The sequence below is a fragment of the Dipodomys spectabilis genome, unplaced genomic scaffold (genome assembly GCF_019054845.1).
Source record: "Dipodomys spectabilis isolate Male_0828 unplaced genomic scaffold, ASM1905484v1 ptg000239l, whole genome shotgun sequence".
NCBI lineage: Eukaryota > Metazoa > Chordata > Mammalia > Rodentia > Heteromyidae > Dipodomys > Dipodomys spectabilis.
This window is the reverse complement of record NW_024870916.1, coordinates 574,262-718,440: the sequence shown is the minus strand read 5'-3', so window position 1 is coordinate 718,440 and position 144,179 is coordinate 574,262. Positions and strand designations below refer to the sequence as shown.

Here is a 144,179-nt window from a genome sequence, read left to right as displayed (position 1 = left end):
ATGTGAGAAGCCAGTCTTTGCACCTTTTTTTTCTGTGCTGTGCATGTTCTGGGTCTCAGCTAAGATGGAGAATGCATAGGCAACTCTGTAATTATGTGAATAGATTGTCATCCAGGTCAACACAGTTATTTTTTTTTCTTTTTTTTCTCTCTTTTTTTTTTGAGGGTGGGAGCGTTCCAGTCGTGGGCCTTAACTCTGGGCCTGAGCACTGTCCCTTGAGCTTATTTAGCTCAAGTCAAGTTAGCACTCTAGTACTTGAGCCACAGCACCACTTCCAGCCTTTTCTTCATATGTGGTGCTGAGGGTTCGAACCCAGGGCCTCATGCATGCAAGGCAAGCGATCGACCACTGAGCCACCTTCCCAGCCCAACACAGTTATATTTGTCATTTTATGCTCAAGAAAATACACATCAGATGAATGAATAAGGCAAAATAACGAGAATGACTACACAGAATGCAAGGTACTGCCCACCCATGTATGGAAATAGAGGTCCTCTGTTTAAATTGGGAATTTATGACTATATTGGCCCCCACCCTGGGGGGATCAATCTCAGGTCCTGGGAATGGCCAAGCTCCTTAGTGGCTCACAGGATGGTATGCTCACCATGTCCTATTAACCAATTGGGCCTGCTAAGCCTTGAGTTCAAATCTTAGCACTGCCAAAAGCTTCACCCTGATGTGAGAAGCCAATTGATCAATCTGTTTTCCTGTCTTGGTAAAGTCCTTGGTATCAGCGCAGATGGGGTATAGTATATAGGCAACTCTATAGCCATGGGAATATGTTGACATCCATGTGAGCACAGTTACATCTGTCATCATACTCAATAAAACATACAATACATCCATGAATAAGACACAAAATAAAAAGAATAACTACACTGAATGCAAGTTGCATAACATACCTGTAGATAAAGAGAGATCCTATGTTTAAAAAAGATGGGCTTGTTATTTTGTCCAATGCTGGGGCTTCAAATCAGGCCCGGGACCAGGCCTGACATTCTAGTCTTCAAGGATGGTGAGCTTCCCCTTCCATCACAGTTCAACAGAGCTACCCAGACCCAAATTCACATCCCATCACTGACAAAAGTTTCATCCTAATGTCAGAAGCCAGTCGTTGCAAATGTTTTCCTCTCCTGTGAAAGTTCTGGGTCTCAACTAGGATGGAAAATGAATGCATAGGCAACCCTATAACCATGGGAACAGGTTGTAATCCATGTCAGCACAGTTATACCTGTCACCAATAAAATACACAATACCTCCATGAATTAGGAACAAAATAAGGAGAAGTGCACTGAATGCAAGATGCTGCGCACACATTCATGTAAATATAGATCCTATATTTAAATTATGAATTTATGACTATCTGGCTCTCCCTGGCACTCGATGTCAGGTCCTGGGAATGGCCTATCACCTTCATTGCTCACAGACCTGTGTCGTCACCTTGACCCTTTCCTCAATTGGGTCTGCTAGGCTCTGAGTTGAAATCCCAACACAGCGAAAATATGAATCCTGATTTGAGAAGCCAATCGATTCAGCTATTTTCCTGACTTGTGAATGTCCTGTGTCTCAACTAGGATGGAGAAAGCATTAGAAACCCTATGGACATGGAAATAGGTTGTCATCCATGTAAACACTGTTATATCTGTTACCATACTCAGTAAAATACACAATACCTCCATGGATAAGACACAAAATAAGAAGTACACCGAACATGAGATGCTTTCCACATACATATATATATAAATATAGATCCTATATTTAAACAATGAATTTATAACTATTGTGGCCGACCGTGGGGATCAATGTCATATCCTGGGAACGGCCTTCCTTCTTAGTTGCTCACAGGATGGTGTGTTCACATTGACCTATTTGCCAATTAGTGCTGCTAGGCCCTGAGTTCAGATTCCAGCACTACCAACAATTGGATCATGGAGTAAGAAGCTGAGTGTGAAATTTGTTTTCCTTTTCTCTGAGAGTCCTGGGTGTCAGGCATGATGGAGAACACTTCTACAAATCTAGATGCTATGTTATAGGATGTCATTAATGTAATAAACGGAATGGGTGTCATCATCTTCAGTAAAATCAATGGTAAATAAATGAATACAACAATAAATACAAGGAACAACCACACAAAACTTGTATGGACTGAACATCTATAGGTAAGTACAAAGCCTATCTTTATATAAACAGTATGTTTTCAAAGGCTGGGGCTTGCATTCAGGCCTAGTGAACAGGCCTGAAATTCTTATCTTCAAGTAAGGTGAGCTTCCCCTTCATCCACTGCAGATTTACCCAGACCCTTAGTTCAAATCCAAAACCTGGCAGAATAAATGGTGGGAATTGCAAGCCAGGGAGCTAAATTTATTTTATTTTATTTTTTCCCAGAGCGTTCCTTGAACTCGGGTCCTGGCAACTCTGCTTCAGCTTCGATCACCCTAAGCTGGGGTGCAGCCACTGGACCCACAGCTGATCCTGGGATCCTAGATCCCTAGGCCTTGAAGAGAAAAAAAAATCACAGGAACAATGTGGAGATGGCCTTTTTATATTTTCTTTCTTTGTGAGGTGACCCTCCTGGGTCCAAATGACACTGTTGCAAAGGATATTTTACCTTGCATTGCTGAAGGCTGGTGGACTATCGGGGAAGCCATAGGACCACGTGGCAACATAGGCCCTGATTTCAAATCCCAGTCCTGACACCTACCAATGGCATGAGATACTAAGAGACTCGTTCCCACCCATAGGAATGTTTTCAATGTCAGGTTGAAAGAGTTGAACGTGAATGATTCTCCTACAAAATTAGACAAGATGATTCGAGGAAGCTGATTGATTTTATTTAATATTTATGAAGCATTAAAAGAATACTATTATTTACAGGAATGCAATAATTTCAAGACACTGATTTAGTTAATAGTTCATTAAGGATGAAAACAATAACATTATTTACATGGAGGCATAATAAATACCCCAGAATTTGTAGAAATGTCGTCTATATAACTGAATAATGTATAGACATCTCTGGCAGTATATAAACATATGGATTTATTAGTGTACTGTCATCCGCATGTCAATCTGTTCATATTTTGTCAACCCCTGGGGCTTGATCTCAGGTCCTGGGAACTGCCTGTCAGCTCAATTTGCCCCAGGATGGCGTGTTGACACTCACCCATTCATGAATTTGGCCTTGTAGGCCATGAGTTCAGATGCCAGGACTCCCAAACCATTAATCGTGGCGTAAGAAGCTGATAGTGACACATTTTTTTTCCTTTTCTGTGAAAGTCCTGGGTGTCAAGTATAAAGTGGAATACATATGCAGACATATAATCCTATGTAATCAATGTAATCGATGTTCTATGTGTCATAATAGTCAATAAAATAAATTATCAATACAAGAAAAGACAAAAAAGAATAAGTATACTGAGTGTAATAGGGATTGAACATATGTATATGAATATTAATCATATATTTAAAATGTACATGAATAGGATGTTTTTTAGTGCTGGGGATCTAATTCAGGCCTAAGGAACAGACTTGAATTTCCTGACTTTAAGGAGGCAAACTTCCCCTTCCCACACAGTGCAACAAAGTTACCGAGACAATGAGTTCTAATTCCAATTCTGGCAGAAAAAAATTGCATCTTTATATTATGTGAGGTCAAATTCTTAGGTAATTCATTCTGCCTCCATTTAATTAATGTGATTGTTGAAATGCTTAATGAAGTATTAACTAAAATCGATCAGTGTCCTAGGATATAATTGTGTATAATTTGATCCTAGAATCATTCAAGAACTACTCATTCAATCTTGACATTGATCACATTCCATTGGTAATCTTATGGATAAGAATGAGTTTCTTAGGTTCTCCTGCCATTTGGAGGTGGCAAGACCAGGATTCCTACTGTGGGCTCCAGCTTCCACCACTTCAACCCGAGGATAGGGAACTCAGGTCTGTGCCAGAACATCAGCAAGACCAATGATTTGGCAGGCACCAGTGGCTCTCAGCAGTCCTCCTTGATACTTACAAGGCTGTGATAGGAGGATCATGTTCAAACTCACCCTAGGCAGGAAAGTCCTTGAGACCCCTGTCCAACTTCAATGCCAACAAAGTCAGAAGTAGAGCTGTGTGGCTCCAATGGTAGAGGGCTAGTCTTGAACAAAAGCAGCTTACAGACTGTGCCCAGGTCCTGAGTTTAAGGTCCAGGACTGGCAACAAACAGACATACACAACAATCTAAAACCAGTCACTCTCTTGTCCCCAACTGAATTAGTAGACAGAGTTCCCTGGGAAAGGGGCTGAGGAAGCCACTGTCATCTTCACTCTGCCCATTCTGCCTGTATCACAGGATTCCGGCCACACTCCCATTCTTTCATGGTTCTTTCTGACCAATGGGATATAAGAATGGTGGTCACACCCACATTCCATGCTGCTTGATAGCACTGGAATTCCTCTGTTGGTTGACACCACTACCAACAGTTGAGGAAGGTAGAGGTGGCTGAGTGGTGATCAAGAGACTCAAGCCATAGGAGGAAAGGCCTTGCTCAGCACTGCCATGCACCTGCCCACTCACCGGTCCCCTTTAGCATTCCACACGGCACTGCATTTCAAACCGAGCACTGCTTGCTTGGACCCATGGCACCTCTTGGAGTCCTCAGGTGATGGCACTCCACAGGCAGGCTTGTGGCCCCAACCTGGTCCAGCCCCCCCTGTCTCTGCTCCAGGCCTGAGTATTTGCCATGCTACTGCCTTTGCTGCTCAAACCCACCCGGAGCTGCCTCCAAAAGCTTCTCCCAGCAGCACAAGTGAATGGCCTCCTCCTGGACCCATACCCTATGACCCCCAAACCACGTGATCCTCCCCCTCCAGACTGGATCTCCGGATCCCCCATGCCCTACAGTCTGGCCAGGGCTGTGCCACAAATGTGCCCCAAGGGTGGGAGTGGGTGTTGACCAGTGTATCCCACCCCCATCCCTAGTTGCCAGTGTCCCAAGAAACAGGGAGATGCAGGGATGGGTGAGGAGGGGGCACCACAGAGGCCCTGGACTGGAGCAGTGGGAGCCACACAGTCACCTATCTGCACCCTTCATCTTCCTGTTGGGAACCTGGTGGCTTTAGTCAGAGGTGGGGAGTAGCACCTTCACACCTGCCTTCTTGGGTCTTTTCTTTTTCTGGGGTTGGGGGCACTGGATGCAGGTCTCTCTTGCTGTGTGAGCCCTTGTCCTCTGTGCTCGGTCACCCTTTCACCTGAAGAGAGGGTCCCAGAAGAGCTCATTAGGGAAGTGAGAGTGCTGGGGGTCAAGGCAGAATGTAAATATTGGGAGGAACACCCCCCCCAAACACACATACACATACACCCAGCCTGTCCCCTCCCCCAACTCTCAACTGTTCTCACAGAGTGATCACATTTCCCAGCTCTGCCAGTTTCTGCTGGTGCTCCCAGTCCATCTGGTCTCCTTGTCCTTCCCAAGAATCTGCCATGTGGACCAGAAGCATGCAGGCTGGATGTAGGGACTAAATCCATGTATGTATCCTTTAGGACCCCATCCATATCCCCAATACCGCCCCCACCTCATGTCAGATACCCCTCTGGGGTCACCATGACCCCCTGCTTGTTTCCTCTCCTGGCTCTGAGGAGCCACTTGTCTCAGAACTCCTTCACCCAGCGTCCTGGCCTATGCTTTTGGTGAATGGGGAGTCAAGGGTCTGGCCCTGGAGAAAGTGATAGGCAGGGTATGCTGCATCATTAGAGTGGTGCTCCCCTTGGGTGGGAGCTCCTGATTACTCCAAGGGAACCCCCGTGCTCTAGCTTGTACATTGTCCCAGATGAGGAACCAACAAACTCTGGAGAGGCACTGCTCTGAGTCTCTGTGTGTGTGTGTGTGTGTGTGTGTGGTGCTGCATCATTAGAGTGATGCTCCACTTGGGTGGAAACCCCTGATTCTTCTAAGGGAACTCCTGTGCTCCAGCTTGCACATTGTCACAGATGAGGAACCAACAACTCTGGAGAGGCACTTCTCTGAGACTCTGTGTGTGTGTGTGTATGTGTGTCTATGTGTGTGTGTGTGTGTGTGTGTGTGTGCATGAGAGAGAGATAAGGAGAGAGAGAGATATAACATCCTCCTCCTTGTATAACCTGACTGTGCTCAGGTGAGTGATCATTTGGAAAATTGCAGGTGCTGCATGGACGAGTCTTCTGTCACTGGTCTGAATTTGTGTGTGTGTGTGTGTGTGTGTGTGTGTGTGTGTGTGTGTGTGTGTGTGTGTTTGTGTGTGTGTGTGTAGAAGTGGATTGTAATGAGGAGGCGTGGTCCTTTGGTAACTTCTGCTTGCTACATTTGGGGGATGCATGGGCTTTGTGACTGAGGTCTGGGGACCTGGAAGTGTGAGACACTTGAAGGGGACTCAGCAATATTATATTATAAGACCAAGGGACCTGTGTGCCTTGGAGCTGTCTACTCCTTTGGGCCTGGTTGGTGGCAGCTGGAGCTTGGTAGGACCTGAGTATGGGGCCCACAGGGGTTGGCTTCCCAGGGGGACAGAAAGCATGGCCAGCACTTAGTAAGGATGTGAGCCCTGCTGGTATGGAGTGCACCAGCATAAGTCAGACTCCGGGTTTTCTCATTATGACTTCTGATGGGTGAGGCCAAACCTATTTTAAATTTTTTGCTGTGATCTTCATATCTCAGCCCCCTGAGTAGCTAGGATTATAGACATGAGCCTCTGCCACCGGGACTCTTGTTCTTTTTGGTGTATTAAGGTTTGAACTCAAGGCCTTACTCTTGCCAGTCAGGTCTTCTACCACGGCAGCCAAGCATTTCTGTCTTGGGCATTTCCGAAATAGAGACTCACTCAATATGTGCATAGGCTGGGCTGGATCGTGGTCCTCCTATCTGTGACAGGTGTGCACCACGAGGCCCGGTCCTCCTTAGTTGGGATGGTAGACATATAGCGCCATGCTCAGTCATCAGTTTAGATGATTGTCCCAAACTTAGTTTACAGCAGCCATAAAGCTCTGAGTTGGGCCTCCACCATTGTACCTCAGGCTCATCTTGGGACAGTTGTGAGGAAACAAGGGATCAATACAGAGGGATCTCTGGAGCAGGGCCAGGCACAGAAAGAGCGGCTGTCAGATACGGTTCTTGGCAATATTGTGAGCATATGACAGTAAGATAACTGGGAAAGGGCTCAGATGAGGCCTGTTATTCCTGTGACATGTACAGGTTTATGAAACAAAACACGGTTCTCTTTCATCCTTATCCTATTCCTATGAGGAAGGAGATCCTTCCCTGTGTTCAGTTATGTACCTGGGGAAAATGAGGCATGGAGAAGCCAGGTGACCAACTCATGCCCTCCAGTTGACAGAAAGCTCAGCCTGACTTCTTTGCCATGGTCCCTAGGAAAATGTGTGGTATTCAGCAAACTTCTTGTGGTGGGAAGTCCAATTCTTGTCAATCGTGGGGCTTGAACTCTGGGCCTGGGTGCTGTCTTCGAGCTTCTCAGCTCAAGACTAGCACTCTACCACTTGAGCCCCAGTGCCACTTCCAGTTTTCTGGTGGTTCTTTGGAGATTAAGGGTCTCATGGACGTTCCCGGCTGGGCTGGCTATGAACCATGTTCATCATATCTCAGCCTCTTAGTTAGGATTATAGTCCTGAGCCACTGGCACACGGCTTAATTGTAATTTTGACTTTCTTTCTTTCTTTCTTTCTTTCTTTCTTTCTTTCTTTCTTTCTTTCTTTCTTTCTTTCTTTCTTTCTTTCTTTCTTTCTTTCTTTCTTTCTTTCTCTCTCTCTCTCTCTCTCTCTCTCTCTCTCTCTCTCTCTCTCTCTCTTCTCTCTCTCTCTCTCTGTCTCTCTGTCTCTCTCTCAGGAACTGGTTGAATGGGGACTGAATAGGTGGCCCAGTGTCCCCATGTGGCTGGAACCCAAGGTGGCCCTCTCATTCTGGAGGTGGGCTGTGGGTCAGCAACTGTCTTACTCAGCCTGTTGAACCAGCCCTATGAGGTAAGCCCCTCTGTGCCCTGGCTAGAACGTGACAGTTACTCATTGTCCATCCAGCCTTATTGAACTTAATATTGTTTTCTATGTCCTTTTCTAGCAACTGGCCAAAATTATGATACATAGTTATGGAATGAAAATATAATACCATCTTAAGAAAGTCATTTAGAGCTCTGGGAATGTGGCTTCATGGTACGGTGATTGCTTACCATGCGTGAACCCCTGGGTTCCAGTCCCATGGCCAACAAAAAGTCCAAATATGACTTTAAGTTTCCCCAACTGGGAACATGAAGTATGAGGCCACTCCCTTTCTAAATCACACTTCCAATCGTGCAAATTTGTAAAAAGTAGAATAGAAGTATGATTCTGGTTCCATGCAATTCAGATATAAGAGAATGGACTTAACTGGAAAAAACATCCATCTTGAAAGAGCAGGGATTATACTAGCAATGAACCTGGAGGCAAAGATCATATTTCTTTTTATTTCCTTTATATATATATATATATATATATATGTATATGTATATACATATATATATACATATATTGTTGTTGTTGTTGTTTTTGGTCATGGCACTTGAACCCTGGGCGCTGTCCCTCTGCTATTCAGCTCCAGGCTAGTGCTCTACCACTTGAGCCACAGTGCCACTTCCAGTTTTCTTGTAGTTAATTAGAGAAAAGAGTCTCTGGGACTTTCCTACTCTCTTTGAACCTCAATCCTCAGATCTCACCGCCACCCAGCTTAAGATCACATTTCTAACAGTGTACATTCAGCATATGTAATGTGTATGTTCATCTACCTTTATATGAATTCTTGAGTTAAAAATCTGGGCTACAGGTTAGACTTAACACTCACAAAAATGTTTGTAGTTTAAAAGTTGATACTCTTGGAAAAATAAAACTTAAGAATGTAAAGGAGTCTGGGAAGTTCAGTTTGCATCCAGCCTGGGCAGAACAATCTTTGAGACACTATCTATAATTAACAGCCAAATCTGCATTGGAAGAACAGTTCAAGTGATGGAATACCACTCATGAGCAAGATTGTTGAATAAGAGCTTGAGGCTTTTGCATACATACATACAAACATACGCATACACACAGAGGCACTTATATGTGCACCCACGAATACACAAATGAAACAACTCTCCGAATATGTAGAAAAGTTACAAAGCAATAGAAAATAAGTCCTGAGTAATACTAGAATCAAGTGATAAATTTTAATATTAAAAAGTCCTCTAGTGAACTTTCTTCAAAAAAGTTTGAGACTATTATATAGGTAGGGACCAGAGATAGTAAGAAAGTCAAGAATTCATTATTAAAGGGATCAGATCCATGGAGGAATGAATCAGAGACCCCTGCAGGTGCATCTGAAAATGTTCATATCCTGTGTCAAATGTTAGAACATCTTTCAAAACTGTACATAAACAATCTGAGCAGTCAATGGATAAGATCATCAGAGAAGTTCAGAATTGCTAGTGTGTTTCTAGATTAAATAAACCAACAATCTATGGCAGGGCAATGTGATACATAGTGATACCTTCCTTGGACCAGGTAGTATAATTTTGTCTCAATAAAACAAACCAAATTACAAGAAAGAAATACATAGTTGGAAGTTTGGGCTAATTTTGTCATTATGTTTTGAGAAGTGAAGTTTCCAGTTGAAATGCAACTAATATATAATCCTCATTTGTGTTTTAAACCTCTCTTCATTACAGAATATTCTTAGATGCAAAATAGCTCATGATTCCCATCCAAAATTTGAAAAAGTAAGTAAGCGTCATTCTGTTGGATGCCAAAGAAATGATGAAGTTTTACAAAACTTAAGCCCGGAGAAATAGCACAGTTCATCTAATGTAGGACTTTGTGGACCTTGCAAAATTAGAATTTAGATTCAAAATAAATTGTTTCTTTTTGTAATTCCATATTCTATTGGATACTACAAAATTCTTTTTAAGTAGAGGTTTTAACTGACAAATTCACAAATGATTCTGGCATTCAATTTGCCTAGAATATTCTTTCAAGAGAGTTATAATTAGAACTTAGTTAATAGATCATTCCAACAGTTCATGTATAAAATGATAATGTGAATAATCTAGACAGAGTTGCCAACGAATGGATGATATTAATTTATAAATAAAAAAAACACTTTTTGAGGATTTGGTATAACATGGTATGAAGAGAATAATTGTGTGACATCTTCTTTCTTCTACTTATATGTTACACTGGAAGCAATTTCCTTAATTATGTGCCTCTGTATACAATGAGAAAAATGCTAGATTTGGGTTAATTTTTAGTTTTTTTTTGGGGGGGGGTCAGGTCGTGAGGCCTGAACTCTGGGCCTGGATGCTGTCCCTCAGCTCTCCAGCTCAAGGCTAGCACTCTACCACTTAAGCCACAGCGTCCCTTCCGGCTTTATTTCTTTTTGCTTATGTGGTGCTGAGGAATCGAACCCAGGGCCTCATGCATGCAAGGCAATTGCTCTACCACTGAGCCACCTTCCCAGCCCAATTTTTGTTTTTGTTTTATTGGTTTGACCTAGGACTTTAACTCTGGGCCTTGACAGTGTCTCTGAGCTCAAGGCTCCTGCCCTACCACTTCAACCTCAGTGCCACTTGTGTCTGGCTTTTTCTGAGAAGTTTATTGGAGATAAGATTCTAAGGGACCTTCCTGCCTGGATGGCCTTTGAACCATAATCTTCTGATCTTAGTATCCTGAATATCTATGATAGTTAAAAAGTATAAATATAAATAATATTTGCAAGAGTTCTGATCTCAAGAATACCACTGGGGGAAAATTGATGCAACTGAGTTTATTGTGGTGTTCTTTGCAGAACAAGGAAGGCATCACAATACCAGAGGTGCAGTATTTTTTCACAGTACAGATAAGCTATTCATGATGTGAAATAAGGGAATTTTAAGGTGCACCTTACAAGTTGGAAACTGTTGGGCTAGGATGACTTTATGGCATAAAGCTTGGGATTGCTTACTCTTGAAGAATTATTACAGATGCTTCATAGTTTTATCCTCTAAAAGAATGTGGCTATTTTTCTGTTGACTTCTCAATGTGTAACACCCCATTGGAATCTGCATCCATGGCAGAATTATATAACATGAAAACAAGTACTGTTTTGAATCTCTCAGGTATGGAATGTTCAGAATCTGAAAATGAGTAGTTATTAGTCATAGGAAATTTGAAGAACACATATATTCTGTCCTCACAACTTATTTAATTTTAAAAGTTATGGGTTTCCATAGAAGTAAATTGTTTTTGGTTTTATGTGTGTGAAGTGCTAAATTTATTTTTTTCCAAAATATGCAAATATATTGTGAAAATATTGTCTAGTTGGATAACATTCAAGTTGACGACCTTCTGATAAAGAAAGGGTAATTAAATTAGATGCCAAATAGTATTGATTTTTTTAATTAAAGAATAATGTTAACTATACCAATACAGTGAAATTTTATTTTATGCAGCTTATTTTTTAAATATAATTTTATTGTCAAAGTGATGTACAGTCGGGTTACAGTGATTGTAAGGTAGTGAATACATAACTTTTCAAACTTGTTACCCCCTCCCTCACTTTTCTCACAGTTTTCCTTCACCTACGTACCCCCTCACAAGTTGTAATGTATATTTCCAACATATTGTCTTGTGAGTATTGCTAATGCATTGGTTTGACCTTTGTCATTTGTGTCACCATTGTGATGTTCCTCTTCCCTTCCCTAATTAAGGTAAATGTATACACAATACACAGGGTACCAAAATCAAATACAGCAAAGGATAAACCAAAGGGGAAAAACCAAAGAAAATAGAAATCACATAATACATAAAAAACAACAACCGCAAATAAAATTCTCTGATTCCATATCTTGGAGTTCATTTTGTTCAACATCAGCTTATATGGTCATATATATGCATAACGAAGCCACTGGAAAATAATAGTTGCATGGACACTATATCGTGAAAACAACATGTTAACTGTTTTTGATGGTAAAGGTGGAATTAGGATTGGTGAATTTGCGGTTTTGATAAAGGAATTTCAAAAGAGTTTTAAAAATATGACACATAAATTTTAATTGTTCAAACTTTTAAACAACGTAGCCTATTAAGAAAATTTAAAATTGCCTGGGAAAATAGGCTTTCATGCAAAGAAATCCATGGAGACTTAGTGGAAAGGGAGCAATGTGAGTGAAGATGGCTCATTTTCACACTAAACAAACAAACCTCAGAAACCTTGCTGTAAATCCTGTAGCTTTCCTTGAAAACTGTCCTTACCCAGGAAATATTCTCTCACTGTGTGAAACAAGGTTATAGTGCAATTTAATTCAAATTTCTTAAAAAAAAAAAAAGACATCAAAATTTGTGAATTGACCTTTAATTACCAAACAGTAATCCTCTGAAAAAGATAATTTGGGTCAAAATATTTAGGGAGAAAGTGTCCTCCACAATGAAAAAAGCTATTGGGTTTACACTTTTTGTTTGTAATACTTTCCACAATTTCTTTGCACGTGAATCATTGAAACACAGAAAAAATTCTGATTGGATACTTCAAACCAGTGATTTCACATTTCTAAGTGGCTCACAAATATAAATCCTTATTAAAATGAGATAGTGAATACTTCTCTTATTACATAAGCCAAAAAGTTTTGGGATCAGAAAAGAATTGACCACATGGAAAAAGTAAGAAAAGAGTGTTCTTAGAAGCCCTAGCTAAGCAAATTGGCTTCAACAGTGGAGGGAGGCCAAAACTTTTTGATATAGATTGTAATATTTTTGCTACCTAAAATGATTTTACAGAGCAGATTTGGCTCACTACAATGCAGAACTGATTGAATGAAGACATGAAAATAAATCCCACATCCAATGGAGGCAACTTAAAAGAGTTTTAAAGGAGAAACCATGAAGATGTAGCAGTGGGGGAGGTCTTAGAGTCCTTCACCTTCACTAGACTTGGAGCCAAGAAGCTGTGATTAATCGGAAATCAGGCAAGAGCTAAGAGGAGGACATAGAAATAGGACATAGAAGCATTGTCCTTTGTAACAGACACTGTCATCCAAGGTATGGGTGCTTTAACTTTATTCTCTTCCATATATCTTGTTGACCAAATGCAAGACTAAGAGAAAAATAATCTATTGAAATAATTTTGCAAAGAATAACTTCACTGTTTCTGATATGGTATCTAAGGAGAGTCTTAAGAGAGAAGATAAAAGTGGAGTATTCTGTGGTTTCCTCTAAGCATCTTATTAGCAAAGGATATCTTTGAGGTTAGACGTGATTGAACCAAAAAGTGTTGGAGTACTTATGTTTGTGGGCACTTTAGACACAAGAAGACTTTCTTTCTTTTTTTTTTTTTTTTTTGGGTCTGGTCGTGGGACTTGAACTCTGGGCTTGGGCGTTGTCCCTCAGCTCTTCAGCTCAAACCTAGTGCTCTACCACTTGAGCCACAATGCCACTTCTGGTTTTTTTCTTTTTGCTTATATGGTGCTGAGAAATCGAACTCGGGGCAGCAAGCATGCAAGGCAAGCACTCCACCACTGAGCCACCTTCCCAGCCCGACACAAGAAGACTTTCAAGGCAAAAGAAAAAAAGAAAAACGGATATCCAAACATTTGTGATCACAGTTTCTTGGACTGGTTTTTTTGGAGACAAAGTTTTACATTACAGTTTGTCCTGATTAACATCAATGTTGGGTTCTTATGGCAACCAAATGCAGCGGTGAAGTTTAATGGACTCCCTTGAACAAGTAAACAGCATGATAAAAAAAATTGCAAATAATATTTAGTGAATTACTTTCACCAATTACTTTTCCAGAATAAAGAAGGAAATATATAATTCAAAATTAATTGACTTAAAAGTATGAAGAAAGAGTAGTGGAGAGAGATGAAAGAAAACATAGAGAATTGTTTTCTTTCCAGCGGAGTAATGGGTTCTTGATCTTTTCTCTTGCATTCTATCTTCACAAGCTATCAAGTGTGGCTCAGGAGTGGAGTATCCAGTTCAGAGAGAACTCGCAGAAGGAAGATAACATTTGCAGCAGATATAGGTGATTTATAACAATGAGACAATCTATTTAAATCTGTTCAAATTTCTCCCCTACCCCAAACTGCCCTCTTTTAATAGTTTTGTTTGCTTTTCTTAATACTGCCCTTCATTAACTGCTTAAAATTTTGAGAGGTCATATTCATACTCTCTAGAGATTGCTCTTTGGTTATAATTTTTGTGTGTTTTTTAACTGAATTTCAAAAGGTTGTGCAAGTGTGTTACAATTAAATATGTCCATCTAATTGTCCAATGCTCCCGGATCAGATTTCACTCCTTCTATCATAGTCAACCAACTCCTTCTCCAAGATGTATTTCAGATTTACCACTTCCTTATCACTTGTGTACATTGATATTCTAGCTGTGCTTGCCCCTTGTTCCATTTTTCATTCATTCTATGTATTTACAATTATTCCTCTCTAGCTTCAACTTCCTGATAGTCATTCTGTTAAACTCTCTGTTGATAGTTTGAAAGGTTTATATACATTCCATGGAGTTTCAATCCTGCATATACTTGAACTTATGTCAGCTTATATTTCCATAATTCATTCATCTGCAATAATAATTTGCAAGACTGGAGGCGTGAAGTACCTAGACATGTTTTAATTCTCATCCATTTAGAAGATTAATCGTTAGTCAACAAGAAAGTTTAAAAATGGTTTAGAATGTATTCCAAACAACCAATTTTTATAAATGGCTTTGTACAAGGGTGTGTGATTATTTTATTTTACATGGGATAATATTTTGTAGTACATTTAAGTTTTGAAAAAAAGAAAATTAAAATTTACTATTATAGAGGAATATGATAGAAATAGAAGACAGATTTTATGTTTGTCACATCTCTGACGAGTACCCATATTCAAGATTTACTATGTTAGACAGATAGGAAAAACATAAAATAACATATGATAAGGCAACTATTTGTAACTTTTTAAAATGTACCTTATTAAATGATGAAATTTACTTTATTATCTAACGTTTGGGTTTGAAATATGGGAGGCTGATACATTTAACAAATTTGAAAGGCACCTAATGAATAAAACAAATGGTGGGTGGTACTATTTCTACAGTTTAATGAATGGTTGAACCTGATTGGCATTAGTGCTGGGTAAGTAAATCAACTCTATTGTACCTCTATTGTAACTCTATTGCCACTAAGTATCATTTATTTGTCAAATGTTATTTTGGCGAATGTGATTTTTTTTTTGGTAGTTCGTGGGGCTTGAACTCTGGGCTTGGGCACTGTCCTTGTGTTCTTCAGCTCAAGGCAAGCACTCTATCACTTGAGCCACAGTGCCACTTCTGATATTCGAGTGGTTTATTGGAGATAGTTTAACGGACTTTCCTGCCTGGGCTGGCTTTGAACCATGATCCTCAAATCTCAGCCTCCTGAGTATTTAGGATTACATGCGTGAGCCATTAGTACCTGGTTTGCGAATTTGATTTTTCATAGATTATTTGAAAAAGAATACACTTTCAGGAGATTAAATATTTTGAGAATGACAACATTTTTATACCACAGAACCAAGTTTTACTGAAGTACCAGTGTATTTTTTTTATTGTGAAAATACTGTACAGAGGGGATACAATTACGTGGGGAAGATAATGAGTACATTTCTTATCAAGCATTGTAGCCTCCTCCTTTGTTTCCACTTCTCATCCTTTAGCATCCTCCCCCTGCGCCCCGACCCAATCTTCCCTCCCCTCTCCCGCACACAAGTTGTAAAGTTTGTTTTCGACATGGCAACTTGTACATATCACAGTGTTATCAATCACTAAGGATATTCTCAATTAATTTTTTTCTGAATTACATTTGACCTCTAAGTCAAGTTTTCCTGACCTTTATAGACCAATTGTGGATCTATCCTTCCAGGAGCTATTTTTCAGGCCCACTTATGCTGGACTGAAATCGTTCATTAATCATTAGGGAAGGGGTATTGAAAATAGTCTTGTGACACTTTGTGATCTTGTTCACTCCTATGGGCTAGTCATCTGTAAACCGAAAGTTTGAATTGCAGTACTTTCTCATAGATTTTGTGGTCTCATCCTTCATATTAAGTTGACTTGCATTTCACTATTGCTTACTGCTAATTCCTGCTTCTCAAGGAATTGGGGCCCTGAAATATTATTGGAAATGAGAAATTGACATGGCTCTTCAATTATTTCTGTTGGCATGTTGCCTGGGCCTAGTTGAGAAGTCTTGACCCTGTTATATGATGATGCGGGTAACTGGGACATGGGATCCTAGGACCCATACATCTTGCAGAAGATAATATCTTGTATACATAATATCAGAAAAATTTGGGTATAATCAATAGGTATGCTTCAGAAATATGGAGAAAAAACAGTTTGGAACAAGCGAGTTGAAACAATAAACAGAGCAGCAGAGTAAAATTCCTTATACTTTAGAGGAAATCAACATTTTTTTTTTTACCATGTGAATTCAGAAGAACAAGAACACTTAGAAGGTATCACAAGTTTATAGTGAAGACATTACATTGATACTTTTTATATTCTAGTTTGTATTCTAAACCTAATTATTTGTATTCTAATTCTCTTTATTGGAATAAATAATTATCAATTTATTTGTCAAATTATCAATTAATTCTACTAAGTTTCACTGTGTGAAATATGAAATCAGCACATATAAATATAAAATATATAACTATATATAATATAATAAAAAGGGCACATGTTTTGCATTGTTCTGTTGTGGTTAGGGTATCAAAGACAACTCTGTTTTAAAGTATTATTGCATTATCTGTACCTCAGTGATAGGTAGAGTTAGACCTAAATCTTTAGCATTTGTAGATTTACAGCCTGGAGGCAAGAGGAAACACTGTGATTAAAACATTACCAATTTAAGGCTTAATAATGAGGAGAAACATGGACTTCTCCTGGAGCTATGGAAATATTTGGTGATAGAAAGGCAGTAGTGTAAGTTCCTGCCTGGTTGGAAGGTAGACAGTCCAGACATTAGGAAATCATGCATATGACGAATTTTTTTCACCTTGGCGTTAGTTACTTTTGAAATGGTAGGTATAATAGACACTTAAATTTTGACAAAATACCTTCTAGTCTGAACAGTTCTGCTGAACTGTTCATCTCTCTATGATCCCTTGTAACTAAGATTAGTTTTGTTCCAGTAAGACAATCTATGCTGTCAGGGTAGGATATTCTGGTTGGTCTGTTCCTACATGGAAGAAGGATAAAGGGTCAGGTAGAAATTTGTGCCAGTAAGACCTCATTTGGAAAATTTAAGCTGAAGAAGTTTAGAAGTAGCTCTTAAGCAAGGCTTACGTTGAATTTATTAGCTCCACAAAGCTAACTCAGTTACATAAATAAGAGCTTGAAAAAGCCATCACCTTAGGACCTAGCTATAAGTGCTTCAAAGTATGATCAAATCTAAAATGAAAAAGCCTTAAAATTGTCATTGACAAAAAAAACGCAAATGTGAGCAATCGACCGAACAATATAATTTTTTTTCCACTATACACATTATTTCAGGGAAATAAGATCAATAGTATTGTTAGGAACAATAAGGTTTCCTTGCTACAAATAGGCACCCAAGGATATAAGCCTGTATAAAGATTGCATCATTAACTACTTAAATTTAGAGGATACTACATGCTTCAGCAGCACGTATACCCAAATTACAACAATACAGAGATTAACATAACACTTGCACAAGGATAATATGAAAATTTGTGAAGTATTCCATATTTTTCATTGTTCAGTTGCAGAAATGAAAAACAGTTATTAAAAGGTTAATTACAAAATTACAAGTGTAACAATATATGCAAGTGTTAGAATTAAACGTTAGTTTGACATCAGTGTATTAAATCTTCACCTTAGAAAGGCCTTTACATAGAACTTCACAAAACTTTTGAAATTAGTTAACATTATCATTTTATCCCAAAGAAACAAACTACTATAAGAACCTAGAAAAAGGGGCTGGGAAGGTGGCTCAGTGGTAGAGCGCTTGCCTTGCATGCTTGAGGCCCTGGGTTCGATATCTCAGCACCACATACGCAAAAAGAAAAAAGTCAGAAGTAGCTCTGTGGCTCAAGTGGTAAAGCGCTAGCCTTGAGCTGAAGAGCTGAGGGTCAGCGTTCAGAGTTCAGAGGCCCAGAGTTCAGGCCCATGACTGGACCAAAAAAATAAAAGAACCTAGAAAATATAATCTTAAATTTTCTATATGAAATGCAATCTGAAAGGACACATTTATTAATAAATAACATATTATAAAACAATGTTGAATTCAAAGTATATCTAGGAAAGAATTAAATAGATTATGGATATTATGGAAACACAGAATATAGAATATTTTAAAATATACTTTTTTCAGTCAAGAACCAGAAATATCTTTAGCTTCTGTACCACTCATTTCAACAGATAAGATCAAATTATTTCTGATTAAAAAATCACAAACTCTGCAGAAATCATTATAGATGTACACAAACAACTCAAATACATTTTGACATCAAAGTCAGGCAATTCAATTGGAAAAATTCCACGGAATTTTTACAGTAAGATATTGCTGTTATTTGGATTGTGAAAATATTTTGTATGGACACAAAGAATGGACTGGCATTTTGATGTTTAAGAAACGTAACTGATATCTTAGCTATGCTAAATAATGCTGCGATAAACATAGTTGTTCTGGTAGCTTTAGTATGGTCTTGTTTGATGCCCCTAAGTAGATGAATGGATTAAGAAAATAGAATTCTATGGAATGGAATTTTATGCCTCCCTCAGAAAGAATGCCATTGCCCCATTTGTTAGGAAATGGAAAGAATTGGAAAATAATATATTAAGTGAAGTAAACCAGGCCCAAAGAAACATAGATCCCATGGTTTCCCTTATTAGCAATAACTAATATATGTCTGAGACAAACAGAAATGATCAGATAAGTTGATATTAGTTGAATTGAACCCCAAGATAAGGATTCAAATGTTACTTTTTTCTTTCTTGCAATTGTTTCTAACATATTTATAAGATGATATCTTTGCTGCTTTGTATGTCCCTCCACCACCGTAAAACCCCTACTTTAATTTTATTTGATGTTGGTATGATTTGTGGAGGGGAAGGGAAAAAACAAATTGTTTAAATAGGGATACAGGTTGACCCATTGCAACAATGAGATATACAAGACGTCAGGTAGAAAAACGAACTTTACAACTTTGACGGGGGGGGAGGGGTAGTGAGGGGGGATGGGAGTGGGGGGGAGATGAGAAGGTATGGGAAGGGGAAATAAAGGAGGAGGCAACAATGCTTGATAAGAAATGTACTCATTACCTTGCCCATGTAATTTTAACCCCTCTGTATGGTGTTTTCACAGTAAAATAATAAAATTCAACAAAAAAAAAGATAAAAGAAAAGAAACTTAACCGAACCATTACAACTTAATAGAACAATTTGTACAAACTTCCACAACTTCAAAGAGTAGTGATACATACTTATCCTTTTGGTAATATTAAAGGCAGTTTCTTCCAAGTTTTTCTTCAGACCTGGTTTGATATAATGGTTCAACAGAAGGAGATCTAGTGTATCTTTGCTATCTATATTCCCAGCAGCAAGATGCAAGGGAGTCAAGAGGCATTTAGTTTGGGCATTGGTATCTGCATCATGATGAAGTAAGAAAGACGCCACACTGGTATTATTCCACTAGTAAGCACTGCGCAGGAGTATCCAGCCATTAACAATTATTGCATGAATATCTGCTGCTTGAGCCACCAACTCATGGACAATGTCTACATGTCCACTGTAGGCTTCCCGATGAAGAGGGGTATATTCATTGCCATCCCTAGTATTCACATGAGTGGCCTTTATGGAAAGTAGTCACCACACTATAGTAAGCCGATTATTTTCAGCAGCCCAAAGAAGAAATTTGCTTGGATCCTACTCCATTTTTTTTTCTTGCAATTGATACGATTTCTCACTTTTTCGTTTTGTTACTCATCTTCATCAGAATTGCCAACTAGAGTCTTTCAGTGCCAGTGGGAATAAGGTGTCCATGTATTTCCCCAATAGTTCATATTGGTTGAACTTGTGGGAAAAATATAGTGAATTTTCTGCATCTGTTTTTCTCATGATGATTTATTTTCTCTTTTTACATTTTTATTATTCTAAGTCATTCTAACTGGAAAGTAGGGAATTGATGGAGAGCAAAGGAGAGATGTTCCTCCGTATCCAAAGGTACAGACTGAAAATGAGGATCATGTGCAGCTTCTCCCAGGAATGAGAAAATAGAAGGTGGCTCAGTGGTAGAGTGCTTGCCTTGCATGTATGAGCAACGGCAGGTCATGTCCACTTTGTAGCCTTGTCATTCAGAACCACGGTGCAAAGAAAAAGACATAATACCCCAGCCCTCTGAAGCTCGCCACTTTTTGTGGTATCCTACTTTTTTTTCTTCCTGCAAACCCTCAGGGCCTAGGATCCCAGGATGGGCTATGGGTCCAGAGACTGCACCACAGCCTAGGGTGATGGAAGCTGAGTCAGCATAGCCACAACCTGAGTTCAAGCCCCGTGGTTAAAAATAAAGAATAAATAAAACAATTAATTAATTATTTAACTAAATTAAAAAGAAATAAAGATCTCTGGTTTGGAATTTCTGCCAGTTTCCTTCCTTAACCTGGAATTTGTACTCAGGGTCTTGGTAAATCTGTAGCAATGTGAGGGAAGGTGCAGCGTTGCCACTACTTGAGTTCAAACCCCGTGCCAAACCAAAAATAAAAAAAAGTCACTGAGCTCGGCAGGGGGAGTAGTTGTGGAGATGGGAGGGAAGGGAAGGTAGGGGGAAAACAAAAAAAAGAGGAGGCAACAATGCTCAATAGGAAATGAACTCATTACCTTGCTCATGTAACTGTGATCCCTCTGTACAACATTTTTGCCATAAAAATGTACAAAAAAAGAAAAAATGTAGTGCTCAGAGAAGCACTTTGGGGATAATGGAAGGATGTCTGAAAAGCTGTATAATATTCTACACTGCTTTTTTTTTTTAAATGCTCTGTATGAAACTGAATGAACATAACTGCTTTCAATTAAAAAAAAAAAATTAAGCTACTGTCGTGGAACTGGGGTCAGTATTTCTGTAATTGCTGTGATTTGATCTCACCCTCCAGGTAACTCTTTTGCACCAAGAGTGAAGACGAAGCTTACTGTCTTTGAGGAAAACAAATTCAGGCTAGAGTTCTGAAAGCCCAAATGAATGCCCTGCAATGGAAAATAATATTACTATACATGTGTAATATATGATATATACTTACATATGTATGTTTATTACATATAAATTTTATTATTGATTTTGTATTTTATTTTTTATTTGATTCATTTATTTATTGTTTATTGTATTTAGTATTATTATACACATAATATTTAGTACATGTTTTACATCTCTTATAAAATGATTCACAATAATTTAAGACATTGATTCATTTTCATTTATACTTTATTAAGTGTTGAAACATGATACATAATTAAATGGAAGCATTTGTTACAGTCTTCACATGTTTAGAGTCTCGCCCACAGATGAGCTTTGTCTTCTTTATCTTTGGAAACCTTCCTATAGGGATTTCTTTAGATGATTTATAATCAGAGGCCTTTTCTTGAGGATAGGCAAGTTGAGGGATAAAATTTAAGGGTGGGGCTAGAAATGTGACTTAGTGGTAAGGAGCTTGCTCAGCATGCATGAATGCCATGGTTTGAATCCTCAGTGCCACATACTCAGAAAAACCCAGAAGCTGTGGAGTGGCTCAAGTGGTAGAGCTCTAGTCTTGAGATAAAGAAGCTCACAGAGAGTGCCCAGGCCCTAAGATCAAGCCCCAGGATTTTCAAAAATAATAGGCCAGATTCTGGTGCTGACATCTGGAAAACTAGCTTCTCAGGAGACTGGGAGCTGAAGACCACAGTTCAAAGAAAGGCTAAGCAAGGAAAGCCTGTTAGACTCTTATCTCCAAGGAACCACCAAAAGACACTGTGGCTCAAGTGGTACTGTTTGCCTTGAGCTGAAGGGCTCAGAGACAGTGCCCAGGCTTGAGTTCGAGACACACAACTGGAAAAATGTGTGGGTTAATCAAAGTACTTTTCCTATTTGCTAATTAAGAGAACATTCTCTGGAAAATGAATGCTGATGTATACCAGAATTGGAGTCAGAGCTCAAGGTTCAAGTTTAGAAGATCCATATGCCCAGTCTCTGAGACTCTAGCATTATAACCTTGTGTGCTACAGGGTTCTGAAAGATCCAATGTTGAAAGGGTTAATATGCTCCCCAAGCCCTTTGTGATAAGCAGTTGACTTGTACTGACAATGTCATTACAGTTCTGAACCTAGCAGAGAATCAGTAGCTCACGCCCATCACCCTATCTTAGGAGGCTGAGGTCTCAGGATCACAGGGTAAAGTCAGCCAGAGTAGGAAAGTCTATGACACTCTGACTTCCCCTTCTGAAACCTCAGATGTTCAAGAGATTCCTGGGTTTCCCTTGGTGATGAGAAGTTATTTGCACTCTAAATGTTCTTAAAGTTCTCAAGCTATAGAAGCAGGAAAGAAACATTATTGACCCATCATGGGTTCAAATGAAGTTCTCAGGGTCAAAGCCCTGTTAGCACGAAGAACTCCATTATATCACTGTATTTGAAGGACAGAAAATAGTTGCAAAAGCCAGGCTAGGTGAAAAGACCAAGGCCTGCAGGATTAGGAGGCAGAATGTACACACTCAACAGGAAAGTGAGCTGCAAAACCACATCATTAATTCCAGGCACAACCAGCAACGGGGGAGGGGGGACTTCAAACATTTGTTAGAGTTATACCAGGGTCAGGCTTTTCTCAGCCTCTTCAAACAATGACTGATTAACCTTCCTCCCTCAGGTGAAGGGAGCCTCAAACTATCTTTAGGTTACCAACAGAGAGCCAGTTTAGTGTGCGAGTGTTTGTGTGTGTGGGGGGAAGGAACAGAGTTGAAAACCCTGATCTCTGGTTTTAAGGAGTGGGTTTTTCACTCTTCATTTCTCAGGTTTGAAGGCCCTTCTTCTACCTCGGTGAGTCCAATCTCCTTCCTTCCTTCTGCACATTATTAATGCCAATCCCCAGTCCAAGGAGAAGCAGGGCCATTTCTCTTCTCTCTCCAAGCACCTGGCTCTTCCCTCTTGGCTCTGGGGCCCTCAGCTGCCTGAGAAGTGGGAGAGAGACAGGCTTCCTGCTCTGTGGTTATGTGAATGCGATGCTGGTATCCTGGCACACTGCAGAAGGCCTCATGACTGCTAATTGTTCCCTTCTTCCCTCTTGACGTCCAAGAGCAGATTCATCTATCATGTTTGTATCTATCTATCTATCTATCTATCTATCTATCTATCTATCTATCTATCTATCTATCTATCTATCTATCTATCTATTATCTACCCACCCACCTACCTACCTACCTATCTATCTCTTTGTCAGTTCTCCGTTGAACTCAAGGCCTGGGCACTATATGTAGCACTCTATTACTTGAGCCACAGCACCAATTCTGGCTTTTTCTGTGTATGTCCTACTGAGGAATCGAACCCAGGGCTTCTTGCATGCTAGGCAAACAGTCTCTCACTAATCCACATTCCCAGCCCTCTCATCTTTTTCTTAATGGTATTTTTTACATAAATATGCTGCCATTTTTCATCCGCAAGTTAATTTTTCTGAATACCGGTTACTTCTAAGAAACCTGATCTTGTCTTCCCTTGCCTGATTTGTGATTGTTCCTGTGTTGGCCTCATAATAAAATGTAAATAAACCCTGCTGAAAGCCTAAGTGTGCATCATATAAGGACACAGGCCTGAAACCCTGGAAGAGAAAAGCGATGGGCCTGAAATGAAGATTAAGATGCAGTTCGTGCAACAGACATCTCTGAAAAATAAATCAGTAAATAAAAGCAGAAGCATTGCATATGGTCTGTTTGCACTCAGGGAGGTAATACACACATAAGTAGGTAAGGCACTGATACATAACTTGGCCTTCTCCCTTTGAATTTTTTTGTAGTCATCCCAGGGCTTAAACTCAGGGCCCTATACAATTCTGAGTTGTGTTACTCAAGGCTGAGGCTCTACCACCACCACAGCTCCACTTCCAGCCATCTGGTCGATAAAAATTGGACATAAGCACCTCCCAGGCTTTCCAGCCTGCTCTGGCCAATATCTCCTGCTTGGCTTTCTCTCTCAAAGCTGGAGCTCTTCCCTCTAGGCCACTGCTCCACTTCTGGTTTTCTGGTGGTTTATTGGAGAAAAGAGACTCACACTTCCTGCTCAGGCTGGTTTTGGACAGCGATCTGAGGAAGATTCAAGCAACTTTCCTCAGGGATTCACCGAGGAACCGCTCCACACAAACCTTTAGTCTAAATCTCTAGAGGTACTGGAGAAAAACAGAAACAGGAAGATGTTTCTAGTGTGTTCTAGATACTTAAGGTTGGAAACACTCATAATTAGTAGGTCATTTTATAGGCAAAAGGAGCATTGCAGACTGCATGAGGATCATTCCAGCTTTTGTTCCACTCATCCTGAGACAGTAAATTTACTGCAGCTCAATGCTAAGTGACTGAACTGATGTGTCCTGTGGACATTTGGTCCCAAATCCTGGAACACTCATTTCTCACTTTTGGTTGCAAGCCTGTGACCAGAGGAGAAGATGAGGAGAGAAAATCGTTTTCAGAGAAAGCAGCTATAAAGAACATTGGGTAGTTTACTTATAAATTCAAACCAATGGAATGACCCTGTTAAGAAGTCAGCTTGTCCAGAGTAAAAAATGAAGAAGGAAAGAAAGGGAAGAGCCAGTGGCTGCTGACTCTAATCTCAGCTCTGAGGAGGCTGAGATGTAGAGAACCTTAGTTTGAATCCAGCCAGTATTGGAAAGTCCATGACACTGTTATTTCTAAGAGCTCAGAGAAAAGCCCAGATGTGGGGCTTTTAATGCAATACCTGAGCAAAAGCAGCTCAGGAACAATGCCTACGCTCATAATCCAACCCCAGGACCTGCCCCCACAAAAAGGTCCTGTACCTCCATGTGTTTGCGTGTGTATGGATGTTCCTTTAGGTGTAGCTCCAGAGTAGTTATAATGAACAGCACCAAACTAGGAAATTTGTTTATAATACAATGATTTCATAGCATAGAGAGTGCTTTCGAAACAGTGCATGTTCAGGTACTCCCCTTACTGTTCCGTGTAGCCTGAGGGTTTCTCTCTACCCCATGCTGTGGGAAGAAGTCTCACTCATTGTCTGAACAGGAAAACAAAAGGCCTTACTCCTGTACAGTGGTGAAACAACTCCATCTGGGCCAATTAGTGAGGATGAGTGTGGGTAGGCTCTGAAGGCCCAGAGAAAAAGGCCTCTTTGTACCCCAAGCTATCTCTCTCCCCAGTTCGCTGTTTTGTCAGGATGCCTTCATTTGTGTAACCTCCATTGGCAGGCCAAGTTCCCTGCACTTATCCTGCCTTTGTGAGACTATATTCCGGTGTTCAGATACAGTGCTCAATAAAATTCAGGAGTTCTTCTGGCAGAAAACTAAGATATTGAACCTAATGAAATGTTTAATTGCAGGTGATGATGGGCCTATGATGCGTTTCCTAGGTTTCTGGAATCTTGGGAAATCCAAGCACATATCACATAACAGAAAGCTTCCTGTCATCTAGGGCTGGTGAATCTCATCATGTTTTGAAACATTTGACCTCTCCTTGTTGGGCCCTGGGTGGCTAGGTTTGGGTTGAACACAGGGCCTGGGTGCTGAACATGAGCTCAATGGAGAAGCCCAGTGCTTTACCATTCTGTGTCTCAGTTTCACTTCTGGTCTGTGTGTGTGTGTGTGTGTGTGTGTGTGTGTGTGTGTGTGTGTGTGTGCGCACACGCGCGCGCATACACCAGTCCTGGAGCTTGAACTCAGCACTGTATTTTGTTTTTCTTGCACAAGGATAGCTCTCTTCCACTTGAACCATGGAGCTAATTCAGGCTTTATTCTAGTGAGGTGGTCCTGAGAAATGAAGCCCAGGGTTTCATATATGCAAAGCACTCTACCCCTAAGGCCCATTCCCAGCCCTCTACTTCAGGTTTGTTAGATTTTTTTCTGCTTTTTTGTTGTTGTTGGTTGTAGGAGATGATGCATGGGCCTGCGTGCTGTCCCTGAGTTCTTCAGCTCAAGTCTAGTGCTCTACCACTTGAGCCACAGAGCCACTTCAGGTTTTCTGGTAACCCATTGGAGCTAAGTGTCTAAAGGACTTTCCTGCCCCAGACTAGCTTTGAACTATGATCCTCAGATCTCATCCTCCTGAGTAGCTAGGATGACAGGCATGAGCCAAAAGTACCAAGCTTCCACTTCAGGTTGCTTAGGGGTCAATTGGACATAATAGTCTCATAGGACCTTTTGTGTCTGGGATAGTTTGGAACCTAGATCCTCAGATCTCAGCTTCCTGAGAAGGCAGCTATCAACCCCTAGGTCATGGCACTCTGCTGCAAGGGGATCCGTGGTTCCACATGGTGGAGTGGTAGCCATGTGACCAAGAGGTAAGGGTCAGAGCCTAGGCCCTGAGTTCAAGGTCATGACTTAGCCAAAGCAGAACAAAACAATTGTCTTCAGGAGACAACTCACTAGTCTTCAGTAATACATAATTTTGTCCCTGCCATGGAGACATATCTGAGCTCAAACTTCTTGTCTGCATAATCGTCTCAGTATGTAGCTCTTACAAGGACCCAATGAAAAAATGCATCCTGAGAAGGACTCAGCACATGGCACTCTTAGCTTGACTCAGCACACAGCATCCTGTGAAAGACTCAGAACACAGCACCCAATGCAAGACTCAGCACACTGCACCCTATGAAAGACTCTGCACATAGCTCCCTGTGCAAGATTCAGCACAGAGCATGCAATGAAGGACTCAGCACATAGATCTATTCCACAAGCTGTCATTAGAATTAGGGAAATACTAGAAATATACTGTGACATCATGAATATTGTGACATCACATTGCTAGATGTAATGACTGTTGTGTCACATTGTCACATCACAAATCTGTTCTGACTTCATCACATTTGTGCCAACAAATGCCTTTGGAATCCTCACAATCACATTCTAAAATTATATACTCATTTTGAGTTAATGACAATTGAGGTCTGGCATGCCATTGTCACATCAGCAATCTATTGCAACATCACAAAGGTATTTTGAACTCATCACTATTATGGCATCACCAACTAATTGTCACATAACACTCATGTCATAATTTGACATCATATTGCAGTTGTGGTATTACTGTACCATCATGCTTTCACAAATCTATTATGCCCTCATCACATCTTAGAAAATTCATGGCCTTTGGGATATCAAGCTCTTTCTATGAACGTGTTTCATTATGAACTTGTAGCAATTGAAATTTGAAATAAGATGTGACATTACAAACTAGTTTTGACATCACTAACCCATTTTTATATCATTAACATTTTGAAAACTGAAATCTGTTAGGAATTTTAGCACTTTTGACAAAAACACATGGCCTTTGTGTCATCACAGTTCATTTGTGTATGTCATTATGATTTCATTCTCATATCCTCACTATAAACTAATGGCAATTGAGATTTGACATGCCATTTTGACATCACAAACACTTTGTGACATCATCACCAATTTGATATCAGACTGTCGTTATGACACCATCAGCTCATGGTGACATCACCAAGCTACAGTGACATCATAGCATTGTCATTTTGCTGCCATAGACACACTGTGAATGTATATCCTGTGATTTCATAATATTTCAAATGTGGCATATCAGTTGATATCAGAAACACATTGTGACCTCATAACCATTGTAACATTATAAACCCTGTGTGACGTCATAACCAGTGTCATATCACATTGTTATTATGACATCTTTAGCTTATGGTGACATCACAAATTGACAATGACATTATAGGATTTGCCATTATGTCATTGTGATATCATAGTCACATTATGAGTGCCTGATCTGTGATTTCATTGTATTTGAAATGTGGCATATGGGTTGATATTAGAAACTCATTGTGATGTCATAACCATTGTCACATCAAAATCGCTTTGTGACATCAATTTGGCAATGTGACATAACAAAGGCAACGTGATGCTACTAAGGCACCGTGATATCACAATGGTCATGAACTCACAATGGGTTTCTGGTATCAACCAACATGCCACATTAGAAATAGAATCAAATAACATAATAGGCAAACACAACGTGTATATGACATCAGAATGACAATGTGATGTTACAATGCTATGATGTCATTGTAGTTTTACATGTGAAAATTAGCTGATGGTGTCATAATGGCAACATGATTTCACAATTATGGTGATGTCAGAAAAGATTTGTTATGTTTCAATGGTATGTCTGATGTCAGTTGTCATTAGTTCCCCATGAGGATATGGATACAAAAAAGTTCTGTGATGTCACAGAGGTCACGTGTGTTTTCAAAGGTGGTAGGAAGTCATAATAGGTTTGTGATGGCAAAATGTAATCCATAATGTCACAATGGGAATGAGATGTCACAATGGAAATGAGATGTCTTATTGGGTTTTTGATGTCACAGTGGTGATGAGGTCACAAAAGTCTTGTGGTGTCAGTTTATTTATAATATCAGAATGATATATCCAATTCCAATTACTCATAATTCAATGTGAGGATACCAGGTGATAGAAGAAGCTTCATAGAATGAGGTCATAGCATGTGAAAACCCAATAGGACAGTGATTTTACAATGACAATGTAATGTCTTAACATCATGTTATAATAATGTTTTGAGGTCACAATTGGTGACGCCATATAGATAAGGGGTCTCAATAGATTTGAGATGTCCCAAGGGGTTGGTGATGTCACAATGGCATGTAGGATCTCAATTGTCATTAACTCATCATACATATATGAGTTTGGGAAGGGATTCTGATGGCACCAAAGTATATGTAATCAAAAAGGTGAAGAACTTACAGGTCTGAGATGTCCAAAGTGACACAATGGTTATGATGTCCAGTGCTGTGATACCATGATGTTACATTGGATTTTAGATATCTCATGTCATATCTGAAATATGAGGTCGAACACAGTATTTCAACTCACAAAGGGCCTAAGATATCACAATGGCATGTCACAAAAATTATGAGGACAGGAGAGGTATTTGATGTCACAGTGGGTTAGTGATATAACAAAAGCAATGTTCTGTGACAAAGAAATTTGATGTCACAAAGGTTATGAGTTCACAATGGTTTCCTGATATCAACTCACATGGCACATTTGAAATTGAATGAAATCAAAGAATAGGCATTCACAATGGGTCTATGACATCCAAATAATATAATGTCAAGGCAGCAATGTTTGATAGGATATGTACTCATTACCTCGCTAATGTAACTGCAATCCCTCTGTACACTATACTTACAATAAATAACAGAGAAGAAAATAAAAAGAAAAAATGATATGGTGTCATTGGGGTTTGGTGATGTCACAATGAGATGAAGATGTCATGTGACAATGTGATTTCACAGTCATAATTATTGCTCAAAGTATTTGTGATGATACAATGCTATGTGTGATCACAATTTTCATTAGTTCACTATGAGGATATGGGTACACAAAGGGTCTGTGATGCCACAGAGGTCATGTGTTTTATAAAGGTGCTAAGAGTTCACAATAGCTTTGTGATGTCACAATGTGATTGCAAAGGCAAAACAGCAAGGTGATGTCACAATGGGTTTGTGTTTTCACAGTGGTGATGAGACCAAATGAATTTGTGATGTCACTATGAGTTTGTAATATCACAATGACATGTGTAATTTCAATTTCTACTAGTTCACAATGAGGAAACAATTTCGAAGAAAGAAATTTAAGCTCCAAAGACCTTGAGTTTTTAATCATAACGTGTGATATGCTGCCTTTAGTAAGCTTATAATGTTTTCAAACTCATAATAATTCTGGTATGACATATGATATTCGAAATTGACTCTGACATCATGAATATTGTGACATCACATTGATAGATATCAAGACCATGGTATCATATTGTGAACTCACAAATCTGTTAGGACTTCATCACATTTGTGCCAATACATGACTTTGGAGACAACAAAGTCCCTTTGTGAACTCATATCTTCATTGTGAATTAATGACATTTGAGATCTGGCATGGCATGGTGACATTTCCAACCAATTGTGACAACACAAACCTATTATAGTAGAAACACATTGTGTTCTAATAGCCATTGTGGTAGCACAATCCCTTTGTGATCCCACATTTTCATTGTGATATCACTAACCCACTCTGAAATTGCAATGCTCTCATACACAATCCAGGAACAAAATGTGATACCTGAATTCAGTTGACATCTAGATCATGGTGACATCACACTGATAGATGTTATGAGTATTTTGTCACATCCTGACAACACACACCTGTTAGGACTGCATCACTTTTGAGACAACGCATGCCTTTGGAGACATCACAGTCCCTTTGTGAGCTCATATACTCATTGAGAGTTAATGACAATTGAGATCATACGTGTCATTTTGATAGCACCAACCTATTGTGACCTCACACACCTCTTGTAAATTCATCACCAGTGTGGCCTCACCAATTGTGATATCAAAACTATATTGTCATCATATTGCAACATCCATTACCATTGTGATATCACTGTTCCATTGTTTTTTCAAAAATCTAGTATGTCTTCATAGCATTTTAGAAAATTCATGGCCTTTTATATTTCATTCTTCTTCTGTGAACTCATATCCTCATTGTGAAATAGTTGCAACTGAAATTGGACATGTGATTATGAGATGTGACTTCACAAAACTATTTGATTTCATCACCAATGTGACATCACAAACCCATTGTGAGCTTTCATTGTCATTTGACATCACTATCACATTGTGACATCCCAAACCTATTAGAACCTCTTAGCACCTTTGAAAAAACACATATCCTTTGTGACATCACAATCCCTTTGTGTAACTATACCCTCATTATGAACTGACAATTGATATCACACATGCCATTGTAACATAGCGAACCCTTTGTGACATCACCAATGTGATATAACATTCTCATTATGACAGCATCAACTACTTTTGACATCACAAAACTACAGTGATAAGAGGACACATTTTCATTGTGATGTTATAGACAGAATGTGAATGTCTATTTTTAATCTTTTTGTGTGTGTGTGTGTGGGTCGTGGGTCGTGGAGCTTGAAATCTGAACTTGGGTGCACTCCATGCTCTTCAGCTCTAGGTGAGCATTCTATCGCTTGAGCCACAGTGCCACTTCTGGTTTTCTAGTGGTTTTTATTGGATATAAGAGTCTCATGGACTTCCCTGCCTGAGCTTGCTTTGAACTGTTATCTTCAGATCACAGCCTCCTGAGTAGCTAGGATTACAGGTGTGAGCCACCAGCGCCCAACTTTTTCATTGTATTTCAAATTTGACATGTGTGTTGATATCAGAAACATAATGTGACCTAATAACCATTGTAGCATTATAAATCAGCAGTGACATCAAATTGTTATTATGACACCATCAGCTCATTGTGACATCACCAAACGATAATGGCATCATAGCATTATAAATCACAGTGACATTGTTACATCATAGATGTAACAGTGTGAAGGCCTATTCTAGGAATTCATTCTATTTCTGAAACCCATTTTGACAATATAACCATTCTGATATCACAATCCTTTGTGACATCACATTGGCATTGTGATATCATTAACCTACTGTGCCATCACAAACCAGTCCTGTCCTTATAAGTTTAGTGACATGTTGCCATTGTCATATATTAGGCTCTTTGCGAGCTCACAATCTGTTTTCAATTTCATGTTTCTGGTATGACATGTGATATCAGAAATCCCCTGTGACATCATACTGCCAGAGGTCATGACCATTGTGTCACATTGTGATATCACAAAACTGTTAGAATGGCATCACATTTGTGACAACACATGCTTTTGGGGACATTACAGTCCCTTTTTGAACTCATATATTCATTGCCAATTAATGACAATTGAGAACTGCCATGCCACTCTGACATCATGAACCCATTGTGACATCACAAACTTATTGTAACCTCATGATGACAATGGCATCAACAACTAATTGTGGTCTTAAAGCATTGACATGACATTGTGGTATTGCCAGCGTGATATCACTGTCCCATTGTGTTTTTACAAACCTATTATGGCCACATCACATCTTAGAAAATTCATGGCCTTTGAGACTTCAAGCTCTTTCTGTGAACTCCTGTACTTATGACCTCTAAGGCAAGGAGAAAAACCATTGAGTCACATTTAATATAATAAACCAATTTACACTAGAAAGGGGACTGATTACCTTACCCTGGACTTGATACCCAGGTCCAAGAGCAGCCGTAACCACCAAACCTCAGACCTCCAATGGGCACCCTTTCTTAATTGGTCTGCAAACCAACATCCAAAAAATTATCATCTCCAAAGCTCCAAACTTCAATGGGCAAGGCATTTTACTTTTCCATTCCTCCCTCCTTCGCCACAGACCTGTCCTTCCTTCCTGGTCTTTCCCGTTTTCCCTTCCACCACTTCCTTCTTCTGTTCAGGCCACTCCACTCTACACAGGCCTGCCCTTCTCTGTTTCAGTGACCACTTGCCAACCTTCTGCTCTCCTTCAACTTCCTCTCTTCTCAGATTTTTTCCTTCCTGCTGTCCCACCACTTTCTTCCATCCGTGAGCTCCCATTTTTATCTCCCCTTCCAGTGCTCTGAAAATGCAACCTATATATAGGTTGTAACCCTCCTCACTCAAACGGGTCTCCTGCCTAACAGTTTTCAACCATCACTTCCCAAACTGCCCAATGTTCAATCACTTCTTGACAGCTCACCATGTGAGGTTAGACACCTGCACCTTTGGCAGCATTCCCCACACTCTCCGGGGGGCCAGGCCAAGAATTTAAAATGATAATCAGCTCCCAAAGATAATTCTGTCCCCACTGGTTATTACAGTATCCTCATAGTGAATTAGAAGAAATTGAAGTTGTATATGTCACTGTTATATAACAAACTTGATGAGACATCACTATCCCATTGTGACCTCATCACCACGGTGACATCACAAACTCATTGTGATATCACATTGCCATTGTGCCACCATGATCACATTGTGATGTCTCAAACTTACTGTGATCTCAAAAGCATTGAAAAAAGCATGCCCTTTGTGACATCACAGACCTTTGTGTACCCATATCACTTTGAGCTAATGACAATTGAGATCTCAAAACCTTTGTGACATCATTACCAGTGTAACATCTCATTGTCATTATGACAACATCAGCCCATTGTGACATAATAAAACAACATTGACATCGCAGCATTATGACATCACAATGTCATTGTGATGTTACAGATACCTTGGAATGCCTATTCTGTGATTTCATTCTATATCAAATGTGGCAGGTGAGTTGATATCAGAAATACATTGTGAGGTCTGGGAAGGTGGCTCAGTGGTAGAGCGTTGGCCTTGCATGCTCAAGACCCTGGGTTCGATTCCGCAGCACCACATAAGCAAAAAGAAAAAAACGGAAGTGGCGCTGTGGCTTAAGTGGTAGAGCGCCAGCCTTGAGCTGAGAGCTGAGGGACAGTGCCCAGGCCCAGAGTTCAGGCCCCATGACCGGACCCAAAAGAAAAAAAAAAAAAGAAATGCATTGTGACCACTAACCATTATGATATCACAATACCTTTATGACACCATATTGGCATTATGATATCACTAACCCACTGTGACATCATAAAACTGTCCTATCCTCATAATTTTTTGACATGCTTCCAGTGTGTTATCTTTGGCTTCTCTGAGATCATAAATTGTTTAACTCATAATACTTCAGGTATGACACGTGATATCATAAATCCACTGTGACATCATGACCATTGTGACATCACACTGCCAGATGTCATGACCACTGAGTCGCATTATGACACAATCTTGTTAAAACTCATTAAACTTGTGCCAATATATTCCTTTGGAGAGACCATTAACACTTGTGAACTTATATATTCATTGTCAATTAGAGATCTGGCATGAGACTGTGAGATCACCATCCCATTGTGAAATCACAAATCTATGTGACCTCCTCACCTGTATGGCATCACCAACTGTTTGTGACTTCAAAAAAATACTATCTCATGTAATGGTAACATCACATTGTCAATGGGATTTTCACCATTGCATTTTCACCAATCTATTATTTCCTAGTATTTTACAAAATTCATGGCCTTTCTGGTTTCTAGCTCCTTATGTGAACTCGTATCTTGTGATCTAGTAGAATGAAATTGGACATATAATGGTGATATCACAAATTCATTGTGACATCTGTATCCATGTGTGACCTTATCACCAAAGTGATATCACAAACCCTTTGTGACATCACCTTACCACAGTGATATCATGATCACCTTGTGACATCCCAAACCTGTTGTGACCTCTTAGCACCTTTGAAAAAGCACATGGTGTTTGTGACATCACAGTCCCTTTGGATAACCATGTCTTCATTGTGAACAAAGGACAACTGACATCAGGCATCCCATTGTACCATTACAAATGCTTTGTGACATCATCTCGAGTGAGATCACGTTGTTATGATACCAACTGCCCATTGTGACATATCAAAATGACAATGACCTCATAGCATTATGACATCACATTTTCATTGTGAGGTCATAGAGACAATGTGATTGCCTATTCTGTGATTTCATTCTATCTCAAATGTTGCATATAGGTTGATTTCAGAAACCTATTGTGACCACATCACCATTGTGACGTTACAATCCCTTTGTGAACTCATGTTGACATTGTGATATTATTAATGCAATGTAACATCACAAACCTGTCTTGACCTTACAAATTTTGTAATAAGCGACTACCTTGACCTGAGCTGGATGCCCAGAGCTAAATGCAGCCTCAACCACGAATCCTCAGACCTCTCAAGATCAACCCAGCCATTTGTTAACTGGTCTGCAAACAACCAGCCCCCAACATAATGAACTCCAAAGCTCTACACTTCAAAGGACAAGGCTTTTTTCCTTTCTCTTCATCCTACTTCTATCCAGACCTGTCCTATCTTTCAGGTCTTTTCAGTTTTTCCTTCAACCATTCCCTTCTTCTCTTCAGGCTGCTCTATTCTTGACAGACCTGCCCTGCCCTGTCCAGGTGGCCAGTTGCCATCCTTCACCACCTGCTCTCCCTCAATTTCCTCTCCTCCCAGGTCTTTACCCTCCTGTAGTCTCATCACTTCTTTCCTTCCAGGACTTTCTCCTTTTTCTCTCCCCTTCTGTTGCTCTGAACATGCATCTTATATATAGGCTGTACTCTTCCCCCAATGGAATATATTTCCTGCATAAGGGTTTTCAAACATAACTTCCCAAATGTCCATGCCAAATCACTTCTTGGCAGCTCACCATGTGGGGCTTGACATCCGATCTCCTTCAGCAGCATGTCCTTCCCCCTCCAGTGGCATGTACTCCCCTCTCCGGTGGTCTAGACCAGGAGGCCATGATGACTATCTGTTCCCGTGGATTATAGGGGCACTGCTGGTTATTACAATGTCCTCATGGTGAACTAGGAGCAATTGAAATTGGACAAATAATTGTGATATTACAACTTGTGACATAACTAACCCATTGTGACCTCATCACCACTGTGACATTACAAACCCATTGTGAAATCACATTGTTGTTTTGACACTAGGATCACACTGTGACATCCCAAATCTATTATGACCTCTTATAACCTTTGAAAAAAATACATAGCTTTGTGGCATCACAGTCCCTTTGTGCACCCAAATCCCCACTGTGAAATAGTATCAATTGAGAATCATACATGACATTTTCACATCAAAAACAATTTGTGAGATCATCACAATTGTGACATCACATTGAAGTTTTGACACCATCTGCTCATTGTGAAATCACAAAACGAAAATGATATGATAGAATTAGAACTTCACATTGTCATTGTGACATCATAGACACAGTATGAATGCCTTTTCTGATTTCATTCTATTTCAAATGTAGCCTGTAGGTTGATATCATAAACAAATCATGAACTCATAACCATTGTGACATCACAATCCCTTTGTACATCACGTTACCATTGTAATATCACAAACCCACCGTGACATCACAAACCTATCCTGTCATCATCTTTTGTGACATGCTGCAATTCTGATACCTTAGGCCTTTTTGTCCTCATAATCTGTTGTCGACCTCATTAGATTTCACATATGACATTTGATATCACAAATTCCCCGTGACATCATGACCATGGTGAGATCACACTGCCAGATGTCATAACCATTGTGCCAAATTCTGACATCACAAATCTTTTAGGATTTCAATATATGTGTGACAACACATACTTTTGGAGAAGCCACAGTACCTTTGTGAATTCATATACTCATTGTAAGTTAAAGACAATTGAGAACCATCATGTAATTGTGACATGCCCAACACATTGTGACATCACTGATCTTTTGTGACTTCATCACGAATGTGGCATCATCAACTAATTGTGACAGCAAAAGAATATTTTGAAATGATGTAGTGAGTTTATATTGCCATGGTGATATCACTGTCCTATTGTGTATTCACAAACCTAATATGACCTCATAACATTTTTAAAAATCCATGTCCATTAGGACTTCAAGCCCCTTTTGTGAACTTTATGCACATTGTGAAATACTAGCAATTGAATTGGGACATGTGTTTGAGATATTACAAAATCATCATGATATCAAAAACCCATGGTGACCTCATCACAACTGTGTATCATAAAGCTATCATGACCCCTAAGTACCTCTGAAAACACACATGGCATTTGTGACATCACAGTCCATACGTGTACCCATATCCTCATTGTGAACACATGACAATTGAATTCATATATGCCGTTGTAACACCACAAACCCTTTGTGACCCCATCACCACATATTCATTATGACATCATTACTTCCTTGCAACATCAATTTACAATGACCTCATAGCATTATGACATTATATTGTCATTGTGATGTTATAGACACATTGTAAATGCCTATTCTCTTATTTCATTCTATTTCAAATGTGGCATGTGGGTTGATATCAGAAAACCATTGTGATCTCATAAATATATGACATCATAATCACTTTGTGACATCACAGTGCCATGGTGATATCACTAACACACCGTGGCATCACAAATCTGCCCTGTCCTCATAAGTCTTGAGATGTGCTGCAATTGTGATGTCTTAGGGCCTTTATAAGCTTGTAATCTGCTTTAAACCTTATAATATTTCAGTTATGATATGTGACATCATAAATCCACTGTGACATCATGATCATTATGACATCATACTGACAGACACCATGAATATTGTGTCACACTGTGACATCACAAGCCTCTTAGGACATTTGTGACAACACCTGCCTTTGGAGATACCTCAGTCTGTTTGTGAACTCTTATTCTCTGTGATTTCATGACAAATGGGATTCTTTTTATCATTTGGATATCACCAACCAATTATGACATCATAGACCTACGATTACCCCTTATCTGTATGGCATCAGAAACTAACTGTGACATCAAAATTTGTGAAGTCATAATGTTACACGATGATCATGACATCTGTCAGTGTGATATCACAATTGTCATGATGTCACAGTGGATTTCTGGTATCTCATATAACACATGAAATATGAGGTTGAAAACAAATTCTGAGGGCAAAAGGTCTAAGATATCACAATGTCAGCATGTCACAAAAGTTATGAGGACAGGAGAAGTTTGTGTTGTCACATTGTGTTAGTGATAGCACAATGGCACTCTGATGTCACAAAGTGATTATGATGTCAAAATGGTTATGTAGGCACAAAAGTGCCTTTCTCATATCAATTCTCATACCACAGAATCACAGAATAGGCATTCACAATATGTCTATGATGTTATAATGAGAATTGTTGTCATAATGCAATATGTCATTGAGTTTGGTGATGTCACAATGAGCTGATGTTTCCATAATGAAAAAGTGATATGACACTGTTGAGGATGTCACAAACACTTTTTGATGTTATAGTGGCATGTCTGATCTCAATTGTCATTACTTAACAACAAGGATTTGGATACACAAAGGGCATGTGATTTTTCAAAGGAGTTAAGAGGTCATAATAGATTTGAGATGTCACAATGGAATCATGATGTAACAATGACAATGTGGTCACAATTGCTTTCTGATGTCGTGGTGGTGATGATGTCAAAATGTGTTTGTGATGTCACAACGAGTTTGTAATATCACAATCAAATTTCCAATTTCAGTTGCTACCAGTTCACAAGGAAGATACTGTAATAATCAGCAGGGTCCCAATAATATATAGGGTCCAATAATCAGCGTGGCCCCATCTCCTGGCAAGCTGGAGAGGACAAAGTATGCCACCAAAGAAGGTGGGGCATTTGGTGGAGGTGCTGGTGCATTAATCTCCACGTGTTGAGCTGTTAAGAATTTATTGGGCTGTGGGCAGTTTGGGATGTGACAGTTGAAAAATGTTAGGCAGTTGGAGTGGAGAAGGGGTACAGACTTCAATAGAAGTGGAGAGAAAAAGGGAAAAGTCCTGGAAGGAAAAAAGTGGTGTGATAGCATAAGGGGAAAGACCTCGGAGGAGAGGATGTTGAGGGAGAGCAGGAGGTGAAGAATGGCAACTGACGACCCAGGCAAAGCAGTTCAGGCCTGTGGAGAGTGGAGAGGCCTGAAGAGAAGAAAGAACTGGTAGAAGAGAAAAAGGGAAAGACCTCGAAGGAAGTATAGGACTGTGAAGGAGAGACAAAGGAAGGGGAGAAAAAGGCTTGCCCTTTGATGTTTGGAGCTCTTGATATCATAATTTTGGGGGTTGATGGTTTGGAGAACATTTATTATATTAACTGTGTCTCGATGGATTCTCTTGAACTATAAAGGTCCTAATTTTTAGAGACCACATTGACATAATCCATTTGGATGGCAACAGGCCTTGGCCCCAGAGAAAAATCCCCATAGGAGAGAGTGTCAGCACTCAGGGTTGAGAGTTTACCTCGAGTGTTTGTCTCCAGAGGACCAACAGGGACAAAAGTCATTTAGGAACCTCTAAGGCTACGTCTGGGCAAGCTTGCCAGCCTGTTTTGAGGACCCCCTCTAGAGGTCAAGTGTGGCTTCCTTGGGAAGCCATCTGGGAACTCTTTGAGAGGCTGTGTAGGGCTTCCAAAGAAAGCCATCTGGAACCTCATCAAGAGTACATCTGTGACTTCCTTAAGAAACCATCTGAGACCTACTCTGGAGTTCATCTGGGGCCTTCTCCAGGGGCCATCTTGGACTTTCTCCAGAGGTCATCTGGGGCTTCTTCAGGAGGCCACCTGAGACCTCTTCAAAAGTAGTCATTGGGGCTTCGTTATGAGGCAATCTAGGACCACCTCCTGAGGTCATCTGGAGCTTTTTTGGGTGGTCATCTCGGGTTACCTTGATGAGAAATGTATGACTATCTTCGGACATCATCTGTGACTTCCTTGAGGAGCCATATAGGACCTTCTCTGGCTGTAATCTGTGGCTTTCTCAAGAGGGTTATCTGGAACCTCCTCTGAAGTTCATATGTGGCCTCTGTGAGTGGCCATCTGGGAGCTACTCGAGAGGTAATCTCAGCCACATTGAGAGGACATCTGGGACATCCCTTGGAGGTCATCTAACACTTCCTTGGGAAGCCATTTGAAACCTCCATGAGAGGTCTTTTAGGGCCTCCTAGGAATGACATATGTGACATCCTCCAAAGATCATTTGTGGCCTCCTCAAGAGACAATCTGGGACATTCTCTCTGTCATCTGGGACCTCCTGTAGAGGTCAACATTGAGAGGCATGGGAGATGTGGGTTGTCTGTGGCTATTGGTCTGTGTATGTATGCTGATAGTTCTGTGTCCTGTATGCACCTCTGTTTACTCCTTTTCTCAGGATGGGAGAACAAGGCCTAAAGGTGTCATATCCAAAACATATTCGCCTCCAGGTTTACAGAATTCCTCAGAGGAAGATGCACTGATGTATTCTCTCTCCTATTTTTTGCCATCATCACCTCTAATGTTAAGTCCTCCCATACCAAAAGTGGTTACTTGTACCAATCTGAGGTGGTACAATGTGGCATGTTACCCTTATTACCTTTGAGACAGGAACATGGAGGAGATGGTGGGCAAGCCCCATTTCTAATATATGTTCCCTTTACAACTAGTGACCTGTATAACTGGAAACAGCAAAATCCATGCTTTTCAGAAAAAAGGGGCTCATTACTTCGTTAGAGACAGTAATTTTCAAACACAAGCACATCTGGGATGAGTGTCAGCAAATTTTACAGTCACTTTTCACCTGTTAGAAAAGGAAGTGAATCCTGCTTGGTGACTTGAAGGGGGTCCTTCGACCAGAGAGTAGCCCCACTATTGAACCAGCAAGTCTTTGCACAGACTTACCCAAGCTGAGACTAACAGCAATTGAGGTATGGAGGTGCTTACCTATTATTGCCAGGTTCTGTTAGCAGGGATACCGCAGTGGCTAAAAAGCCAAATCATCAATCTAAGGTGGGTGAGATTTTACAGTTCCCCAGTGAGTACCCTAATGCTTTTCTGAAACTTCTCCCAGAAGCCTATAGGATGTATAGGCCTATAGATCTTGAAGCCCTGGAGAATGAAAGAGTCCTCCTAAATATGGCATTTGTTACCCAGACAGCCCCAAATATTAGAATAAAGCTTCAAAAGTCAGAAGGTTTTGAGGGAAAAGTTTATTCTACTTTGGAATTAGTCATCCAGAGGGTGTTTGTTAACAGAGATACCTGGGAAAAGAAGTCTAAGAAAAGGGTTTGAGTTTTGGTAGGAACACCAGAATAGGGATCAAGAAACCCTTGGCAAAGACAGTACAATTCATTTGCAAATGGCAATAGGGAACCTCTAGGACTACATCAGTGTGCTTATTGCAAACAAAATAGACATTGGGAAAAGGAATGCCCAAGGAGGAGAAAGATAGAAAATGACAGGTTAATTAATCACATTAACCACCTGGAAAATATGTTCATATATCTGGAGAAACATGCAAAGGAGCTTGGGGCTCTGAATTCCAACTATGTTTAATTTAAAAAGCAGCCCTCTGAAGTTAAGAAATGTGGCAAAGAAAAAATTCCACCATTCTATCTCAAAACAGAGTCTTATAAAAGACTGAGTCTCCAATATATACCAGTCAAAACCCACTAAGAGACTGAAAGCACATAGAAGAGCACATTGGAAAAAACAGAGAAAATTATTTGACGTGAAGAAAAGATTTAAAGATATAAATTAAGAAATTGTGCGAGTCAAAAAGGAGAAGAAAATCCTAAAAAGAACCTAGAAAACACTCAAAATCAAATGAAATTCAAGTACATTAGCCTGGGTGAGCATGAGGCAAATTAGGGGACCACAGGTCAGAGGCAAACAAGCACAGGACAGCAATGCTGCCATCCTTGCTAACCACAAGTGAGGCCAAGAAGAGATCCTAATGCTGCATTAAGAAACCATCGCCATGACAAAGGAGCTGGACCTGATATAAGAATGTATTAGGCTGAAGTACATGTTGATTATAAGCTTTGAAGAGTGTCACCAGAAAGTCAAAGCAACAGAGAAAGAAGGAAAGAGTAGTTAGCAGAGAAGACGGGGAAGTGCTGTGTCATAGAAGAGGAGGCCAGGAAAAGTGAACTGGAAAATATCAGGCTCAAGAAAGAGATTGGTACTATTCAGAAAGAGTTAAAGGACCACATGCTCTGACAGAGAGTGCCGGGGAAAGGAAAAGAGCATTAGGAACAAAAACAGAAGAGCTAAACAAACAGTTGGAAGATCTGTCACAAAAATACACTAAAGTGGAAAACTAGAAAGAGAGACTACTAGAATAAAAAGCCAAAAAGACTGCTGAGATCTTCACCATAAATGTAATGCAGAAACTTCATGTCCCAATGGAACAGGTGGAGGTGGGAAAAATTACCTCTCAATAGCACCTTTGTGAACTTAAGGGAGGAGCTGAAGAGCAAGCAAAGGTGTTGTGAGAAGGAGCAGCAGTTGGCTAGTCAAAGAACTCTCCTGTGACCCTGCCAAAACACTTGCAGGTTAAGGAGCACATTGAGAACTAGAGTGGGATCACGAAAGCAAGTTTGAGAGAAAAGGAGGAGAATAAAATGGAAGAAGACTCCAAGGTTCAGAGTACAATACAGGAAGTAAAGAAACTAGAGACCCTAAGATACAGGGAAACATCTGAGCTGATCACGTAGCTTGGGAGACCACTCTAAAACCAGTTGGTTCTCTAGAGCTACTAGTTGTTAAGATTAAAAGAAGAAGCGAACACAATAGTAATAAGTGTGCAAATGTTGATACTGAACTTGTGAAAATAACATACAGGCTCAAGTTTTCTGTCAGTTTACATAAAGATATTTGCACCCAGGTAAATTGAGAGAGGCCACTGCCTAAAACTTCTGAAACTAGTGGGGCCTCAGCCTGACAATTCTTTGTAATGTGTGTAGGTAATTTCCATCAGGTAAATGCTGAAAAGCTGGAACCTATGGAAAGAATTCATATATGAAGAACCTCAGATCATGAATTTGGGAAAGTGGACTCCACAGATGTAAAGCCTGGAAAGTATGGCTATTGGTATCTGTTAGTAATAGTGGACAATTTTTCAGGCTGAGCTGAGGTGTGTACTAATTCCTTGATTTGGCTTACCCTTAGATTTGGGGTCCAAAGATGGCCCTGCATTTATGGTCCAAGTTCTTAATTATTAACTAACAACCTAGGAATAAATTGGAAGTTACAATCCATTTATAGACCTTAGAGTTCAAGGCACTAGAAAGAATGAATATGACCTTAAAGAAAACTAACTAAATTAAATAAAGATACTGGCCATGGCTACGTAAGCCTCCTCCACTTTGCTCTCCTTTGAGCTAGATGTAGCTTCTATGTTAAAGGATTTAATCCCTTTGAAATACTTTAGTGTAGACCACCCCCTTTGGTTCCTAAACTTGGGAAGGTTATATTAACAGAAATGTCTAACTACAGACTGCAGGCATTAAAACATATTCTTTTATGTACCTATCCTTTGGTAATCAAGGCCCACTGGCCACCTAAGAAAAACTCCACCTGAAAGGGAGGGGCCAAGATGGTGATGGAACAGCAGGGAAACACCTCAGCTCTCTCCAACCAAATACAGAGTTTGGATTTCAATGCTCTGTTTCTCGAAATGACCCACAAAAAAGGCAATTACTCAGAGAGATACAGGAAGTGAAAAAAGAAAAGGGAAAAACCTACACAGACAGTAAAGTGGGAAGACCCTTCCCCCACCCGTTGTTGGTGATGGGGCTCCACACTAAGCAGCTTAATTGGTGGGGTTTCATGCCCAGCTCCTTAAGTGGCCAGGCTCTGGACTGTCTGTGGACCACACACTCACAAGCATCCCAAGGCTCTCAGAAGACTGCCAAGAGGTGGTGCCAACCTAGAGAATACAAGCAGAAATCTCAGAAGGCAGAGCCAGCACGAAAACTCGCCTCACCCTCCCAGGCATAGCACCTCTTCCTGGCTGGTACAAGCAGCCCAATCCATTAGTTAGTTATAATCGTAGGCTTGAGCCACTCTAGCTCTGGCCTCTTAACCTTCTGTTTTATCTAGTAGCTGCTAATTTCCTCTTACCTCATTTCTGGGGCTTGAACCCAAGGCCTGGGCATTGCTCTTGAGCTTTTTTGTTCTACCCTAGGGCCTAGCCACTTGAACACAACTCCACTTCCAGATTTTTTTTGGTGTTTCACTGAAGATGAGTCTCACAGGTGAAAATCTATTTAAAGAGAACAGTAAAACCAATGTAGTTAAACAATTGTGTCAGAACAGGAGCTCAAAGGATCATACTTTGAAGAAAAGGTGCTGGATTCATGGACAGAGACTATGACTTTCACCTTCCTTAGATTTAACATAGTAGCAGATACATAGAGACACTAAATAAATGTTGCTTGATACCAGTTCCATTTTGTGTTGCTTATATTAAAACTAACTCACTATGTGAATGTCAGTTTGGAAGGAAACTATCTTACAGAAAAGCTTATAGGCAAATCTCCAACATCAGGCTAGGTTCTCAAACAGAACTTGAGGATGAAGCATAGGCACTTCACAAGCTGGGCCATTTAGAGATGAGGCAGAAGATCTTGCTGGAATACCAACCTGGCCCATGGCCATCTCAAGCAAAGCATCTGGTTCCCATCTGTTTACTAAGCTAAACCTGCACAGAGATACTCTTTGAAGAAAATCTCTTTACAATTGAACTATAGACTCACGTTATTTGCCAATTATCATGTAAGAAACAATGGCCTCATCCTGAAAAATACTGGCAAGGATCACCTTAAGTAGATGACCAAAGATACATCCAGGCAATGAGACACCAGAAATTGATATGACATAACTGAGCTTTCTCATTCAGTTATAAAATTAGGCACAAACAAACAAACAAACCAATATATGCCTAGCTGGGTTCCAGTGGCTCACCCATGGAATTCTAGCCAATAAGGAGGCTCAGATCTGAGGATGTTGGTCCAAAGCCAGCCCAGAGAGAAAAGTCTGTGACATTCATATCTCCAGTGAACACCAGAAAACTGGAAGTGGGTGCTGTAGCTCCAAGTGGTAGAGTGATAGCCTATAACTAGCTCAAAGAGAGCACCCAGGCCCTGAGTTCAAGCCCCAAGACCAGCCAAAATAAAAAAAACACCCACCCAAGTCACACTGGGAGGCTTCCCACAGGATCAGTAGCTGCCCTTTTCAAAAGTGTCAAGCTCATACTAAAGAAAAGACAGTGGAAATGTCACAGACAGGAAGAGGTAGAGGAGGTCTGACAGATCAAGGGAAAGCAGGATCCTGGATGGATCCTGAGTGGGAGTGCCAGTTCTGAGGCTTGAACTCAAGACCTGGGCACTGTCTCTTAGCTGTTTCGCTCAAGGCTGGCACTCTACCACTTGAGCCACAACTTTACTTCAGGCTTTTTGATGGTTTGTTGGAGAGAAGAGGCTCACAGACTTTCCTGCCCAAGCTAGTTTTGAAATTTAATCCTAAAATCTCAGCCTGCTGATGAGTTAGGATTACAAGCATAACCCAACAGCGCCAGCTATATTTTCTGTTTTATCTTGCAATAAAAATAAGAAGATTGTTTTCAAAATACATAGTTGGGAGGGAACAAGGGAGAGGCTCTGCTTGTACTGTTGACTCTAGCCGTTTTTGTCTTATGCTACAGCTGCAGGGCAGGCCACATGGGCAGGGTGTGGTTCAGGCACAGGCTCAGCCTGCCTAGAACAAGGAGGTAAAAATGAGGTGTACATAGTTCTGACAATAGCTAGTGGTCTTGTTTGGCCTTCTAGTGTAGAGAGCAGAAGGAAATAAAATGAGGAAATAATAGTTGAGGGCACAGTATGTAATCTCATTATGCCATGACAAGATATTTGTTCTTAACCTGTCAAGCAAAAGAGAAAAGGTATATGTTTCTATTCAAGGATTGATACCACCTCAGTGGTCACTTCTCAGTCCTCTTTGCAAACAAATCCCAATTTTGTCTCATCATCCATTCTGTTGGTTTCTGTGTTTACATGGGATGTCTGGTGCTGCAACAGCCAACTTGGGATGATGAACTTTAGCCTGTGGAGAATATACCCAGTATGGTCAATTCAAAAGATGGTAGGAATATAAATATAAGAAAACAGGCTAGGTGCCAGTGGCTCAGGCCTGTAATCCTATCTACTCAGGAAGCTGAGATCTGAGGATCATGGTTCAAAGCCAGCCCAGGCAGGAAAACCTGTGAAACTCTTATCTCCAATAAATCACCAGAAAATCAGAAGTGGCCCTGTGGCTAAAGTGGTAGAGTGCTAGCCTTGAGCTGAGTTGCTCAGGGACAAAGCCCAGGCCCAGAGTTCAAGCCCCATGGCTCACAAAACAAAAGACAAAAAAAGAAGACAATACTGAGCCACTGAATTAATGAATTCTACAGTCTCCCTTGTGCTATGGTTATTATTTTTTTTCTTTTTTTTTCCAGGGCTGAGGACTGAACCCAGGGCCTTGCACACATGCCAGGCGGGTGCCCTTCCCCTGGCTAAACCCCCAGCCCCACCATGGTTATTATTATGTGAAATAATAAATCTTCCTGTCACTGAAATGAGTTGGGCCTTCTATAATTACACCTAAAAACAACCAAAATTATGCTTGAGTCCTAAGCGAAAATAAAAGGCATCTAGAAGTAATACAAGAAGAAAAATATAGGTGAAAAAAATAAAGGCTAAAATGCATTAGGTGCATAGGGCTCTGAAAAATCTTCCAGGCCTGAAGAAACTCACCTGGAGTTTCAGAAGCCAGCTCCAATTTACATTTAACCATCTAAGTCTAGTTGCTATCAAGTTCTTATAGGCAGTGATCCCTGAGAAGAGGAAGAAAAATGAAAGGGAAATAAGATTAAACAACTGCCAGTGGAAAAACAAGCTGTACATGATCAATTTCCTTCCATGGAATCTCTATTTGTCTGAAGAGAATTTCTTCATCAGATCCCTGGCCCCAAGTCAGAGACAGGTATATGAGGAGGAGACAGGACAGGGCAGCCTAAAGATGGACAGTGACTCATCTGGAATGGAAGAAAGAGCTAGCATGTGGCAGAGACTGAGCCCAAAGCTAACCCTGACTCGATCCAGAACCTTCCCAATGCACTGTCATGCCAGAAATGAAAGCCAAGCTGCAAAGCCACCAAGAGCTGCTTCTAAGCCATTCTGAAAAGTGCCCACATTCACTCAGGCGTCTCACCAGAGACCCTAGGTATAGTCCAGCAGAGCACTTGAAAGCAGAAACCCAAGAAGCAAAGCAGGTGGCCTGCATCCAAATTCAAGAAATGTAACTCATTCAATTGTCACTGTGGCCAGGCCTGAGATTTCCAGTCAGTCCCCTACACTCTAGCCTGAGGACAGTACCTATTAGGATGAGACCATATAAGACACGGATGAAGGCCCTGTCTGACTGCCACTGCCATGAAGAACAGCATTATAGATGGGTGCTCATGGCGCATGCCTGTAATCCTAATCAGGATGCTGAGATCTGAGGACCATGCTTTGAAGCTATCCTAGGCAGAAAAGTCAATGAGGCTCCTTATCTCCAATAAAGCAACAAAAAAGCCAGAAGTGGAGCTATGACTCAAGTAGCAGAGTGCTAACCTTGAGCAAAAAGCTGAGGGACAACTTCTATGATGGTGGTGTGGGGAAAGACTATTACCACAAGCCCCTTTAGGACAGGTACTCTCACTTATGCCCATTTCCTTCAGAGCATTGCATAGCCCTCACCTTACTGACTTGCCTCTCCCTGTTTTAACACAGGATATTCACTTGGCCTGTCTATCTTGCAGCATCCCTAGCAAAGCAGCTTTTTCTCTGGGGTTTAACCAAGGAGCCAATACTGTCTGTGATTGGTTAACTGTGCACAGTCCAGAATCAAGGATACCTGGGGTCCATCTGGCTTGGCCATCTACTGTTGTAGCTTCAGCATATTGTTCAACACTTCTGTTTTCTTATAATAGTTCTTGCTCATGGGTCCTAACGGTCACAATAAAATAACTAATAGGGTTACTTGTGTACACACACACACACACACCACTGCAACAGTACTACAAGGGAAACAAGGCAACTCAACAGGGAGCTTCAGGATTCAAACATCTACCACATCCTAAGTATTTCCTGTTTCTTCTTAAGTAATTATTAATATTATTCCTATTTTGGTGCAAGTACTGGAGAGTGAACTCAGAGCTGGGACACTGAGCCCCACTCAACTGGGGACTGAACTATCCCTAAGCTTTTTTGTTTTTGTTTTTTGTTTTGGGTCTGGTCATGGGGCCTGAACTCTGGGCCTGTGCACTGTCCCTTAGCTCTTCAGATCAAGGCTAGCACTCTACCACTTGAGCCACAGCACCACTTCCAGCTTTTTTCTTTTTTTACTTATGTGGTGCTGAGGAATGGAACCAGGGCCTCATGCATGCAAGACAAGCGCTCTACCACTGAGCCACCTTCCTAGCCCTTCCTTAAGCTTTTTCTGCTCGAGGCTAGTGCTATACCATTTGAGCCATACCTCCAGTTCTGGTTTGTTGCAGGTTAATTGGAGATAAAGAGCCTCACAGACTTTTCTTTCCAGGCTGGCTTCAAACCAGGACCCTCAGATCTCAGACTCCTGAATTGCTAGGATTACAGTGGTGAGCCACCCGCACCTGGGTGCAATCTGTTTTTTTAACTTGAATGTTTTTTATATCTATTAGATATGGAGATTGGTAATCTCTGCTGCTCTCTTTTTTTCTTAGCTGTATTTTCTTTTTCTTAGCCCCTTCCTTAAATGATTCTTTATTTTTTATTTATTTTTTTATTTTTATTTATTTATTTTTTGGTCAGGGGTCCTGAACTCTGGGCTTGGGCACTATCCCGCAGCTCTTCAGCTCAAGGTAAGTGCTCTACTGCTTGAGTCACAGTGCCACTTCTGGGTTTCTAGTGGTTTATTGGAGATGAGAGCATCATGGACTTTCCTGCCCGGGCTGGCTTTGAACCATGTTCCTCAGATCTCAGCCTCCTGAGTAGCTAGGATTACAGGTGTGAGCCACTGGTGCCCAGCCCTTAAGCAATTCTTGTAGGAACTTCATTCCCTATCTGGTAAGAGGAACAATAATTTCACCTACTAATGTGTAGGTTGTCACAGATAGCAGTATGTGAGCATGAGACCTGGCATATAATAACTACTTACTGAAACAGGCATGGCCTGTAAGGGCAGAAAGAAAAGGAGCCAATGAAGGGGACCCCAGGAGTACAAGGCAGCTCTTCTCTGATAACACTAAGAGCTCCCAGAGGACAGGGATAGAATCCTCAGCTCTATGACCCCACATGGACAATAGGCTGATTCTCTACATAACTGATGTCACAGAGATCTTAGTACCAAGAGTGGCTCCTTTGTGCCAGGACAGGAAGGAAGGAAGAGGACAGGGGGGCCCATAGACAGGCAGCTCCTGAAGCAGATCACCAGGTGACAAAATGAAGACAAGAGTATAATCAGGAGACCATCACATCCTCTGCAAGCTTCTCCCACCAGAGGCCAGCAGCAGAGGAAGGCAGACAGCCCACTGTGGGTGAACATGAGCACCACACTGGGAAGGCCCAGAATGGTGAACCAAAGAAATATAGGAAGGGGAGAGCTTTGGAGATGTATATCAGCTCTGACTTTTATCAATCTTGAGATTGCTCCTCATGGGCCTCAATTTCCTTATCTGTACAAGGTGGAAAATTATCATCTTGATCAAATACAGGGGAGCCCTTGTTCCACAGAGAGACATAAATGGTAGTCATGTTATGGAGATTTTTTTTTCTGAAGGTAAAAACTAACCTCCTAGCCAGATACTAGTGGCTAATACCTGAAATCCTAGCTACTCAGGAGGCTAAGATCTGAGGATCATGGTTTTCAGCCAGCTCAGAAAGAAAGGTAAGTCTTTGAGACACATAGCTCCAAATAACCACCAAAAAGCCAGATGTGGAGCTGGGACTCAAGTGGTAGAACACCAGCCTTGAGGAAAAACAAACAAAAAACAAACAAACAAAATCTCCTGGCCTTGCATTTAAGACCTAGCCCTGCATTCAAGCCCTAGGATCCGCAAGAAGGAAAAAAGGAGGAAAAAAAAACTCTGCTCAAACAAGAATACAAGCTAAGAGGTTTTCAGCTGAATGCAACTAAAATAAAAATGGGAGAGCCCGTTGTTTCCTGAGGATGACTATTTATGAGGCCAATTTCATTTTCAAGTGCTAATGAGTCCCCACAGCAGACCCATGTACAGCCTGGAGTCCAGAAGAGTGGGAAAACCCCCAACCCAAACTTTGTGGAAGCTCCAAGGACACTTGTGGCGCTCAATCAGAGTGTAATGATCAGAGCAATAATCTAAATAATGAACAAGATAAAGTGTGGTGGAGGGGAGGAGAGAGAAGATACAGGTGGAAAGGAATAGTAACTTAAGTTTTTTGTATTTCCTCAAGACAAACTTCTGTCTGGAATAGATTAATTCCATATATATGTTAATGTGGATTACTAATTAATGAGTTAAAAAATCCTTTCAACACAAGAAGTGCTAAGAAAATGCTTAAAAATAATGAGTCTCTGGGTATGCCTCCAAAAGAAATATGCTAGCTTCTGTAATTTTCTCTCTCTCTTGTAACATTTAAAATGTTATGGTTTGCCAGGCATTGGTGGCTCCCGCCTGTAATCCCAGCTACTCAGGAGGCTGAGATCTGAGAATCGAGGTTCAAAGCCATCCCAGGAAGGAAAGTCCGTGTGACTATTATCTCCAATAAACGACTAGAAAACCTGAAGTGGCACTGTGGCTCAAGCAGTAGAGTTCTCGCCTTGAGCTGAAGAGCACAAGGACAGTGTCCCAGCCCAGAGTTCAAGCCCCACAACCAACCATAAAAAATATTATGGTTTGAAGGAAATGGAAGGGAATCATGAAAATTCACTTAAAGCACAAAGTCAGGAAATTGGAAAGCCTGGTCAGGTAACTAACTTCCTTGTAGTCCTATGAACACTATCAATGCACATTCCCCAGTGCGCTGAGAGCGCTGTTGTACACATCTGAGCTGCAGTTCATTCTTGGGATACTTGAGTACAGATGATGTCTTGAGTGTCTTCATAGCCCTGCCACACAACACTTTACCAGGTGCACAGCAAACAGTCAATAATATGTTACATCACCAGGTCTTCTCAAAAGAGATGGGCATGCCTAACTATGCAGGAAGCTGAGATCTAAGGATAGAAGTTCAAATCCAACACAAACAGAAACATCAAAGAGACCCTTACCTCTAATGAATCAGCAAAACCCTAAATTGGAGGTATGGCTTAAGTGGTAGAGTACCAGCCTTGAATGAAAAAGCTAAAGGACAGCACCATTGAGTTTAAGCTCTAGTACTGACACAGAAAGAGATAGATTGGGAGGTGGGGGGGGAGTAAAGTTTAAAAAAGGAAGAAAAAGATTTTTGGCATTGGAGAACTATGAAGGCCCATGGACTAGGTGATCAAGGTCAAATTGACAGTGAAAATACATCAACTTTGTGCTAAGAATGGCATTTACTTCTCTGGTTTTCTCCTCCCAAATCCATGAACTTCAATCTAAAATCAAAAACACATGAGATGACCCAACAGATTCTAAAGCATGTCTGACTAGGGCTCCTCAAAACCATCCAAGCTGCCCCCAAACAAGGGCAGTGTCAGAAGCTGTCACAGCCAAGAGGAGCCCAAGAAGCCATAGCAACTCAATGTGAAGAGGTTTCCTGGAAGGATTTTACAGAAGTAGAAAGAAGCCTGAGAAGACCCAGAGCCCAGCTAAAGTCTCACAGACAGAGCAGGAACCCCAACCTTCCCTCATATCCACTTGGTGAAAAGATTCTCACTGACAAGCTGATGATGCTTTCTTTACATGTACAGTGACAAGACCTTTGTAAATTTGTCACTGAAATGCAATTCTCAGAAGTGGTGCTGTGGCTCAAGAGGTAGAGCGCTGACCTTGAGCTGAAGAGCACAGGGACAGTGCTCAGGCAAAGAGTATAAGCCCCACGACCACCACCAACAACAACAACACAAAACAACTAATAATCCTAAAATGCAATTCTCCTTCTCTGGAAACCCCAACTTCTCTTGAACACAAGTCCTGTATAATTTGGCACTGAAGCACCTCATGGACCTCAGAGCATCATGTAGCAAGAGTCAAAACTGAGGCCCAAAGTGGGAGCCAGTGTTTTCCCAATTTCTAGTTTAGGATCTGGTGCTCTACTTGGGCTGATGCTTCAACACTGGCCAGATCCAAAACTCTCCCTTCTATCCTGCACATACCAAGAACCAGTTTAGGACTCTGGGATAAATTCCTGTCAAATCCCAGCTTCTGGTCTTTGCTAGCATTGTGGCTGGTGTGGTGCAAGGACATATGTGTGGAAAGTGGTTTGGTATTTAGCTACATGTCCTTTTGCCATGGGACACTATGCCAGGGCCACACAGAAAGTCCATCCCTGTCAGGGTAAGGATCCAGACATAAACACACAGCTTTCAAGGGGCTAGGAAGGTGGCTCAGTAATAGAGTGCTTGCCTCACATGTATAAGAACTTGGGTTCAATTCCTCAGCACCACATACACAGAAAAAGCTGGAAGCAGATCAAGTGGTAGAGTGCTGGCCTTGAGCTGAAGAGCTAAGGGACAGCACCCAGGTCCAGGGTTCAAATACCAAGACTGGAAAAAAACACACAAAAACAAACAACCACCACCACAACAAACAAAAACAGCTTCCAACTAGGGTGTGTGGAAAAGGCAAAGTTCTGCAGGCTGGCGAGGTGGCTGCATTTCCCCTGTGTAGGCCCCATCCATCAGCCTCCCTGAGGGATCTCAGCTACTTGTAGCGCACATTTTGTAAATGTGAACCTGTTTTTCTTATGAGAATCAAAGTGCTCCAACTTACTGCAAGATCATAAATACTCAAAAGTGACTGTTAATAGCAGTGGCAGTTTGCAAAATACCAAATGGCAACAAGAAGTGGATGTCATAAGTTACATTCTTTGCTCTCCCATGTTCACAGAGGTGTTATGCAGGGTTGTTTTTTTTTCCTGGTAGTTCTCTTTTTTGTTTTGTTTTTTAAGTGATGAGATCTTCTTTCAAGTAGGTTCACAGGGGCTCCCTGGGACTTCAGGCAGTACCTTGAATATTACTTAATAGATACTAAAAAGAAAACCAAAGAAGCCTACAATTCCAAGCCTAAAAGCTAATTTAAAAAATATGCCTAATATCCCAATGCTAGTGACTCATACCTGTAATCCTAGCTACTCAGGAGGCTAAGATCTTTAAATTATGGTTCATAGCCAATGCAGGCAGGAAAATCTATGAGACTCTTATCTCTAATTAACTAGAAAGAAATGTAGGAAGTAGAGGTATAGCTTTCGTGGTATAGTGCCAGCCCTGCATGAAAGAAGCTAAGTTTACCATTCTTTTACACATGAAAAAAATCAGGTCCCAAAAGGTCATTTGTCCAGGCCACTCACCAACAGGACAAATTGGGAGATGTGAACAGAAGGTATCTAACTTTAGAACTCAGGGCTTGGCTCTCACCCTACTACATTCCCAGTCAAAGCAGACCAAAGAAGGATGGAGGACCTCAGCAAAAACCATCCCTGTGGCCATGTATTGTGGTACTCAGGAAACAGAGGCAAGAAGAACACTAAGAGTATGAGGTAAACATGGGCTACATAGACAGATCCTGTCTTAGAAAAACAATCCTTGTGCACAGGAGCAGCCTAGTGACTATGTGAGTATCACATTATGGGAACCTGTCATTATTAGCTCAATGAACAAAAGGATAAACTTAGAAAATAGCCAAGATCCCTATAGGAAATGGTGGACATAGAGGCCTAGTTTTGCCACCCACTGTCTTTTTGGCCTTTGTTCCTTTATCACTTAAATGGTGCAAATACCACCTTCTCGTTGTTAAGACAATTTTGGTGAGCTCACATACGTGAAAAGTTCTTTGAAAAACACAAAGTGCTGTATAAATTGTGTTATTAATGAAAATCTCTAAAAACTGAGTCAAGTTGCTAAAATTCATTCTCTCAGATCCCTTTTACAGAGGCAGAAAGTGAGGTGAAAAGAGATGAAAATAACTTGCCTAAAGTTCCAACATTGAGAAGGAATGTCACATACATGGCAGGAGGTCTGGAGTGTCATTTGTTCTTCCTGCCCTCCAGTCCATCCTGTTTACCACTGCACACACACATGCGAATACACACACACACACACACACACACACACTCCCCTCTTCAGCAAACAAAGGTGCTGGGCAAGTAATTGCTAGGCTTCAGAAGGAGGACACTAGCACTTCTAGGCTCACTACATTTACAACACTGCTGTGACCTTTGACCAAGAGGAGAACTTTCAGCACTAGAACAGAGCTTCTCCCATACAGATAACATTGGGGAGAGCAGAGGGTCAGCAGCCCAGTACTACTGCCAACAGTAAGGAAATAACTCCAAGTTCCTCGTACTTGCAGAATCCTACACACTAGACCATTTTCCCCATCTCCTCTATTTTCTGACATTCAGTAACATTGTAGAAGGATAAGTTACAGAATCCTAGAATCAGGGTTCATAGGAACTCAGATCCTAAGGATTGCCTACTCTAACTCCTCCCATCTGGCATTCCAATTTCCTCCAGTTTCAACTTTGAATTCTTCCAAGGATGGGGAGCTCACTACTTCAGGACCAGCTGACACTCCCCCACACTTACCCAGATTGCATGATAGAGCAAGCACACAATGTACCAGGGATGAGGCACATGAACCTTCCTCAGGACTAGCCACAGGGTAGAGGGGCCCAGTACAAAGTGACAACACAGCACCTTTTGTTCAAATATTAATACTTTCCAGATAGCAACAGGAGAAGGTTAAACTAAGAATAAGCCTTTTCCTGCGTCAGCCCTAGAAATTGAACTCAGGGCCTGGGCACTGCCCTGGAACTTATTTTGCTCTAGGCTAGCACCCTACCATTGAACCATAGCACCACTTCTAGTGTTTTGTTGTTGTTGGTTGTGGGGCTTGAACTCTGGGCCTGGGCACTATCCCTCAGCTCTTCCGCTCAAGGCAAGCACTCTACCATTAAGCTACTGTACCACTTCTGGTTTTCCAGTGGCTTACTGGAGATAGGAGTCTCATGGCCTCTCCTGTCCAGGCTCACTTTGAACCTTGATCCTCAGATGTCAGCCTCCTGAGTAGGTAGGATTACAAGTGTGAGCCACCAGCACTTGGCCACTTCCAGCTTTTCCTTGGCTAACTGGAAATAAATGTCTCATGGACTTTCCTGCCTGGGCTGGCTTCAAAACAATGATCCTCAGGTCTCAGTCTCCTCAACAGCTAAGATTACAGGCATGAGAGACTAGCACCCACCCTAATTACAAGCCTCTGTGCCTCTGCATTGCTTCTAATGTTAAATTCAGTGGGCCTGAATTCATCTATTGGCTAATACTACTAGTCATTTCCTTAGTTGAGGTAATGATATCAATTTCTGGGGCATAAATGAGTTAACTATTTAGGAATCTTAGAATTCAGAGTAAACACCATTTTTGTGCCTCAAATACTACAAGTTGCATTTTAAGATGTGCACTGAGGGAATGGGAAGGTGGCTCAGTGGTAGAGTGCTGGTTTTGCATGCATAAGGCCCTGGGTTTGATCCTCAGCACCACATAAGAGAAAAAGCCAAAAGGGGCACTGTGGCTCAAATGGCAGAGCACTAGCCTTGAGATGAAGATCTGAGGGATAAGGAGATGTGAGGGCAGGGATGGGAGGGGAAAAACAAAGGAGGAGGCAACAATACTTGATAAGAAATGTACTTATTACCTTGCTCATGTAATTCTAACCCCTCTGTACGGTATTTTCACAATAAAAAATTATTAAAAAAAAAAAAAAAGACTAGAGGGATAGTGCCCAGGCCCAGAATTCAGGCTCCATGACCAAAAAAAAAAAAGTGCACTGAAATGCATGCTAAAGTTACACACTTAGGTACAGAAAGAGTTTGAGGAGTAATCTGTACATCACCTCATTCAAAGCTGCAGACTGCTCTTCAGCTGCTGGCTCCTGACACCTCTGCAGACCATGAAGGCACCAGGCAAGAAGAATCACAGCCATCACTGAGGCTGGAGCCAGTTTTGTGGGATCCAGTGTTGAGTTGCTGGAAGGCAGGGAGAGGCTCCTTAAAAAATATGAAATTAAGGCACTGTCAGAATACATCAGTAAGTGATGACATGTCACCCCATATGGACTGTCCCATTGCAAGATCCCCAGCACCACCGAAGAGGAGGATCCACCAATATATCAGATGGCCAACTGTTAAGAGATTCTCAGAGTGGAAGGAAGGGGGCTCAGGCCTATGGTGAATCTGACACTGGCCACCACCCAAACTCAGAGTGTTAAAAGTTATGGATTAGATTGAACTGGTAAAGAAAGTAGAGCTAGATCGGTACTGGTGGCTCACACCTGTCATCCAAGCTAGTCAGGAGGCTGAAGGCTGACAATCATGATTTAAAGGCAGTCTGTTCAGAAAAGTCCATGAGCCACTTATCTCCAATGAAACAGAAAAAAAGCTGGAAGTGCAGGTGTGGCTCAAGTGGGAGATCATCAGCCTTGAGAAAAAAAGCTAGGTTGACAAAGTGATGCCTGGAGTTCTAGTCTCAACTCCAGAAGGGGAAAAAAAGGAAGGAAGGAAAGGGGAAGGGGAGAGAGCCAGTTTGATAACTCCCTACAACACCTTATTGCCTTGGAATGCCCTGCTGACACCTCTTGTTGCCTTAAATTTGTCAGTCTGTGATTTCTTTTTTTCTTCTCCTTTTATCCCTTTGTAGTTTTTGCCTTTATAAACACTGTGAAATTTCAGCTTGAGGCTTCCTCCTAAGTTCTGCTGAGTCAGTGTGTGGGACAAAGCCGGAGCTGCAGCCCACCTGAATAAAGCCTTGCTTTTGTAGTGATCTTCTTGGTGGGGGTCCTGCAACAGGCGTACAACAACATGAGTTTTGAGTTCCAGCTAAGCCTGGGTGGGAGAAGCTACTCTGCCTGCAACCTTTTTCTCACCAATGCCCCAAGCACTATTGCTTCTCCATATATTTGCTTATACTTGCTTTCTCTAGTTCTGAAGACAGAAATCAAACCCAACTCAGCTTAGCACCTGCTAGCTAGGAGCTTCAATTGTTTTCTCCCCAAGGTATGCGGGGGGGGGTGGTATTTCCATCAGGTCTTGCCATTCTGCTCCACTGTAACAGCCCAGCCTTGATGCCTAGCCCTGAGGGCAGAGATGGGCGAACACCCTGACATCTTGATTGTCCTTTTCAGAAACATGGCAGGCACTTGACCAGTCACAAATTGATAGTGACTGCTACACAATGCCAGAGGTGAAGAAGGGCTGGGGTACAAAGACTGACTGGAGTAGCATTCTGAAAAAGCCATAATCTCTGGGAAGTAGAAGTGTGGCTCCAGTAGGAGAGAACTAGTAATGTGCAAAAAGCTAAGCGGGAAGCCCTGAGTTCAAGCCCCAGTACCAGTACCAATCAATCAATGAGAAAAGAGCTACAATATGCTCTCAGTGCCACTGGTGACATGCAGGATAACCCAGCACCAGGGCTTTGGTGCCACACACTGTCTCTAAGAAGCCAGCAGAGATAGCAGACACCATCTCCTTTTTGCTGAGCTTCCTGTAACACAGACTCTTGCAGGAGCAGCCTAAATTCATTTCTTTTTCATTTCCTTGGAACACCACTGCTGCTTAACTAGGACAAATCCTAGAACAAGCCACCCACCTGCCCACCCACCTGTAAGGCAACATGGATTTAACCTGACACCAGGAGATCTCATCTGAGAGCATCCAATTATCAAAGCCAAAAAAAGTTAAAAAAAAAAAAAAAAAGCCCAGGACACAAAGGATAAATCTGGAGTGAAGATGTGCTCCTTCTCGCCAGGCCCAAAGAAACATAGGTCCCATGGTTTTCCTTACTTACAATAACTAGTATATGTCAGGGACAAGCAGAAAAGGTCAAAAGCTATGTACATATGACCAAATAAGATGATGTCAAGCGAAATGAACCCCAAGATAGGGACACAAGTTTTGTCTTTTTCTTTCTTGCTATGGTTTCTAACGTATTTATAATGTACCATGTGATTTTTTTTTTGTTTCTTTGTATGTTACTCCCCCAAGGTATACCCCCTGTTTTCACTGTATTTGATGTGAATGCCCTGTATCTTGTATATACAGTTTTCTAATTTGGGGAAGGAAAGGGAAAAAACAAAATATTTAAATAGGGATACAGGTTGAACCATTGTAACAATGAGATGTACAAGACACTATGTTGAAAAATGAACTTTACAATTTAGGCGTGGGTAGGGGGTGTGGGGGTTATGGAGTGTATTTGTCTAGGTGGGAAGGAAGGGATGGTAGGGGAAAAGCAAAGGAGGAGGCAGCAATGCTTTATAAGAAATGTACGCATTACCGTACTCATGTAACTCAACCCCTCTGTACAGCATTTGTACAATAAAAAATGTATTAAAAAAAAAAAAGATGTGCTCCTTCTCATCAATAATGCTCTTAAGCATTTAGGTGTTTTCATATCTATTACTTCAACTATTCTTATAAAATTTTCCTGAAAATACTCCAAATTATAGAGCTCAGAGATAATTGTCCTCATTATACAGATAAGGGCATTGAGGTTCAGAAAGGCTCAGAAAGTGGGTTGGTGCATGGTTCAAGTAGTAGAGCAACTGAATAGTAAGCAGCAGGCTCTGACTTCAAATGCTAGTACAACCAAAAAAGAGACAGAGGAAGGAAGGCATGGAGGGAAGGGGAGGGAAGGAGGGAAGGGGTCAGGGCTGACATGAAAGGAGGGTAATGAATGATCCCACACTCTAACCACTCTACAATATTCTCTATTCTGCATTCTAAAGAAATTTGAAAGAGGGGCTGGGAAGATGGCTCAGTGGTAGAGCGCTTGCCTTGGATGCCTGAGGCCCTGGGTTCGATTCCTCAGCACCACATAAGCAAAAAGAAAAAAGCCAGAAGTGGCACTGTGGCTCAAGTGGTAGAGCACTAGCTTTGAGCTGAAGAGCTGAGGGACAGCACCCAGGCCCAGAGTTCAAGCCCCACGACCAGAAAAAAAAAATGGCTGTCTGAGGTGACTAGAGCTGAAACCTCAAAGGTGAAGAGAACTAAGTCAAAGTTGTTAGGAAGAGCATTCATTCATTCTCTGAGCAAAAACCTAAGGTAGGAAGTGAGCCCCCTGTGTAAGACAGCCAACAGGCTGGAGTGTGATGGTGAACACAACCAACACACACAAAATGAAGCTGGAGGGGTACAAAAGGGCCAGACAAGGCAGGAGCTTGAACTTGAGCAGTAGCTGCAAGGCACTAATGAATTCTAGAAAAGAGATAGGAGCCTCTAATTTTACTCATAAATGCATTCTCTGGCTGGGTGTTAAAAATGGACTGAGATTCCAGCAGAAGTGGGGAGAAGAGCTAGGAGCGTTGAGCAGGGATCCAGGAAAGCTAGGATAGGGTAAGAGGAGGGAAATGGGCGGAGTCAGAATCAAGGTTTGGGCCAGATGCAGTAGAGAACTCAGAGCTTCACTGAGATCCCAAGGCTAAAGCAGGAACATTAGAACTCACTCTCCCAAGTCACACAACATACAGATAAGGACACAGAGGCTCTGCCAGGTCAAGGGTCTACCCAGAGTCAAATAGTTCAGGATGGCCCCCACCTCACAATGCAGGACTTCTACCAGGAAGAAATCAGAATAGGGGTTGGCAAATAAAGCTTTATTGAAACACAGAATATTCAGGTGATGAATGTACTGTGTGTGGTTATATACATACTACAGTGGCAGAAGCGAGTGGCTATACTGGAGACTGTATTATCTACAAAACCATATATTAGGCTCTGAACTACATGATCACAGACAACACACTGGTTATATTTGGAACTAGAGCTGCCAGAGACAAAAGAAGTGTAAGGTTCAGAGAGTAAATCTTGGGAATCCTTTCTCCCTAGCCATAGGCTCACCCTAGGGGCTGTCCTGCTGAGAGGAATCCTTCAACATTACTTCACTCCTGGGAAGGCCTTAGGAAAATGACAAACCCACCATAACATCCATGCCACTATGCTGTACAAATTACATTCTATAAACATTTCCAAAAGACATAGATGAATTCTACCTGCCAGGAAAGATACAGAAGGAGACAGAAATGATGAAGACCCTCTAAGTCACTATGGGCCACAGCAGATTACCTAAGCCCTGCTGAGCTAAACTGAGTGAGATCCCCCCACTGGGGTGTATTCAAATCAAAGATGGCTGCCCATCTGACAGGGAAAAGATTAAGAGAGATTTGACAGGGCTGGGAATGTGGCTTAGTGGTAGAGTGCTTGCCTAGCATACATGAAGCCCTAGGTTTGATTCCTCAGTACCACAGAAACAGAAACAGTCAGAAGAGATGTTGTGGCTCGAGTGGTAGAGTGCTAGTCTTGAACAAAAGGAAGCTCAGGGACAGTGCCAAGACCCTGAGTTCAAGTCCCAGGACTGGCACAAAGAAGAGAGGGAGGAGGGTGGAAGGGAGAAGGAGGGACAGGACAAGGAGTGCAGCAATTGTGTGTTCTAAAATGGCGTCTTAGGGGCTGGGAAGGTGGCTCAGTGGTAGAGCTCTTGCCTTGCATGCATGAGGCCCTGGGTTTGATTCCTCAGCACAACATAAGCAGGAAAAAAAATCTGGAAGTGGTGCTGTGGCTTAAGTGGTAGAGTGCTAGCCTTGAGCTGAAGAGCTGAGGGACAGCGCCCAGGCCCAGAGTTCAGGCTCCATGACTGGACCCCAAAATGGTGTCTTATAGCCACCACACACAACCACACATACACACAGCCCAACACCAATTGGGAATGTCACAGAGAGATGAGATTGTTGAAAGCAGGGCTGGGGTCAAAGAGGCACATTAACACCACAAGGAGAACCCCACAAGGCTGGGGGAAGAAATCCATACCTGGACTTTCCTGCCCTTTATCTGCTACAGAGAGAAAGAGTACAAAACCTGATGATTCACATTAAAAGTCATCAAATGTCCCTTTAATACCTCTGGCATGGTGCCTGGCAGCCCTTCTTAATGTGGACTGTTGTTCCCTGACAGTGCTTTGGTGGCAGAAGCAGTCCCCTGCCTTGCCCACTGCCAGGGGAAAGCAGAGAACAGAGGGAGGAGACTGCATGAAGGAGGGAGAAACAGGCAGGAGTACCCAGACCCATGGAACGACACCTCTGGAAGACCCTCTTCCTACAGCTCACCGCAGATAAAGGATGACTCACCCCTTGCCACAGCACGTGACAGCTGCCCCAAGGAAGGCCAGGTAGAAAGAGATATGGGTCAAAAAATGAACAAGACCCGCCCTATTCTGTTTTTCCTATGATAATCCTGGGGCTTGAACACAGGGGCTTGCCTGAGCGCTGGCCCTGAGTTTTTGTGCTCAAGGATAGTGTTCTATTACTTAAGCCACAGCTCCACATCTAGCTTTTTGGTGGTTCATTGGAGATAAGAGTCTCCCAAATTTTGAACCATATCCTCAGATCTCAGCCTCCTGAGTAACTAGGATTACAGGCATGAGTCATTGGCTTCTGGCTCTGACAAGCCCCATTTTAGCTGTATTCTGCTGGTATGGGAGACAGGTAAAGCTCTATTTACAGGCCAGGAAACAGAGGGTCTAGGGAGGTTAAATGCCTGGCCTCCTGAACTCAGTCAAACACGGCAACCACACAAGCCAGGCACAGTGGCTCATGCCTATAATCCTAGCTACTCAGGAAGCTGAGATCTGAGGATCATGGTTCAAATCCAGCCAGGGCAGGAAAGCCTGTGAGACTCTTACCTCCAATTAACCACCAGAAATCAGAAAGTGGGCTGTGGATCAACTGGTAGAGCACTAGCCTTGAGCTGAAGAGATGAGGGACAGTGCGCAGGCCCAGAGTTCAAGCCCCACCACTGACCAAAAAAAAAAACAAAAGTGATGGGCTAAATGAATGGCAGCCAGTTATTACTACATATATCCTCCTCATTAAGACTCTTACAAGTAGTATTTTATGTTGTGTCTTCCATCATCTAAGGAAGCTGAGGAAAATTCAGCATTCACAGCTTCAACTTCTTAAAAACCCAAGAACAAGAAGAAAAACTGGGGCTGCTTTTTGTTTCCCCCTTCCTTCTCCTATCTCTATTCAGCAGAGGGCAGCAAACAGAAAGCATGGATAGATCAGAGTGAGAAAGAGAGCCACATGCAGAACCAGCTACACATGCATAAATACACCCCCCCCCCCCCCCCACAGCAAGTGGAATTGTTTAGCTTCCTCTAGCTTCCAAAGTATGAACAGTCTACCTCCTCATGCTAGGAAGAGCAGGGGAAGTTGGAGAGACAGAAGCTCTTTTTCAGCTCAAGAGATTTTCAGTGAGCTGACTTTTCATGCACATGAGAGAGGAACAGCTCTCAGAGCAGGGAGAGGAAAGCAGCCACAGAACTGACAAGAAAATTCTCAATGAAGACAGCTTTCAACTAATCATCTTGAGGCAACAAGGCTGGAAATCCTAACACTCAAGCTCTCCCCAGTGAGAAACTGAGGCCCATGCCATTAGCACCTCAGCCCAGCGGTGTCAGAGAGTGCTGATCTACAGGATACAGGTTCAGTGCTCCACTGTAGAGAGCTGCGAGAGGCCGCACCTGGAAGATGGCGCCGGCTTCCGCCCTCCGCCTTCCCGATGGTGAGTGCTCTCTGTGGTAAACAACTCCTTATATGGCTAAGGCAAAGAATCTGGCTTGCTTCCACGCACCTGAGCCTATTGGTGGATCCCACGTGGCGTATCAGGGTTGGCTACCCATCGGGTACTTAAGGCTGTGGGGAGTTCTCCCCGGGGTTGGGGTCAGAAGATTACTCAAAGGTCCTGAATAAACTGCAGAGAGAAGAGCTCGGTGTCGCATCTTCCTTGCTGGTCGAGGTGGTCGTGACACTCCACAAAGACAGGGCCAGAGTGGCAAAGTGGTGGCATTTTGAGGGTCAAGTTTAATCCCCACGATGTCAGCAGGGCTCTGACATGGACATCTGTCAGCCTCTTCTCAACTATCTTTCCCACCACCACAAGCAGGAGTAGCCAGCTTCTTCTCTGTGTAAATGCTCTTTCCATATGACTGAGGTGGCCCAATCCCATCCCTAGCTCTAAGTAGGATAAGTCACCCAGCACAGCCCATCTTCCTGACTAGTGATTGTGAATGAATCCTATCATAATAAACACATCAGATCCAAAGTGGACCAATAAGATTGTACAAGATGTTATGTCGAAAAATGAACTTTACAACTTTGGTGTGGGGGGATGGCGGAGCGGGGGGGAGATGGGAAGGGATGGGAAGGAGAAACAAAGGAGGAGGCAAGAAAGCTTGGTAATAAATGTACTCATTACCTTGCCCATGTAATTGTAACCCCTCTGTAGTATTTTCACAATAAAAATAAAATAAAAGATTTAAACAGATCATGCTAAGATGTCTTTTCTACAGAGGCAACAGAGATAGATTCTCTCCTCTAGGGTCTGGGTATGGATATAAGGTCAAAAAGTGTTATCATATTTTACCACCAAGGTATGGAGGGGCATGGGGAGTACAGAGTGTTCAGTCTAATATAAAGGCAGAACCAAGAGAACTTAGAAGAAGCCCACGCCCTGACAGTACTACAAACTTCCAGATCATACCATACCTGAAGCCAACTAGACCTTGTGTGTCTTCTTACTCATTTAAGCCTGCCTGGCTCAATTCACTAGTTGCACCTGATAGTGAAGTGGCCCTACTTTCCATGCATAGCAGCGACAGTGCCACATGGCACGTGTGATTTACTTTCTCTACTTTCCTCTTGAATCCCTTCAGGTTATTCTAACTTCAGGTTATTTTACTTTCCCTTACTTTAAAAGTAATCCAGGCATGGTGATTCAGGCCTGTAATCCTAGCAACTGAGGAGGTAAAGACTGAAGGATCAGAGTCTGAGGCCAGCCTCAGTCAAAAAACAAACACAAGAAATCTGAGAGACTTCATCTCAACTAATGACTTGAAGCAGTGGGGCATGCTTGATATCTCAGCCATGGAAGAATCACAATGGCACATATCTATCTTTCCCAGTGACATAGGAAGCAGCAGGTTCACAGCGCAGGCATAAAATGAGATCCTACCTTAAGAATAACCAATACAAAATAAGGCTAGAGTCATGGAGTAAGTGCTAAGTTCCTACCTAGCAAGGGAAAAGCCCCAAGTTTAATCCTCAATATAACCACATTTTTTTAAAATTACAGGCCAAGTGCCTATAATTCTAGCAACTCAGGTGACTGAGAGTAGGAGGATCACAGTTTAAAGCTAGCAAGGGTAGAAACACTCATGAAACCTCATTTCAGAAAATAACCAGCAAACAGCACAACTATGTTTATCACAGCATTATTTACATAGCTAAGATATGGAGCAACACAGATGCCCCTCAGTAGATGAGTGGATCAAGAAAATGTGATGTGTGTGTGTGTGTGTGTGTGTGTGTGTGTGTGTGTGTAATGGAATTCTATGTCTCCATCAGAAAGAATGACATTGCCCCCATTTGTTAGGAAATGGAAGACTTGGAAAAAATTTATTAAGTGAGGTAATTCATTAAGTGAGGTAATCCAGGCCCAAAGATACATAGGTCCTATGGTTTCCCTTATTTGCAATAACTAGTATATGTCTAGAACAAGCAGAAAAGGTCAAAAGCTATGTACATATGACCATATAAGAGGATGTTAAGTGAAAGGTACCCCAAGATAGGGACACAGTGGTTTTTCCTTTCTTGCTATTGTTATTAATATATTTATAATGTACTATGTTTTTTTGTTCTCCCCGCCCCCCCCGCCGTTTTCACTGTATTTGATTCCAGTGCCCTGCATTTTGTATATACATTTTTGTAATTTGGGGAGGTAAGGGAAATAAGAAAATGCTTAAATAAGGATACAGGTTGACCCATTGTAACAATGAGATGTAAAAGACACTTAACAACTCCGTTGGGGGGAGTAGAGGAAGATGGGGGGTAGCTGAGGGAGGTGGGGAGGGAAGGGACAGCAGGGGATAAACAAAGGAGGAGGTAACAACAATATTGGATAGGAAATGTACTCATTACCTTCTTTATGTAACTGTAATCCCCCTATACAGTATTTTAATAATAAAATACATATAAAAATAACCAGAGAGACAGAGAAAAGGATTGAGCGAGTGAGTGAGAGAGCAAGCGAGAGAGAGAGAGAGAGAGAGAGAGAAAGAGAGAGAGAGACTGCAAGCTGGAGGCGTGGATGAAGCAAGCAAGTGAGCAAATGCATGGCACTGAATTCAAACCCCAGTACCATCAAAAATAATATTAAGTAAAAGGCTGGAAAGAAAATTTACAAAAATGGATCTGCAAAAATAGTCAGTTATCACTAACTACTCAGGAGGCTAAGATCTCATGATCATTAAAAAAAAAAAAAAGATCTCATGATCATGCATGGTTTAAGGCCAGCCCATGCAAGAAGACCATGAAACTCTGATGCCCAATTAAGTACCAAAGCGGGGAGGGAACCCAGTGGGAAACAGAGATGTGGCTCATATGGTACACCACTGGCCTTGAGCGAAACAGCTCAGGGACAGCTCCCAAGCCCTGAGTATAAGCTCCAAGACTGGGGTGTGTGTGTGTGTGTGTGTGTGTGTGTGTGTGTGTGTGTGTGTGTGTGTGTGTGTGTGTGTGTTTGTGTGTTGAGTGGGGAGGTTCTAGCAGCCAAATGGTGTAATTAGGTACTGGCTACCAAAACTGAGGCATGCTAATTTGACTCATGAGGGAAATAACAGTAGACATGGATCTAGTATGTGGAGGGAAGAAAGTCTTTGCAGCAGAACACAGAGGACTTGGAGAGCACTGTGTTCATGTCTGCATTCCTCCTGTGAGAACTCGAGTATGTGATGTCCCTTTTGCTGCCTATTTCCATAATGGACTAGTGACTTCTCAAGCACCTCCCTCCCACTTTAACACTCACTCAGCAAAAATCCAGTTTTCCAAGTGCCACACCATGTGCTATGTACTTAAAGAACACAGTGTCAAGACATCTCCACCTACTGAGGCCATGATGCACTTCTTAGCCACAGGAACCGCAACAGGCTACATCCTTTCCCCATTAAATTGTACATGCTACAAAGGCTAGATAAGCTACCTCCATTCCCCATGCCATTGTGGTTGTTGGAGAAGCAAAAGTCTCATTTAAGTCTTTCTCTTTCTGACTATGACCCAAATATAAGATGCAAAGGTCAGGTATACGCAAAATACATAAGACATGCACACAACTGGCTCACACAACTCAAATATCATTAGGGAAAATTAGGTAGTACAGGACATATTTCCAGCTGCCAAATTCACCTCCAGGTATTTCTTTACACAGTGATGATATTCTTGATGCCATCTCAATATAACAGCTGACTGTGGACAAGAAATAATTAAATGGTTACCTAATCATTGCTACATGGTTATCTTTTCAATAAGCCTTTGCTTTTCCATTATTGATTCCCTTATCTGTTATCTCGCACCAGAGCCAACAGATTAAAGGCTGAACAACTTTAGACCAAAACCTGAGAGATGGTATTACAATATGAACAAGCTCTCAAGTTAGGGCCTCCTCAAAGATTACATTCGAAGTCTTAAAGTCCAAAGCTTTCCAATATGTGCTGCTAAACTCAGAACCACAGGACCTTAGAGATAGAAAGTCCTAACAAAGACCTATGTCATTTAAAATAATTATTGTTAGTATAAAGGTGATGTGCAGAGGGGCTATAATTATTTTAGTTGGAAAAAAAAGTACGATTCTTTTTAGCAATATCACTCCATCTCTCACCTTCTCCCAGTTTTTCCTTCCCTTTCCCATCCAAAACTTGTATAGTTCATTTGCCACATATGGTCTAGTGAGTACTACCACTGAGTTTGTTCCCCTGTGTCAAAAATATCTATTTCTTACCTCACCAGAATTACTCCATCATTAACTTCACTTGAGCAGCAGTATTGAGAACTAGTTTGAGACCAGCTGATTCCAGGCTTAGTAGACTTAATTAGTAATGTCTGTTCTAGCCATGGGAGGGGAGAGATGGATTAATAATATCTGTCTTGACCAAAGGAGAGGAAACACCATTCAAATACATTTTTGCCTTTCCTCCTTTGGAATTTAAACTAACTTCACAAAGGAGTAATCCAAGTCCAGAGTAGTTAAACCACTTTCCTAAGGTCACTGAGGGAGTTTAGTGCAGGAAAGAAGACCAGAAACCAGGCCTCTCTCCCCAGACTATCATCAGTGGGGCTCCTTGGTAGAAGCAAGCCAAGAAAAACAACAACACACAGAGATTTGCTTGGCTAAATCAACAGCCCTTCCCAAGTGACATCAGATTTCACCACACTAAGCAGGCAGAGATTAGCAATCTAAGGCCACCAGCCCCTATGAAGAAAATTACAGAAATCATTCCAGGCTACATTTCCAAGCACTTAACTTTCTGATGGGTGCGATTTTGCTGAGAAGAATGAAAGGAAGTAGGGAGGCGGGGTGAAGAGGAAAGTATTAATTTTTGCATGTGATAAAAATAAAGTTCAGCTCTGATATGAGGAAAACTCCTGATCCTTGAAAATTAAAGTCATTGGTACTCCATTATCCCACCAATTTCCATTCCACTGAAGCTATTATCCAATTAAGTCAGTTCTCACCAGAGATTATGGCTCAGAAGTAGGAAGGGACCACATCAAGTTTCCTAATGTGGGCTTTTAATAACCAGTTCCCACGCCTGAAATATGAAACAGATTCTAGAATTAAACCAAGTGTTAGGCAGATAAGCAGCGGGGATAGTAATGAGAGCAAGCCACAAATTAAAAGAAAAAGAAAGATGGCGTCACGGCTGGCTTTCCTACTTGGTTTGCAGCTTTCTGAGAAGCCAGCTGTCTGACCACATGAATTCAGAAACCCTAGAAGCATTATGTGTCCTTTATTTATTTTTTCAGGTAAGGTGTAGGATTATTCATTGTTCCGGCTGGCACCAGGCCACGATGGACCTCCACATGGCTGGGAAAGGCCTGGGAAAGAGAGAGCTGGGAAAGAGAGAGAAAAGAGCTAGAAAAGAGAGCATCTGGGTAAGGTGGAAAAGAGAGAGCTAGGAAAGAGAAGGGAACTGGGAAGGTGAAGGGAAGGAAAGAGCTGAGAAAGAGCTAGAAAAGAGCAGAGAGAGGGCATCTGGGCCTGGGATAGGCCTTATCTAGGGTATGGGTAGAGAAAGGTGTGGCCACAACAAATTCAGATGTGACCATTATGTGTCCTTTATAAATCAGATGTCCTGCCTAGCTCCAGAGTCACACTCAGGATGAACTAGGTGGCAGTTCTGTGACTTACATTCTAGCAAATGACAGCTAAGTGCTCTTTTAATCTTCAGTGGAAGAATCAAAGAGTTAAAGAGGATTGTTCAAATAGTGGGTTCATTGCCCTCAGATAAACTTCTCTCAAATCCACAAGGAACCTAATTTTTTTTTGGACAAAAGTCCTGTCAAGACTTCCCTCCAGAGCCTCTGTGGTTACTTCTACGAGGAAGATCAATGAGGAGGTATTGTGGGAAGGTTCTCAACAATTACCAGAGTGACAGACTGAGCTTAGAACCAACTGGTCAACCATTCATAACAGCGCAGAGTGCTTCAGATAGCAGATTTCCCAGACAGCAGCCTGATGCGTTGCATGCATGCACAGGGATAGTGTGGAATGAAGACTGGAAGAAAGTCAGCCTCTTCCTTCAAGGCCAACTGCCATTCAAACAAGGAACTAACTGGGAAGGCCAAGCCCAGGGCTCTTCCTCTGCAAAGAGAGTAGAACACAAAAGGGCTGTGTGGAAATTTGGCAGGATCTTCCTGAAAGGCAGCAGCTGAATGCTGAACCTTATAGCACCTAGAAAAGCCTATCATTGCAAAAGAGCTCTTCTGCTGCACCCAGGAAGGAGAAATTTTCTGTAAAGGAAGAACAGCCAGTTGACAACCCTTGAAACACCAATCCCATTCCCCACTTCCTCCTCCTCCTCCTCTTTATGCTATTCCAGAGAAAAAGAAATTAAACAGGAATAAAACCTGCCCCCTGAGCTATCCACACACTGCAGGTGTGTTCCAAGGAGCATCCATCCAGCTGTTGCTCTCCTCTCTTTCTGCCCCAAAGACTGCTTTATTCAATCAATACCTTCTTGTACATGTGAGTACTTTTCTTTGAAAGCTCAGGCCAAACTGGCAGTTAACTTTGACCTTCTCTCTACACATCTAAGTCTATAGGAAATGAAAATCAGAACTTCTTTGGCACCTGCCTCAACTGAAATATGACAGCTTTCTTTAGGAAAAGGCAGACTGTCAAGAGCTCTTTTAGACCTGGTCACAGCTATTCCACAGGAGACGTGCACTTGGGCAGGACACACCCCCTTTGCCTGGGGCTTTGCCAATATAGAACCCCTGAACCTAGGGACGCTGTCAGGGACAATACCACAGGAAAAAGCAGTAGACCTGTGTCCACTCACTGATCACATCACAGAATGCTGGAAACACAACCAAGAGAAGGAGTTGGTGGATGATAAGCACATACAGCAAGTTAATGACAAAGCCAAACACAGCCCTGGCCTCTTCTCCCTGATACTGGTACAGGATAGGAATTGAAGGAGATTTCAAGAAAGGAAAACATACAAGACACAGAATTTAAGGGGGAAAAGGCTAGGCAGGCTATCAGGATTTGAACTCAGGGTTTAGGAAAGGACCTTGCTAACTTTCCTTAGTTTCTGAACAGTTAAGATGTACCAGAAAGATCAAGCCAACTCCTCTTGGATGGTTTGCAACAATTAACTAGGGTAATTGCTAAGCTCCAATTGATCCGCCCTGTGGCAAAGAACTGTCTGCACTCAAGATACCAGAAAGGCCAGGCAACGGCCTGACACTGAGGAGAAAGGAAAACCAATCAACCTCAAAAAGTCAGCCTCTTCCCTTGAGGGCAGCCAACCCTGATATGAACATTATCCACTTCCCATGGGACCACAAAAATCCCCTAAGCAAATCTGAAATGTCCCAATATACAAAGCAATTCAAGCATGCATAGATTTGCCAGGAGGTGAGAGAGGTAGAGTGATGTGATTGTGCAGGAAAATGTAAATCCAAGCCAGGAGCTGGTAACTCACACCTGTAATTCTAGCTACTCAGGAAGCTGAGATCTAAGAATCCTAGTTCTAAGCCAGCCCACCCAGGAAAGTCTGTAGGACTCTTATCTTTAATGAACCACCAAAAAGCCAGAAGTGGAGCTGTGGATTAGGTGGTAGAATACCAGCCATGAGTGAAAAACAACTAAAGGACAACACCCACGGCCTGAGTTCAAGAGCCATGATCTGAACATGCACACAAATGCACATGAAGAAAAATCATCATTTATTCCATATGCAGGTACACATACGTGAGACATGGGTGAGTTTCAAAGAGGCAAAAACAATTATTATCACAGTTCGGGCTGCAAGAAATAGCACATCCTTTCAGAAAGAAGTAGAGAAGGAATGTATGTGGCATTCTGCCCTCAGGGGACAGCGCTCTGGGAAATTTTGGGGATCCCTCTACTGGACACCTCTATACTCCTAGAGGATCAAAGGTGGCAAGTTCCTCAAGAACCAGAAATTGACCTTTCACCCCATCCAAGGGACCAAAAGCTCCAAGAGGATCTTTGCACTCACTCCCAAAGGAATTCACAGGATCTGAGACAGAAATAGGACAGGTAAAGAATAGGTAAAAGGAGCAGGGAGTTCCAGGGGTCCCTGTGCAAATGGCAAAACATGAAAGGGACTGACCTGAGTAAAAACAGCAGGATCAGCAGGGGGGGTGAGGGAGGGGAGCAGAAGTGATGGGGGAACCGGTCCTACAGAAAGAATCACACCCTGGGGATACAGGCTTGTGCAAACAGGGTACTACCCAGAAAGAGAACAAGGTCAGAGGACAGGAGAGGGCAACGGAAAGGCAGGCAAACTGTAAAGTATGGAAAATAGAAATAAGAGTTTCATAATGGGCACTAAGGGCCCTGGGTTCTAATTCTGACTCTGCTTAGTGGACAAATCCCTGTCCTTGGAGCCTCAATTTACCCCATCTGGGTGGGGGAGGAATGGAAAAAAGTGCAGAGTCTTCAGGGGCTGCCTCTGAGGACACCGACAGGAGGAGGAGGAGAGAGAAGGAGCTTAAGGTTTGAAGTGAAATCAGATGGCCCCACCTAGCCCCACCACACCCAAGGCACTCACCTGTCCCACCGTGGAGACCATGCTGCTCCCGACCTCCCGGGCATGCCTTTTGGCTGCTGCTCATGGTACAGAGCCCACAGCCCCATGTTCGGCAGGAAGACTAGGGCCACCAGTACCAAAGACACCGCCTGCAGAATCCACTTCTCCTTATGCCTCATTGGGACAGTCAGCCGCGCCCTACCGGTTCCACCCACTCCAGGCTCCGCGCCCATCCACGTGAACGCCTGGCAGCTTTGGCAGCAACTCTGCAAGCACAAGCGGCTGCAGCACCGGCCCGACATTCGCCAACCAGGGAACCGGATGCTACCACTAAGTCACCGCCATGGGGGGGGTCTTCTCCGCCAACACCGATGTCGGGCACCATGGAGCAGCCAGGCCTGCAACACCCTCTTACAGACTTTCTAGCAAACACCTGTAGACATCGACCTCCATCTTCTCGTGAAGGGTTTCAGTCTACCCGGGGTGACCCTGACATCCGATGTTAGGTCTTCCCCCTCCTGAGTCGCAATGGTGCAGCCCGCTCTGCCCGTGCTCCCCTACCTGGAGGAGCAATAAGAAAGTGCCAGAGTTGGGTTGTTGGGCTCTGACTGGTGCACGCTGAGTGGTGGTGCACCAGGTGCATTTTGTGCGGTTCCTGTGCACTCCAGGATCTGATCCTGGCCTCAAGTCTGCTGGGCATGTTTCCGACCAGGGATTTGAGCTCCTCCTGCTTTGCTTCTATTGCTGGAGCCCTGCCGATGCACAGCAGGGGTTTGGGGCTCTCCACTTGCCTTGGCCCAGGCCTGAAAACACCAAGACCTGCTTTGACCCTGGGATCTTAGTGTCCTCAGCCATGGAATGTGGTCCACGCTGTGATCCGTGTGCACTGTTCCACGAACTCTGGGTTTCTTCCTATCAAAGACCCCAGATGTTGGGTGAGTGTACACTTATGTTTAGAACTGAGTTCAGTCAGTGCCCTCTGCCCTGTGACACCTGCCTGCTCTCCCTACCAAAGTGGTGGGGAGGTGACCCGAACCTGTACTTGGGTCCCTTCCACACGCAGGTCCAGTACCACGCATCCTCTGGCCACTCAGCCGGTGCATGGAGCCCTTCTCCAAACTTTCGGTTCAGGGTTTGTCTCCATTCAGCCCTATTTGGCAAAGCATCAGCTGGCACCCATATGCCAGACCCTGTACCAGGCTCCAGGAGGACGTGCAGGAACCCCAAGCCCTGGGAGTTAAAATGACTGGGCTGAAGTACTAAACAAACATGCAGTCACCCAAGACTGCTAATGGGTGCATCACGATGCTGAGGGATCTGAAGAAAGACTTCCTGGACCACAGAGAATCTGGACTCCTTGCTCCAGTGCTAATCCCTTAACTGCTTCTTCCCTGATACCCTATTCTCTGCCACATTCCACACATGGCCTCTTCATGTTCTGCTTTTCCAGCTCGGCCACTGACCCTAGTGACTTACCACCACCAGCTCTAGACCAGTCTGTCAGCTTTGTCTGCCCAGGCTGACTCTGAACAGGGATGTTCAGATCTCAGCCTCCTGAGTAGCTTTTGCAAATTTGCTCTTCTCTTCTCTAGAAACTTCTTCCTCTATCTAAACCTTTGGGTGAACCTGGATGCGTGATGGCTCCTGAGTGTAATTCTAGCTACTCAGGAGGCTGAGATCTGAAGACCCTGTTCAAAGTCAGCCTGGGCAGACAAAGCTGACAGACTCCTATCTGCAATCAACTAGCAAAAAAGCTCCAAGTGAAGGTTTAGCCCAAGTGGTAGAGCATCTGCCCTGGGGAAAAAGCCAAGCAAGGGCATAAGACCCTAAGTTCAAGCCCCAGCACTAGCACATGTGTGCACACATGCACACTCACACACACACACGTACAACTAAACCTTTGTGTGGCTCTCTCTATCTTCTCAGGGAGTAGATCAGTGGTTCTGCCTCAGCAAGCTTTACCACAGCCGGTTGATCTAAATAATATATGAACTTCTTTCCTCCCCAGTTCCTTGATTTTTCCTCAGAGGAGCTCTCAGTTTGAGCCTCCTTTACAGTGTGTGAGCTACAAGCTCACACTCTATTCTATTACACCCTTATCTCTAGCAGACCCTGCTTCCTTTTATTGAAAATCAGAAAACTGGCTCTGCTTCTGGGCACAGGAGTTTGCAAAAGGGTCCTCCCTCTTCCCTGGGCCAAGCAGCCCAAGTAAAGCTGAGACCTGAGGATTTTAGCTCATACACACCTCAACCATGGGAAGGTAAACGGAGGACCTTCCTAGGAAAGGCACATTTTAACTACTACATTCAGTAATTACTGCTTGAGCAAAGTATAGCAATGAAGGTCATAACAAGAAGGAAACAATTTGGAGTCTCCTCTTCCGCTCTCCTCCTCTAGCTCCCTAGAGGACTCCAAAGGAAATTGGATTTGAGGTGTTTTGTCTTATTTTATTTATTTATTTATTTTATTTTCCCTGGGTCACTTGATCAAAGCTGCACACCAGCCCAGTCTTCCTACCATAGAGATTTTGCTCTAAGAATCCAGCTTTAATCTTGGACCTCTTTCATCACTTTTACAGTATAGGTTGCACCAGCAGAGGGAGGGCCTTCTGGGCCTTTATCTTCCTCCCAGTGACAAGACTACTCCCAGGGGGAAAAAAACAGTAACCACTGACTGAAACTGAACCAGAACTGGTACTTTCAGGACTGAGCTCTCCTATTGGGACTGTCGTGGGCATTAAATGAGATAATATATAATAAAGTGTTATCTAGCCCTGATGGCTGTTAGCTACTCAGGAAGCTGAAGTGTCAGGACTGGGGCTTGAACTCAATGCTTTGGGCTCTGTCCTTGAGCTCAAGGCTAGTGCTACAACTTTAGCCACAACATCACTTCCAGCTTTTTCTTGAGAGTTTATTGGAGATAAGAGTCTCATGGACTTTCCTGCCCAGGCTGGCTATGAACCTTGATCCTCAGATCTCAGCCTCCTGAGTAGCTAGAATTATAGGCATGAGCCACCAGGGTTTGCCTGCCCCCCAAGTTACTGATGTCACCTCCCCTCATTCTCTTTCTCACTCAGAACCAGCCACACACCTCTTCCTCCTGGTCCTGAGTTCATTGTAGCCCCGAAACTTTCACCTTAGCTATTGCCTCTGACTGGTGTTTTTTTTTTTTTTTTTTCCATACTGCCCCCAAGGCTGGCTCCCTCTCATCCTACAGATCTTGGCTTCAATGCCACCTCTTCACAGAGACCCTGTGTGTGTGTGTGTGTGTGTGTGTGTGTGTGTGTGTGTGTGTGTGTGTGTGTGTTTCTGGGATTTGAACTCAGGACCTAGGCACTGTTGCTTAGCTTTTTTCCCCCTCAAGGCTGGCATTCTACCACTTGAGCCACAGCTCCCACTTATGACTTATTGCTAGGTAATTTGAGATAAGAATTTCACAGACGTTGGGGCTGGGAAGGTGGCTCAGTGGTAGAGTGCTTGCCTTGCACGCATGAGGCCCTGGGTTCGATTCCTCAGCACCACATAAGCAGAAAAAGCTGGAAGTGGTGCTGTGGCTCAAGTGGTAGAGCACTAGCCTTGAGCTGAAGAGCTGAGGGACAGTGCCCAGGCCCAGAGTTCAGGCACCATGAATGGCAAAAAAAAAAAAAAAAGAATTTCACAGACTTTTTTGTCTAGGCTGACTTCGAATCATGATCCTCAGATCTCACCTCCTGAATAGTTATATTTGGAGGCGTGAACCACCAGTGCTGGATTCACAAGGACTCTTTTAAGCACCCTGACCTGCACTTTTTATCTTACTATGGTTGCTTCATATATTTGTGCATTTACTTGATTGTCATTGGGCTTTCCAAAACAGATGATTGGTTTTGCCGTGGGTGGGTGCCTTGTCTGCTCCTAGCCTACACTGTGGACTGTTCACACCTGACATATACCTGATAAATGGTGAATCTCTCTCTCCTCCCACTGTCTCCTTGCTACCCCATTTTTAATTATTTTTTGTTTGGTTCTGGGACTTGTACTCAGGGTCTGGGTGCTGTCCTGTCCCTGAGTTTTTTGCTCAAAGCTGGCACTCTATCACTTGAGCCACAGCTACACTTTGAGCTACCTATTGTTGGTGGCTCACACCTGTAATCCTAGTTACTCAGGAGGCTAAGATCTAAGGAACTCAGTTCAAAGTCAGCCAGAGCAGAAAAGTCTGTGAGACTCTTATCTCCAGTTTATCACAGAAAAAAAACTGGAAGTGGTGCTGTAGCTCAAGTGGTAGAGTGCTATCCTGGAGCAAAAGGAACTTAGGGACAGCACCCAGGCTCAGAGTTCAAAACTGGCAAAAATAAAAAAAAATAAAAAATAAATCTAGCTTCTAACCATGGTCCTCAGATCTCAGTCTCCTGAGTAGCTAGAATTACAGGCATGAGCCACCAGGGTCCAGGTCCCTTTTTATTTATTTATTTTAACAAACTGCTTATACATGGACTGTGTTTCCAGTTTTCCATCTTGTTATTAGTAACTGGAAATGTCACCCAGAGGAGAAGTAACAGGTGCAGGTCTTCAACCTTCCTGGTGAGGATACAAAACCTTTCCTACTATCTGTCCTTACCTTGGCATTTTTAGGGATCTTCAATGCTAATGCCATTCATCATGGGACCTCAAGCTAATGAGGCCAAAGCCTTGAGCCAAGGGTTGTGAAAGAAGAATGGATCCACCAGGCTAGAGGCACTTGTATATGGGTCAAAATGATTGATTGATTGATTGTGTTTATGTGTGTGCTGGTACTAGGGCTTGCTCTCTTACTTAGCTTTCTGCTCAACCACTTAGCCACACCTTCATTTCTGGCTTTTCACTGTAGTTGTTATTTAACTGGTTAATTGAAGATAAGGTTTTTTGCCCAGACTGACTTTGAACCACAATCCTCAGATCTCAGCCTCCTGAGTCGCTTTGATGACAGGCTTGAGTCACCAGTGCATGGCTTGGTTTTAATATTGTTTAACGAACTGCTTATTCACAGACTGTGTCTCCAGTTTCCCACCTAATCATCAGAAATCTTTAGCCCCCATTTCCTTATCTACTAAATCAGGAGGAGTGTAATGGTGTGATTTCCAGGCTGGAAACTGAGAGATCTGCTTAGCCAAAAGCAAGCCTGAAAAAATGTGTGTCTTTGGATCTCCAGTGAGTCCTCCTCCTCTCTTGGGGCTCACCAAGCTCAACTAACACATTCCTGGAGAATCCTGATCTCCTTGGACAAAAGAAAATAATCTCTCCTCCCACACTTCTTATGTTGTGTGTGTGTGTGTGTGTGTGTATGTGCATATGTGCATGCATGCACTTACAGCTAGCTCTTTATTACTTGAGCCACAGCTCCATTTCTGGTGAGTGTGTGTGTGTGTGTGTGTGTGTGTGTGTGTGTGTGTGTGTATGTGCATATGTGCATGCACGCACTTACAGCCAGCTCTCTATTACTTGAGCCACAGCTCCATTTCTGGTGTGTGTTTGTGAGTGTGTGTATGTATGCTTATTTGGAGATAAGAGTCTCTTGGACTTTCTTGTCTAGGCCAGGTTCAAACCAAGATCCACCAACCAGAGGCTCCTGAGTAGTTAGGATTACAGGCATGAGCCACCACACCCTGCTGTGTGTACTTTTAACTTTGGCTTCCTTACTCAAGGACACACCATTAATGGTTGCTGTGAAACACTTGACATTGGGCTTTCCCATTGAGCTGTAAGCCTCAAGAGGAGGACCATGTGCACATTTTGCTATTTCTTGTTTGGTTTTAGTAGCCTTTATTTTTTAGAGCAATTTTAAGTTCCCAACCAAATGGAGCAGAAGGTACTTAGATGTTTTGTATTCCTTTACACCTCCTCCCACACACACTCATGAAAGCATGCATACTAATATTGATGAAAGTCACTTCCGGCCTTTTCTGTGATCAATTGAAGATACTCACTGACTTTTCTGCTCTGGAAGGCTTTGAACCCTGATCCTCTGATCTCAGCCTCCTGAGTAGCTAAGATTACAGGCTTGAGTCACTAACACTGGGTGTCTGTGAGATTCTTATCTTACTACATTATTAACTACACTATTTAACAAGTTATTATCCAGAGCTTATAGTGAACATTCGGGTTCACATTTAGTGTTGTGCATTCATTGGCTCTGGACAATTGTGTAATGACATGTTCACCATTGCAGAATTGTATAGAGTTTCACTGCCCTAAAAGAAAAATTCTTTACAGACAGGTGGTGGTGGCTCTCGCTTATAATTCCCAGTGGGAGTGGCTTACACCTGTAATCCCAGCTACTAGTCCAAAGCCAGCCCAGTCAGAAAAGTTTGTAAGACAGGTATCTCCAATTAACCACCAAAAAACCAGACAGAGCTCTGAGTTCAAGCCCCATGATCAACAACAACAACAAAAAATCCTTTCTATTCTTCCCTCTTTATTCCTCTTCCTCCTTCCCCAACCCTACTTGTGGCAAGCACTGATCTTTTTATGGGGTATATAACTTTTTTGCTGGCTATATAATTTTCCTTTTATAGCATGTCATATAATTGGTAACCTTTTAAAAATTAGTATCATTTATTTACAAATTGCATTTAGGGTTCTGCTTTGGTGTGTGTGTGTGTGTGTGTTTGTGTATACAGGTGTGCGTGAGCATGTCCACCAGTCCTGGAACTTGAACTCAGGTTCAAGCTCAGGTCTTTGAGGTTTTTTGTTCAAGGCTATCACTCTATTATACCACCTGAGCCACAGCTCCATTTCTGGTGTTTTTGGTAGTTAATTGGTTATAAGCATCTCCCATACTTCCTGTTTAGGCTGGCCTCAAACCATGATCCTTAGATCTCAGCCTTTTGAGTAGCTAGTTACAGGCATGAGCTGCCAGGTCCCAGCTCTTTCAAGTCTTCTTTTTTTTTTTTTGGCCAGTCCTGGGGCTTAAAATTGGGGCCTGGGCTGTCCCTGAGTCTCTCTGTGCTCAAGGCTAGTACTCTACCACTTGAGCTATATAGCACCACTTCTGGCCTTTTCTATATGTATGGTACTGAGGAATTGAACCCAGGGCTTCATGCACACCAGGCAGGCACTCTACCACTGAGCCACATTCGCAGCCCTCTTTCAAATCCTTTTATTTAAACTTCTGGGGCACAGTCTTGCAAAGCAGGATGGGAGTAAAAGGGTCAGACAGAGAACACCACTCTAGAGTCTGTATTTAGTGGAATTTTAGCTCCTACTTTGAATAAAAATAAGAGACTTTCAGGGTATGTATTTGAAATGACCTTTAGTTAGGGAATTGCCTCTCTGTGTCCTGGAGTCTACTTTGTCATTTCCAAAATACAATGCCAATTAAATCAACCAAACCTGCCAACTGTAAAGGGAAATTATTCAATCAAGACACTGGAAGAGGGGCTGGGAAGGTGGCTTATAGTAGAGTGCTTGCCTTGCATTTATGAGGCTCTGGGTTCAAATCCTCAATACCACATAAGCAGAAAAAGCTGGAAGTGGCACTGCTCAAGTGGTAGAGCACTAGCCTTGAGCTGAAGAACCGAGGGACAGTGCTCAGGCTCAGAGTTCAGGCCCCATGAATGACCAAGAAAAAAAGATACTGTAAGATGCCTCAAGGAGGCTAGTCTCTGAAAAAGCAAACAGAGAAGGCTACAAATCTCAAATAAATAGACTGTGTCATTTGGTAGGTACATCAGCCAGTAGAGTCAGCTGCAGACATTAGATACATAAAGAGAACCAGCCTCTTGGCCCTATCACAGAATTGTCAGAACTTAGAAAAAAGAGTGTTGCCTGTTAAATTACTTTTCATTTTAGTATGAGGAAGAACAAAGTACAAATTAAATTTAGATGTGAGTGCCAGTCAAAAGGATCTTCCTAGCAATCTGAATTTCTTTAAGGGTGTCTCCCTTCTGTGGGCACCCCTATAAATGAGGGAGTTGGATACTATGCCGGACCCAGTCCTGCATGTTAGAATCTGCTAAGGACTTAAAAAACCCTGGATATAGGACTGGGAACCACCTTAGAGTGCTTGCCTAGCATGAATGAAGTCCTGGGTTTGATTCCTTAGTATTATGTAAATAAAGCCAAAAGTGGCACTGTGGTTCAAGTGGTAGAGCAATAGCCTTGAGCAAAAAGAAGCTTGACAGTGCCCAGTCCCTGAGTTCAAGCCCCAGGACTGGCAAAAAAAAAAGAGCCAAAAACCCTGGGGCACTGGTGGCTTAACTCATACCTGTAATCCTAGCTACTCAGGGGACAGGGAACTGAGGATGGTGTATCAAAGCTCGGCAGAACAGGGAAATCTCTGAGACTCTTATGTTCACTTAACCAGCGAATAACCAGAAGTGGAGGTGTGGCTCAGATGAGAGAGTGCTAGCTTGAGCACAAAAGCTAAGGGACAGTGCCTAAACCCTGAGTTCAAGCCCTACTACCAGCACACACAAATAAAAACAAATCCTAGTTGTTCACCCTCTATCCCAGGCCAATAAATCAATAAGGCTGGAACTTGACCCAGACATAGCCTAGTGATTTCTCTTGATGGTCATTTTGAGAGGTCACTGTCCCACCAATTGTTTTCTGAGCTTTAAAACACCACTAGGCCTTTTCATTTAAGCAGTAGGTCAGCTGACATTCCACTAGATGGCATCTTCCAGCAAACTTCTGTGGGACCAGAGAGATCTTGCTCTGGCTCTAATGTCAAAGGATATACAGAAAGCAGGGCATGGTGGTCTTTGCTGGCAATAAGGGGTCTGCCATGGATGGAAAGATTGAATTTGTTGGATAGCAACTGGCTGGTGAGTGTAGGAGCTACAGAAAGATAAGACTGGTCCTTGTTAGGAAACAGGCCAGGAAAGGAGACAGCTCCAATCTAATCAGAACTGACTCCACCCTGTCCTGCTGGCTTAGACAATCAGAACACTCTATTCTCTGGCTACAGGGATCAGTGCAGAGGGGAGCATCTGGACTCCAGAAGGCAAATGTGAAACAAGAGGTGCAATTCTGCAGGTGTTATGTAGACTAAGTCAAGGAATAGTAGCCTCTCCATTCAGATGAGACACTATTGGATGTAAGTCTCCATGTGAGGCTTATCCAGGACATCTTGCTTAGGCTCAGCCAGACCATACAGAATACCTCCATGAGCTTCTTTGTTTTGTTTTCCTGTTGGGTTCAGGGGCAGGAGGTAGGGAACCTGTCAAGGCCAAGGTTTCCTGTGGTACCCAGGAGCCCCTTGGGAACTAAGACTATTGCAGAAAGCATGATTGAATGGTGTGTGCAGGGAAAGCCTGATGCCAGCAGAAAGCTGCTGGTTTGTGTGTTTGCCCTGTTGTGTTTACACAAGATTCTGATAGATAACAGGACATCAAGAAGTTCATGACATTACCCTAGTGATCAGTGTGAAGACCTATTCTTTTTTTTTTTGATATGGGGCTTGAACTCAGGGCCTGGGTGCTGTTCATGAGCCCCTTTGTGCTCAAGGCTAGTGCTTACCACTTGAGCCCCAGCACTACTTATGGTTTTTGAGTGGCTAATTGGAGAGAAGTGTCTTACTGGGACTTTTTCCCGGGCTTGCTTTGAACCATGATCCTCAGATCTCAGCCTCCTGAGTAGCTAGGATTACAGGCATGAGCCACTTACACCTGGCTGAAGACCTGTCCCTGAGTATCCTTAATCAATACTGCTTCCTGATATCCTGTTACTTACCTCTTGAATCTGACCTTTGATCATAAACTGAGACCACTGCAAGCTAACACATCCTCTCTGACCCATTAAAAGCAGAGGACAGAAGCTCAAGTGTTCTATCCCAGATTCCCCTCATCTCTCTCTTGACAAATGCATGCACAGAAGTCTTTTCTACTGTCACTGGACAGAATGGGCTCAGAGCCACAGTAAAGTGATGTTCTGTTGGTGGTGGTTTGTTTTTCTCCAGATCTCTATCTAGAATTGTGCCACAGGTTGGCTGTGTCCACAAGCCATGTCCCAGCTCCTCTCACACAACCTTCTTGAAACTACCTTGTCTCTGGGTTTCCATCACTGCCCTTCCCAGCACCTGACAGTTCTAGGGCTGAGCAGCCCATACTGTTTCTAGCCTAATGTGACTACATTATCCCTTGCGATCACCCCTACCTTATCCTATTGTTCTACGCAATTCTCAAACTTTCCAGAGTAAGAATACCAAGCCCCTAATTTTTTCTGAGAAAAAGTCAGAGGAAAGTGGAGCTGAGAAGTAACACAGTTCAACCCCTGACATCATCTGTGTCTTTACTCCAACTGACCTCCCACACAAAAATTACCTAAGAATGCTGATTTTTTATTGCCTACTAAATGGGAATTTATAATTCCCCTTTAGGCCTGCTCTAGGAGACATATTTCAGATGTCTGAAGAAAGAACTCCTGATTGGCACCCTGTTCTAAAATGGCTAAATTTTCTGCTTTGTGGGCTGGCCTCCACCTCCTCTATGGGCTAGATGTTGACCTAGGATCTGCCTGGCTGGCATCAGAAGGTAGAGGATTAGCTGAGCCATTTAGACTTTCTCAGACTCTGAGATCAAGGAACACACAGGAAAGAAGGAAGCAATTACAGATATAACCTCACTAATTCCCACCAAATCCTAGGTAGGTTCTATTCTCATTTCCATTTTTCAGATAAGAGAACTTAACCAGCCATCCCCTTTCACACTTATTTACTCATCTATTCAACACATATTTAATAACTTACCATGCCTGGCATTGGTGCTCATGCCTGTAGTCCTAAACTATTTGGGAGGCTGAGATCTTAGGATTGAGGTTCAAAGCCAACCTGGGCATAATAGTCCATTAAACTCATCTCCAATCACAGCCAAAATATAAAAAATGGAACTGTGGCTCAAGTGCTAGAGAGACAGTCTTGAGCAGAAAAAGCCAAGTGAAAGAAATAAGGCCCTAGCACAAAACAAAGAAGGTTCTTTTCCCACAAACCAACCTATCACACACCAGGTTCTTTAGCAGGTGCTAGGATTCAATGATGGGCAGGCAAATGGATCCCAGTCTCACATAAATCATTCCATGTTTAACAATTGTGTTAGGTAGCAGCAAGGGAAAAAGTCATTATGGCTGTTAGGAGCAGATCTAGTATTAGAACTAATTCTTGCTGGAATCTAAGTTCAATATTCAGGAAAAGTTCCACTATGCTAACTCACCTGTGCTGTTCACCAAGGGAGACACTGGTTTAGCCAATGAACCTCTTGTCCCTAGTTACTGAATATTCTTTCTCTCACTTTCTCTTCTTTTTCCTACCCCCTCAGCAAAAGGCAGGCAGTGCAGTATGCTTTGTACATGCATTCTGGCATCAGCTTCAAGTTTGCATAGCAATTTTCAGTGCATTGGGCTACACCTTGCTTTTCTTATATAAACGATCCTGGAGATCACACCATATACATACAGATTTTCCTATTCTTTTCTTCCAACTGTGAAATATTCCATGATGTGAGTGAATTTCAGATAATGGATAGGTTATTTGGAATCATTATTAATTAATTAAAATTAATTAAAATTATGCCAGAATCAGTAGCTTTGTTTACATTCTGTTCTATAACATGGAAGTAAATCTTTTTCATCTTTTTGATTGTGCTGGTCTTGAGGCTTGAACTGAGGGCCATGAGCTTTTATGCTCATGGTTAACAATCTACCACTTGCACCAAACCTCCACTTTCAGGGGTTTTTTTTGTTAGTTGATTGGAAATAAGAGTCTCCTCGGCTTTCCTACACTAAGCTGGCTTCCAACTACAATCCTCACATCTCAGCCTCCTATGTAGCTAGGATTTCAGGCATGAGCCATTTTAAAACATGTATTTAATATAAAGATTTACACTTCCTAACCCAACACCAATGGTTCATATCTATATTCTTAGCATTTCAGGAGCTTGAGACCTTGAGGGTTAGTGTTCAAATCCAGCCCAGGCAGATAAGTCCACAAGACACCCATCTCCAATTAGAGGCCAAAGTGCTGGACTAGAGACAAGACTCAAGTGATAGAGTACCAGCCATCAGCATGTGAGCTAAGCAAGAACAAGAAGCCCTAAGTTTATAACCTCCATCATCTACAAGGTTTTTTTGCCAGTCCTGGGCCTTGAACTTAGGACCTGGGTACTGTCCCTGAGCCTCTTTGTGCTCAAGGCTGATGCTCTACCACTTGAGCTACATCATGACTTATGGCTTTTTGTGAGAAGTTTATTAGAGATAAGAGTTTTAAAGACTGAGCTAGCTTTGAATTTTTATTTTCAGATTCTCAGCTTCCTGAGTAGCTAGGATTACAGGTGTGAGCCACCAGTGCCCAGTAATACTTCTAACTTCTCTTAAAATGTCTAAGATCTCCTGGATGCCAGTGGTTCACACTGTAATCCTAGCTACTCAGGAGGCTGAGATATGAGGACAAAGGTTTGAAGCCAGCCAGAGCAAGACAGTCCATGGGACTCTTATCTCTAGTTAACCACAAAAAAAGCCAGCAGTAAATCTGTGGTACAAGTCCCTGAGATAAAAGCTCAGGGACAGAATCCAGTACTTGATTTCAAGCCTGAGGACCAGCACATAAATATGCAAGATCTGGGCAATACTAAGCACACTGTCCTTCAAGGTAATTACAAGTTGAGGCAGGGGTTATCAGAGTCTTGACTTTAGAAGTTTAAGCTGTTGAAATTTCATTATGAATATATGAAGGCTTCATAAATTTACAGATGCTGAGGAAAGACTGGAACCACAGACCCTCGTAGCCTCAAGTAGAAAAGGAGAGAGCAAGAGGTGACAAGTTCTAAATATTCTCAGATTGGGGAAGGACAGGGGTTATTTGAAAGTTGGCTCTGTGCACAAACAGCCAGTTCCAGACTCTGACCACACCACCAATTTATGCTGAAGGAAGGGGCTAGACACTGCAGTCCAACAGATTGATAGCATCCCAATTCTGTTCCTGTGTGACCACCGACTTGTCTCATCACCTCTCTGAGTCTCCTGTCTGGTCTACAGAGCAGGGATGAATGAAAACATTAGGGAAAATGGAGCAATGCTTAATTCTGTTTTCTCCACCCCTCCCTGCCCTCCATCTCATCCACCAAGCCACATATTTTGAGATTTGTTGTGCTCAGACATCATTGAGCGTGCTGACTTGTGGTGGCTTCCCAGAATTTGCATGCAGGCCCTCATCATGCTCCATGCTCATCTTCACAGTACAGGCCCATCACTGGCCTGAGTGGGAAAATGGCAGACCTCTGTTCCCTGCAGTGGTCACAAACCTTTCCTGTCTTCAGAGCCCTAGCACCTGATGGCTCTGCCTCTCCATGATGGATCCCACAGTGGACATGGAGACCACAGGGACCCACCACCACAGGCGGTGGTCACGGCGGCCTACTCTGAGCAAGGGGAAGGGAGGAGGGGGCCTCTAACTGCCCTCCTAACTCAGGCGTGGAAGGCAGATCCCACAGGGATGACCATGAGGGGTCAATCTGACTATTTTAGGGTACAAAGGCAGGCATAGCCCAGGGTAACTCCTCCAGCTGCCCTCAGGCTCATGGCACCATAGCGTTCTCTGAGAAAGAGAGAATCTGCTAATAAATATGGCCTGGCTGCCAACAGGATGACCATGTGATTCATTTGAGGAATGAAATGCCATTTATTCTTTTAATAATAATAACAGCAACAATATTAATAAATCACTCATACACTTTCCCAGTATTGTTTTCTTTTGCCTGTCCTGGGGCTTGAACTTAGGGCCTGTGTTGCCAGGTTCAGCTGTGGGTCAAGTTCTCTTGCACCAGCATATGGCAAAGGAATTCAGACACTTTTCCCAGGCCCTGACTTCAAGCCACAGGACTGGGAAAGAGAACAAGCCCTGGGGCTGGAAACAAACAAACAAACAAAAAACTTAGAGAGTTTGTTGGGTTCTCCTCACCACTTTTTTGGCCAGTCCTGCAATTTGAACTTAGGGTCTCGGTTGTCTCATTCAGCTGTGGGTCAAGTGCTATTGTGCCAGCATAAGACAAAGTAAATTTAAACACCATTCCCAGGCCCCTGACTTCAAGCCCTAGCACTGGCACCAAAATAAATAAATAATGAATTTTTTAAAAACACCTAAAATGTTTGTTGGGACCTCCTTGCCATTTTCTTTCTAATTTTTTTTTTGCCATTCCTGGGATTTGAACTCAGGTCTTGGTTTCCTGTTTCAGTTGTGTGTCAAGTGATAGAGCATCAGTCTTGAGCAAAAAAAGGTCAGGCACAGTCCCAAGGCCCTCACTTTATGACTCATGACTGGCAAAGGTGGGGAAAACATAAAGCAAACATAGAACGTTTGTTGAAACCTCCTGGCCATTGTTTTTTGCCAGTCCTGGGGCTTGAACAAAGGGCCTCAACTGCCCAGTTTGTCTGTGGGACAAGTGGTAGTGCCCCAGCCTAGTGCTAAGAAAACTCAGACAGTTCCCAGGTCAAGACCCAAGACTGGCAAAGAGAAAATGCTTCAGTATTTTGAAGGGGGCAAAATATGTAAACCTTTTATTGTGATCTCCACACCACTCGTTTTACAGTCCTGGGATTTGAACCTAGGGCCTGGGTTGCCCAGTTCAGCTGTAGTTGAAATGGTAGCATGCCAGCATAGGGCAAACAAATCTCAGGCACATTTCCCAGGCCCTAATTTCAAACCCAAGGCCTGGCAAAAACAAAAACAAAAACAGCACAAAAATTTTATTGGATCTCCCTCTATCCTCTTCCTTTTCATTTTTCTTTTTTTTTTTATCTTTTTTGTTGCAACTCCTGTGATTTGAACTCAGGGCCTGAGTTGAATTTGTTGGGGTGTTTGTGATGTGGTAGATAGAGCACTGGACTTGAGCAAAAGAAGCTCTGAGATAGTTCCCAGGTCCTGCGTTCAAGCTCTGGGACTGGACAAAACAAAACAAAACAAACAAAAAACCCACAAATACTTTGTAATGATCTGCCTTACATTCTCTTTCTCTTTTTTCTTTCCTTTTTTCTTTCTTTCTTTTTTTTCTACTCCTGGGATTTGAGCGCAGTGTCTGAGTTGCGCTGTTCCCTCAGTTTTTTCACTCCATGGTAGTGATCTAAAAGTTGAGCCACAGCTCTACTTCTAGCTTGAGCTAGCTGTTTGGAGACATGCTTTTCATGGCCTTTCCTCCTTCTAGGGCTGGACTCCCACTGAGATCTTCCTGATTTCAGCTTCCTGAGGGAGCTAGAATGAGCACCACTGCCCCATAAATGATGAACCAAACAAAAACACACAAAAAGTTTGTTGGGACTTCCCCTCCATGTTCCTCCTTTTTCATTTTCTCTTTATTTTTGTGCCAATCCTGAGATGTGAGCACCAGTGCCCCACATACAAAAACAAAAATATGAATGAGACTCGAGGAGGAAACAAATGAACTCCATCCATCTTCAGTCGGGACATGCATGTCCAGAAAGATACTCTGGTTTGTAAAGTAAAAGATGGTTGTCAGGCAGAGTGAGGTATTTGGATGTTACATAGATTTTAATTTAATATGGAAGAGGTTGTGCACTCTCTATAGCTAAAACGAATTGTAAATGTCAGTCTAGAGCCAGGTTATTATGATAAACTTTTCCTGAGGTTTGGGAGGTACTGTCAAGCCAGGAGGGCACTGATATATAATCTTAATTATATATAGTGAACAAATTAATATATACTTTATATTATATAAAATATAATCATTAAGCTGGGTGCCGGTGGCTCACACCTGTAATCCTAGCTACTCAGGAGGCTGAGATCTGAGGATCATGGTTCAAAGCCAGCCTTGGCAGGAAAGCCCATTGGAGATTATCTCCAATAAACCACTAGAAGTGGCACTATGACTCAAGTGGTAGAGCACTTGCCTTGAGCTGAAGAGCGCAGGGACAGGGCCCAAGCCCAGAGTTCAAGCCCCACGACTGACCAAAAAAAATGTATATATATATAATAATTATAAAATAATACTAAATATATATTTATGTATAGCACAATACATAAATATATTTAATAAAACTAAGTATATTATAATATAATATAATATAAATGTATACAATATAATTATATAAAATATATTAAATTGTCATATATTAATTAATACACATTTAATATGTTTAATGTAATATTAATATATGTTATGTATTTAAAGTTTAGTATTTGTTGCCAGAGCAGTACTAAACACCTAGACAGCTGCAAGGCACAAACAAATTTATTAGACCTCTGATACTTTTATTTTGTGGTATTCCTCTGCATTATTTTATTGAATTAACTTTTGGCATTGAATGTCTCTTATATGTCTAAAAGGTATGTTTCATGAAATCTCATTTTCTGGTATTTTTTAATGTTGTCTCTAAGCTTTTACTAATTTCTCAGACTAATTAAGCTATATATACTAGATTTATCATGTTAAGAAAACCATGGAATGGGACAAACACTAGAAAGTTCATTTTTAGCACCTTTAGAACAGTATAATCATATTAAAACTGATTTATCCTAATATTTATAAATATGATACTTTTTCATATCAAGTTGAGTAGCTATTATATAATATACATATATTATGCATAATATACATATATTATGCAGTTACATCAAAACTTTTTATTTTACTTTACAAGCTCACTCACTCCCATGTACATAGTAGAGGGTTTTTGTACACAATCACACATTCATTTAAGTTCTGGATTTATGAGAAATGTATTAGGTCAATATAAAATCTTCATGAATTAATAAACTTATTTTTGTCAATAGTAGGGTTTGAACTCAAGGCTCAGATTTGCTTGGCTTGTTTGAATGGCACTAAAATACTTGAGCCATGCTTCTAGTCTGGCATTTTACTGGTTACTTAGACATGGAGTCTCATCTTTTCCCGCCCTGGATGGCCTTGAGCTGATGATTAAATTGAACAAATTAATAGTGGCCAATGAACATTCTGAAACTGCAGAGTAGTACTAGATTTGGACAGACCCCTCTGGCTTGGTGTTATCTGTTCCCTTACTTTGTGTCACATCCTCCAGGATTTGCAGAAACACAGAGTCCAGGGACTATAGACTGCTGCTTTCATGCAGAATTATGGGTGAATACTCAACTGATGCAGACATGAGGAGTGACAGAAGCTAATGGCTAGATGTAAAGTGAAGGAATGTGAGAAGAGGACAGGTTACAGAGATAAATATCAGAAACCCATTACCCTCCTCTATAGATAGAGCCTCAGGACTCTCTCCCTTCCAGGCCCTCAGGCCCTCATGCGCTCAGTGTTTCCTAGTCACCCAGTTGAATCTGGATCCTATGTCAATGAATGATGACTAGAAACTTCAACTGAATGAAGGAATTTCCAGTGAATTCTTTTTTATTTTAATGCCAATGACAAAGAACATAAGTATTACAAAGCTTTCCCATGTCCATTAAAATATACAATATATTATACATGTACATGCAATAGCTATGTAATAGGCATGTGATAGATAGGCAATATGTATTTGTAATATTAAATGTAATATATGTTTAATATATATTAATTTATATATGTCCTTATTGTACCATATGAAGTCTTTGATATTCAATAACATGTTAAATTCAAATAAAGGCATTACCCCATATGGTTATGGTTTTTATCCCTTATGATTCATATGAAATTGAGTTTGAGCAACAGCTCTAGGCTGGGCACCTACATGGGGAGGACTTTTCTCCAATAGAAACTCTATGGGTTTGAGTAAGGTTCCTACAGAGATAAAAAGCTCTGACACTGTAAATATTTATGGGGAAATTCTAAGATGAATGTTTGCTGATGTTTTCTCATATTTCTATACTTAGGAAGAGATATAGAACTCTGCATAGGTGGCAGTACCTTCATGAGCCACCAGAGCCTTTGGAATCCTTGAAGAAGCATCATTGGCTCATCATCTCCCATAATGAAATTTTTTATTGGGTTCAGTTCCCTAGTTGTGTTAGACTCTTGAGTTAAATTTAGAAGTTCATTTGAACTTTGGAGTATAGTCTCACACAGGCAGGATAAGTGCATGGAACTTTGCCTGCCACAGGATGAGGCAGAATTGAAGGATTTTTGTCAAAACAGAGGACTGGGTAAAATATAGCTTAGAGTACAAAGAAGCATGTATCTCCTGGCCTTCAGTGGCCACCTACACTTATCCATAGCCATTGGCCCAGATGGAGATATTTGTTGCATAGTTGTACCCAAGTGGCCTTTTGGTCCACTGTTCAAACAATGAGTCAGACTTCCTTCCACAGCCTAGGGTACAGAGAAACCCTCAGGCTAAATGGGGAACAGTTAGGAGAGCCCTAGAACATCCACTGTCATATAAAATAATTATATTGCAAGTACATTTCCTAGCTTAGTACCTTTCATCATAGCTACTACTCAGGAGCTTCACCAATAAAAATACAGCCATATATACACAAAGACATGGAGTTATTGCCATTTTTTGCAGGTCATGGGGTTTAAACACTTGGCTTTGGCAATGTCCCTCAGCTCCTTTGGCTCAAGGATAGCACTCTACAACTTGAGCCACTGCCCCACTCCTGTTTTTTTCTGGGATTCATTGGAAATGAGTGTCACAGACTTTGCTGCCCCAGCTGGATTTGAACCTGGATTCTCTACATCTCAGCCTCTTGAGAAGCTAGGGTTACAGGTGGGAGCCACTGGCACCTGGCTTTCTTTTCTTATTTTTTAATTTTGAAAATGTGAATGCTTTAACAGTGTCATTCCAATGTTTTGAATTTGTAAATAAACTACCCCATGTTTTTTATAGCTACTTTCTCTGAGAAGGATTTTCTCACCTCATCTTTCACTTTGGTAATAGTTTTCGAACTAAATGGGAGAAATGACTGTCACAGGAATTGGGAGAAAATGTCAGTACAACTTGCCAATTCTGTCTCATCGTATCAATTTGCAGCCCATTTACTGTCTCAGGACAAGAGGACTGAAAGCTGGAGTGGTCTTCATTCTATTGTATCATTCCTTTTGCCTGTAAAATGATCTAATAGTTGTTATTTGTGTCCCCAGCCTTAAGTATCTATAATATGATAGAGGCATCTTCATGTTTCTATTTTTCTCTAATCTTTGTCAAGATTTAGACAAAGATTTGCACAGAGCAGCTCTTCAGTGAATCCCTTGAAAAAAGCTACTTTAAGAGTCCTTGGAAAGAGCACAGCCTAGAGGCTGTCTTCCCTATGCTCCGTGAGGTCATGGGTCAGTCTCTGTTGTTGGCCATTATTGAATATAGTCACAGAGCTGTCCTTGGTCATACAGTCAGGTTACAGAGCTTAGCCAGGACTTAGCTGACATCAGAAAACTGTAGCCCAGATTCCAGTGATCTTTCCTTTACACTGCCTTACTTAAACTACCTATTTTGGCTTAATAAATTGCTCTGCCCATTGGCCACAGACATGACAGGTGTCCATTTGCTGTTTTGTGTTGTTGTTATTTTTTTTGTTTTTTGGTCAGTAGTGGGGCTTGAACTCTGGGCTTGGGCACTGTCCCTGTGCTTTTCAGCTCAAGGCGAGTGCTCTACCGCTTAAGCAACAGCGCCACTTCCAGTTTTCTAGTAGTTTATTGGAGATAAGAGTCTCACAGACTTTCCTGCCCGGGCTGGCTTTGAACCGTGATCCTCAGATCTCAGCCTGCTGAGTAGCTAAGATTACAGGTATGAGCCATCCCGCCCGTTTCCATTTGCTGTTTTGAATATCCTATGCTGTCATTCTGGTTTGCCTTTTAGATCTTTTGTGTCAGCATGGATGATGTCAGAGGATAATAACTTGGATATTCCAAACAAATAGAGAAACTGCTGTAGCTCAGGTGTTAGAGCACCAGTTTTGTGTGAGAAAGCTGAGCAAGAGTTTTAGGCCTGAAGTTCACGACTCAGTATGGGGAAAAAAGAATATAAATGCATTATTGGAAACAAAACCTTCCCCCCCTTTTTAGGTCAGCAGAAAACTAGGTGTAAGGCAGGGAATCTTTTAGATACTAAACCATGCACCTTTTTTAAAATTTTTATTATTTTTTTGGGGGGGTACGTTCATGGGGCCTGAACTCTGGGCCTGGGCGCTGTCCCTCAGCTCTTCAGCTCAAGGCTAGCACTCTACCACTTGAGCCACAGTGCCACTTCTGGCTTTTTTTCTGCTTATGTGGTGCTGAGGAATTGAACCCAGGGCCTCAAGCATTCAAGGCAAACACTCTACAACTGAGCCACCTTCCCAGACCACACTTTTATTTTTTAAAGAAATCTTTCCTCAGTTAATAAGTTACCTTCTCAGAAGATCTTCATAGCTGTTAGGTCAGTCTCAGCAGATGTGATACAAGCGAGATGACATGTAATCTAAGTTACATTGCAAGAAAGGCACATAATTGACTTTTATTTTGGTTGGTGGTGGGCTTGGTCCTGGCTCTCAGCTCTTCTCAAGGCTAGCGTTCTGCCACTTGAGCCACGGTGCCACTTCCTGTTTCTGAGTGGTTTATTGGAGATATGAGTCTCCTGCCCAGACTAGATTTGAACTTTGATCCTCAGATCTCAGCCTCCTGAGTAGCTAGGATTATAGGCGTGAGCCATGGGCATCAGGCCTATAACACTTTTTTTTTTTATTAATGGTGCAAGGGTTTGGACTCAGCCTTGTGTTTGCTCAACTTATTTGCTTGGCTTGTACTCTACCCCTTGAGCCATGTCTCCAGTCAGTTTTTTGTTGCTTATTTTGTTGCTTATTTTAGAGATGGAGTCTTGTGGACTTTACTGCATGCACTGAACCACAATCCTGTAATTCTCATCTTACTGAATAGCTAGGATTATAGGCATGCTGAGATTTTTTTCTTTCTTTTTATATCCCAGACTTTGGCAGTAATCCTTAAAAGCAAAATAATCAAACAGCCAGCCGAGAGACTGTGGCTTATGCCTATAATCCTAGTATTCAGGAGGTTGAGATCTGAGGATTGAGGTTTGAAGCCAGCTGGGGGTATAACAGTCCCTGTGAGACTCTTACCTCTAATGAACCACTCAAAATCTGGAAGTGGTGCTATAGTTTAAAGTGGTAGACTTCTACCCTTGAGCAAAAGAGCTCAGGGACAGCACCCAGGCCTGAGTTCAAACCCCATGACAGACAAAAAAAGTCAAGCAAATTAGCTAAATAGGAAGAAATTATTTATTATTTTATTTTGGTATATGTTCCAAATTTATATTTGATCGATATGCGGTATATATGTATAATATTAAATGTAATATGTGTAATTATATTCATTTATATATGTGCTTATTGTACTGTATGCAGTCTCTGGCATTGAATAATGTTAAATTCAAATAAAGGCATTACCCCATCAGTTACATGGTTATGAGTTTTCTCCCTTATGATTCATATGAAATTGAGTTTGAGCAACAGTTATAGAACTGTTCCTACAACTTGGCTTAAAACTTGGCCTAGAACTCTGAGTCAATATTCACCTCCATGTTAAGTTAGTAGTTTATTGGGTTTTGATCTCTTCTTCATTTTTTGATAGTTGTTCTTGGAGTAGAGCCCTTCTTCTCACTTAATATTATTTTGAACCTTACAGATCTTTATCAGTAGCATAGATAAAGACCAGAGATAATGGATATAATCTTATTGTGTTCTGAAATGTGTTTTATGAAGTTATGTCATGTGGATTTGATTTTTTTCTTTTTCTTTCTTTCTTTTTTTGTTTTTTTTGCTGGTCCTGGGGCTTGATCTCAAGTTCTGTACCTGTCCCTGAGCTTCTTTTGCTCAAGGTGAACACTCTAACAGTTAAGCCATAATGCCATTTCCATTTTCTCTAAGAGTCTCATGGAGTTTCCTGCCTGGGCTGGCTTTGAACCACGATTCTCAGATCTGGCTGGCAGGTGAGAACCACTGGCACTTGGCTGATATTTTGTGTCATTTTTATTCTTTGGTAGTGGTAAGGTTTAAACTCAGGGCTCCGACTTGCTAGACAAGTGGTCTACCACTTCTCCCATGCTTTTAGCCCTTATTCCTTTATTAATAGACCATTTGATTTCTCCATTCCCATATCCTTTCCAGATATGGTATTGTGCTTTTTTTTTTAGTTGTGGGGGCTAAACTCTGGGCCTGGGAGATATCCCTCTGCTCTTCAGCTCAAGGCTAGCTTGCTACCAGTTCAGCCACAACTCCACTTCTGGCTTTTTCTGCTTATGTGGTTCTGAGGAATTGAACCCAGGGCCTCATGCATGCAAGGCAAGCACTCTACCACTGAGCCACCTTCCTAACCCAGTATTGTGCTTTTTACCTGGGCTGGCTTTTGTCCATGATCCTACCTACTTCTCCCACGTAGCCTGAAAGGGCCTTGTGCCACTGTGCCCAACTTGCTCTTTAATATAAGTGTCTCATTAACTGTTTTCTGCTTGCAGAAAACAAGTCTATCACGCCACAATATTCCTATCATCAGCTCTATATATTTGTTAATTGAGAATGAATTATAAAATGTTGCCTGATTAATTAAGTCCTGGTAGAAAATGATTTTAGTGATAATTTGTAAACATTTCCTATCAGAGAATACTCTGTCTCTCCAATTCCACTTTTTTAGGGGGTAGGGGAAATCATACTATAGTGCTAGAATTTGAAGATATAATCCTTTGGTACACCTGCAAGAATATTGTTATATTCAAAATAGAACTTGGCCAGTCAGGAAAACATTATTACTTAAGTAAAAGACAGGCCTTTGTGAAAGCTTCAAAAAAGAATAATTAGACTTTGCCAGAGAACCACGCAGGCACCAGGTACAGAGAACAAAGAATGTTTTACTGCCAGGAAGAAAGAGATTAAGAAATGTAGCCAGAGCTGGGCGCTAGGTGGCTCACACCTATAAACCTAGCTACTCAGGAGGCTGAGATCTGAGGATCATGGTTCAAAGCCAGTTCAGACAGAAAAAGTCCGGGAGACTCTTCCTTCAATAAACCACTCAGAAAACTGGAAGTGGCACTGTGGCTCAAGTGCTAGAGTGCTAGCCTTGAGCTGAAGAGCTGAAGGACAGCACCCAGTCCCCCACCCCCCCCCAACAACAACAACCAAAAGAAAGAAAGAAAGAAAGAAAGAAAGAAAGAAAGAAAGAAAGAAAGAAAGAAAGAAAGAAAGAAAGAAAGAAAGAAAGAAAGAAAGAAAGAAAGAAAGAAAGAAAGAAAGAAATATATCCAGGCTGGGCACTGATAGCTCACATCTGTTCATCTTAGCTATTCAGGAGGCTGAGATCTAAGGATCATACTTCAAAGCCAGCTTGGTCAGGAAAGTCCATGTTAGATTATTAGACTTTCTTGGAAAAACAATACAGACATCCAGGTACAGCGAATAAAGAAAGGTTTATTGCCAGGAAAGGGGCCAGCAAGAACCCTTCTCACAGGGGAGAAGTGAGAAGCAGCACCAGCTATTGTCTGAGGTGACCTATATAACCTAGGAGGTTTAGGAGGGGCTAGAAGGGGCTAGGTGGCAGAGACCCTGGTGTGGAAGTGTGGGCCGGGGGCTTCATCATGGCAGACTAGGATTTATGGTTGCTGTCCAAATAGTAGATAAGGGGTCCTGCACTGCCCAGACTTGGGGTCACTCTAAGGGGCTTGTGTTGCTTTATATGGTGGTAGCTCCCCCAGAGAAGTACCATCCCAAGGTTAAAAGGGTTGGAAGTTGATTATTTACTGCCTTTACTACAAGGGCCTGGTGTTGCCTAGGAAAGGAGCATGCTAAGCTGTGGAGATGGGAAGGAGTGGACTAAGCTATGAGATGGGAGCTCATTTCACTAACACATTGGGTTAGGAAAAGTTAAATACTCCATTAAAAATTAATTGAAGCTGGAAAGAGTGGCACACACCTGTAATCCTTTCTACTCAAGAGGCTGATACCTGAGGATGGAGGCCAGCCAGGGCAGGAAAATCTTTGAGACTTTTCTTTTTTGGTCAGTTGTGCAGCTTGAACGTTGTGCCTGGGAATTGCTTTGACCTCTTCAGCACAATGTGAGTGCTCTACCACTTGAGCCACAGCACCACATCTGGTGTGGGTTAATTGAAAATAAGACTCTCATGGACTTTCTTGCCTGGACTGACTTTGAACCATGATCCTCAGATCTCAGCTTCCTGAGTAGCTAGGATTAGAGGCATGAGTCACCAGCTCCTGGCTTTGAGACTTATCTCCAACGAAGCACCCTCAAATAAGCCAGAAATGTGGCAGTGTCTCAGGTGATAGAACATAAGCTCTGAGCAAAAACTCTCAGAGACAGGGCCTAGGCCTTGAGTACAAATCCCACGACCCCTCCCCCCCACATACAAGAAAATATTTGAATATTGTCCATTATAAGCCTAAACATTTAAGTATCCAAATATTCACTTGACATTCTGATTTCTCTGCAGATCCTAGCAATCTTTTTGCCTTTTATCTAGAATTCAGTGAATGAAGGACCTCCCCTTACATCCAGTACAGAGACTATTTCTATTTGTGGGTATGTTCTGGCCAGGAGTTAAGGCAGATGTCATGCCATTCTGTAGGGAATTTGATGACTGAATAAGTTTTTAATTGATGCTGTTCTCAATTACCACAGACTTAATAGGCTCAAAACAAGCAAACATATTATCTCATAGTCTATGTTGGTCAGAAATCCTACATGAGTTTCCTGGGCAAAAATCTAGTCTGGGGGACTGGGAAGGTGGCTCAGTGTTAGAGCGCTTGCCTTGCATGCCTGAGGCCCTGGGTTCGATTCCTCAGCACCACATAAGCAAAAAGAAAAAAGCCAGAAGTGGCGCTGTGGCTCAAGTGGTAGAGTGCTAGCCTTGAGCTGAAGAGCTGAGGGACAGCGCCTAGGCCCAGAGTTCAGGCTCCACAACTGGACCAAAAAAAAAAATCTAGTCTGGGCCATAGCACCACTCTGTAGCTAATATGTTATTCATTAATCCCAGTGATAATGTTAAAATTGCATAGTTTGAGCCTGGGGGCAGAATCTAAGCTCAGTCAATTTGCTTTCTGAATCTAATTCCCTGTGGGTGAGTGGGGGTTGGGGATGGGAAGGGAGGTTCCCACAAAGTTCTTGTTTCCTTGCTGGCTTGAAGCTTGGGACCACCCTTAGTTCTAGAGGCCTCTCCTGTCCTTGCACATAAGTTCCTGATATAGGAACTTATGTGAGGAACTACCTTGTCAAAACATGGCAAACAATTCTCGGGGCTGCACTTCTCTCCTTCCTCTTCTGCCACATTTGACTCACTGCTGTTGTCCTCTGCTTTGCAGGTTTCATGTGAATGCATCAGGCCACACTGACCATCTTTTTTGGTCTGGTGATGTCCTGGTGTAAATCAGCATTTGTTTTCCAGAGAATGATTTCAAAGTCAACAAATGCAGAACATACTTCATCCACCCTCACATTTTTATCCATCAATTTTCTATCCTCAAGAAAAGGTTTATCACCATAAACCATCTAAAAAAGCCCTATAGGAAGATTCAAATGATAGACAACAGATAGCTTATATTGGTGAGAATCTCTAAACCTGTTAAGACTGAGGCAAAGCCTTTAAGCACCTTTCAGACCTTCCTATACAACATCAAACTCATACTAGTGAGAAAGCCTGCAAAACTGTAAAATGGGCAAAGCCTTTTCTAACTAAGGAAGCATTAGAGAACAGAAGCCATTGATTCTACAGCTGCCCTCTAAATACATAACCTTAAAGCTTCTTTATCTTAATAGAAACATTCCTCCACCCCTACAGAGTTCCTGTGGGATAGAATCCCTACACATGTAAAGAGCAAAGCCCTGAATAGTTACTCAGCCTCCCTTTAATAGAATTCATAGTGGATAAAAACCTTAGCAAAGTAAATAATGTGCTAAATCCTTTATTCAAATTCCACATTTTATACAACCACAGAGAATTCATACTGTACAATAAACTCATGCAAGGTATTAATGTGGAAAATCTTTGCTCAAAAGACAAGCCTCTTGTGGGAAGGGATGAATGGAAAAACTGGGAGAGTGAAAGGGTAGTGATAACATTTTCCAAAAAGAAATAGATTCATGCCAGGTACAGGTAGTTAACAGCTGTCATACTAGAGGGTGAGATCTGATGATCACGTTTCAAAGCTACCCTGGCACAGAAGTCTGTGAGTCTGTGAGACTTTCATCTCCAATTAACCACTAGAAAACCAGAAGAGGTGCTGTGGCTCAAGTGGTAGAGCACTTGCCTTGAGCTGAAGAGCTGAGGGACATGATCCAGGCCCAGAGCTCGGCACCACAACTGTCAAAAAATAAATCAAGTAATATATATATTATATATATGAATTATTAGTAGAGAAAATATCCTATAAAAATGTAGCACATTATTCAACTGTTACCTAAAATGTACCAGACAAAGGGATGTGAAGGGTAAACAAAGGAGGAGGCTGCAATGCTTGGTAAGAAATGCATGCAGGTGGTTCCGGGAAGATGGAGGAGGAGAAGCTGGAATCTGAACAAGCTCTTGCATAGAAAGCAGTATTAAAGTTCCAGTGAACAGTCCTAAGCCAGAGAATCACACCAAGTGTGACATCACAGGACAGAGAGTTAGTCAAGAGAGGGGAAGCCAAGGAGACACATCTGAGCGCTTCCCATCGCAGCGGTGATCACTGCCACGGAGTCATACCTGAGACACAGAGAGTCCGAGATGAAGGCACCAGATGCAGCGGGCGAGCGGATTCTACTCAAAACCAGCAAGAAACGACAAGGAGCGGACATCTTCATCCTGCAGTTTGCAGACCAGAGACAACCCAGGATCCAAGACTCGGCGTGAGTAGAAGCCCAAGGTCCTCACTCCTTCTCAGGGAGCAGAGGAGGGAAGGCCACCCCTCCCCCCCCAGCACCGGTGATCTCCATCTTGGATACCAACAAAGCTCGGAGGAGCTGCTAGCTCCAGCTCAGGCCTTGGAATAAAACGAGTCATTTAGCAGGTCACAAGAACTTAACAGTGAAGTGACCTGCCAGACTCAGCTCCATCCAGGGAAAAGTCACCCAGCTCAGGCGCCAGCCATTGGAGTGGCTCTCCTCACTGGGTAACCAGAGCCAGAGGCTGCCCCTCCCTCTAGCAGCCACCACAATCAATTGAAAAACAGAAACCCTGAGAATGGCTCCAGGCTGGGCTCTGTGAGTTTTTTCACAAACTAGCCCCAGGGAAAAGCTACTGTTTCATGAAAGGCCTCAACTCTACCCAGAACCTAGCCTCATCACTGCATCCCCCTCTTTTGTGATTATCAAAGCAGATCACCCTCCCAGTAAACTAACCTGGGAGGGGGATCTCAAAATCTTGGGTAAAGCAGAGCATTTTTCTGCCTGTTCCAACAAACTGACTTAAGAAACCAATCAAGCCACAGGACCTCAAGCTGACCAGAGACTCCAACAAGAGGCTGGTTACAAGGATTCTTCCCACCCCTCCCAAAGAAAAAAAAATCAAAGAACTTTTTTTTTTCTTCTTGTTTTCTTTTTTTTTGCTTTTTGTTTTTTGTTACCTTATATATAAAAAAAAAAAATTTTCCTTTTCTAAAATTTTTATTAATCTTTAATTTTTCCCTCTTCTGAAAAAATAATTGTTTTCCAGTAACTTTTTTTTTCTCCTCTTATAATTTTTATTTTAGGAATAAATACGTGAATGTGCGTTTTCCTTTCTTTTCTTGTCTTCTTTCTCTTTTTCTTTCCTTCTTAATTATCTTTTTGTTTTTTGCCTCGTTCTACTGAACTTCTGATCTTTTCTTCTCCCTTTCCTATCCTTTCCACCTTTTCCTATATTTTGTTCTGCTTTAAGTGACTTAACTCTTGTCCTGCACATCCTCAGATAAACCCGTAGTTAACTAGTAGACCCTATCTCCCATTGTGTACACACTTAATCCACAAATTTATTACTCAATTCAAAACCTCTGAGACTTAAATTCATTAATAGCAGTACTACCTCTTTATACCTATATAATATTTTAAGCATTTTTTTAAAGTTTTTCACATCTCCTCTATGTCCCACCTTTTCTCTCAACATATTCACATTCCTCTCTAAATAGATGGTCTTTTATTCTCTATAATAACACTAATTTTTACATTTCTACTTTTTTTCTGGTCTCTTTCATTCCCCTTTCCCTTTCTTCTTTTTCTCTCTTTCTCTACTTGCATCCTACCCAACCTATTTCCTGCATTGTGATTAGGACATAGTTAACTCTCCCTGTGCCTCCCCACACCAATCTATTCCTATTTTTTACCCATATCTCTCCCTACCCTAATAATTTCTGGTTTTCCAAATTCTTCTCTGCGGTTCGAAGTCCTTTAACATATAGTTGTTTGATGTTGAATAGATGTATCTGTTGAACTAGATTGTATTGGTAGACTATTGACTGTACAAATGCAAACTTTGTTTGATGGTTGCCTTAAGATAGTGTTCTAGCACAAAACTGGTGCTATCTTCATCTCAAATGGGCAGAGTAAGCCGGAAAAACACAAGAAAAATGGCAAGTTCGGGTATCTCAATTCCAATCTTGATAATCAAGGGTTAGAACAGATAATGAATAATCCAGAGGAGAGTTCCCAAATAGCTCTACAAACACTGCTGGCAAACATGATAAATGAGAAGCTTGACAATGTACAAAGGACTCTGTATGAGCGTGATAGGGAGAGAGAGGAGGCATCCCAGAAGTTTATACAGGAATATCATAAGCATGAGGAAGCTACTCAAAAACTGATACAGGATTTGCGTGAAAAACTTGAGAATACTCAAAGAGAAAGGGAGGAATGGCGTGAGCAGGCTGAGAACACTCAAAGAGAACTGCAGGAATCCCACGAACGGGAGGAAGCTAATCAAAGAGTAATACAAGGAATTGAGAGACCAGGTAGAGAACACACAAAGATCACTAAAGGCATTCATGGAATCCATTAACAAAGAGCTGAAGGAAGTCAGGGAGACCACAAAGGGAATGCTGAATGGAACCCAACAGAAGAAATGGGAGTCCAAAGAAACCATAACCAATCAACTAAGTGATTTGAGGACAAACACTGAACACCAAAATAAGGAAGTAAAGAAATTCATACAAGACCTAAAACAGCTTCAACAAAGAACTTGAAGCCATCAAAGCTGACCAATTAGAAGGAAAAGAGATAAAAAACAATGTAGAGAGTCTTGACAGCAGGTTAGACCATGCGGAAGATTGAATCTCAGGGAAGACAGCCTAGATATTATAGAGAAAGAACATGCAACCATCCAAGACAAGTCCAAGAAATATGATAGATCTATCCAACACCTGGAAGACACCATCAGAAGGCCTAAAGTAAGGATAATGGGTGTAGGGGAGCACCTAGAAACAGAAGTTAATGGTCTAGGAAATTTGTTTAACAGGATCCTAGCAGAGACCTTCCCAAACATGCAAAAAGATAGGCCTATTCAGATACAAGAAGCCTTTGGAACTCCAAAATAACCAGACCAGAATAGGACATCCAACCGTCACATTATAATCCACAGAGGATCAACTCAGACCAAGGAAAAGATCCTTAAAACTGTCAAGGAGAAAAGGTTATTCGCCTATAAAGGGAAACCAATTAGAATCACCTCAGATTTCTCAGCAGAGACAATCAAAGCAAGAAGAGCCTGGAATGATGTATGCCATGCCCTAAAAACAAACAACAATCAACCAACAATACTGTCCCCAGCTAAACTCTCCTTCATAACTGAAGGCCAAATAAAAACCTTCCATAGCAAAGAAAAATTGAAACAATACATCTCCACCAAACCAGCCCTACAAAAGATTCTTAAAGATGTCCAACACATAGAAAACCAACAAGACTGCAATAAAGGCCAAGAAACTGCACCCAAACTGAGAATCCAAGAACCATAGGAAGAACCCAGTTTTTGCAGCCCCCAAGAAGGTAGATAACATGGCAGGAACTCCCAAATACCTCTCAGTCCTATCTCTTAACGTTAACGGACTGAACTCTCCAATTAACCGACATAGACTGTCTAGTTGGATTAAAAAACAAGACCCTTCGATCTGCTGCCTGCAGGAGTCACATCTTGCCCATAAAAACAAACACATTTTCAATGTTCAAGGCTGGAACAAAATCTACCAAGCAAACAGCCCGCATAAACAGGCGGGAGTTGCAATCCTAATATCAGATAAAATAGACTTCAAATTAAAATTCGTGAGAAGAGATAAAGAAAGTGGCTACATACTAATTAAAGGATCTCTCCTTCAGGGGGATATTACAATTCTAAATATCTATTCACCAAACAATTGAGCACCCAAATTTATCAAAGAAACACTACTTTCCCCCAAATCCCATATAGATCCAAAGACATTAATTGTTGGGGATTTTAACACACCATTCTCCCTACTAGATAGATCAACTTGGCAAAAACTCAACAGAGAAACCGCAGATCTAAACAGCTGCATAGATCAACTAGACTTGAGAGACATCTACCGAACATTTTACCCAGCAGCATCAGAATACACGTTTTTCTCAGCAGCATATGGAACGATTTCTCAAATAGACCACATTTTAGGCCACAAAGCAAACTTGTCTAAATACAGAAACATTGAAGTTATAGCTTGCATTCTCTCTGACGACAAGGGAATAAAATTCGAACTCAACACCAAAAGCCACCAAAGAAAGTCCGGTATCATATGGAGGCTGAACAACACACTGCTGAATCATGAGTGGGTCATGGAAGAGATTAGAAAGGAAATTCAAATATTCATGTTATTCAACAAAAATGAACACACAAATTACCAGCTCCTCTGGGACACAGCAAAGGCAGTTCTCAGAGGCAAGTTTATAGTTCTGAGCTCCTACATCAACAAATTGGAGAGATCTGAAACTAACAATTTAATGACACATCTAAACCTCCTTGAAAAAGAGCAGCAAGATAAACCCCAATCCAGTAGACGGAAAGAAATAATCAAAATTAAATCAGAATTAAATGAATTAGAATCCAAAAAAACTATAGAAAGAATCAACAAAACAAAGAGTTGGTTCTTCGAAAAATTTAACAAAATTGACAGACCCTTAGCAAATCTTATCAGAAAAAGAAGAGAACACACCCAAATTAATAAACTCAGAGATGAGAATGGAAACATCACCACGGAAACAACCAAGATTCAGAACATTATAAGGGAATACTTCTCAAAACTTTATGCTAATAAGTTTGACAACTTGACAGAAATGGACCTCTTCCTAGCAAATATTGACATGCCAAAACTAAACCAAGATGAGTTAAACTATCTTAACAGGCCCATATCAAGCATTGAAATAGAAACAGCAATAAGAGACCTCCCAGCTAAGAAAAGTCCAGGACCAGATGGTGTTACAGCAGAATTCTACAAGGCCTTCAAAGCAGAGCTCACACCAATACTCCTCCAACTTTTCAATGAAATTGAAAGAGAAAGTTCACTACCGAACACATTCTATGAAGCCTTCATAACCCTCATCCCAAAACCAGGCAGGGACTCATCAAAGAAAGAGAACTATAGACCCATTTCTTTGATGAACATTGATGCAAAACTCCTCAACAAAATTTTGGCCAATCGACTTCAACAATTCATCCAAAAAATCATACACTACGATCAAACAAGATTCATTTCAGGGATGCAAAGCTGGTTCAATATACGCAAATCAATTAATATTATTCATCACATCAACAGGAGCAAGAATAAGAACCACATGGTTATCTCAATAGATGCAGAAAAAGCATTCGACAAGATCCAACACCCCTTTATGATGAAGGTTTTGGAAAAATTAGGAATCCATGGAACATTCCTCAATATAATAAAGGCTGTATATGACAAACCTACAGCCAGCATTATACTCAATGGTGAAAAACTAAAGCCATTTCCTCTTAACTCAGGAACAAGACAAGGATGCCCACTCTCTCCACTTTTCTTCAATCTGGTATTAGAATGCCTAGCCACAGCAATAAGACAAGATGCAGACATAAAGGGGATCCAAATAGGGAACGAAGAAATAAAACTCTCCCTCTTTGCAGATGACATGATCTTGTATTTAAAGAATCCCATAGACTCCACTCCCAAATTACTCAAGCTGATTCAAAACTTTGGCAAAGTAGCAGTTTGTAAAATTAACCCCCCAAAATCAATGGCTTTTCTGTATGCCAACAATGAGAAAAGAGTGGCTGCAATTAGGAAAGCAACTCCATTTGTAATAGTCCCACAAAAAATAAAATACCTATGAATTAACTAAAGAAGTGAAGGACCTCTATGATGAAAACTTTAAAATCTTGAAAAAGGAAATCAACACAGAACTTAAAAAATGGCAAAACCTCCCATGCTCCTGGATTGGAAAGATTAACATCGTGAAAATGGCAATACTTCCCAAGGCTATCTACAAATTCAACGCAATACCTATCAAAATTCCAACCTCATTCTTCAAGGAAATAGAAGAGGCAATCCAAAAATTCATATGGAACAATAAAAGACCCCGAATAGCAAAAATGCTCCTCAACAGAAAGAACACTGCTGGAGGAATATCATTACCAAATTTCAAACTCTACTATAAAGCCATAGTAATAAAAACAGCTTGGTATTGGCATAAGAACAGACCTCAGGACCAATGGAATAGAATTGAAAACCCAGAAATGAACCTACAGACCTATAGCCATCTAATCTTCGATAAGGGAGCTAAAACAATAGAATGGAAGACAGACAGCCTCTTCAGTAAATGGTGCTGGCAAAACTGGTTAACTACTTGTAGAAAACTAAAGCTAGATCCTTATATATCACCCTGCACCAGAATCAACTCCAAATGGATCAAAGACCTTGAACTCAAAGCAGACACTCTGAAAACATTACAGGATGGAATAGGAGAAACCCTAGGTCTCCTTGGCTCAGGCCGAAATTTTCTGAATAGAGACCCAGAAACACAACAAATCAAAGAAAGGTTGGACAAATGGGATTGCATAAGATTGCAGAGCTTCTGCAGGGCAAATGACATAGCTAGCAAGATCAATAGAAAGCCCACGGATTGGGAGAAGATCTTTACTAGCCATACAACGGACAAGGGTCTCATATCTAAAACATACTTGGAACTCAAAAAATTAAACCACCCAACAACAAATCCTCAAAGAAACAACTGCACAATAAATAAGTGGGCTAAAGACTTAAAGAGAAGCTTCTCTGAAGAAGAAAGAAGGATGGCCAATAGACACATGAAGAAATGTTCAACATCCCTAGCCATAAAAGAAATGCAAATCAAAACAACATTGAGATATAACCTCACTCCAATTAGAACAGCAAAAATCAAGAACTCTAACAACAACAGATGCTGTAGGGGATGTGGACAGAAAGGAACCTTACTTCATTGTTGGTGGGAATGTAAACTTGTTCAACCACTTTGGAAAGCAGTATGGAGGTTCCTCAAAAGACTTCACATAGAACTCCCCTATGACCCAGCAATCCCACTTTTGGGCATTTACCCTAATGTTTACAAAAAAGACCACACTAAAGCTACCAGCACAACTATGTTTATTGCAGCATTATTTAACATAGCTAAGATATGGAACCAACCCAGACGTCCCTCAGTAGATGAATGGATCAAGAAAATGTGGTATATATACACAATGGAATTCTATGCCTCCATCAAAAAGAATGACATTTCCCCATTTGTTAGGAAATGGAAAGGCTTGGAAAAAATTATATTAAGTGAAGTAAGCCAGGCCCAAAGAAACATAGGCCCCATGGTTTCCCTTATTTGCAATATCTAGTATAGGTATGAGTCAAGCGGAAAAGGTCAGATAATGTGATGTTAGGAAAACGAACCCTTAAATATGTATTTTAATGTTTTCGTTTCTTTCATGCATGTGTTTCTAACGCATTTATAAGATTATTTCTTGGTTGCTTTGTATGTCCCTCCCCCACAATGTAACCCCTGCTTTCACTATATTTGATGTCAGTATAACATGTGGAGGACATGGGGACAAACAAGTCGTTTAAGGATTCAGGTGGACCTGTTGCAACAATGAGAAGTACAAAATGTCATGTCAAAACAAGCTTTACAATGTCGGTGTGGGGGGGTTGGGGAGGTATGTTTTGGTGGGGCGGAGGGAGGAGGCTGGGAAGGGAGGTGAAGGGTAAACAAAGGAGGAGGCTGCAATGCTAGGTAAGAAATGTATGCATTATCCTGCCCATGTAATTGTAACCCCTCTGTACAGTATGTTGTCAAATAAAATAAAATTAAATTAAAAAAAAAGAAATGTATGCATTATCCTACCCATGCAATTGTAACCCCTCTGTACAGTATGTTCACAAATAAAATTAAATTAAATTAAAAAAATAAAATTAAATAAAATGTACCAGACAGTGTTTGTTATCATGTTATAACTAAGGCTATCTTTCCATGTATTAGAGTGCATATTGATAAATTATTTCTGAAATATATATATGTATATATATATATATATATGTATATATATATATATATATATATATATATATATATACACACACTTTAATTGTAGAGGTAGAGTTAACATTGTCATTCATCTTGAAAACTTGGAGAAAGTACACATAAAATGGTTCAAGGTCCTCAGGAGGAAAGAAGGAATCACTTCCCAGCGCTGAGGCCTTGGGCAGTGTGCCTGGCTGTCAGCATCACCTTCACACAACCACAGATCAGCCAGACTGCCTCTAAGCCTAAGGTACCAGAGCCAAGAGGGCAGAGCCAGGATTCTAATTTAAATACATGGAGACAGCAGAGAAAGAGCCCTGCTCTTCTACTTGGAGTGGGAAATTACATTGAGAATGTTCACTTGGCTCCCTCCCAACAATTCCAATGGTTTACAGGATCAAGGAAGGAAAATGTACTAGCACAGTTAGAGGACAGTCTTTCAAATCTGACTCAGAGTAAAACACCAATTCCCAAAGGCCAGAGAGCAGGTCCCTTGTAGGCTTCTGCTCCAGTGAACTACCTCACTATTGTTAACCTAATGATAGCCTGAGGCTTTCCCAGAACCTGAGGGAGGCATTTTAATTAAAGTCATTACTTCAACAGGCTGAGAAAAAGCCTGACTTCCTGTGTAACTCTGTAACAAAATTTTCAGTTTCCTGCCAATGCTGGCTGTCCTTGTAACCAATTAAGTTGCTTTTACAGCCTGCTTCTGTTTTGAACCTGAAATTCTGCCCCCTCATCTTGCAGACCTAGATCTATGCACCCATTCTGCCTTTGTGAAACTTCTCTATTCTTTTTTTGGGGGGGGGTCTGGTTGGGGGCCTGAACTCTGGGCCTGGGCGCTGTCCCTCAACTCTTCCGCTCAAGGCTAGCACTCTACCACTTGAGCCACAGCACCTCCTTTGGCTTTTTTCTTTTTGCTTATGTGGTGCTGAGGCATCGAACCCAGGTACTCATGAATGCAAGGCAAACACTCTACCACTGAGCCACCTTCCCAGCCCAACTTCTCTATTCTTGAAATAAACTGTTACATTGAAGAGTTCTTCCTGCTAACACAGCTATGGGATGGATCCTGAAAACTTCATTTGAACCCAGGGTTGGTTAATGATGTCTCTTTTATACTTCTAGATGCTTAAGAAGTCTAATAACATTTAAAGTACAAGTAACTTCTTATAATATAAGGCTTAAGAAGCAAATTTCTGAAAGTTTGACCTTTCAGAACCCTGAAGGACAAAAGGTTATCATCCTAGAGGCTGAGAGGCTGGGCAGATGGATTTGCTGCACTTAGCCCCTTTGGTGCACTTAATTCTGGCTCAAATCCTAGTCTATTTCCTAGCTTGGTGTGCTTAATCCTAGCTACTCAGAAACTGGACCTCTGCTTCTGGACCTCTGCTTCTGGACCTCTGCCTTTAGTTCAGGGACCATGCACTGGCCATGGTCAGCCCTGCCAGTGTATTGGCATAGGTGACTTTGCCAAGATTTGCCGTAGGCCTGTCCAGCCCTTATTTCAGAGGTCTACATAAGCACACATTTTCCACTATTTATTTTTTTACTTTGCTCTCTGTTTTGTTTTACTTTGTGCCACTGCAGAAGCTTGAACTCAGAGCACTGTCCTTTCCCTTTCTCCTGAAAGCCAGTACTTCCCCATTAAGCCACAGCTTCACTTCAGGCCTTTTGGTAGTTCATGGGAGGTAAGTGTCTCATGAACTCTCCTGTCCAGGCTGATTCCTAATGGTGCTCCTGAGCTCTCCTACCCCATCCCTGAACAGCTAAAATGACAGGTAAAAGCCCCTGGGGCCAGGCACTGGTGGCTCACACCTGTAATCCTAGCTACTCAGGAGGCTGAGTTCTGAGGATTGCGGTTAAAAGCCAGCCCGGACAAGAAAGTCTGCGGGATTCTCATCTCCATATAACCACCAGAAACCCGGAAGTGGCTCAAGTGGGAGAGCACTAGCCTGGAGCTAAAGAGCTGAGGGAAAGTGCCCAGGCCCAGAGTTCAAGCCTCATGACCCACAAAAAGAAAAAAAAAAGCCTCCGGGGCCTAGCTGTCTCATCTATGTTCATCAATGTGTCTGTCTCTTCACATAACCAGGTAACATTAACCCAGGTAACTTTCAAATTCATCTTTACAAGTTTCATTTCATAGATATTTGGTAGAATTCATCAAGAAGTCAAATGTGGGCCACAGTTCTTCTATTTTTAAAAGGATATCATGCATTAGTAATTAAAGCCACCCAGATGTTCTGAAATTTCTGAAGTCAGTTTTTGTAACCTCTAGACATTTTCCCATGGTGTTTAATGTTTGGAGCTATTGGTGTTGTTTGTAGGATACCCAATGATGGTATGTCATTCTTCATTCATGTTCTTCGTACTAGTTTTTCTTAATGTGTTTATCCTTGCTAACTATTTACTCACCTCTTGATCCCTACTACCTGCCTAACTAGGGCTTGAACTTATGACCTGAGTGCTGTCCCTCAGCTTCTTCATTCAAGGATAGCACTACCACTTGGTCCACAGCTCCACTTCAAGCTTTCTGTGATTAATTAGATATGAGTCTCATAGATTTCCTGCTCAGTCTGGTGTCAAACATGTCATATCTTAGCCTCCTGATTATCTAGGATTGCAGGTATGAGCCACTGCCACCCAGCTACAAAGTCCTATTCATGACAGTGCCCACATAGAGATGTTGTTTAAACAACCGCAGATGGGAGCCTTTAAGTCTGAAACTTCAGGTGTTCATTGGGAATCATCCCTCATGCAGTGGGCATGGGGGTCTGGCCCTACTCATTGCCTCAAATCCCAGACCCAATGGGCAGCGAGAGGCTTGGGAGGTTACCACTGAAGTCACAAGTGTCTGTGTGAGAGGCCCTATGTATTCCTGGTCTGTGCAGTTCCTGAGGTGTGAAGGGGAAGTAGACCCAGAATGTGGAAAGTAGTTGACCGTGCTGTGGCCAGGCATGTGATTCTGGGATGGACACAGGGTCAGTAGGTCCAGCAGACACAACCTGAATGTCCTTAGCATGGCTGGTGGCCATGGTCTGTAGTACCAAAATGACAGCTGACAGCACTGTCCCCTCAGAAGGGTGGCCCAAGGAAGACAACTCAGGAAGAGAGGGGATGGAATAGAGCTATTCCCAGGAAGCCAGGTGGTGTCTTGGAGGCTGAGGTGTGTCCATGAATCATGGGTGGCCACTCAGCTGCAAACAGGCATGCCCTAGCAAAGCACTTGCCACTATCCCTCCCACCACTGTTACTTCCTCTTTCCCTTTCCCACTTGAAGGTGTTATACCGAAGTCCCAGAGACCCTCTGATGACCACCGAGAGACCAGGCAACCTGAACTGCAAAATGCAAGGCTTATTCAACAAGCCAAGGCTCGGGCCTCGTCCCGAACCCCCAGACACAGCAGAGGAAGGGAGTGGGCCCCGAGCAATAGTACAGCTGGGCCTATAAAGGCAAAAACCACAAAATTACAGCAATGCTATGGTTTAGGGACAAGTTCAATTCTGATTGGTCAGGGACCAGGTGTCTACTTGAGCCATCAAGGCAGACAACTCTTGTGGTTAATCTTTTGCTGACTGGGTCGCGAAACCATCCTGTTCTCGGGTGTTCTGCAATCTTTAAATAACAGTTCTCAAAAATTTTGCACAAACATGTTATTGTTCATCTCATTTTTGCAACCTTTGCAATATTAACTCGGAACAGGAATTAGAGACTGACACAAGTCAACTTTAGAAGCTGTCACAATATGGCTTTAGTTTGGTTCTTACATTCCCCCCTTGAGTTTTGGCACAGTTATCAAGCTTGATGACATTACATCTCAGTTTCAATATCAGATGTGTTTACAGGAGTATAGGTGTGTTGTACCATTAATTGTATAGTCGCCAACCTTTCCCTTATATATTGTAACAATCTGTTTAGCAAGCAAGGCCCAACAGTACGCAATAGCAGTACTGTTAGCAAGAGTCCAATTAATGTAGAAATTAAGGTAGTTAACCAAGGAGAAAAATTAAACCATAATTCAAACCATCCTTGTCCAGACTGTCATTTTTCCTTTCGTTCTTCTAATCCTTCCCTAACTTTTGCCATGTTATTTTTTTACTACCCCTGAGTGATTTACATAAAAACAGCATTCTTCTCCTAATGCAGCTCATAGTCCACCTTGTTGTAAAAATAGGAAGTCTAGTCCTCTTCTATTCTGTAAGGCCACCTCTGTTAAAGAGTTTAAGGAATCTTGCAAGTGGAAAATCGAGCTTTCTATTCTTTTAATATCTTCATCTATTGATTCCCTCAAGGCTGAATAATGCTGTTCCTGTCTTTTTAAAGCCGCTATTTCTGTTCCTAACCCTCCAATGCTTGCACCTTACAGCAGGCTAATTGTAATAACTGTGAAAGTCTCTCTTTTATATCTATCTTTCTTAAATTTTGGAGCTTCATATAAATCTAAAAATTCCTCATTACTATGGTAAAAAAAAGTCTTGGTAACAATCTTATCATCGCACAATATTCCCCTGCATTCATTATAACTTTTATATGCACACAACTAGTTAGTCCCAATTGATTACACACCCACCATGTATTGCTAGGAGGGATCAAATATTTCATCTGTTCATTCCCCTTCTCAGGCTGTTTTATGGTTTTGTTGCATATCCAGTTCATATCCTGAGGTACTTCACCTATGACCTGTAACTCAGCCCATTGTTAATCCAACTTGACTAGTCCATCTGAACTCCTTTTGGTTCACAGTCCTGGTTACATTACCTACCACTGCTATCCCCTCATAATAAGGTGGTACAGTGTCATAGCATAGCCAACAAGAGTTAGTTAATTCTGAGGTAGAGGCATTTAATAATGCAAAGGAACCTAGAATCAATTCTATTAGTGGATTTTTAGGCAATACTAGTACTAGGTCCACTCATTCTAATTTTCTTGGGGTTGCTACCCTACTAATGTAGGGTGTTACTCTGTAACTATAGGGCTAGTTACGTTTTCAGGTTGGGGTGGTGCAGGTGGGGCTTTCTCGGGCTGAATAGTCTGAATAACCTGGTTAGGGCCCACCAGGGCTATTCTAATGACTTCTTGTCTAAGGTTTATTCTGAAAATTAATCCATGGTCATAGTCATCCTTATGTAGCCTCAGTCCCCATGTCCTCCCTTGGGCCCAACCAGAGAATTGTTTCCCTTTCTCAGTAAACATAATAATTAGAGGATTACACTGGAATTCTTTGCACGGTCCATCTAGAATTGCTCCACAAATTTTTTCACCCTGATAGGTCCATTTTCTAGTCATAGTAATAAGGTCCCAGTTAGAGGATGGCTTCCAATGTCCATCTCCTGTGGTTTCACAACCCCATTCTTTGCAAAAATAATCTTGTTCATAACCGCACCTTTTTGCAAGATCTGGGCTACTCCCATCCCTAGGACAGACATAGATAGGCCATCTCCCTAAGTAATATCTTCTGGCTGGGGTTGCACATCCTCCTGGCCTATTGTCTAGCCCATGTGAGTTACAATGTCTTTTTGTTGCTGTACAAGTTGTTTGGCCATTGCATTCAGGCAGTTTGCTAGGGTCATAATGGTCGGGAATATCCCAACTCCCAATTGCTAAATCACTTAAGTCTATTGTTAAGTCTGGCCACCAGGTATTAAGTGGGGCTTCTCTTGTTGCCACAGGGATAGGTTCACCCCATTTAGGAGTCACCAGCAAAGTTAGTTGGTAAGGGGCATGAGGGTTAATTCCCTTTACCACAGTACTTATCAATAGTAGAATCAGTCTTTGAACAATCTTCTGATTTTCAATTTTAGTGGGTTGTTTGGGTGAGGCACACCCTCCCATGCTGACAGTGAAGATGCTGCTGGCTCCTCCTCCTCAGGATTGAAGGGATCAGCTGGCTTGGCATGGGTGTGGTGGATACACGCAGTTACTCCTTCCACCTTTAAAGCTTTAGGAGTGGTCAGAATCACCATATATAGCCCTTTCCACCTGGGCTCCAGTGTCCTTGGGTGATGCCTTCTGACCAGGACCCAGTGCCCAGGCCTGAAAAAGTGAGGAGTGGGTGTAGAAGCAGATTCATTAATAGCTTTAATCTTAGGCCAGATTTCTCCTTGCACCTTCTGCAAGGATGGAACAGTGGTTATTAAGTCTCCATTAACCAGCTCCACCAATAATTCCGATTGGAGGCTAAGGATCATTGAAGGTGGATTGCCATACATGATCTCAAAGGGAGTCAATCCTAACTGGTAAGGAGAGTTAATTCTGAACAGGGCCAAGGGAAGAAGGGTCACCCAGTCTGCACCAGTCTCCAAGGATAATTTAGTCAAGGTATCTTTTAGGGTCCGATTCATTCTTTCAACCTGTCCTGAACTCTGGGGTCTATAAGCACAGTGAAATTTCCAATCTGTCCCCAGTGCAGAGGCTATTCCCTGACTTACCTTGGATACAAAGGCTGGTCCATTGTCCGACCCTATTACTGGAAACCCATACCTTGGGAGAATTTCCTCTACAATCTTCTTGGCCACTATTCCCCCAGTCTCTTGCTTGGTTGGGAAAGCCTCAGTCCATCCTGAAAAGATGTCTACAAACACTAGTAAATACTTGTAACCAAACTTTCCTTTCTTAAGTTCAGTGAAATCCACCTCCCAGTACATTCCCGGCCTAGTCCCCCCTTATTCGGCTTCCATTACCTTCCTCTCCCCTTCTGGCACTAGTTAGCTGACATGCTCTACATTTTATAACAATGTCTTCTATTAGTCCATTTCCTTCTCTTATCTTGATCTTCGAGCCTCTTAGCAAGTCCGGCATCTTCCTGGATCCCATGTGTGAGGCACAGTGAATTCTTTTTAACATCTGTAGTCCTAGAACTCGGGGAATTAAAATTTTTGAGTTAGCTAGGCGCCAACATCCATCTAGTTTTTGGGCCATAGGAAGTTTTGACGCCATTCCTCTTCTTCTTTAGTGTAGTCTGCCTGTACTGGTATCATTCTAGGTCCAGGATGTATGTGTCTGGCCACCAAGATGATTAATTTTCCCGCTGCTGCTTGTCTAGCAGTCTGATTGGCCAATCTGTTGCCTTTCGCTGTCTTGGTGTCCCCTTTTTGATGCCCTGGACAGTGCATGATGGCCAGCCGTGCCGGCTCCCACACAGCTCTAAGCAGTCCCAAAATCTCTTCCTTATTTTTAATAGTTTTTCCTTCTACTTTTAGCAGGCCTCTTTCTTGATATATAGCTCCATGTATGTGGGCTATTGCAAAAGCGTACCTAATGTCTGTGTAGACATTCAGTCTTTTCCCTCCAGCCAAGTTTAAGGCTTTTGTTAATGCCACTAGCTCCACTTGCTGGGCTGAGGTCCATCTGGGAAATGCTTCTGACCAAACTGCCTGATCTTCCTGGTCACTGCAGTTCCCGCATACCTGTGTCCATCCCTGATGAAACTGCTTCCATCAGTGTACAGGGTCAGGTCAGGATTCTGCAGTGTTGGGTCTTGCAGGTCTGCTCTGGTCCCATGGACATGAGCTAGTATTTCCTCGCATTGATATAGTGGTTGCTCGTAGTCAGGATCTGACAGTAGAGTAGCTGGGTTGAGGGAAGTTGGCACACAAAAGGTTAAGTGTCCTGAGTTGAGCAGGAGAACCTGATAATGGGTCATCCTGGCATTGCTCATCCATCTATCCGGTGGTTGCTTAAGAACTCCTTCCAGAGCATGGGGAGTGGCCACAGTCAGGGGTTGTCCCAGCGTTATCTTAGTGGCATCTTTAACCAGGAGAGCCACTGCTGTTATTCGTAAGCACGGTGGCCATCCGGTTGCCACAGAGTCCAGCCTTTTTCATAAATAGGCTACAGGCCTTTTCCAGGGTCCCAGCGTCTGGGTTTGCACCGCCTTAGCCACTTCCTCCTTTTCATCCACAAAAAAGGGTAAAAGGTTTAGATACATCTGGCAAGGCCAATGCTGGGGCCTGCAAGAGGAGTCGCTTCAGAAGTTCAAAGGCCTGCTGTTGTGAATCAGTCCAAATAGTTATTTTCTTTTAGTTTTGTGGCCTCATACAGGGGATGGGCTATTTCTGCAAAGCCTGGTATCCATATTCTGCAGAATCCTGCAGTCCCCAGAAACTCCCTCACTTGCTTTGGAGTTTTTGGAGTGGGTATCTTTAACACAGTCTCTTTTCTTGCCTCAGTCAGCCACCTCTGCCCATCTCTGAGGATATATCCCAAATACTGTACTTCTGGTTTACAAAGCTGGGCTTTCTTAGCCGATGCCCGATACCCCAGCTCTCCCAGAGTTTGTAACAGATTGGCAGTTCCTTCTCTGCATTCTAATTCAGTCTTAGTGGCTATCAGTAAATCATCAACATACTGCAACAGACTCAGCTCTGGGTTCCTTTCCTGATACTACATAGGTCTTTGTGAAGTGCTTCATCAAACAGAGTAGGGAAATTTTTGAATCCCGGGGGAAATCTAGTCCATGTTAGCTGTCCGCTGATGCCTCCCTCAGGATCATACCACTCAAATGCAAGCAACACCTGACTTTTCAGGGCGAGGGGAAGGCTGAAAAAGGCATCTTTTAAATCCAGGACTGAATACCATTTTCTGCCTAGAGATAAGGAACTCAGCAAAGTATAAGGGTTTGGCACTGTTGAATGAATGCTCATTACTCTTTTATTTACTTCTCTCAGATCCTGAAATGGCCTATAATCAGAGCTGTTGGGCATCCGAACGCACTGTAAAGGTGTGTTCCAGGCTGATTGAGTCTGTATGAGGACTCCTTTTATCAACCTCCATATATGTGGAATTATGCCTTTTCAGGCATCAATGGACATAGGATAATGCTTTATTTAAACTGGGTCTGCTCCTGATTTCAGCTCCAAAAAGATAGGAGGCCTATGCTGTGCCCACCCCATTCCTCCTGTTTCTGCCCTGGCTTTCAGGTATTTTCTCAACCATAATTCAACCTCAGACTCAATTTTCTTGGGGGATTCAGTCTGATGAATTCTATATTCCTCTGTTTGGGGACAAGTCACTAACATTTTCATTGGTTCTCCTCCTTCATTTAGAACCTTCACTCCTCCTCCGGTAAATTGGATTTGGGCTTTCATTTTTGACAAGAGGTCTCTCCCTAGAAGAGGATATGGGCAATCTGGAATGACTAGGAAGGAATGTGTCACTCGGCCATTTCCTAAGTCCACTGCCCTGTTTGTAGTCCAATCATAAGTTTTGATACCAGTGGCACCTTGTATTATATATTTCTTATTTTTTATTTTTCCCTTGTCGGCCCTTAATACTGAGTTTTCAGCCCCTGTATCAACCAGGAACGTCACAAGTTTCCCTTCCATTCTTAACGTTATCCTAGGCTCAGAGAAGGGTTTCAAGCCCCGTCACCCTCAGTCACTGTCTTCGTCTAATTCTCTGGCTGCTAGGACTTGGGGACTTTTGGGTGGAAAGACTTTCCATTCCTGGTTTTCTTGTCTTCCTGTTTCTTTAAGGGACACTCATGGGCCCAATGCCCTTATTCCATACAATATGCACAGTGGTTTCGCCCCAGTCTCGGCCTGGGTTTTTGGAAATCACTTCCAATCCTTCTGGGTCTCCAGGGACCCCTAGCCCCCACATGAGTCACAGACAGAATCTCCTTCAATTCCTTCCTATATACTGCCTATTGTTGTTGCAGGACCCAGGTCAGATTCTTTTCTTGTTCTTTTCCTCTCTCTTTTCTTTCCACTTCTCTTTCCCTTTCCTTCCTTTCCTCTTTCTGCTCTGGAGTTTCTCTCTCATTGTACACCTTCTCCACCACTGCAACTAATTCCATCACATTTATTTCTCCTAATCTCTGTAATGACTGTAATTTTCTCTTTATGTCCAGGGCAGCCTGATTTATGTATGAAAACATAAGCATTTGAGCAGATTCGGGAGTGTTCAAATCATAAGGGTTATATTGTGGAAAAGCTTCCTGTAATCTCTCTGGGTATGCCGCTGGACTTTCTTCTAGTCCTTGTCTTACATCATAGACTTTAGCCATATTAGTAGGTCGGTGTGCAGCCACCTTGAGACCCACCAACAGAGCCTGGCGATAGACTAGGAGACGCTCCCAACCTTTGACTACATTTTTTTTAAACCTAACAGAAGTATAACCTTAGGGAATAAAATAGCTCAATATCCAGTTCAAAAATACATACTATGTTGTCCTCCACCAGCTATTGAAATAACCAAACTTCTGCTATTACTAACCACTAGCATTTGTACAGTTTATTAAATCATAGAATGAGATGCTTTCAGAGATGGAAGGGATTTTTTTTTGTTTGATTTTGTTTTGGATATGTGTTCATGAGATAACTTACTAGGGGCAACAATAAACACATATCCTCAGAAGAAAAGTTATTATAGCTGTTAGTCTCTGAATCTACCCCATGCATCTACCCTCACCTCTTCCTCCTCCTCCCTGAAATATCTGCGTACTGTTCTAGACACTGGCCATACAAGTGATGAAAGTATGCAAAGTCTTGACATTTTGGTGGAAAGTTAGGCAAGTATAAAGAAGAAATTTGCTGTTTGGGGTGTACACTTCCTGTCATGTGCACTCAATCTGAGCCCGCTCTACTAGTCCCTTTTTCAGAGAAACCACAACAAAAGCTTCCCTGATTGGTCTCGATTTACTGTTGCCATCCTCTCTATGAGTTTCTAGAGGACAGAAATATTGCTAAGCTTTCTGCAATGCTTATCAAGCTAAAACCGGAGGAGAAAGCACAAAATCTCTAAGGCTCATGGCTACTTGTTTGGTCCTGAAACTCCTATTATCATCAAAAGCCATTCTGCAGGTATGTTTGATGATATAATCATTAGTTAATTGATATGCAGGATAAACCTGTTGCAGGGTGGGTATGAAATAGTACATGTCTATAATCCCAATCAGCAGAAAGTCATGAGTTCAAGGCCACTCTGGACTGCTTAGAAGTCAACCTTGGCTTATACAGGGAGACCTTATGCTCAAGAACCCAAAGGAAAGAAAAAAATAGAATAAAACAAGAGCTATTGCAGATGGTCTTTCTTGGGGAAAGGGGCAGTCACACAAATAGAATTTGGAACCAGACATTTATGATCAATGCAAGGATAAAGAAGATTGATAATAACAGAGAACAAGAGGGTAGAGTCAATGCCTAACCTCATTTTTAAAAATGTTTAGACCTCAGGTATGACACATGATTAAAAGATTGACCATTTGATTAATAGGACTTGTGTGATTTATGGCAATCCTTCAACAAATAACTGAAGACCCTACAAATGTCAGGCAAACTGGGGGACTCTGTATGACATCTGGATAAGGACTAAATCTAGAACTCATTTGACCAAACCTGTTCTGATTCTGGTTATTATGAATTGACATATTACATATTGACCCCATTATCATTGGACTGCAAATATAATATCCAGTGCCTCAAGCAAAGGGAAAAATCTCTTGGAGGAGTGGTCAGTTGGAGCCTCCTATTTTCCCCCAAACACTCATCAGTTTTGTCATCCCAACATGTGAGAATAAATGTTCTCATTTATTCTACAATTGGATCTGAAATAGCTATTACCTGCCAGGATCCAGAAGTAGAAAACTGGGACTCCATTCCTGGTTCCTCCTCCTTGCCTCCATGACATGAATCTCTTCTTGTGTAAAACCGCCTCTCTGTGCCTGTAGGAAATTTGAGATTGCAAGGGTTTATGTATAAAACATAAAGGGGTGAAAGGATCCAAGAGTTGGCATATAAAACACAATTGTTAGACATCGGTGGCTAACATCTGTAATCCTAGCTATGCAGGAGCCAGAGATATTGAGGGTCATGGTTCAAAGTCAATCTAAGCCAAAAATCAGAGACAATCTTATCTCCTATACACCAACACAAAGATAAAAGTAGAGGTCTGGCTTAAGTGGTAGATCACCAGCTTTCAGCAAAAGAGCTAAAGGACAGCAAGCAGACCCTGAGTTCAAACTCCAGGATCAGGAAAAAAAACAAAGGTTGAAAATTTTCATAATAAAAAAAACTTGGGGGCTGGGAAGGTGGCTCAGTGGTAGAGCGCTTGCCTTGCATGCTCAAGGCCCTGGGTTCGATTCCTCAGCACCACGTAAGCAAAAAGAAAAAAAAAGCCGGAAGTGGCGCTGTGGCTCAAGTGGTAGAGCGCTAGCCTTGAGCTGAAGAGCTGAGGGACAGCGCCCAGGCCCAGAGTTCAGGCCCCATGACCAGACCCCCCACCAAAAAAAAAAAAAAACTTGGGGGAAAAAAAGAAGAAAAACCGTTCCACATGTCCTCCCTAACTTAGGGGAGTTGTACCCAAACCATGCTGACAATTGATTCTGAAGCATGAATAAAACCAAGATCTCAGAGTAGATAAGGAAGCCTGGGGTTGCTGAGACTCTAGCATTTCTTTCCTTCTGTCTTTCTTTTTTTTTTTTTTTGTCAGTCCTGGGGTTTCAACTCTGAACTTGGGTGCTGTCCCTCAGCTTTTCAGCTCAAGGCAAGCACTACCACTTGAGCCACAGCACCACTTCTGGCTTTCTGAGTAGTTTATTGGAGATAAGAGTCTCAAGGACTTTCCTGCCTGGGCTGGCTTTGACCTGAGATCCTCAGATCTCAGCCATCTGAGTAGCTAGGATTACAGGCATGAGCCACCAGTACTGGGCTTAGCATTTATTTCTAATTGGAGTACCAGAGCAGAGATAACCACATTTTCTCAGCAAGATATGAGAAATTGTTTTCTGCAGAACCCAAACATCTCACAGAGAAAAGACCTCAAGAAGAAAATACCCCTCAGAATTCTCCTAAGTCAGCCCAACCAATCGTCATAAAATGCAAACATTCATGCACACAAAAAGCTCTGGATGAACCCTGTCAGTGGTACCCATGCTTAAATATAAACAGACAACCAAAAAAGATTAATGTAAGAGAAAAGACTTGAACAACAACAGAAAAAAAACAGACAGGAAACATATACTTTGGAGGGGTCAGAGGTGAGAGGAGACAGGAACAAATACTATTCAGGAAGATGAAAAACTGAAAGAGAAAAATAAAATCTGTCCTTAGTAGCCTGTGAAAGAGAGCAGCCAGGCACACTGAATCCATAAAGTTAAAATATGATTCTATTAAAGGAGTCATAACAAAGCTGAAAGAACTCTTCGAAAATAAGGATGTGATTGGAGAAATAAAAACCTAAGGATCATAAGACAGAGAAGATGATCTAGCAAATATAAATACATAAAAGACTAAACAATGGATAACAAGGGAGAAAATATTAGAAAGACAGATAATCCATCCAGAATTTCCAGCACCTGTGTAACAGGAAGTCTGATACAGAAATAGGGGAAGAACAGAAAGGCAGTAAGCACAGAATATTTTCTAATTCTTTCCTTTTTTTTAATTTTAATTTTTATTTTTTGTGAACATACTGTACAGAGGGGTTACAATTACATGGGCAAGTTAATGAGTACATTTCTTATCAAGCATTGCAGCCTCCTCCTTCCTTTACCCTTCACATCCCTTCCCAGCCTCCCCCCGCTCCCGGACCAAATCCCTCCCCACCCCCCCCACCCCCACCCCGCACCAAAGTTGTAAAGTTCGTTTTCAACATGGCAACTTGTACTTCTCATAGTTGCAACGGGTCCACCTGTATCCTTAAACGACTTGTTTTTCCCCATCTCCTCCACAAATTATACCTACATCAAATATAGTGAAAGCAGGGGTTATAGTGTGGGGGAGAGACATACAAAGCAACAAAGAAATAATCTTATAAATGCGTTAGAAACAAATGCATGAAAGAAAAAAAAACCATTTAAATACATATCTAAGGGTTCATTTTCCTAACATCACATTACCCGAACTTTTCTGCATGACTCAGACATATACTAGATATTGCAAATAAGAGAAACCATGGGACCTATGTTTCTTTGAGATTGGCTTACTTCACTTAATATAATTTTTTCCAAGCCTTTCCATTTCCTAACAAATGGGGCAATGTCATTCTTTCTTATGGAGGCAAAGAATTCTACTGTGTACATATACCGCATTTTCTTGATCCATTCATCTACTGAGGGGCATCTGGGTTGGTTCCACATCTTAGCTATGGTAAATAATGCTGCAATAAACATAGTTGTGCTGGTAGCTTTAGTGTGGTCTTGTTTGTAAACATTTGGGTAAATGCCCAAAAGTAGAATTGTTGGGTCATAGGGGAGCTCTATGTGAAGTCTTTTCAGGAACCTCTATACTGCTTTCCAAAGTGGTTGAACAAGTTTACACTCCCACCAACAATGAAGTAAGGTCCCCTTCTGTCCACATCCCCTCCAGCATCTGTTGTTGTTAGAGTTCTTGATTATAGCCATTCTAACGGTGGTGAGGTGGTATCTCAATGTTGTTTTGATTTGCATTTCTTTTGCTAGGGATGTTGAGCATTTCTTCATGTGTCTATTGGCCATCCTTCTTTCTTCTTCAGAGAAGTTTCTCTTCAAGTCTTTAGCCAACTTATTTATTGGGCAGTTGTTTCTTTGAGGATCTGTTGTTGGGGGATTTAATTTTTTGAGTTCCAAGTATATTTTAGATATGAGACCCTTGTCCATTGTATGGCTAGTGAAGACCTTCTTCCAATCCGTGGGCTTTCTATTGATCTTGCTAGCTATGTCCTTTGCCATGCAGAAGCTCTGCAATTTCATGCACTCCCATTTGTCCAACCTTTCTTTGATTTGTTGTGTTTCTTGGTCTCTATTAAAAAATGTGGGTCTGTGCCAAGGAGACCTAGGGTTTCTCCTATTCCATCCTGTAATGTTTTCAGAGTTTCTGCTTTGACTTCGAGGTCTTTGATCCATTTGGAGTTGATTCTGGTGCAGGGTGATATATAAGGATCTAGCTTTAGTTTTCTACAAGTAGTTAACCAATTTTGCCAGCACCATTTACTGAAAGAGGCTGTTTTTCTTCCATTCTATTTTTTTTGCTCCCTTATCAAAGATTAGATGGACATAGGTCTGTAGGTTCATTTCTGGGTTTTCAATTCTATTCCATTGGTCCTGAGGTCTTTTCTTATGCCAGTACCAAGCTGTTTTGATTACTATGGCTTTAGAGTAGAGTTTGAAATTTGGTATTGATATTCCACCAGCAGTGTTCTTCCCTTGAGGAGCGTTTTTGCTATTCGGGGTCTTTTATTGCTCCATATGAATTTTTGGATTGCCTCTTCTATTTCCTTGAAGAATGAGGTTGGAATTTTGATAGGTATTGCGTTGAATTTGTAGATAGCCTTGGGAAGTATTGCCATTTTCACGATGTTAATCTTTCCAATCCAGGAGCATGGGAGGTTTTGCCATTTTCTAAGTTCTGTTTTGATTTCCTTTTTCAAGTTTTTAAAGTTTTCATCATAGAGGTCCTTCACTTCTTTGGTTAAGTTAATTCCTAGGTATTTTATTTTTTGTGGGGCTATTACAAATGGAGTTGCTTTCCTAATTTCAGCCACAGTTTTCTCATTTTTGGCATACAGAAAAGCCATTGATTTTGGGGGGTTAATTTAATACCCTGCTAGTTTGCCAAAGATTTGAATCAGCTTGAGTAATTTGGGAGTGGAGTTCATGGCTTTCTTTAAATACAAGATCACGTCATCTGCAAAAAGGGAGAGTTTTATTTCTTCGTTCCCTCTTTGGATCCCCTTTATGTTTGCATCTTGTATTATTGCTCTAGCTAGGCATTCTAATACTAGATTGAAGAAAAGTGGAGAGAGTGGACATCCTTGTCTTGTTCCTGAGTTAAGAGGAAATGGCTTTAGTTTTTCACCATTAATTATAATGCTGGCTATAGGTTTGTCATATACAGCCTTTATTGTATTGAGGAATGTTCCATGGATTCCTAATTTTTCCAAAACCTTCATCATAAAGGGGTGTTGGATCTTGTCGAATGCTTTTTCTGCATCTATTGAGATAACCATGTGGTTCTTATTCTTGCTCCTGTTGATGTGATGAATAATATTAATTGATTTGCGTATATTGAACCAGCTTTGCATCCCTGAAATGAATCCTGTTTGATCGTAGTGTATGATTTTTTTAATGAATTGTTGAAGTCGATTGGCCAAAATTTTGTGGAGGAGTTTTGCATCAATGTCCATCAAAGAAATGGGTCTATAGTTCTCTTTCTTTGATGAGTCCCTTCCTGGTTTTGGGATGAGGGTTATGAAGGCTTCATAGAATGTGTTCAGTAGTGAACTTTCTCTTTCAATTTCATTGAAAAGTTGGAGGAGTATTGGTGTGAGCTCTGATTTGAAGGCCTTGTAGAATTCTGCTGTAACACCATCTGGTCCTGGACTTTTCTTAGCTGGGAGGTCTCTTATTGCTGTTTCTATTTCAATGCTTGATATAGGCCTGTTAAGATAGTTTAACTCATCTTGGTTTAGTTTTGGCATGTCCATATTTGCTAGGAAGAGGTCCATTTCTGTCAAGTTGTCAAACTTATTAGCATAAAGTTTTGAGAAGTATTCCCTTATAATGTTCTGAATCTTGGTTGTTTCCGTGGTGATGTTTCCATTCTCATCTCTGAGTTTATTAATTTGGGTGTGTTCTCTTCTTTTTCTGATAAGATTTGCTAAGGGTCTGTCAATTTAGTTAAATTTTTCGAAGAACCAACTCTTTGTTTTGTTGATTCTTTCTATAGTTTTTTTTTTGATTCTAATTCATTTAATTCTGATCTAATTTTGATTATTTCTTTCCGTCTACTGGATTGGGGTTTATCTTGCTGCTCTTTTTCAAGGAGGTTTAGATGTGTCATTAAATTGTTGGTTTCAGATCTCTCCAATTTGTTGATGTAGGAGCTCAGAGCTATAAACTTGCCTATGAGTACTGCCTTTGCTGTGTCCCAGAGGAGCTGGTAATTTGTGTGTTCATTTTGTTGAATAACATGAGCATTTTAATTTCCTTTCTAATCTTTTCCATGACCCACTCGTGATTCAGCAGAGTGTTGTTCAGCCTCCATGTGTTACCAGACTTTCTTTGGTGACTTTTGGTGTTGAGTTCTAATTTTATTCCCTTGTGGTTGGAGAGAATGCAAGGTATAAGTTCAATGTTTCTGAATTTGGACAAGTTTGCTTTTTGGCCTAAAATGTGGTCTATTTTAGAAAATGTTCTGTGTGCTGCTGAGAAAAACGTGTATTCTGATGCTGCTGGGTGAAATATTCAGTAGATGTTTGTTAAATCTAGTTGATCTATGCAGCTGTTTAGATCTGCGTTTTCTCTTGCATTTTTGCCGAGTTGATCTACTTATTGGGGAGAGTGGTGTGTTAAAATCCCCAACAATTAATGTCTTTGGATCTATGTGGGATTTGAGGGAAAGTAGTGTTTCTTGGATAAATTTGGGTGCTCCATTTTTTGGCGAATAGATATTTAGAATTGTAATATCCTCCTGAAGGAGAGATCCCTTAATTAGTATGTAGCGACCTTCTTTATCTCTTCTCACTAATTTTAATTTGAAGTCTATTTTATCTGATATTAGGATTGCAACTCCCGCCTGTTTATGGGGGCCGTTTGCTTGGTAGATTTTGCTCCAGTCTTTAACATTGAAATTGTGTTTGTTTTTACGGGCAAGATGTGACTCCCGAAGGCAGCAGAGAGAAGGATCTTGTTTTTTATTCGAACTAGACAGTCTATGTCGCTTAATTGGAGAGTTAAGTCCATTAATGTTAAGAGATAGGACTGAGAGGTATTTGGGAGTTCCTGCCATGTTATCCACCTTCTTGGGGATTGCAAAAACTAGGTTCTTCCTATGGTTCTTGGGTTCTCATTTTGGGTGCATTTTCTTGGCTTTGATTGTGGTCTTGTTGGTTTTCTATGTGTAGGACATCTGTAAGAATCTTTTGTAGGGCTGGTTTGGTGGAGATGTATTGTTTCAATTTTTCCTTGCTATGGAAGGTTTTCATCTGGCCTTCAGTTATGAAGGAGAGTTTAGCTGGGTACAGAATTTTTGGTTGATAGTTGTTTGTTTTTAGGGCTTGGCATATATCGTTCCTAGCTCTTCTTGCTTTGATTGTCTCTGCTGAATAATCTGAGGTGATTCTAATTGGTTTCCCTTTATAGGTGTTTAATCTTTTCTCCTTCACAGGTTTAAGGATCTTTTCCTTGGTCTGAGTTGATCCTCTGTGTATTATAACGTGACGGGAGGGGGGGGATGTCCTATTCTGATCTGTTCTATTTGGAGTTCTAAAAGCTTTTGTATCTGAATAGGCTTATCTTTTTGCATGTTTGGGAAGTTCTCTGCTAGGATCCTGTTAAACAAATTTCTTATACCATTAACTTCTGTTTCTAGGTGCTCCTCTACACCCATTATCCTTAGATTAGGCCTTCTGATGGTGTCTTCCAAGTGTTGGATAGATCTATCATATTTCTTGGACTTGTCTTGGATGGTTGTATGTTCTTTCTCTATAATATCTAGGCTGTCTTCAATCCCCGACATTCGATCTTCTGCAAGGTCTAACCTGCTCTCAAGGCTTTCTACTTTGTTTTTTTATTTCTTTTCCTTCTAATTGGTCAGCTTTGATGGCTTCAAATTCTTTGTTGAAACTTTGTTTTAGATCTTGTATGAACTTCTTTACTTCCTTAATTTGGTGTTCAGTGTTTATTCTCAAATCACTTAGTTGATTGGTTATGGTTTCCTTGGACTCCCATTCCTTCTGTTGGTTTCCATTCAGCATTCCCTTTGTGGTCTACCTGACTTCCTTCAGCTCTTTGTTAATGGATCCCATGAATGCCTTTAGTGATCTTTGTGTATTCTCATTCTGCTCTCTCAATTCCTGTATTACTCTTTGCTTAGCTTCCTCCGGTTCATGCCATTCCTGTAGTTCTCTTTGAGTGTTCTCAGCCTGTTCACGCCATTCCTGCCTTTCTCTTTGAGTATTCTCAAGCTGCTCATGCAAATCCTGTATCAGTTTTTGAGTAGCTTCCTCTTGCTCATGATATTCCTGTATAAACCTTTGGATTGCCTCCTCTCTCTCCCTCTCACGTTCATACAGAGTCTTTTGTAGGTTTTCAATCTTTTCCTGCATTGACCTTTTGTTTGCCTCCTCTCTCTCCCTATCACGCTCATACAGAGTTCTTTGTATGTTTTCAATCTTTTCATTTATCATGTTTGCCAGCAGTGTTTGTAGAGCTATTTGGGAACTCTCCTCTGGATTCTTCATTATCTGTTCTGTCCCCTGATTATCATGAGAGGGAGTGGAGATACCCAGACTTGCCATTTTTCTTGTGGTTTTCCGGCTTACTCTGCCCATTTGGGATGAAAATAACACCAGTTTTGTGCTAGAACACTAACTTAAGGCAAGCATCAACCAAAGTCTAAATTTGCACAGACAATAGTCTGCAGATACAATGTAGTTCAACAGATACCTCTATTCAACTTCAAACAACTATATATTAATGGGCTATGAACCGCAAAGAAGAATTTGGTAAACCAGAAATTATTAGGGTTAGGGAGATATGTGGGTAAAAAATAGGAATAGAGTGATGTGGGAAGATACAGGGAGAGTTAACTTAACCAAGTCCTAGTCTCAAAGCAGGAAATAGGTTGGATAGGATGAAAGTAGAGGGAGAGAAAACAAGAAGAAAGAGAAAGGAAATAAAAAGAGACCAGAGAAAATAGAAAAATAAAAATTAATGATATGCAGATTCGAGAACAAACTATTCAAAGAACGTGAATATAATGAGAGAAGGGGAGGGATATAAAGGAGATGTGAAAAACTTAAAAATAAAAATACTTAAAATATTATATAGGTATAAAGAGGTAGTAGTGCTATTGAGGAATTTAAGTCTCAGAGGTTTTGAATTGAGTAATAAATTTGTGGATTAAGTGTGTACACAATGGGGATAGGGTCTAATAGTCAACTACGGGTTTATCTGAGGATGTGCAGAACAACAATTAAGTCCCATGAAGAAGAACAAAAGAGAGGAAAAGGTGAGAAGGATAAGGAAGAAAGAAAAAAAAAGATCAGAAGGTCAGTCGAGCTAAGCAAAAAACAAAAAAAAAAATTTTTTTTAAAAAGAAAAAAGAAAGAAAGAAAAGTGCACACACGCATGTATCCCTAAAATAAAGATTACAAGGGGGAAAAAAAACTTACTAGAAAACAATTTTTTTCAAAAAAGGTAAAAATTAAAAGTTTTAGAAAACAAAAAAATTTTGTAAAAGGTATTAAAAAAAAGAAGAAAAAGAAAGTTCTTTGAATTTTTGGGGAGGGTTGGGAAAAATCTTGTATCTGCCTTGTGTCTGTAATCAGCCTCTGGTTGGAGTCTCTGGTCTGCTTGTGGTCCTGTGGCTTGGTTGGTTTCTTAAGTCAGTTTGTTTGGACAGGCAGAAAAATGCTCTGCTTTACCCAGGATTTTGTGATCCTCCTCCCAAGTTATTTCAATGGGAGGGGAGTCTGCTTTCAGTATCACAAAAGAGGGAGATGGCTTTTTCCTCAAGTTTGGAGATGCAGTGATGAGGCTTGGTTCTGGGTAGAGTTGAGGCTTTTCAGCAAACAGCAGCTTTTCCCGGGGGCTAGTTTGTGAGAAATTCACAGAGCCCAGCCTGGAGCCACTCTCAGGGTTTCTGTTTACTGATGTGGAGGCTCCTAAAGGGAGGGGCAGCCTCTAGCTCTGATTCCTCAGTGAAGAAAACCACTCCTAGGGCTGGCGCCCGAATTGGGTGACTTTTCCCTGGCTGGAGCTGAGTCTGGCAGGTCGTGCCATTAAGTTCTTGTGATCTGCTAAATGACTCCTTTAATTCCAAGGCCTGAATTGGAGCTAGCAGCTCCGCTGAGCCAAGCTTTTTCGGTATCCAAGATGGAGATCTCTGGTACTGGGGGGGAGGGGTGGCCTTCCCTCCTCTGCTCCCTGAGAAGGAGTGAGGACGTCAGGCTTCTACTCACGCTGAGTCTTGGTTCCTGGGTTGTCTGTGGTCTGCGAACTGCAGGATGAAGATGTCCGCTCCTTGTCGGTTCTTGCTGGTATTGAGTAGAATCTGCTCACCTCCCGCGTCTGGCTCTTTCATCCTGGACTCTCTCTGTTTCAGGTATGGCAGTACCGCCGCTGCCGCCGCTGCCGCTGGCTGGCAAGAGCTCCAATCTCTCTCCTTGCCTGGATTTTCCCTCTCTGGCCTAACTCTGTGTCCTGTGATGGCACACTTGTTGTGATTCTCTGGCTTAGGACTGTTCACTGGAACTCTAAAACTGCTTTCTATGCAAGAGCTTGTTTACCCTCCAGCTTCTCCTCCTCCATCTTCCCGGAACTCCCTAATTCTTTCCTATAAGGAAATAACCTGAGTTTCCACAGTGAGAGGCTCAGCACAAGCTGAGCTGTAATTACAAGCTCATGCCTGTAATCCTAAGTACTCAGGAGGCTGAGATCTGAGGATCATTGTTCAAAGCCAACCTGGTCAGCACAGTCCCTGTGAACCTCTTATCTCTAAAACTCAAAAACCCAGAAGTGGTGCTGTGGCTCAAGTGGTAGAGCACTAGCTGTGAGCCCAAAAAGGTTCTGGGACAGTGTCCAGGCCCTGAGCTCAAGCCCCACAACAGACAACAACAACAAAAAGAACAGTACAGGATAAAACAGGCTTAAGTCAAGGCTAGTGCTCAGCAATCAATGATCAAAGAAATTTCTGATTTCTCCAGAAGAAGAACAAAAGATACAAATGTTGTTTTGGGTGGTGATGGTATTTTTGCTTTTTTTTTCTTCTGTGAAGTGAGTAAAGGGCCCAGAAAGGGAGGAAGGGAGAATAAACAAATGCACTCATGCTATTCAGTAGACACTATGTGGAAAATGACTTACATAACTTGTGGTCAGGGATGGGAGGGGGAAACAGGGAAAGTAAAGGAAGGGGTGACAGTGTCCAAAAGAAGAAATGTACTCATTACTTGACTTATGAAATGGTAGGCCCTCTGTACAACACATTAAAATTATATTAAAATATATCAACAATAAAATATATTAAAATAATATTTAAATTTTTGTATTAAAATTTAAACTATATTAAAATTAAAATCATATTTAAAAAGCTAAAAATTCCCCTAGAGAAAAAAAAAAACCACGTGAATACATACCAATGCTCACTCAATAGAACTTCATGAAACTTTAAAGAAAATGAAACCAGGCCTTTTAAACGAGAAGAGAAAATAATTTCTAACCCAGAGTCCTCTTCCCAAGTCAAAGGTCAATGAAGTGCAGAGATTAAACCAGTGATATTTCAGAAAACAGTTTTCCTTTCAATGTTTGTTCCTGTGTGTCTATTCTGAGAAAACTCCCAAAAGAAGCTCTTCACTATGGTCAATAGACACCTGAAGAAATTCTCAATTTATCTAGCCATAAAAGAAGTGCTAATCAAAAAAAACATTGAGATTCCACCTCACCTCACTTAGAATGGCTAGAATCAAGAAAGTTAATAACAACAGATGCTGGAGGGCATGTGGACAGAAGCAAAGCTTACTGCATTATTGGTGAGAGTGGAAACTTGTTCAACCACTTTTGGAAAGTAGTATGGAGGTTCCTCAAAAGACTCCACATAGAGCTCCCCTATGACCCAGCAATCCCACTTTTGGGCCCCAAATGATCACAAACAAAACTACACTAAAGTTACCAGCACAACTATGTTTATCTCAGCATTATTTAACATAGCTAAGCTATGGAACCAAGTCAGATGCCCTCGGTAAATGAATGGATCAAGAAAACCTGGTATATATAGACAATGAAATTTTATGCCTCCATCAGAATGAATGATATCGCCCCATTTGTTAGGAAATGGAAAGACTTGGAAAAAATTATATTAAGTGAAGTAAGCCAAGCCCAAAAAACGTATGTCCCATGGTTTCTCTTATTTGCAATAACTGGTATATGTCTAGGTCACGCAGCAAAGGTCAAAAGCTATGTACATATGACCATATAAGATGATGTTAAGCAAAATGAACCCCAAGATAGACAGTGGGTTTTTTTCTTTCTAGCTATTGTTTTCAACATAATTATAATGTACTATGTGATTTTTTTTGTTTCTTTGGTATGTTCCTTCCCCATGGTCCAACCCCTGTTTTCACTGTATTTGATTCTAGTGTCCTGCTTCTTATATATATATTTTTCTAATTTGGGGAGGGGAAGGGAAAAAACAAGATGCTTAAATAGGGATAGAGGTTGGCTCATTGTAAACAAGACACTACGTTGAAAACAAACTTTACAACTGCAGGCACGGGGGAGGGGAGTGGGGAGAAGAGTTGGGGAGGTGGGGAGGAAAGGAATGGTAGGGGAAAAACAAAGGAGGGGTAACAATGCTCGATAGGAAATGTACTCCTTACCTTACTCATGCAACTGCAACCTCTGTACAGTAACCCCTCTGTACAGTATCTTTACAATAAAATATATATTAAAAAAACAAGCTCTTCACCAAGATGACAAGAGCAAAAAAGCAAGGTGATGGACATGAAGTTCAGTTGGGGAAAACAAGAGGAAGAATTCACCAAGATGACAACAGGAGAAACCCCAATAGGAGAGCGGACAGAAAACACAGAGAGAAACAGGGACATATACAGGTTCAAACAAGTCAGAAACTCAACAGGTCATAGCTCCAAAAATATGTTCTAGAACATTTCCAGAAAGTATGTTCTTGAATGGGTTCTAGAATAGGCACTGGAATAGTCTCCAGGATTGAGTCTGGAACATATTCTAGAATCTATTGTACAATGTTTTCTACAATCGGTTGTACACTCAATATGTCTGAAAATAGTAAAGAGAAATTAGAACACATAAGGACAGTATGGCTGATGGAGGCATATTTTAATCTTTAATTTTAATTATATTTAATTTTAAATTACATATGTATATAATTTATACATAAATTTTATGTATACATTTACATAAAGGAAGGATTCAAAGATGAAGATGGGATTTGTGCATTAAAGGGGTATTGGGGATGACCAATAACTATTTCTCTTTAGTGGAGCATGTGTGCCAGAACTGGGACTTGAACTCGGGGCCTGGACCCTGATCCTGAGCTTTTGTGCTCAAGGCTAGCACTCTACAACTTGAGCCACAGCTCCACTTCTAGCTTTTTGGTGTTTAACAGGAGATAAGAGTTTCACGGACTTCTTTTCTGCCTGAGTTGGTGTTGAACCATGATTCTCAGATCTCCAGCCTCCTGAGTAGCAAGGACTTACAGATGTGAGTCACCGGTGCCCAGCTGACACACAGTTTAAAGGTACAAAATTGAAATTGTTGGTTACTGTATATACTCAATTATCCTTGAAAGAAGTATTAGATTCTGTAAAATTTTATTCAAAATGAAAAACTATCCAGGCACCGGTGGCTCATATATTTAATCCTAGAGACTAAGAAGGCTGAGATCTGAGGATCTTAATCAGAAGCAAAAAGAAGCTGTAAGCGGGGCTGTGGCTCAAGTGGTCAAACTAGCCTTGAGCAAAAGAAGCTCAGGGACACCACCCAGGCCCTAAATTCAAGCCCCAGGACAGGCACAAAAAATATTTAAAACCATATTTAGATGCATGGAACTGAATGCCCTAAATTTAAGCCCAAGGACAGGCACAAAATATATTTTAGAATATATTTAGATGCATGGAACTCAATATGGAGCTTATATATAAACCCCACCATCTAGAGCCAAGTGATTTTTGACCATGCCCAGAAAAGACAGGCAGGCACTGGAAAAGGGACAATCTTTTCAATACATGAGACTGGAGAAATTAGATATCTTGCCTGCAGATGAATAAAATCAGATCCCTACCTCTAGCAGTTTTAAAAGAAGAAATCAACTCAAATGGATCCATGATTTAAATGAAGATTTGAAACTGTGTGATTATGGTGTTTATATGTAACACTTCAATCAGGTAATACTTTATTTTCCTCACACATTTTCTTTTGAGACTGGGACTCAAATTGGGTATCTGATGTTTTTGCTCCTTGGCTGGTGCTCTATCACCTGAGCTATGCCTCCAACCCCAAACACCATTGCTCTATGACAATTGCAAATTAGGAACAAGTACTGGGAAAAGCAGACTAGCACATTACTTACAGGAACTCACAAAGGATCAAGGCCATCACAGGCCAAGTCCCTATAGAATAATGAGATGGGATTGTTTTACAATCAAATGACCCTCACACTCTTATCTTTCCTTCTGGCCTCCTCAATCAGAGCCAAGGAGCTTTTGGTTACATTCATATAGGTGGACTTTCTTCTCTAAAACCTTTTTCTTATTAGATAACTTAAAAAGTAAAAATAATCCAGGTGCTGGTAGCTCACACCTGTAATCCTAGCTATTCAGGAAGCTGAGATATGAAGATAGAGGTCCAAAGCCAGCCCATGAAGGAATGTATCTGAGACTCTTATCTCCAATAAACCATCAGAAAACTGGAAGTGGTACTGTTGCTCAAAGTGATAGATAGGTAACCTTGAGCTGAATAGCTCAGGAACAGTGCCCAGGCCCTGAGTTCAAGCCCCACGACTGACCAAAAAAAAGCAAAAATACCTTTATGAATACACAGATAAACAATTATACTTTCACTGAGCTCCCTTCCAAAAAAAGGACAGAATACAAACATATATAGTAGTGCAAAAGAATTTTTTAAAAGAAGGTGTAAGTCATTTTTAGAGATAACAGGATATTCCTTCCATATACTAGAAAATGGGTTTTGCAAGATTGGCTAAAGAAGGAAAATCATAAGGAAAAAATAGTCTCATGCAGTAGGATGCTACGAGAATATTCAAGCTTCAGAAGACAATATGGAAACAGCTATAAAAAATTAAATCACATTTCTGAATCAGCAATTTCTTCATTAAGCATTTAGCCTAAAGTATGCCAAGGAAATTGTAGAGCTGTATATAAAGCAACCAGAAAAGAAAAAGAAAAAAAACCCACAAGCAGCTGTCAATATCAAACGGGGCTAGACACCTGTGGCTCACACCTGTAATTCCAGCTACTATGGAACCTGAGATCGGAAGATCAAAATTTGAAGCCAACCCAGTCAGGAAAGTCTGTGAGATCTTCTCTCCAATTAACCAGCAAAAAGTAGAAGTGGAGCTATGGTTCAAGTGATAGTGCTAGGCCCCAGTACTGACACACACACACAGAGCCATTGGGTTGCATCATTAAGTATTGCACATCCCTACAATATAATCCCGCACAATCTTTAAAAAGAATAAATTCAACATATCTCACTGGCACAGAAAGGCTTCTAAGATAAATGGTTTAACTAAGACAGACTTTTTTTTTTTTTTGTCGGTTGTGGGGCTTGAATTCTGGGCCTAGGCACTGTCTCTCAGCTCTTCAGCTCAAGGCGAGCGCTCTACCACTTGAGCTACAGTGCCACTTCCAATGGTTTAACTAAGAAAATCAAGGTTCTACACAGAACACCTTCATATTTTTTACGTGTCCCAAAACTGCTTTCCAGAAAGAAAAAAACTGTCATTTTGGAGAGAGGCTAGAGCTCAGGAGGAAGAACTTTGGTTTGGCTGCTATTTGGTTTTGTGCTGTTGGATGAACTCCAGGCCTCATATACGTTAGACAAATGCTTTACCATCAAGCTATACTTCCAGCTCTTGCTTGGTTTCTAAGCCTTTCTAAGCACGGTGGGGTGGGGGTGGGGTGGGGGAGGAGGTGTCCGGTCTGGGGCCTGAACTCTTGGCCTGGGCGCCGCCGTCCCTCAGCTCTTCAGCTCAAGGCTAGCACTCTACCACTTGAGCCACAGCGCCACTTCCGGCATTTTTCTTTTTGCTTATGTGGTGCTGAGGAATCGACCCCAGGGTCTCATGCATGCAAGGCAAGCGCTCTACCACTGAGCCACCTTCCCAGCCCCTTTCTAAGCCTTTTTTTTTTCTTTCTAAGCCTTTTGAAACTTTTCGTGGCCCACCATAACTAAGGATCATTTATTTATTTTTAAATCACCAATTGTAAAGAGAGAGATCATGCATGAAAAGCTATGGATTAGTTCTGGCTCTAAGGATGAAAATGGCTTTCTGAACTTTTACTCAAAAATTAGCAACAAGCTGGATGCTGACAGTCATGCTTATAATCCTAGCTACTCAAGAGGCTGAGATCTGAGAATCTTGGGCAGACAAATCTGAGAGGCTTTTATTTTTACTTAACCAGCACAAGAAAGTACAGGTATGGATAAAGTGGTAGAACACTAGCCATGAGCAACAAAGTTGAACAAGAGCAAGCAGAAGGTTCTAAGTTCAAGCTTCAGTACTGGCATGCACGTGCGTGCGCGTGCGCACACACACACACACACACACACACACACTCACACACACGGTTAGCAGCAATCTCAGAGCTAAACTTTCAGACTCTTACTGACAACCCTGGAGAAATGGTAGCACTTGTTTCTTCTCATCTTTCAGAAGAGGTCAGGGACTACTGACTGCTACCAGTAGCTCAGCATCAGCAACTTGCTCAATACATGCAGGAACAAATGGGAGTTGAATGAGGTAATGCCTGCCAAACTTGCCAGAAGGAGGTGACCGCCCTTCCCTGAGGGAGCTAAGGCCCTCTGTCCCCCTGAGATGTGACCCCTCACCCCTGAATCCTCATTTGGGAAGAAGGTGACTGTCGCACTGACTCCTTTGTCTGGCATGATGGATGAGGAGGATCGGAACATAAACGGAAGGCTTCTGCAGTGGCGGCTTCTATTGACTTTCTGAACACTTCATGCAGCTGGCTGGCTGTCAGCTGCAGGGCCCAGCAATTTATGACAATCCCTAAGCAGAAGCAGCCTCTACAAGGCTGGTTCGGCAGTAGCCCAGGGACCAGAGCCAAATTCTCACTCTCCTTGAAGCTGTAGCTCCTCCTGCACCAAAGCAGAAAAAGGAAGAGGCCCTGGTGTCTCTCTCTCTCTCATGGGACCTGAATATATCACTGTTGTTGAGACAATGTCCACCTTGGAGACCCAGATAGCTTCACCAGGCCCAGCCCTGCCAAGTGACACACAGGGATTTGCCACCCATCTCAAGATGCCATAATTCATGTTGCCAACAACCAGGCAGAGCTCTGCAGCTGATATGACGGTCCAGGAAGAACAAGTATGACTGATGGAGCCCATGAGGCATGAATCTATTCCCTAGCATTGCTGTTTGTCAGTGAGTTAATCTTGGACAAGCTGCTTAACCTGTGTCTCAATTTCTTAACTATAAAATGACAAGTGTGTGTGTGTGTGTGTGTGTGTGTGTGTGTGTGTGTGTGTGCATGTGTGTTTGTGTGTGTGTGTGTGTGTGTGTGTGCATCTGACAGTCCTAGAGCTTGACTTCAGGGCCTAGGCACTGCTCCTGAGTTTTTTTGCAGCTCAAGGTTTGTGGTGGACATAAAGCTCTTTATTTTTGGTGGTTAATTGGAGATAAGAGGCTCTCAGATTTGTCTGCCCAAGCTGGCTTCAACCCATGATCCTCAGATCTCAGCTACAATTGTAAGTATAAGCCACTGACCCACAGTTTGGCAATTTTTATAAAAGACAACTGCTTTGATTGTAGGCTTGTTGTGAGTACGGAGGGAGATAGGCCATTTGTGGAGGCCACTGTGTAACAGGCAGTTCAGGAAGTAAAATGGGATCCTATTTATGATCAAAGAGATTGCATCTGGTGATCATATCACACATGGCTTCTTGGAAGGGTAAGGGATTGGGAAGAAGATGGCTAAAACATTTTTACCAGATGGAGGTGGCCAGGAATGAATGAAAGGAAACACAGAAACAGGAGAAAAGGAAGAAGAGGTAACCAGAGTCGGGCACCAGTGGCACATGTCTGTAATCCTAGCTACATGGGAGGCTGAGATCTGAGGAGAGATCTGAGATCTGAGATCTCATCATTCAAGGTCAGCCTGGGCAGGAAAATGTATGAGACTCTTTTTGTCAATTAAGCACCAAACACACACACACACTCACACACACACACATACACACACACACACACACACCACAGAAGTAGAGCTGTGGCTCAAGTGATAGACAGCAGCACTCTGAGACAACACTCAGGCCCTGAGTTCAAGCCCCAAAAGCAGCACCAAGAAGAAAAGAGAGAGAGAGAAACAACCATGCCCAGAGATGATGTGTGGTTTATGGATCAGCAGGAAAACTATTGAATAGAAGACTGAAGAAGATGCTTGTCTGAGAGTCTCTGAGTACCAGCAGAACAATCCAATACTGCACTTCTGAAAAAGTCACTTGACAATACCTTGCTTAGCACAGGGGACAGAAGACGCTAACAGAGCTAAAAACAAGAAACCAACATCCCTGGCTCTTTCTCCCTCCTTTCTTCTCCAACCCTTCACTTCTGAGCTAAACCAGCAGCTGCCCACAGAGGCTGATTCTCTAGAGAGATGTATGCATTCTACGGCTGTATCTAAAAAATGTCCCCGGGTATTTCATTTCTCCTGTCTCTGCATGGTGAATGGGGAGCCCAAGGCCAGACAGTTCTTTGCTTCTCAAAGTAACATGTGCTGCTACACTGGATTTGCCCACCAGGGGTGCTGTTCGCTGAGAGCCCTGCCCACAGAAATTCCACAGCCAGTGAAGTCCCCTCCCTGGGCCTTTGGCTTCCCTACCCCAAAAACTCAGCATGAAGGAATGATTGTCAGTCCACATTCCCTACAACCACATGCTTTCACCATTATTCACCATATTCCACCCATCTCATCTATTAGGATCCCTTCCATCTTTCTACCGTTTCTCTCACATTTCTTTTTTTCTTTTTTGGCCCCGGTCGTGGGGCCTGTACTCTGGGCCTGGGCGCTGTCCCTCAGCTCTTCAGGTCAAGGCTAGCGCTCTAACACTTGAGCCACAGTGCCACTTTCAGCTTTTTCTTTTTGCTTATGTGGTGCTGAAGAATCGAACCCAGGGCCTCAGGCATGCAAGGCAAGCACTCTACCACTGAGTCACCTTCTCAGCCCCTCACATTTCTATGACCTTTTTAATTACAAAGAAATCAATAGAAGAAAAATAGAGCCAAAACAAAGCATTACGAAACTCTGAATACTTTCCATCTCTTTTCCACTTGGAGGAGAAACTGGTGGTGTTCAGGAGAAAGGAATTGAGGTTCTCAGGAAACTACAAGAAGGCAAGAGGGCTGACAAGAGAAAGAAAACCATCCTTAAACATGAATGCAAGGGTAGGAATGTCGCTTAGTGGTAGAGTGCTTGTCTAGCATGCATGAAGCCGTGGGTTGGATTCCTCTGGACCATATACACAGAAAAAACTGGATATGGGGCTGTGGCTCAAGTGGTAGAGTGCTAGCCTTGAGCAAAAGGATCTCAGGGACAGTGCCTAGGTCCTGAGTTCAACTCCCAAGTCTGACAAAAAAAAAAAAAAAAAGAATGCAGCCAGGTGTCAGTGATACACACCTGTAATCCTAGCTACTTGGGAGGCTGAACGGATCTGAAAATTACTGTGCAAAGTTTGATTCCTTTTGCCCAGAGACACCGGCACCCATTTATCTCAAGGAAAAGCAACAAAGGCCCTTCAGTGATGCTATAGGTCTCTAATTTTGAAGCCTCCCCACCCCTACTTCTGAAGGACATGAAGGAGACACAAAGCTATTGTGCAGATGGCATTATCTCTGAAGAACACCTGGCTATTGTGGGAAGGAGAGGCACAGGGGGTCAAGGATGGAGATGATCTACAAAGTGCATTCTGTTGGAGATCAAAGAAGGATCTCTTCAGAGGAACTTCACACGTGGAGAATCCAAAAAGGAACTTATGTCAAGATGGAGGAAACCCACACTTTCCCTTTGTGGCCATCAAAGAGATTCCAAGGTCTCTGCTGTGTGCATTCCCATTTTCTCACATACTGCCTGGGTCCTATAATAGCCCACACTATGTAATCCTCACCACTAAATCCCCATGAGAATTCACCTCAAGTGAAGGTAAACTCTACTTTGTACTGTGTGGGCTATGGCCCTAAGCAGGATATAAATCCATCCAAGACATATTTACAATCTGGATCAGAAGCAAAAACAAAACAAAAAAAAACCCCCTGGCGTGAATCTGGATGCTAGTGTTTCATGCCTATAATCCTAGCTCTTCAGAAAGGCAGAGACCTCTGTTTGAAGCCAGCCTAGGCAGAAAAGTCTGTGAGAGCCTGATCTCCAATCAACCAGCAAAGAATTGGGAAGGTGGCTTAGGGGTAGAGTGCTTGCCTACCATGGCTGAAGCCCTGGGTTCAATTCCTCAGGACCACATACACAGAAAAGCCAGAAATAGCACTGTGGTTCAAGTGGTAGAATACTAGCCTTGACCAAAAGAAGCTTAGGAACAGTGCCCAGGCCCTGAGTTCAAGCCCCACGACTGGCAATAAAGGGTTGGAAATGGAGCTGTGGTTGATATGGTAAAGTACCAGTCATAAGCAATAAAAGCCAAATGAGAGCTCCAGGCCCTGAGTCCAAGCCCGAGTACTAGCACAATTATAAATGCACACACACACACACACACACACACACACACACACACACACAGAGTTTAGAAGGAGGAAGAAATGAATTAGAAAGGGTTGAGAGAAGGTTGAGACGATATGAATTCCTGCTGATCTTGTCACCCCAGTGAGTCAGGCAAAAGTTCTGTTTCCTTTCCAGCTATGCTGACTCACTCCTCTAGAGGTAGAGATAGGAGAACCATAGTGGAAGGCTAGCCAAGACAAAATTTAGTGAGAACCTACCAGAAAAGGAGGAAGAGGAGGAGGAGAAGGAGGAGGAGGAGGAGGAGAAGGAGGAGGAGAAGGAGGAGGAGGAGGAGGAAGAGGGGGAGGGGAGGAAGAGCAGGAGGAGGAGGAGGAAGAGGAGGAGGAGAGAAGGAGGAGGAAGAAGAGGAGGAGGAGGAGGAGGAAAAGACACTGGTGGCTCACATATGTACTACTAGCTATTAGGAGGCTGAGATCTGAAGGTCAAATTCTCAGCCAGCCCAAACAGAAAAGCCTCTGAGTCTTATATCCAACCATCCAGCAAAAGACAGGAAGTAGAGGTGTGTCTCAAGGGGTAGAATGCCAGCCTTGAGCCTCAAATCCCTGAATTCAAACTATAATACAAATACTTAAAAAAAATCTAGACATGATAATGCATGACTATAATCCCAGCTACTCTGGAGGCAAAGGTAGAATGATTGTGGTCCAAGGTCAGTAGGAGTAAAAACATGATACCCCTATCTGAGGGAAACAAAGAAAGAAAGAAACCCTAAAAGTAAACAGGACTGAGGGTATAGATAACATAGTAGAGTACTTGCCTGGTAAATGTGAGACCTTAAATTCAATCCCAAGGACCACAAAATAATCCAGTTTTGTTTGTAGTTTCTTAGGTATCTCTGGGAAGGTATGTGGAAAAGAGATTTCCCAAATAGAAAAGGGACCCTCTGGACACTGGTGGCTCATGCCTTTAATCCTAGCTACTCAGGAGGCTGAGATCTGAGGATCACAGTTCAAAGCCAGCCAATGCAGGAACATCTGTAAGACTCATCTCCAATTAACCACCAGAAAACCAGAAGTGTGCTGTGACTCAAGTGGTAAGGTACTGAAGAGCTCAAGATCAGTCCCCAGACCCAGAGCTCAAGTCCCATGACTGACAAAAAAAAGAAAGAAAAAGAAAGAAAAGGGAACCCTACTAGATTTTCCATGCCCCACTGTGACCCTTGAGGAAATTAGATTAACAATACAAGCTTGAAGTCATTCACAAAACCTCACACAAGTTAGCTGATAGTACCTTGCCAGTTGCCAGGAGTGGGAGAATTTGACGGCTTCTGCCAAACAGAGAATTAGGGGCTACGTAGGTGACCTTCATGTCTTTATGTGGGTTGGAGCTCCTCATTCACAAACTGGTCACTTGGATGAAGGGTGGCCTAGCAACTTCTCTATTATCCTTTTATTGTTTTTCTTCTTCTTCTTTTTTTTTTGCTACTGTTATGCAAGACTGGCACAGTGGATCTGGATTGGCAAAGGAGTTTTGTGACATGGAAGTCTGCTCTTCGTGATCCTATTTAAGATATTCATTCTGGTCATAGATTTACCAAAAAGAGGCACTTTTTATTCCCATACCTATTTACTTCTCTGAGGCAGAAATCTTTACTCTACATGTGGAAAAAAGAAAAAGAAAAGGAAAGTGTTAGAAAGAAGGCAGTTCTGTGGGTTCTTGAAACAGTTGATTCAACTTCTTGGGGTTCAGCCCATTATTTGTTGTTATTGATGTGGGGCTTGAACTCCGGTCCTGGGTGCTGTCCCTCAGCTCTTCAGCTCAAGGCGAGCACTCTACCAGTTGAGCCATAGTGCCACTTCCAGTTTTCTGGTGGTTTATTGGAGATAAGAGTCTCACAGACTTTCCTGCCCAGGCTGGCTTTGAACCAGGATCCTCAGCTCTCATGTCTTCTGAGTAGCTAGGATTAAAGGTGTGAGTCACCAGCACCCAGCCAGACTGTTTATTTTTTAGCCGGGTTATACCCTCACTCCTAATTCCAGCTTAATTTTTTGAATATATTTTCTAACTTCCCTATTACCTTACCCTGCCTATATTATCCCAACTATGGTTTCTTTCGAATTGTTAATAGATTGCAGAAAAATTAGTAGAAATCATATCTTGAATTTGGAGGGTAAGCTCATGCACACATGTTTGCCAGTCCTGGGGATTGAACTCAGGACCTGAGCACTGTCCCTTGATCAAGGCTAACACTCTACCACTTGAGTCATAGCTTCACATCGCTTTTTGGTGGTTCATTGGAGATAAAAGTTTCATGGGCTTTCCTGCCTGGGTTGGCTTTGAACCACAATCCTCATATCTCAGCCTCCTGAGTAGCTAGGATGACAGGTGTGAGCCACCAGTACTTGGCTCATAACTTGAATTTTCAATGTGAATCTTTTTTCAGGCTGATGAATGGGATTTTCTCCTGCAAAGCTGAACAGAGACAGTACCTACAGCTTCAGATCAGCCCAGCAATTCTGAGTTAATAATAACCACTCTAGCACAATGTTGCTAGGCAAAGATATCCAGTAGTCAGGATGAATGAAACACATTTTCCAACACACAATATTTTTGCTTATAATCATCTTTTCACATACAACTCCATCACACATAAGGGAGCACCTGAGAAAACTCAAACAAGGCTGGGGAAAAGAAAAAAAGACAATTACAGTTCGGGCACTGATGGCTCACAACAGTAATCCTAGCTACTCAGGAGACTAATATTTGAGGATCATGGTTCAAAGCCAGCCCAGGCTGGAATGTCCTTAAGACTTTTATCTCCAATGTACCACCAAAAGGCCAGAAGTGGAACTGTGGCACAAGGGGTAGTATACTAGCCTTGAGTAGAAAAATTCAGAAACAGTGCCTAGGTCCTGAGTTCAAGCCTCAGGACCAGAACATGCACCCGTGCATGCGTGCGTGCATGCATGCGTGCACGTGTGCACGCACACACACACACACACACACACACACACAAAATGGCTCACCATTTCCTTCCCAAGATACCTGGCTCCAGAAAGCACCACAGCATCACTGTTTGCAGTGCCCATGAGACAATCGACATCCTATGAAAGACAAGTGTTGTGTTTAGATCAAATGTTTGCTCTCGTATGTAAAGCATGGTTACCTTGACAATGAAGGCCATTCGTATGAAGCACTAAGAACTGTCCCGTATGAAGTTTGCCATGTATGTCAATTCACTTCATCCTGGCAGTAATTAGCTTGAAAGGAATGCTCTGATGCTCTCATTTGACAGAGCAGAAAGTTGAGAATGAAGGAATACAGGATCTCACTCATAAACAGTCCTTAAGATGGTGACAGGCCTGTATCCTGGGTAACCTAGTTCTGAAATCAAGTTCCAAAAAGAATGACCTCATTATAATGACCTCACAATTCTAGTTGACCAAGAACTCAGGGAGGGGCAACGATGTGTGCCAGGGGAAGGCAGCCAATGTGATAATCTTGGTGATGGGCTGGACCTAATCAGTTGTGAAATAACCAAAAAACAACTTGGAACACATAGGAGTGAATTCAGCAGGAGCATCTGCTCCAGGTCTCAGCAGGAAACAAATGCCCCATGGAAAGCCCAGTACTAGTAGATTATGCCTATTATCCTAGCTATTCAGGCAGCTGAGGTTTGAAGATCAAGATTTGAAGCCAGCCTGGGCAGAAAAGTCTGTAAGACTCTGATCTCCAATTGACCAAAAAGCAAGAAGTGGAGCTCTCTTCAGTGGAATCAAAACAAGCAAGAGAGACTCAGAGTCTAAGTACTTCTACACACACACACACACACACACAAACACACACACACACACACACACACACACAAATTCAGTTCACTTTTGTGAACCAACTGGAAGAAAGTAGTGATGGGTAGGAGGTTAAAGAATAAACAAGGGCCACTGAGCCACATGGAGATTGGCAGCAAAAGAGAGCTGTGGATTCCCCGAGGTCAATAGAGATGACAGCTCAGAAGAAGTGCTATCAGAGTCCACAGAGAGTCAGATTTGTGCACCAGGGGCCCTCCATCAAGGTCCACAAAGATGGAACCCACGATGATTACCAGTGTCACATTGAATTAAGAAAGCACTAGAGAAGGGCCTAGGCCTCCTTCCTGCCTCCCACCGACCCAACCCAGCAAAACACATTCAAGTGTAGTAGTTCACTGGCCCCTTTCCATGTGAGACAAACCAGCAAAACTCATCCAGGTGAAGTGTTCTAGAAGGACCAATCTCCCAGGAGAGGAAATGGGTCAGAAGAGCTTCAAAATAGATTTGGAGAGAGCTGAAAACTCAATCATATAAGACAGCTTTGGCCGAGGAATGGTAACCCAGTGGAAACTTTCACTGTAACCTTCACCGTACAATGTGAATGGTTGACACCCGTAGAGAAAGGAGAGGTTCCCCACTGCCCCACTGAGCAGCATCAAGCAGAGAAAATTAAAGGATTCTCTTCATTTGAATGAAGGTCAAGCACATCTCTACCAAATCTGTAGAAGAGTGTGCTGTAGCTTACTGCTTTATTTTGTTGTTGTCTTCTCTGGAGGCTGGCACTGGGACTTGAACTCAGGGTCTGGGCGTTGTCCCTGAATCTTTTTTGCTTGTTTGTTTGTTTTGCTCAGGGCTACCACTTTTCCACTCGGGCTACAGCTCCATTTCTGGCTTTCTGGGGTGATTAATTGGAGATAAAAATCTCATGATGGAGCTGGGAAAGTGGCTCAGTGGTAGAGCGTTTGCCTTGCATGCCTGAGGCCCTGGGTTCAATTCCTCAGCACCACATAAGCAAAAAGAAAAAAGCCGGAAGTGGCACTGTGGCTCAAGAGTGCTATACTTGAGGGACAGCGCCCAGGCCCAGAGTTCAGGCCCCACGACTGGAACCCCCCCAAAAAAAAATTAAACAAAAGAAACCACCAGAAGTGGAGCTGTGACTCAAGTGGTAGAGTGCCAGCCTTGAGCAAAAAATGATTCAGGGACAGTGTCCAGGACTGGTACAAAAAAAAGCAAGAAAACAAACAAAAAACAACCAATAATAAGCAGAAAGCCCACAAGGGTGAAAACAAAGATGGGGTGAATAAATCTTTTCAATGCTAACAAAGCAATTGTTCCCAGAGAAGGATAAATGAGTAGATAAACCTACTGGGAGCTTCTATTCTGGATGCTTGGGTCTCTGCAGAGAACAGAAATTTTAGAAGAAGAAAAAGCAAAGAAAGATGGAAAAGGAAGTAGGAGGCGGGCTTCACTCTGAAGCTTCACCTCTTCTTCTTCCTCGCTGTCACTCTAATGCCTCCAAGTCCATTCATCCCCAGGACCTAGGTTTGCTCAGATAAGGGATTTGCAGAGAAAAAACTCTCCCCATCTCTCCCCTGTTTCTTGTCTGTGCTTTTTGGTGGATTAACTTTGTTGGTCCTGAGTAATAACCTAAAGTTCATCTGTCATAAGCAGCCATCAAAGATAAATAAAACCAGGTGCCAGTGCCTCACACCTGTAATCCTAGCTACTCAGGAAGCTGAGATCTGAGGGCCTCAGTTCAGAGCCAGCCTAGGCAGGAAAGTCCATGAGATTCTTATCTTCCATAAACCACCAGAAAACGAGGAGTGGCGCTGTGGCTCAAGTGGTAGAGCACTTGCCTTGAGCTGAAATGCTGAGGGACAGTGTTCAGGTCCAGAGTTCAAGCCCCACAACTGGCCAAAAAAAGAGATAAATAAAAGAGTCCTGTGTGCTGAAAGCAAAAATGTTAAGCAAAAATGGAGGAGGTCTGCGCACACCATGAGTGGCCTAATTACTGTTGTGTTAAAATACTGGGGGAGAAAGAATTTATTAGATTCATCCAAATAAAATGTTGAAGTAAGCACTCAGGAATCTTAAGAATGATCATCTCTGAGGTAAATGAGACGCCATGACACAGAGATGCAGAGAAAGTCTTGTCTTTTGTGCCAGTACTAGGATTTGAACTCAGGACCTTGCACTTGCTCTTGGTTTTTTGTTTCCTTTGTTCAAATTTAGCAGTCTACCACTTGAGCCACAGGGCCACTTCATATTATGTAAACAATGCCTACTCTGTCTGTGGTGGAGGCTGTGTGACTCTGATACAGTCACAAACCTTATCTGGGCCTCATGTACTTACTTCTAAGGTAAAATGATTGCCTGCATCAGGTGTTATAAATGATTGGGCCATCAAGTATTAAAATGGCTAGACAGGTCAAGAGGTCTAGAAATAGAGAGCTCTGGGCAAGTGCAAAGCAAGGTGTATACTCATTCATGTGCACACACACATATGCATACACATGCACACACACACACACACACACACACACACACACACACACACACACACACACACACACACCCTGACACTGGCGGACAGAAATTTCTCTGTATCCAATCACAGGCCTCCTGGGAATTAGCCTCAGAGACCATTACCACCTAGTGTGTGCTGAAGTATGTTCTCATTAGACTCAACATGTTATTTAGTTAATTAAATGCTCTCCTTTTGATAACATTAATTAGACCTACTGCTAATTCCTCAGAAACCAAAATCAAAACAAAAAGGGAAAACTTTGCTTCTAACCCAAGAAGGCTCAGTAGAGCCAAAGAAAAGTCATTCTCTCTCTCTTTAGTTTTGTCTCTGTCTCTATCTGTCTCTCTGTCTCTGTCTTTCTGTCTGTCTGTCTGTCTCCCTCTGTCTCTCTCTCTCTCTCTTTCAGACAGAATTAGTTCAAATGGGGCCAGAGCCAGGTGCTAGTGGCACACACCTGTAATCCTTGCTACTCAGGAGGTGTAGAGCTGAAGATCACAGTTCAAAGACAGCCCAGGCAGGAGAGTCTGTAAGACTTTTATCTCTCAATGAATCACACACAAAAAAACCTGCAGAAGTGAAGCATATGGCTCAAGTGGTAGAGTACTGAACTTTGAATGAAAAAGCTAAGGGACAGTGCCTAGGCCCTGAGTTCAAGCCCCAGGATTTATACACACAAACACACACAGTTCAAATAGAACTTGAAGCAAATTAAACTTCACGCAGTCATTTTTCCTGTGAAGATGTGATAAGATGTTTTGACTGAGATGAATATGGCATTCTGTGTAGTATTTTAGAAGTTGCAATGGAATGAAATACGATTTCTCTCTGAAGGAACTACAGATCTAAGATCTAAGAGTCAAAATGATGGCCAAGCATTGAAAACAAAAGGCCAAACCTGAGGCAAACCCAAGGCTAGACAGACTTGACACTAGGTTCCCATGAAGAACCAATTTGCAGACACAAGTGGCAAAGTCTACAAGACAAATTTTCTTGTGTGTATGTGCTAGTACTGAGACTTGAACTCAAGCCCTCCAACTCCATTTGGCTGTTTTGCTCCAGGCTGTCACTCTACTGCTTGAGCCACACTTCCACTTCTGGCTTTTGAGTGGTTTGTTG

At 41.9% G+C, this 144,179-nt stretch overlaps 1 pseudogene; it reads left to right on the top strand.

Annotated features, from left to right (window-relative positions):
- Positions 1-17,656: 17,656 nt before the first annotated feature.
- On the top strand, positions 17,657-17,756 carry LOC122124555 (annotated as a pseudogene).
- The last annotated feature ends 126,423 nt before the right edge of the window (positions 17,757-144,179 follow it).